This window comes from Dendropsophus ebraccatus, chromosome 3, assembly GCF_027789765.1.
Source record: "Dendropsophus ebraccatus isolate aDenEbr1 chromosome 3, aDenEbr1.pat, whole genome shotgun sequence".
Lineage (NCBI taxonomy): Eukaryota > Metazoa > Chordata > Amphibia > Anura > Hylidae > Dendropsophus > Dendropsophus ebraccatus.
The window spans coordinates 42,244,165-42,366,060 of record NC_091456.1 but is presented as its reverse complement, the minus strand read 5'-3'; the positions used below and the strand labels follow the sequence as shown (position 1 = coordinate 42,366,060).

The following is a 121,896-nucleotide window of genomic DNA, read 5'->3' as shown; positions in this document are numbered from 1 at the left end:
TTTCACCTTATACCAAATTTTTGTGGTATCCATATGAACTAGGGCGCATACCTTCATAAGATATTGTTGCCTTTATGTTAATACAACAGTAGGTTGAGCTTTCGGCATTGGAGTGCTGAAAAAAGTTATAGGGTTACTGCTGGAGATGAAGACTGATCGCACTGTTGAAAAGGCAGGGGGTAGCGAGTACTACTTTTTTTAATACCAATATCTCCCATTTTCATGTTGAAATAATATTTTTTTTTAATATTTACTATTTATTTAAGGATATTTTTAAGTTACAACATTTATATAATGACAATCATCCTCGTCAAAAAGCACTTTGGCTTAAAGGGGTTGTCTGCTGTCCATGACCATCCCTACTAGTGTGAAGATCCCCTGCAAAGTGCTCTGGAGGGTGCAGCTTAAAATATAGGCTATTGTGTGGTACCTATGTTTGCTTGTCGTTAGAAATTCATATTGTGTTGTATACAGAGAAACCTTTCCAAAAAACCAAAGAGCATCCCCTTATCTAACCCAGAATTCCTGTGACAGATTTTTAATTGGACTCTATATATGCATACTAGCCATCTTCTTTTAGAAGATCATCCTCTTAGAAGACCTCTTGCTGGTTGTCTCAATGAGATGACACTGTATAAGGATTAAAAACACAAAGGGACATTTAACTCCATTATTCTGTCAGAGCACTTGACTTGTGGTTATGGAAGGTGATGAATGGCCTCTAGACTTCATTCTTCTTTCCCTATAAACAACCCGTGCCGCTTCTCTGGCTTCTATCACCACACGTAGGGCTCCAATTATTTGCCTTGGATCAGATACGTCTAGAACTGAAGAAAAAAAACCCTAAGAAATGCAGCTTTGTCATCTTCAAGTAGTTTCTACAACAAGCCAGAATTTATAATTTTGTTATAATTTAAACTGTTAATTTAGGATTAACAGTGAATTCCACTCTTTGTTTAGGAAGTTTGGCTATCCATGGCTACGAACGCACCAAACCCATAATGCATGCCACCCCCATTCACGCACATCACAGGCTTGGCGTGTTTGTAGCCATGGATAGCCAAACTATTAGCGCAAAGAGTGGAATTCACCTCTGATCTGGCAGCGGATGTTATGACAGATACACTTAAAAAATCTGTTACTAGGTATTTTCTGCCTTAAATGAGGGCAGCAAAAACTAGCGACAGAAATGCTAAACAAATGGTGTATTACTTCCATAATTCTGTTCATCCATTCCCCTAATATGCAGCATAATAAGATTCATGCCCCCCCCCCAGGCCTCCAGCTGCTGACTGACAGCTGACTGCCTATACATCAGCAGCTAGTGGGCGGAGTTTTCTGCTTCTCATGAATATCCAGGACTATCAGGCTCATGCACATAATGGAGAGGACTACTTATTTGTGTTATTCAGGAGGATATCTCCGAATCAGCTGCACAGAACAATGTAAGTGATACATTATACTGTTCAGCTTCTCTGTCACTAGATTATGCTACCCTTACATAGGATAGCATAAACCTACTGACAGAGTCTCTTAAAATTTATGGCAGTGTAAAGACAAGAGATTTTGAAGCAGTAAATATTTGCTTACCCTGTAAAGTTTCTTCGGCTGGGTCTATAGCTCTTCTCAAAAGGTTTCGCAGGTCTAGATAGGCATATCCTAAATCACGACACTCGTCATGCTCTTCATTCAGTGGATCGCTCACCACTGTAAACTTTAACCTTTGTTGTACCCATGGAAAAAAAAAAAACTTTTAAGTTTAACTTTTTTTTTTTTTTTTTTAAATAAAGTGTTCAATTATTTTAATGAGCAGCAATAATGACCTGGTAAATCTCCTACATCATTTGCAGTTTGGGCGGTTTTCTTTGCCATTATTTACAAATCATATTGACTAAAGTTCCCTGCGGTGATTAAAAGTTTTGGATGAAGTTATATAAATCATAGTAAATAAGATGTCTAAAGCTGGGTTTCACAAATGGGTAATTTGTGCTACTTTGGATGCTCTGAAAAGAAGTAATCTATTTTGGCTGTCACCTGATTCTTAGAACTATTCGAGTAGTTGCCTGTGATAAGGGGGAAATAGTGAATGCCATTGGTAGTCGTTTTGAATGATTAGATAGGTCATACGAAACGCTATATTTTTGTATGTACTAAATAAACCTTTCTGATTAAAAAGTAGAGTTGCACTGTTTGGGTGGAGACTCACTTTTGCTTAAAGGGGTTATCCAGCGCTACATAAACATTCTTGTCTCCAGGTCTCCAGGTGCGGTTTGCAATTAAGCTCCATTCACTTCAATTGAACTAAGTTGCAAAACCTACACCAAAACTGGAGACAAGAGAGGTGCTGTCTCTGGAAGAAAGTGGCCATTTTTTGTAGTGCTTTATAACCCCTTTAATGGTGGATATCCCATAAGTGGCACCCACACCTATATATTTATGGCTTATTATATACCTTTGGCATAACGTTTTAAAGGGGTTATCCAGCGCTACAAAAACATGGCCACTTTTCCCCCTACTGTTGTCTCCAGTTCAGGTGCAGTTTGCAATTAAGCTCCATTTACTTCAATGGAACTGAGTTTCAAAACCCCACCCAAACTGGAGACAACAGTAGGGGGAAAGTGGCCATGTTTTTGTAGCGCTGGATAACCCCTTTAAGTTTTAGGGCTTATTCCCATGTCCCGTATTCCACTCTTTGGACTCTTTCCCTGCCTGGCAACATGCATCAATATGATGTCGGGAGTGGGGAAAGTGCTTGAATCTTTGTGGCACTATAATGACACAGGTGTGCCGCTGCTTTTTTACGGTAAATTGGAGATTCAAACAATACAGTGCTTCCCCAACTCTACAATCTGTAATATATGGGATGTGAGACTAACCCCTTATAGTGTCTTTTTGGAGAGGTACATTTTTACAATGTGTCCAACAAACTTGTTGCATTTAAAGGGGTTATCCAGAGCTACAAAAACATCTTTTTCATGGCTATTAACACAAACCATATGACTTCTGACCATAGCTTAATACAGTGTTTTACCTGCAAAAATAAAAACACATACCTGACTCTTTTTCCTGGAGTGTCTGATCCATCCAGTAGCATATAGAGATATCGTCTACGATCTACATGGTTTTCCCCATCAAGATGGATCACTGTGGGAACAGAAATCCGTCCGTTTAAACAATATCAGCCATGATTATCTACAAGTGTCCAAATCTAATGTTGATTTTGTCAAGTCGAGCAGTCACTATGCTGTCCTAACCTTTACTGAAATGGTAGAAGATCTCTTCACCACGGAGAGGCTTGCGTAGTGATAAAGGGGTCTCTGTTTCCTCAGGGGGTACACCAGGAAAATGAAATTCCACAAACACTCTCTCCACTGATGTATCAGCCACCACGTGTGAGCATGGGTCTAACATTAGAGAAGCAACCTCGACACGAATCCTAGAGGAAGGCTTAAATAATACAGACATGGGATAAAACACTGTACTGTCCATCTATACTTTAACTATAATAATTTAACTTAATGCTAAATCATAGATATTCAGTAGAGCTGAGAATATCCGGTCTATTTGTTGCCAAAAATTGGAGGTGGAAACTGGTTAATACAGCGACTCAACTCATTGGTTTTCAGATTTCAGGCCTTTCCACTGCAAAATATGAATGAATTTATTCACCTACCGATTTATATGGATAAAAAGGTTCTGGAGCTATGACAATATCATCATCGTCACTATCTGTAATCTGGAAAGCAAGAAGGTTCTTTGATGTATCACCTAGAGAGACAAGTTGCTTGTTAAATTTAACTTAAAAGGGAAATCCAGTGAAAATTAAAAAGCAAGGCAGGCAGGGGGGTGCGGAAACTTAACAGTGTATACGTATACCAGTCCTTGTGGCTCCGTAGCACCACTCCTGACGGCCACCGGTTATCATTTTTACCCAGCTGGAATTTGGATATGTTATGTACCTGGCTGTTCCAGCTGCAATGTCACGCCCCAGTCACTGATTGGCTGAGCAGGCAGTCACTCAGCTGGGTATGTGAGGTTGCAGCTAGAAGAGCTGCAGGAGGCCGATAGTTGTCAGCTGGACCCCGGAGTGGATAGTTATAGAAAAAAAAAAAAAAAATATCCAGCAGCACAGAAAATAAGTAGTATAGGCTTCAAAACTCACATCATCTTTTTTGGATAGTTATAGTATAGTTATAGTATACTTTGTTTAATATGATCCCGCACCCCCTGCCTGTCTCATTTTTTTATGTTATGGTACTTCTCCCTTAATCCGTGTATTATTAGGTATTAGTAATCAAGAGGCTTTTGTTACCTTTTCCTTTTGGTAGGACTTGTCTGACAGACTTGAAAGAACTGGCATATCTGGAGTCCTGCTCTGATTCATCTTCACACATAAGACCTTCATTGTGTCCTTCTTCTTGTTCCTCCTGGAAATCCTGCAAATGTGAAGGTGTAAAATATATTTAAAACACATGAAGAGATTTCAGTAAGCTGTCATTTATTCTGTACAGTTTCCCTAATGACAACCTACATGCATGGTCATTTTATAGCAAAGTGCCAAAGCCATGATAAGATCTTAGGCTATGTTCCCACAGCATGAGAGACCAACCGTTTCGTGACCCGGCCTGGTCACGAAACGTCGGCTCTCTGAGAAGATCATCCCGGCCGGTACTGCAGTACTGGCCGGATGATCTTTCACGCTGCAAAGTTCTGATGCGGGCGCATCTGAGCGCGCCAGCATCAGAACTCCTCACAGCACACTATGAAGTGTGCAGACACAACCGCTCACTCCATAGTGTGCACTGACAGGGCTTTCTGCGGCTGCTATTCAATGAATAGCGGCCTTAGAAAACTAACATGTCAGTTCTTTCCGGTGACGTGAGGGATCCCGGCCGGAGCGTATACTATGTGTATACGCTCCGGCTGGGATCCCATAGAAGATAAGGCAGCGTGTCTATTCGTACAAAGTACGGCCGTTGTTGCCGATTGCACCAATGGCCGTCCTTTTACGAAAGGATATGCTGTGGGAACATAGGCGTATCCTGGAAATCAGGAGAGGCTCTCCCAAACCTAGGAAGTGTTTTTCCTAGAACTTTATACTCTTGTGGCACTAAATCTGAGACCTTTTCACTCAGCCGTAATATGACTATACACAGAAGCCAGAGGAAAAAGTATAAGGTTAAAGGGTCATTTTGAACATTTGCTCAGTGATTCATGATTCTGCAGATGGCTAATCAAACACATCAGTAATCCTGTCCATAACTGCGGACATTACAGACGTGCAAATTGGGCCTTATTCTTATTCATTATGTAATGCAATTGTGTAATATACTCTGAGCATGAAATAGAAAATTACAGGACTATTCACTATAGAATAAAAAGCTTTATGAATAAAAGCAGGAAAATCCATTTAAGAAATAATAGTGAAGCTGGTATATATCACACTCATGTTATCAATTATTATTTACACTTGATCCTGGGGTTCTCTGGGACTAAAAAACTACTGCTGTTTTCCTCCAGAGCGTGGTGTGTTGCAGCTTGCTTCCATTGAAGTGAATGAACCTGAGTTGTAATACCACACATAAGCTAAGGACAGGTGTGGTGCTGCTTTTGGTAAAAATCATTGTTTTTCTAATGCTGGATAACCCCTTTAACTATATAAAGTCAAGCCATACTTTGCATTCAACCACCCACCTCCACATTCATGTCCATGTCGTGACTCTGGAGATCAGCATCATGTCTGGTGTCTTTCTGCTTCACCTGTGGGTAGTCTGCTGTGTCTCTCCTTCCCCTTTTGTTAGCACTTACATCTCTCTGTAGTTCCTCCTCAGCCTTTCGTGACTTGGATAATGTGTTTAATTGAATCCTTGAAGCATCTCTAGGTAGCGTCTTCCTAGCCTGGTGCTTAAAAAATAGAAAACCTTTAAGTGACTTTGTACTGCTTGCATATACGGTATAGCTTCACAGACACTCCACTATGAGAGTATAATACGTTTCTACTTACTTATAAACAAAGTAGTAAACATTTTTTTTACCTTTTGATCAAAACAGCAAATTTCAAAGTGAATGGCTATAGTAACCATCAGGTTACCATCATGCTGGCCACATGATGACTGCTTATACCTACATAATGCAATGTACACTAAGGCCTTCTTTTGCAGTTTAAAAATGCCACATAAAAGCATTTTTTCATTTTTGCTTTATGCATTTTTGTAGAAAGTTTTGTAGTGTTTGTCTAAAATCTCATGGATCTCTCATGAAAAATATGAAAAAACAACTGCACGTTTCCCCCCCCCCCCCCCCCCCCCAGGAAAATTACCTTTATTTTCAGCATCCTTTTAACCCGCTGTCAGTTCCCATTTAATACTTTGAACAGAAAATAAAACACAGCTTCTTTTGTCAGGGGTTGATCACTGGATGGTGCTTCAAATTGATATTTCAATTAATATCAGATTTTATTATAAAAATTTAAGATTGGGAGTACCATGACTTGTAAAAGTATACTAAGTCTCTTGCACTTAATGAGAACTAGTATCCCCTTGACAACATAAACCCTGCTCTGAACTGAAGAGGGGCAACAACCCCGAAACAGTTGTATGCAAATAGGAAACATTTCCTTTTGGAGAGATTGTTTGGCTTGGCTTTGATTTCAAGTCAATGTTCTAAGATCTCCAAAAAGACTCCAAGATTGAGTGTAACACTGACCTGAAGAGGTGTGAGAGCTACTTTGCATATCCCAGCCCTTCTATGGTCATGGAGTTGTGCTAAATTATACACTCCAAAGGTGTGGTGTGTAAAGCATGCTTGAGAAAAGCCCCTGTATGTAACAGAGCGGGCCGAAACGCGTTGCAATAAACCCTAGTCTTTAATGTGCGAGGTCCTGTAACACTTATTGATGCTATATATCCTACCTACATTACCTATATGCACCTGCGTTGCACCACACAGGGGAACCTATTGGCCGACCGGGTCTTACCTGGGCCCCTTCGATTGCTTCTATGGTCATGGAACATTGACAGCTAACATTATATAAAACAGTGAGTGAGCAATATTCCATATTTTATGCAGCTTTATACCAATCATGTCAAGGCATTGAACTGTCTTGTACCTTCTCAGATGTTAAGTCACTGCTGGTTAAGGATTCCCAAAGACTTTGACCAGGGGCATGATAAGGATTTTTCCATTCCAAGCTTATCTGTACAGAGCCAACGCACTTGCCATAAGCACTCACAAGTCCAAAATCCCCTTTTAAAAGTAATTTGAGGAATAAAAAGAAAGGAATAAGACCCAAAAGGCTAATAAGGAAGTCATGTTTGTACTGTTGTTAACAACAACCTATAGGGAGCTAGTGAAATGTGTACCCCTCACCTTGAATGCTGTTACCCTGTGTCAGTCTTAGGAGCGGCACCTCAGCTCTTCCCAGGTAGACTCCTGGCTGAGTTTCTTCATCATCAAACACATAAATATACAGACGCTCTTGCTGGAGATAGCGCTCCAGGTCAGTGGTGATCTGTAGGGGATAGACAGCTTCATACTCAAACTGAGGGTTGTTGCTACTGGGTATAATAGAGGTAGTATGGTCTGGGTAATGGTAAAAACGATAGACAATGTATGGACTTGGTTGATGGCCCAGATGGCTCCCTTTCAGACTTCTACAACCCCATATCTTGATGATCAGTTCATTCTGGAGTCCGCCATTTAATGGTGATTTCCAGAACTAGAAAAGAAGAGTTAAAAAGTAATTCTATCAGTGTGTGATTGATGGCTGACTATAATTTTCATAAATTTACTTGGAAATTTTGTTTTATATACTCTTACCTTTTCTGTATTCCCATGCCTGCGGGTGGATAAGTAGCCATGAGCTTTGCTCCTTTGCCTTTGAAGACACTGGACATGGGACAGGGGTCCATGAAGACGCAGCCAGTAGCTCAGTTCCCCGATAGTCTCCCCAGATTCATCTAATGATAGCAAGGGAGTCATTGTTATCATTGATTCATCAATATATCAAACCCACATACCAGTTATTGAATATATTATGTACTATAGTTCTTTGGACACTCCACACTGTAATTTAAAGTTATTTTCCCACAATAGCTCCAGAAAATGTCAGTCCATGAGAAAAACACGTCTCCTACATAAGGCTGTGGATGGAATCTATAGATTTCTACTTATGCCATGTCATGGTTTTGTACGACTTGAAGGCTAGGTTCACACTATGTAAAAACAATGGCCGTATTTGATAACAATGGCCGTTGTTGAAATACGGCTGTTGTTTTTACATAGTGTGAACCTAGCCTAAAAGTGTTGTGTTCCTGTAATACTGGTGTGTGGATGAGCCTACATATAAAATCCATGCAAGGCTGGGTTCACACAACTTTTTATGTATTTGTGTGCATCTTTTTTTCCATTGACTTCCATTATAAATAAAACGGATCAAGACGCATCCATTTTCTTAACATACACAAAAATGTGGTGAACTACATTTTTGTGTACGTTAAAAAAAACAGACGTGTTTTGATCCTTAATTTTTAATATTGGAAGTCAATGGTAAAACTGTTCAATGCAGATGCGCACAAATGCATCCATTTCTCCATCCGTTTTTGGCATAAACGTATGAAAAAAAATTTTAACCCTTAGACGACCCAGGGCGTATAGTTACGCCATGGAAGTCTGTCCCCAGACGACCTAGGGCGTAACTGTACGCCCTGGGTGTTATTCCCGCTATGAAGCGCGCTCCGGAGCGGAGCGCGCTTCATAGGAGGTGGGGGCCGGCTGCAGTGAGCAGCCGGGACCTCACCGGCAATGACACGCTGCAGCGATCGCGCTGCCGCGTGTCATTAACCCCTTAAACGCCGCGATCGCGGCAAGACCGCGGCGTTTAAGTGTAAGTGACAGGGGGAGTCCCCTGTCACTTACCGATCGGGACCCCCGCAGTGTGACTGCGGGGGTCCCGATCGGTAAAACGGACTGCTGGAGGTCTCTTACCTGCCTCCATGCGGTCCGATCGGCTCTCTGCTACTCTAAGCCTGCACAGGCAGGCTCAATGAGCAGAGCGCCGATAACACTGATCAATGCTATGCCTATGGCATAGCATTCATCAGTGTAGAAATCCAAGTAATGTATGTAAAAGTCCCCCAAAGGGGCTTCAAAAGTGTAAAAAAAAAAAAGTTAAAAACACCAACACACTACCCCAAAACCCCTCCCCCAATAAAAGTTGAAATCACCCCCCTATCCTATTATATAAATAAAACATATAAAAATAAATAAATAGATAAACATATAATATACCGTAGCGTGCGTAATTGTCCGATCTATTAAAATATAACAAGTGTCATTGCGAACGGTAAACGGCGTACACGAAAAGAGGGGAAAAAGTGCGCGGATTACCGATTTTATGTTACATTATATATATAAAAAAATTAATAAAAAGTGATCAAAACGTCCGATCTTCACAAATATGGTATTAATAAAAACTAGAGATCATGGCGGAAAAAATGACACCCCATACAGCCCCATAGGTGAAAAAATAAAACCGTTATAAGCGTCACAATAGTCCCATTTTATTTATAATTAATTGCCAAAAAAAAGGATTTCATTAAAAAATACATATATATATAACATTAGAGAATCTGTGTAACCTGCATATGGTTGTGTTCGGGCTGACCTATAGAATAATAGTGTCATGTCGCTGTTACCATATAGTGCATAACGTAGACACAGGAACCCCCCAAACGTTACCGTATTGCATTCTTTTTTGCGATTTCACCAATTTATATCTTCATAAATAATATATTTGGAATTCCATCATACATGTTATGGTAAAATGAATGACGCCATTACAAAGTACAACTATTCCTGTAACAAATAAGCCCTTACATGGCCTGTAGATAAAAAACTGAAAGTGCTAGAGCTCTTAGAAGGGGAGGAGGGAAAAACGGAAACACTAAGATCAAAATTTGCGCGGTCCACTGGGTCATTTTGGGCCTGGTCCTCAAAGGGTTAAAGGATTGCAAAAACATAGTTTGAACCCAGCCTAAGGAATGAACATACTTAAATTGCAATCAATGGGAAAAAAGCATTATGTAAAAGTATCAGCAACCATTGTTAGTACATTTACCAGTTAGAATGATAGAGTTGTATACTCTGTCTGTGGTTTGCAGTGCTGATTCTAGTTTCAGACGTCCTCTTGCTACTTCATAGTGGTCAACCCCTTTAACTTGATAAAGCTCAACTGTTAGTGTCCCAACTCTTAAATAGCGCAGAAATTCAGGATCTGGAGTTACTGCATAGCGAGAAGTGAAGTTGTATTGAGGCCTAATTCCAGAGACGACAGGGGTTGAATGGGTCTCAAAGTCGTATAAGGAATAGATACAGAATGTGATTGGTTGAGGGTCTTTAATAACTCCTATGCCATATGGGGTGAAGCATATATCTCCAATATGAACCTCAAACAGTGTTTCCCCGCGATGCAGAGATGGAGGTGGAGAGACCCCAATCTCAGAAGAGGCAGAATCTTCAGTATTCAGTCTAAATGGAAAGGTGCCATATGCAATGTCTTTGAGCTGAGCTATAAGAAAACAGAAAATACAGTATATATATATTGACACTATTATCTTCTGCATTATACAGTCCATTGAGAGTAAAACGATTTACCTTCCAATATCTTGATTTTGGAGTTCTGCTTAAGAAGTCTGGTCTCATAGTGATGCACCTTTTCTTCATTCTCTCGACTTTCACATTCTGTTCTGAGCTTTACAGTCTTCAGCTCCTCCTGACATTGCATAGAAAACAATATAGCTAATAGGGGATAAAACAACTATAACAACAGAATACAGTAAGGTACAGATTGGCCGTACATGTGTTGCTGGTACACTTTGTCAGCCTATTTATAGTAAATCTAATCTGTTTCATAATTGTGGGGGTAGCCATCTTGCCTGTACTGTTTGGCCAACATTTGGAGATATATTTTACAGCAAGTCCCACAGACATAGACACAATAGACTGTCCCAGGCCCTATTCACTAGAATGGTAAAATTTTCTGGGCATGCTGTGTGACCTGTGTAGAAGTCATTTCTCTGGGAGGGGAGGCTGAGCTGTGTATAACATTCTACTATTCTTTTATTTTTCATGTTACCTGGTAATCATTGTTAATATTATGCTGCAAGGACAGCATCTCACGGGTCTTCTCTAACTCTAGAATTGTCTCAGCATGAGCTGCTTCCATATCCAGTATCCTTCTTTCTATTTTCTTCTCCATGACTCTGCTCTCTCCCTCCTTCATTTGAAACATTACAGTGTCTGTATGTGATTCAATATCAGCTTGTCTGGGGTTATTGTTTTCTTCCTTTTTTTGCCTTCGGTCATTAAAAAGATCATTTTGCACATCATTTTTGTCCGTCACATTTTGAATGTCTCCAACCTTGGTTAACTACATCAAATGGAACAAGTCAGCCAATCAGTACATTATAATAGTAGTAGTAACATAGTGGTGATAACAACAACACATGAGATGGTGAACACTTTGTATATCGATGTTCTAAGCTCGGATATTATGTAGCTTATGGTATTATGTTTGGGTACATTCACACTGCAACTAAACTATAGCTACTGTCTGAGATTATGGGGGTCATAAGTCACTGCTAATAGTATATTTGGATAACAAAAGGTTTTCCTTCCCCTTCTGATATTAGATGAGACTGGTAACTTCACGGGAAGAAAGGATATGCAAAATAGCTTTCAGACCACTTAGGGTCTTATTACACGGAGCGATTTTTAACAATTAACGACTAACGATAAATGATCGCAAACAAGATTGTTTATCGTTAACCTGAAATCGTTCACCATATTACACAGAACAATAGATGTTGGTTGCGATTGTTACTATGATCGTTATTGCAATCGTTACTATGATTGTTTATTCCTTCTGATCCCAGCAAAACAATGAACAATGTGCAATTACACTGAACGATTAGTGAACAAATGTGAAACTTGAGCGAACAAATGTGGAATTACAGCGAGCGATTAGCGAACAATAATTTTAGGTTCAGATCTAAATCAACGACATACGAACGCTTTTTCAATCGTTGCCTGCAATTACACAGAACGATTATCGTTTATATTTGAACAATATAACGATTTTTCGCACGATAATCGTCCCGTGTCATAGGGTCCTTAGAGGAAGTGTCTTTCCTTTCAAATCATTATTTGACTGCAACTTGGAGTCTAGGAACATTGACAAGGGATACATGCAAAGCCAAAAATCTCTCCAAAAGGAAAGAATACCCATCTGCACACAGCTGTTTCAGCTTATTGCCCCTGATAAGTACAGAGCAGGGTCTCTGATTATCCAACCAGCACCCTGTTGTGTACTAGTAAGAGGCAATTACCCTGAAACAGCTGTCTGCGGATAGGCATTTTTTCCCTTTGGAGAGATTACTGGCTAGGCATATATCCCTAGTAAATGTTCTAAGGGTCCTATTAGACAAAGCCTATTTTTTTTTTTTTCAGATTAACGATAAACGATCGCAAGCTAGCACTTTTGCAAATGACCTAAAATCGTTCACGAAAATACATGGAATTGTTAGTGACGATTGTTATTGCAGCCATTTTATCTACGGTTATCGTTTGAGTGATTAACGATTAGCGAACAATTAGTTTAGGGGAAGTTCAAAAGATGTGATCAAGGATATACAAAGGACTTCTCATTAGTCGTTTGATCATTGCCCGCCTACACACGGAAAGATTATTGCCTAAAGTGTCACTGTCGTTATAACTTTTAAAACCTAAATTAACAGTGGATAGGAAATAAAGCAAGTTTGCGAATTAACATTCTTTTTTTTTTTTTACTTATCATGGAGAACACGGCACTTCCTGTGTTCTGACTCTTTTTTTTTTTTTGCAGTCTACAAACAGGAAGTCCTGTATGTCCCACGCCATCTGAGCGCTGACAGAGAAGGAAGTCATGTGATTGATGGACACATTAAGCCGTGACTCTCTGTACTGGCTGGACTTGTGGCAGCACAAGTCAGAAAATCTGCCTTCAGGAGACTGGACCTGGATTTCTGGTAAGTTCAGCTTTCTGTTACAGCATGATAACAACAGAAAAAAATAATGAATGTAAATTGCAAACTTGGTTTTATCACATCTACTGTTAGTTTAGATTTTGAAAGTTATAACGACAGAGACACTCTAAATTAGAAAGATTTAACGATTTTTCGCACGATAATGGCCCTATGTCTCCTGGTTGGCATAAGACTGAAGGGAAAGCCACCTTCCCTAGGTGGTCTGAGAGAGCTATTTTGCATATCCTCTTTTCCCAGAATTCCCAGTGATGTAGGAATGACCTCTAAGTCTTCACAAGTCTCATTTGACCCCTATCACTTCTCTGGGCCAGTATTTTTCACCTGGGCTTTTTGTCTTCTAGTCTCCTCTTTCTGGGGAACATTCTTAGCAGTTGTTAAAATCAAAATATCTGATACTTTGTCTTGGAGATTATGTATTTCTTGCATCTTCTCCAGCAGCTGAGACTGCAGCTGAGATATCACTTGTTTTAGATGGTCATTCTGCTCTGAGAAAGTTAGAGGACAAGATTATTACAATAAGCAGAGAAGACACCATTTTAGCATGTAGCAATAATACTATGTTATACAGTATGCACACAGTAAGTTATAGCTGATCTGTGCAGTACTTGCATATACATAGTTAGTCAATGGTAAAAGAGGGGGGGGCATTGGTAAAGGAGCAATTTGAATGTGTGTCCCTATTGATCACATTGCACTCTGAATGTAAATTTTGACATTATAAAGCAGCCCTGATTGGATTTCTTTCTTTTTTTGGCAGAAATCAATAGTCCAGGCAATTTTAAGAAACTTTGTAATCGGGTTTATTAGGCAAATATGCCATTATCTGCATTCAAAAGGACCCCTCCCTCCTCTCTCTCATCCACTGCTCATTATCAGGAAATCTCGACTCTTTTACATCAGTCGGGCCCTGTCTGTTATATGGAGAGGGGAGAGGGAGGAAGGAGGAAAGAGATTAGTCGCCAGCAGAGAGCAGAGAACAAAGGATTACACAGCGGGACCTGTGTGAAAACCTGTATTCAGAGGTCCGAGAGGTCAGTGCTGACTTCAGAGGAGATATCCAGTGATGTAGCTGTAAATTAACTATTTGATGTCCTGTTTTGGTGCCTCATCTCCCTCAACCCCTCCCCTCTCCATAAGAGAACCATGAAGACAGGGGGGTTTCAAACTGCTTTTTCATGATAAAAATGCATTTTTCGGCTAATAAACCCAATTACAACGTTTCTTAAAATCGCCTGTACTATTGATTTCTGCAAAAATTTATTTAAACGACAGTGAAACTTTAAAGTATTTCTTCCACTTCTCAGACGTTACATTGACATGTCAAAAGTTTTGGTTGGGGTCTTGGGGTTCAGATCCCCATTGATCACTGAGTGCCTCACTCCCTGTCCTGTTGCAGAAGTCAGATTCTATAGTAAGTCTACGAAGACTGACTCCTGCAATGAGAGGGGTAGAGCAGAGAGACAGGTAGTGAATCAGTCAGCTGGCCCCATCTAGTAATCAGTGAGAATATGAAAAGTCAGACACTGACTGATCAAAACTTTTGACATGTCTAAAGCTTTCTAAAGTGACAGTCTGCCATGACTATTTCTATAACACAATATATATATATATATATATATATATATATATATATATATATATATATATATATATTCCAATTTGCTGAATATCATTGCAAGAATATCTATTAGTTTTGCCATTAGATTAGATTAGATATAGTGATTTATATCTACTCAGCCACCTTTCTCTTGATGAAGGAGTTCCTTGCTCTGTGTTAGCTCCATGACATGACATTGAAGCTGTCCCTCCAGCTTTGTGATCTGTGCCCTCAGCTCGGCCTCTGTCACTTTCCAGGAGTTTAGATGTTCTGTGTTCAGAGAACTGACAAAGAAATGCAATGTTCCTTACCAGTCAGATCCATTTAGGAACATCAGTCACTCAACTCGTACGTCTGATCGTACCTTTTTAGAAGATTCTCATAGTTTTCTTTAAGAAGTTCTTTCTCTTTCTCAAGATCAGACACTCGCTCCTGAAACTAACACATAACAGCAATGACTTTTTATTTCAGTACACAGCTGTAGGGTTGCAGAGTGTGGAGTTAACTAGATCCCTTAAAAATATCAGTGAATGAAGACTGAAGGACATTTAATGTAACATCCCACTTGTACGAAGACGTGAAAACACTAGATGGCGCCATCTTCATTACCAATGGTATATTATGATGCTGTTATTGGAAGTGATGTAGGCATAAGCTTTGCACTAGCACACAAAAGCAACAACACAGGAAATATTAGCTATTTTAGCATAGGTCCCAAGTGTCCCTCTTTTGGAGGGAAAGTCCCTACTTTTGACCCAAGTCCCTCTGTCCTCTTTACCCCTTACATGTCTCTCTTTTTGACCTAGAAATGAGATTGGCATTAATTTACTTTCTATGTTGCTCTAGAAAGTGTCTGGTTCCTTACTATATAATAGATGCAAACTTGCATATTATTCCATCATGTGTTACAAGTTGGATCCTAAAAATTGTTTTATTCAGATGAATCAAGAGACATTATGGCACCTTTCACACATGCAGACTCATTGATTTCTATGGCCCCATACACACATCTGTAGGTGTTACGGATTGGTTTTGGGAACGTGAGCTGTGTCGTAAAAAAAAAAAAGTCATTGTGCGTCCGTGTTACCTATTTAACAGTGAATCCCTGCAAATGCGGACAGTTACTGAAACACATTTGTAATCCCCTCCGTAGTTGTCCCTCTTTGGCCGTCCAAAATGTTGGGCGGTATGCTTTAGTATACAATTTATATCATCTTTAGGCTATGTTCACACAACATATTAATTTCATTAACAACGGCCATTCTTTTCACTGAAAAGAACATCTTTTGGTAATGAAATCAGTACATTTGCATTGATTTTAATGCAACAATGGCTATAGTGCATACACATAGTATATACTATGGCTGTTGTTGAACTGCGGCCGTGGAAAGTAATGAGCATGTCTATTGTCTACGGCCGCAGTTCAGTAAACAGTGGCCATACAAAATAGTTTTGCACACAATGTAAAGTACTGCTGCCGGCTGTCATCAGCAGAGCAGGGAGAGAGCTTCATCAGGTAAAGTAACCACAGTGACTGGGGTGGACCGGAGAGCAGGTTCTGCACTGGGAAAGGTGAGTATAGTGTAGTTCATTTTTTCACCCCCCTCTTTCCCCCAGCTGGCTGTAATTTCTATTTAAACTGGAGAACACCTTTAAACCATCTGCAATATCATTAAATAGGGAAAAAAAATGTATCTCAATCCTTAGGCTCCTTATTTAGTGATTTTTATCTACCTCAGTAAGAGACTTCTGCAGGTTGGCCATGTTCTGCTGATCGATCTCCAATGCCAGCACCTTCGCTCTCTCTTCTTTTAGTTGTGAGCTGAGATTCTCTAATTGAGTCACCACAGCTTTGTGACTGAGAGTCAATGACTTTTGCTTCTACCAGAAGGAAAAAAGGAAATTATATTTAAATATGAGTAAACACTTTTATTGCCTAAATGGGCATTGTCATATTCCATGTTCTAGATCAGGGGTGTCAAACTCAAATACACAGAGGGCCAAAATAAAAAAAATTAGACAAAGTCGTTGGCCAAGTTTGATATTTATTGAAGAGTGCAAACAGTGTTCTTCATACGGTCAGGGAAGTACCACATGTACCCCCCATGCACATACCGGTGTCCTATGGGTATGGCTGGGTTGCAGCCTGGTATACTGGATCCTCTATGGCAGGAAGCGTATAGTGTCATAGGTGGTATGTACAATGTAGATGCCAGTGGCGGATTAACTGAACCATGGGCCTAGGGCTTTTCACAGAACTTGCCCACATGACATAGTTATAGTTCACCTTGGGTGCTCCATCCATAGTTCCCAAAATTTTAAAAATGCCCCCTCCTGTAGCCCATGTGGTAGCCTCATTAATAGTAACCCTTAATACTGGTCCATACAAATAGGTGCCAACTCACAGTAGTTACTCTATTATTTCCCCCATACAGTAGGTAATCCCCCTTACAATAGTCAGTCCCCATCAATAGTGAGCCATATAGTACTCAGCTCCCCTTAATATTGCTCCACATAGTCAGCCCCCATCAAAAGTGCCCCTTATAGTAGTCAGCACCCATCAATAGTGCCCCATATAGTATCAGCTCCCCTTCATAGTGCCCTATACTGTATAGTAGTCAGCCCTCGTCAAGAGTGACCCATATAGCATATACTATATACTATACTGCAGCCCCTCTGCCTGCAGGACGCACACGGCGCAGGCAGCATGTGTGATGATCTAGTTACACTTTCTGTGCCAGGACGCTCATCGCCTTCTATCACAGCTCACTTATGGGCTTCTGGCACCACATCCTGGCACAGGCAGCGTGGTGATATTCCCACATACACACTGTACAAGGTGCGTCCTAAAAAAAATTGTAATATGGGCAGTCCGGGCAGTAGTTAGCTGAGCTGTCCTATCGGTTGGCCAGCTCTAGAAAATCGATTGATTTCCTCTGTGGGCCAAAAGCAACGGCCCCCTGTGGGCCAGAATTTGTTATGCCTGTTCTAGAAACATGAAAAGTTTTAACTGGTCGGAGTCTGGGTATTTAGTCCCAATGATTATTAGATAGACCCAGGAAAGCGCGCACTAAGCACATTGTCTATCAGCTCTGTACCGAATGACCAAAACGGTCACATAAGGCATGTTTAAGGGACCGTCTTGGCCCCATAGAGAGAGTGCCACCATGCTCTCACTCCACTGGTTTGATTGATCAGTCAGGGGTTGAACACTGAAGGATTAACTATGAAGATATATAGATTAGTATATAAAGAATAGTCAACTACTATATACTTTATTTTCGATTAGCACAACAAAACAATTTGCTTGCACATAATCTTTATAAGCCAGAATTTACACACAGAAATACACACGGAATTGCTCTTTAAATCCATATGTTTTTGCTAGCTTACTTATAAATGATAATTTCTAGTGAATACAACATACCTCTTGCAGCTCTGTCTCATAAGACTGGCAGCAATAAAAAAGATAGGATAATTAAAACACATCTGCTATAAGTTACATAAGTATAATAGCAACACTCTACAAATAGTTTTCATTAAGATGGTGTTGGTGATATTGTAAAAAAGCATAATGGTTTCTCTACTATAATGGCTCCGATTTATTGGGCTGCCTTACACCTGCACTGCTTGTCTTTTTCCCATAACAAAGAATCACAGTTAATGTTTTAAATCCTATTGCCTGAGTTGTGATTAGTTATGGGAAAAACCAGACAGGTTTCAGGTGTTGCGTGGTCACTCAATAAACATGTAGAGGGCCTGATCCTGTGAGTAAAACTAAATAAATCTTAAAGGGGTATTCCTGGATTGAAAAAGAAAGGTCTGTAATTATTTCTTGGGGTCTGCTAAAAATAGAAAATATTTGTTACTTACCTACCCCACTCCCACGCAGCTCCTTCTGGTCCTCTACTGTGTGTATCTTCTTCCTGCTTCCAAGACGACATGTTAGAGGAGGACCTGCCCACTCAGCCGATCACTGGCCACAGTAGTGTTCCACCTCAGTGATTGGCTGACTGGGATGCCCTATTCCAATATGTATTCTCAGAAGTAGCTACAAGTTGTGAGCAGTGGGGGACTGAAAGGTGCCAGAACAGGAGCTGTGCGGGACAGGGTTAGGTAAGTTTTGTATATTTTACATTTTTAGCAGGCTAAACAATCTATACAAAAAGGGATAATCCTGATATAAGACTCATTTATATGATTCCAAATGAACACAATAATAAATAATTGGTAAACACCAAGCTCCCCCTACTGGTGGCTGTTTACATTCAAAATTCTAGTAACCAGCAGAAAATAAGGCGGCACTCACCAATAAAGTTTGTGGTCTTTATTGTAGCATAAACATACACTGATCGATGGGAGATACAAAGGACGAGGGGGGCGTTTCAAGCTTTAGAGCGCTTCCTCTGGGCTATTGGTTTTAATAGGCCAAAGGAAGTGCTGTAGAGCGTGAAACTGCTGTTTCCGCCAGTGGGACGCCCCCGCATGCATTATCTCTCACGTATGTTTGATCGATGTATGTTTATGCTACAATAAAGACCACAAGCTTCATTGGTGAGTGCCGCTTTACCTTCTGCTGTTTACTATGTTGCAAACTACATTCTATCAAGGCAGAGCACTGTGACCAAGGGTCTCCCGATCTCTATCCCAGTAAGCTGACAGCCAACTGTATGAGGAGAAGAGGCATAATTGATAAAGTTGTGCTTGGACTCGTTTTTACTGCTATTATAGTTCTAGCTTTTAACCGTACAATAGGATATCAGGGAATATGGGATAAATCAACACTGAATTCTGGGTCTAAAATTCAAAAGGTTATGTTTCAGACTTTACCTCTTTAAGTTGTTGGAATTGCTCTTTGAGAGCACAGAGACTTGTGCTCTTTTCTCTGAGTTCCTTTTGCAGGCGAATATTTGCCACATTTTCCTGGATAGTTGTCCTAAGACAGTACAGGTTTGGTAGAAGTATTTTATTACAAACAACACACATGATCTTGAAGGGTAGGGTTTTAGCCACGCTCACCTCTGATCCTCCGCTTGCTGCATGTGGTGCAGGGAAACTATCATGTCTGTTCCTAGTTCCTTTGGTTTACTGAAAACCATATTCTTTAGTAAGGCAGCGGAATGGTCATCCACATTACTGGTTTGCCCCCTAATGATCTGGTACCTGGAACAATACATTCATTTAATAGTAGTATGGTGGGCCAGGGAGGTCCTCCTTAAACCTTAAAGTGTAACTGTCATTTAATTTTTTATTGCAGAAATCAGTAGTACAAGCGATTTTAAGCAACTGTAATCAAAAAGCTGTTTCCCAGCCTCCCCCTTCTTATCTGTTTATTATCAGGCAAAAAAGTCTTCATTACAGAGGAGCAAAGTGAAGACAGATTTGCTGAGTCCATTAAAAACTATGGAGGGGGGAGGGGTCAAGGGGCATGAGTGAGCAGGAAGAGGATAGAGACAGCTTGTGCAGTTTGCAGACTGTCTGGGCACATAAACCACCGGGTTCACAGGTCAGAAATGTCAGTGCTTATCTGGGAGCTTGGTAAGATAAGATTAAAGGATGAAATGTTTTGCAGGGCTCACTTGGTGCTCACTCACCCCCCCTTGTCCCCCCCTCTCCATAGAGCATAATGGACACAGAAATCCTGCTTTTTCTGAAGTGAGGGGGGAGGTAGGAAAACAGCTTTTTGAGTACAGAAAGAAACTAATTTGCTTAATAAAACCTATTACAGAGTTTCTTAAAATCGCTTGTACTATTGACAATTATTGATTTCTGAAAAATTACATTTAAATGACATTTACACTTTAAGGCTATGTTCCCACGTCGCATCGGACCGGCTATTCCGTGACCCGGCCGGTTCACGGAACGGCTGGTCTCTGCCAAGATCATCCCCCGCGCGCCCGGATCAGAACGGAGCCGCTTGCTTCTTTGTGTGAACTGACAGGGTTTCATACGCCCGCAATTCACTGAATTGCGGCTGCAGAAAACTGACATGTCAGTTCTTTGCGGCCCGGCATGGGATACCGGCCGGAGCGTATTCAATGTGTATATGTTCCGGCCGGGATCCCATAGAACAAGAGGCAATGTTCCACACTGCATTAAGTACAGCTGTTGTTGCCGATGGCAACAACGGCCGTACTTTTACGTAGTGTGAACATAGCCTAAAATTTTTTAGGATGCTACTGTATGGACAAGAACAAGGACAGCAGCCTGGCAGGGAAAAGCGATGGCATGAAATAATCTCAAGGACATTATGATAGTATACTTACAATCTGTCTATCTCAGCTCTTGTTTTATCACTAAGAGTCTCGATACAGAAATCACCACTCGAATGCGGGTGTCTTATATTTGGTCCTTGCACAACTAAACCTGGAATTATAAACCATCAGTTAACCTAGAAAATTTTAGGCACTGTGCCAAAGGGTCATCTTTTGGTCATCTTTTCCCTTTGAGGTCAATACCAACCTTTTTTATATTTATCCTGTAATATAATGGCTTTTCTAACACCAGAATCTGTCCGAGCTGTTACTGTGCTATAGGGACAGTGTCGGCAGCCATTTTGAAATTGTAGTCTTTGCTTGTAAGTAGTAAGTCGGTGCCTTAGGGCTTCATTTCTACGTTCTAAGTCTCTCACACGCTCCTGTAAGTCCTCAATCATTTCCTCAGCCTCCAAATCTCGACCATCTCTCCGTGCACCTGGTACTTTCTTTTCTTTTTGTTTTCCAAGGTCCGAAGTCAAACGCAGCAATTTAGTGGCCATTCTATTTAAGGAAAGACAGGTTTGTCCATCTTGAACACTATTTCTTTACTAAACTGGGAATAAGTATGTAATTTTGTTGTGTACCTCTTAATTTTGTCTTCTTGTTTTCTGGCATAATCCTTGAGTAGTAGATTCTCCTCATGAAGATGAAGAAAATTATCCTCTAGCTCTTCACGGGATATTAGAGAAACTCTCCGTCTGGCCTTCAGATCTTTCTCTACATGATAAAGCATATATTACTTTACCAGCTCAAAAGATGCAATCAATGACATACGGATGACTTGTCGTTAGTCATGTGATAGTTGCCCTAATACACACTGAAAGATTATTACTTAAATTTGAACGATATAACAATTTTTCATACGATAATCGCTCCGTGTAATAGGTCCCTATAAAACAGAACAAGGCATAGTATAAAGATAGTGTGGTGAAGGCCCCAATACAACTTACTGTACCTGCTGTCTCACTGTTATAGAGTGTCACTGTTATATACCTGTCTTTATCCCCTAACTCCAGTCCCCAAGTACCCTCAAGAGGTCAATGAGGATATCCTTAGTATTTCACAGGTGAAATCCTTATAGTCAGTACATCAGGTATCATTACTAGCGATGAGCAAACCCGGTTCGGGTTCGAGTCCATCCGAACCCGAACTTTCGGCATTTGATTAGCGGTGGCTGCTGAACTTGGATAAAGCTATAAGGTTGTCTAGAAAACATGGATACAGCCAATGACTATATCCATCTTTTCCACATAGCCTTAGGGCTTTATCCAAGTTCAGCAGCCACCGCTAATCAAATGCCGAAAGTTCGGGTTCGGATGGACTCAAGCATGCTCCAGGTTCGCTCATCTCTAATTATTACAGGTGTCCTTTGTATGGGATATCCTTAAATAATACCTGTTGCGATGTGCCTAAGGGCTGGAGATGAGAAACACTGCTCTAGCGGACTGCTAAGATTAAAAAAAGAAAATCTCATGCTTAAAAAGATTAATACCGATAAGCTAATTTTGTGCTTAGTTATGTTTTCTTCACCATCATTGTGACCAAAATAGTTATATTACTTCAAGCAAGTGTATCTGCATGGTTCACATAGACGCAAGTTTAACCCTTCAGTGAAACAGATGTGCCCTTGGGATCATGGGTTCAGGATATGTGGCAGGTGCTGGTTATTTTATACAGATGACACTGGGATGCATTTTCAGGGTGCTGTTGGGTTGTCATGGAAGTCTGAGGCCTAAGGGCCTCCAGGCCGGTACTCCTCTGCCTCAGTAAAATCATAATACACCGTATCACAACTTATTGCAGTGTATTGTGCACACGATTAAGAGTTCAAGTAAAGCAAAAAGGGTAAATAAAACAAACAAACAAAAAAAACACAAAAAAGGATAGAAAAAACATGCCTTGTTCCCATTTATCATTGTAATAAAATATAAATATGGAAAAAAAACGTTATTACAATTGTCAGGTGTACAAATGTCCAAGCTAGTAATAGATTATGTTATTTAGTCACATGGTGAATGCCATAAAAGAATTATGTTTATTTTTGTTGTTACCTCCCAAAAACAATAAAAGTGATCAGTCCTATGTATCCCAAAATGGTACCAATAAAAACTACAGCTCATTCCGCATAAAATGTGCCCTTACACAGCACTGTATATGGAAAATACTACAGCTGATTGTATCTCAAATCAATTTTTAAGGGTTTTAATTTTTTTTTAAAGTAGTTAAACATCACAGAAACAATATAAATGGTATTGTATTGACCGCGCATTAACATAATGCTATAAAAACAAAACCCCAAAAATGTCAGATTTACATTTTGTACACTCCACCCCACCAATATAGAGATATCTACAATATATCATACCTTTCATTTTGGGAGCCTTTTGAGTCACATACCTCGGGAAGGAAGATGCTTTTGCTAAATCTGAAAGTAGATATTACAGCGTCACTAACATCATACTACTATCGTATATGTAAAATATATATATATATATATATATATATATATTTATATATATATATATATATATATATATATATATGTGAATTCCTTGAATTTAGTGAGAGTTTTCGAGTACATTACCTTGTATAGCTGTTATTACAGCTGGTCTGCAGTCACTGTCTTTCACTGGAAGGTCTGCAGAAGTCTCATCAAAGAGTGACATCTTCAATTTATCATAGTTCTTCTAACCTACAGACACATTACATACATGGCATTAAACCAGTGGATGAACCAGTTAAGGCACTGGATCTTACAATATTAGCTTGTTTACAGTGCAATAAAACAATATTCATAGTCTTTTTGTCCTTCACATACCTTACTGTGAATTTTCTCTTCTTGCTGTATCCTTTTTAGCTGTGTCACTTCTTCCTCTGGATTAAAGTCCTTATAATCTCTGTCCCATCTGTTCCTGGTGGGGGATGTATTGGCCAGTACTCGGAGGGTGTTAGTCATAGTTGAGCCAAATCCTTACAAAGAAAGGAGAATGGACTGAGTAAAATATTTTAAGGAAGAAGCAGAGAATTATCTTACATTGGACAAAATATCTGTAATAAGAGATAACAAAATACCTACATCTTTTTTTATCAGATATTTTTTTATTAAGATTTCAGAAAAGAAAATTTAAGAAAAAAAAATAAGGTAACTCCAACGTCAGTGAGCGAAGATGCCCCCGACTCCAGTGATTACAGCAATCAGTAAAGAGTTAAAGAGGTGGTAAAAATCTTTTACTTTCAGATCAACTGGTTTCAAAAAGTTAGATAGATTTATAATTTACTTTTATTTAAAAATCTCAACTCTTCCCATATTGATCAGCTGCAGGAAGTGGTGTTTCCTTTTCAGTCTGACACTGTGCTCTCTGCTGACATCTCTGGCCGAGACCGGAATTGTCCAGAGCAGTAGCAAATCCCCATAGAAAACCTGTACTGCTCTGGCCAGGTTCTGTTTCGGACAGAGGTGTCAGCAGAGAACACTGTATCATACTGAAAAGAAAACACCACTTCCTGCAGGACATCCAGCACCTGATAAACACTGGAAGACTGGAGATTTTTAAATAGAAGTAACAAATATGTATAACTTTCTGAAACCAGTTGATTTGAAAGAAGAACACTTTTGCTGGAGTACCCACTTTAACTGTGGGTACTCCGGACCGTGCCCGCTAAAAGCTGTGGTCCCAGGCTACATGCGGCACCCAGGATCGCGGCGGTTTAGAGCGGGGCTGCCATGCGGCCCCTCTCTGAACGCCCCTAGCGACCACTGGACGCACCGGTACACCCAGGATCGTCTAGGGGTTAAAGGGGGTACTCCAGCAAAAGTGTTCTTCTTTCAAATCAACTGGTTTCAGAAAGTTGACAGCTGCATCTGAACACCTACTGCAGCCCTTCCCTGGTGTCTAGTGGGGTGGATGCCCCCCCCCCCACGCGATGCTATGGCAGAGGGGCGATCCATGCTTCCGGCACCGGTCAGGGTCTGCGCCGTAATGGCGCTGATCCCGGCTCGGCACTCTATTGCTGCAGCCGAAAGCAATAGAGTGCCTATCTCAGTGATCTATGCAGTATTACTATACTGCATAGCACGAACTGGAGAGAATGGAACGGCTGCACATCCCATCTATGGCTGATACTAATGCCGCTAGGCCTATATTAAAAATCAACACCAGAGTGTCTGTATATGAATTGATCAAGCCATATTGCCCCGTGTACCACCGCGCAGGTCCTCTGGTCCACACGGGTCCCTACGCTAACTCCACACCGTGTCGGTCAGCGACCGCCAACCCCGCAAAGCGTGCACATGCAGGGAAGGGAGGCCATGGAACGGCCCTGCAACCCCAATGTCACAGGACCAGACCCAAAAAGCCCCACCAAAGCCCAGCCAGCACCACCGGCGGGGAAGGCTGCCCCCAAACGACACAAGTATGGATATGGTATTACACTTACCATTGCTGCTCTCACAGAATGGGGAAGACTATACTGCATAGATCTCAATGAGAGATCAATGTGGCTATACTAGAAGTCCCCCTGGGGGGCTTCTAGTATAAGTGTAAAAAAAAAAAAAAAAAAAAAAAAAAAGTTTTATTATTAATAAAAAAAAAAGCCCTCCCCTAATAAAATTTTGAATCACCCCCCTTTTCCCATGTTATTAATAAAAATATATAAATAAATAAACATGTTTAATATGACCGCATGCGTAATCGCCCAAACTATTAATTTATTTCCTTCCTGATCTCCCACGGTAAACGGCGTAAGAGCAAAACAATTCCAAAGTGCAAAATTGCGCATTTTTGGTTGCATCAAATCCAGAAAAATTGTAATAAAAAGCGATCAAAAAGTCGCATATGCGCAATCAAGGTACCGATAGAAAGAACACATCATGACGCAAAAAATGATTTCTCACATAGACCCATAGGGCCCTATTCCACAGTAACGATAATCGGCCGAATCGTCCCCATTCGGCCCGATTTGGCCGATTATCGTGTCATCGGCTGATCGTTCATTTAGGGGCAGACCTAAAATCATCGTTCCCCCACCGCGCATCTCTACGGTTGAATAGCGGTGCGTGGCGGGCGACCGACGATTTGAGAAGCAGCAGCAGCAGCATACATTACCTGTCAGGTCTTCTGCTCCGCTCCGTCCTCCTCCTCGGGTCCCACGCGCTCTATCTTCAGAATGGCCTGTCAGCGGACGGAGCGCTCAGCCAATCACAGGCCGGGACCCCCGCGGCCTGTGATTGGCTGAGTGGCCTGTCAGCTGACAGGCCATTTTGAAGCTAGAGCGCGCCGAACCCGAGGAGGAGGACGGAGCGGAGCAGAAGACCTGACAGGTAATGTATGCTGCAAGGGCTGCAAGGACATCGGTAACGATGTCCCTGCAGCCCTCGCTCAACGATCATCGGGCCGTGGAATAGGCCCAGTAAACAAGCGTCGATCTAGCAGATCGGAACTCGTCTACATCGTTGATCGGGCCCTCCTCGGCCCGTGGAATAGGACCCATAGACCAAAGGATAAAAGCGCTATAAGCATGGTAATAGAGCAATTTTAAGGAACATATATTTGTTAAAAGTGGTTTGAATTTTTTAGAAGCCATCAAATAAAATAAAAGTTATACATGTTATATATCGTTGTAATCGTAACGACTTGAGGAACATATATAACAAGTCAGTTTTACCCCAGGGCGAACGGCGTAAAAACAATAACCCCCCAAATTAAAAAAAAAATGTTTTTTTACCACACATTGAATTTTTTTCTGGTTTTGCAGTGTACTTTATGCAAAAATACAGCCTGTCATTACAAAGTACAATTATTGGCCCAAACAATAGGAGGTCGTGTGGGTTTCTAGGAGGAAAAAACTAAAACACAAAAATTGAAATTGGCCCGGTCCTTTAAGGGTTAATGAAGACTTCTGGGGTCTTGCTTGTCCTTGGTTATGAAACTATTTCCAAGCTTTACGCTTCTTGTTCTTTTCAAACTGAACAATCGACAGGGTGGGCCTTACTGTATATCATATACTTGATGAATTACCTCCAGAACTTCCCTTTAATAAAAAATTTTAATAATACATATGCAAAAGGTGTTTAATTTTGCTCACCATCATTAACCCACTTATCATTAGTGGCAATATGAATTGAAGAAGGGGTTTTTTATCGTCTGTCGTTTTTAAGGCCATTACTGCATTAAAGTCCTGGTACTGTTTGTAAAAAGATTGGATTTTACTTGCCTGATACCACAGTGTTCCTGCATGTACTGTATGTGTCACCATAGTTGTCTCTCATTTGCGTATATTCTCTGACTCTGTTTTACATAGGCTATCTTTAGTTGTTTGTCATTGCATATAATAAAGCATTCAGCAGATCTACAGAGTAATACAAATACAATAATATATTCTGGACTAGGTCTAATAATGAAGTACTTTATTGGGAATGTAAGAACACAATAAACTAATATCATTGTCCTGGGTATTATGACGGGCAAAGGTAAATTGCTCTAATCTAATCAGTAATGACAATTATGTTGTTAAACAAAAGGGAACAGAGAATATTATAATGACCGTTGATTAAAGTTTAACTGTTAAAGGGGTTGGCCACTTTATAGTAAAATAGTTCAGTCTACAGTATTAATAAGTGTACTCCCTGTGTACCTCATAGAGCTAAACACAGACTCCCCTCTTCCAGGCTGTGCTGTCCTGCTCAGTGGTGATTCTGTCCATCACATGGCCAACATGGAGGAACATGTGACCATGTCCCACCCCCCAGTGTTCACCATAGGTATATACAGGCTCAGTGGTGGACACTGGGAACACCACATGCTCCTCCATGCTCGGACATCTTATGGACAGCCTCACCCCAGAGCAGGACAGCACAACCTGGAGGAATACTGTAAACAAGCGCTGATCTGCTAGGACAGCAAGGGCTGCACGAACATCGTTAGCGATGTCCATGCAGCCTTTGCCTAAACAGTTTTTTCATTAGCTGTCTACATTTCTAGTCTCCTCCTGCGTTCTGCATGCTTTCTCCCGGTGCTGCGCTCTGCAGCTTCAGCCACAGCCTGTGACTGGCTGAGCAGCCTGTCAGCTGAGATCGTTTCATTGGCTGATCGTTGTCTCTATTACACGTAGCAGTAATCAGCCGAATCGGGATGTTTCTGCTGATGTCACTATGTGTAATAGGGCCCTTAGGCTGTGGGATGATTGGCATTCTAAAGTGTCATGGAGACATAGCTGCTTTCTTGCGCTAACCCCTCTGTCCTCTCCATCTGTGATGTCCTTGAGTGGCGCAGACAGATTTAGTTGGATAACTCTAGTGGTGACTTCAGAGACTTGCTGTGTGTGTCAATCACCTGAAAACTTTAGGGTACAAACCCACACACCGTATACGCAGCAGATACGCAACAAATACGCAGCAGATTTGATGGTGCAGATTTGATGCTGTGTTCAGTTATTTAGATCTAATCTGCTTCGTGTTTGCTGCGTATTTGCTGCGTATTGCAGCAGTAAATACGCTGCGTATAAGGTGTGTGGGTTTATACCCATAATCAGTATTCTATAAAAGAACTGTTCTCCATTAGACTTTACTAAATGTCTGCTAAATTCTGAACACTGTAAAACTGTCCTTAAAAGGTCCTTTTAAACTTAGGATGTGAAAACAGGAAGTATGGGGTTAATGATACACCGGTTAATAAAACTGGGAAGTGCATTCTGGCCACATTGATAGACTGCAATACTTTGCTACCACTGACCTTTTGGCATCTAGTTCAACGAATAAGAAATATATTCAAATTATTTGTACAAAAGTGTATTTACAACCCCAACTCCAAAAAAGTTAGGATGCTGTGTACAGTGTATATATATATATATATATATATATATATATATATATATATATAACACAACATAACATATATATAACACAATGCAATGATTGGCAAAACTCATGGACCAATATTTTATTCACAAAAGAATATGGAACACGTGAGACATTTTACAATGCCATGAAAAGCATGAACGCGTATAGAACCAAATGGCAGCAAGGCATCTCAGAAAAGTTGAGGCGGGGACAAGAAAAGGCTGGAAAATAAGTGGTACCAATTGTGGAGAAATTTGCAAGTAAGGGTGACTTAACACAGAGAGATTTATCTGACAGATTTTTGAAACCAAAGCCAGGAATAGACTATAAACAGAGAACAGGTCATAAAGGAAAGACAGATTTCTCCTCTTGTGAAATCCAATCCTGGCTTTGGGTTCAATAATCTGTCAGATAAAACTCTCTGTGTAAACGCACTATTAGGCTATGTGACTGGGCAAAAAAAGGGCATGTTAGAAAGGCAGAGTCTCTCATAGGAAAGGATGGGCAGAGGTTCTGTGAAAAGCTGCATCTAAAAAATTGCTAAGTATTTAAAGAGGTATTCCAGGACAAAAAAAAACGTTCCCCCTATCCACAGGACCCCCAGGTGATCTCTGCATCGGGCCCTGGCTTTTGTGTAATAAAAATGTAATTAAAAAAGAAAAAAATTAACTAAAAAACAAGAGGACACAGTCAGAGGTTTGTTGGGGGAAAGATCAGAAGCAATGTGAAAAAATATTACTTGACTGAAAGAGTAGTAGGTGCTTGGAACAAACTTCCAGCAGATGTGGTTGGTGTATCTACAATAACTGAATATAAACCTGTCTGGGATAAACCTATATCTACCTAATAGGGCAGACTAGGTGGACCCAGTGGTCTTTTTCTGCCAACAATCTTCTATGTTTTTATGTAGAGCCGGGGCCTGATATAGGGATCGTCTGTGGGTTCAGAGGTCGGACCCCCGCAATCTCCTACTTTTCCCGTATCCTGTGGCTAGGGGAAAAATTTTTCCTGGAGTACCTCTTTAAATATCCCACCATCTACAGTACATAACGTCGTCAAAAGATTCAGAGAATCTGGAAACATCCATGTGTGCACAGGAGAAGTTCAGAGTGGTACTCAGTGCTGAGTCCGGTGGTGCACGAGGACAGGAACACAATCCCGACAAACAATTCAATTCCAAAACCCTTTTGAGTATAGAAAGATGATGCATAATAAAACCTATTACAGAGTTGTTGTTTTTATTAATTGCTTGATATCCAGGCAAGCACAGGTACTAGGAATAACTGTTATCCAGGCAACTACAGGTACTAGACATTACTCATATCCCTTTAACCACAAGTGCTATGCCTTACTGGTATCCAGGCATTACTGTTATCCAGGAAAACACAGGTACTAGACATTTCTGGTATCTATGCAATCACAGGTAGTAGGCTTTATTAGTAACCAGGCAACTACAGTTAAAAAGTTTTATTTGTATCCAGGCAACCACAGGTACTATACTTTATTGGTATCCAGGCAACCACTTGTACTATACAGACAACCACTGGTACTAGGTTTTATTGGTATCCAGGCAACCACAGATACAAGCCATTACTGGTATCCAGGTAACCACAGATACTAGACAGTACTGCTATTCAGACAACTGCATGTACTAGGCATTACTGGTATCCAGGCAACCACGGGTACTTGTCATCTCTGGTATCCAGGCAACCACAGGTACTAGGCATTGATGGTATCCAGGCAACCACAGGTACTAGGCTTTACTGGTATGCAAGCAACCACAGGTACTAGGCATTACTGGTATCTAGGCCAGGGCCGCTTTAACCAGAGGGCACATGGTGCACGTGCACCGGGCCCACTGGTTAAAGGGGCCCCCCCGAGCAGGCCGGCCGTTGCTATGTGCGACCAATGCGGTCGCACAGAGCTCCAGCCACCAGCCTGTCAGGGGGGAGCGCCATGGATGGGTAATCTACTTACCCCTCCATGGCGCCCCCTGCAGGCCCCCCCCGTCCGCCGCTGCCCCCGTCCGCTGCTGCTGCGGCGCTTCAGCGCTGCAGCAGCAGCGACACTGACAGAGAGAGAGCCATTGGCTCCCTCCCTGTCAGTCACTCTTGTGGCCGCACTTCCTGCGGTCACAAGAGGCCGCACTCTCCCTCTAGCGCCCGACGTCACTGGAGCGTCGGCGCAAGGGTAAGGGGAGTGCAGCCTCTTGTGACCGCAGGAAGTGCGGCCACAGGAGGGAAGAGAAGAGGAACGCATGGACCCAGGTGAGTAAGTGTTTGTTTTTTTCAATGTTATATGGGAGGGGGAGCAAATATACTATGGGGGAGCACAGGGGGCTATATACTATGGGGGGCACAGGGGGCTATATACTATGGGGGAGGACAGGGGGCTATATACTATGGGGGAGCACAGGGGACTATATACTATGGGGGAGGACAGGGGGCTATATACTATGGGGGAGCACAGGGGGCTATATACTATGGGGGAGCACAGGGGGCTATATACTACTGGGGAGCACAGGGGGCTATATACTATGGGGGAGCACAGGGGGCTATATACTATGGGGGGGCACAGGGGGCTATATACTATGGGGGGGCACAGGGGGCTATATACTATGGGGGAGGACAGGGGGCTATATACTATGGGGGGGCACAGGGGGGCTATATACTATGGGGGAGCACAGGGGGCTATATACTATGGGGGAGCACAGGGGAGCTATATACTATTGGGAAGCACAGGGGGCTATATACTATGGGGGGGCACAGGGGTCTATATACTATGGGGGAGCACAGGGGGCTATATACTACTGGGGAGCACAGGGTAGCTATATACTATTGGGGAGCACAGGGGAGCTATATACTATGGGGGAGCACAGGGGGCTATATACTATGGGGGAGCACAGGGGGCTATATACTACTGGGGAGCACAGGGGGCTATATACTACTGGGGGGCACAGGGAGCTATATACAATGAGGGAGCACAGGGGGCTATATGCTATGGGGGAGCACAGGGGAGCTATATACTACTGGGGAGCACAGGGGGCTATATACTACTGGGCAGCACAGGGGGCTATATACTATGGGGGGCACAGGGGGGCTATATACTATAGGGGAGCACAGGGGGCTATATACTACTGGGGAGCACAGGGGAGCTATATACTATGGGGGAGCACAGGGGAGCTATATACTATGGGGGAGCACAGGGGAGCTATATACTACTGGGGAGCACAGGGGACTATATACTACTGGGGAGCACAGGGGTCTATATACTATGGGGAGCACAGGGGAGCTATATACTACTGGGGAGCACAGGGGGCTATATACTATTGGGGAGCACAGGGGAGCTATATACTATGGGGGAGCACAGGGGAGCTATATACTATTGGGGAGCACAGGGGGCTATATACTATTGGGGAGAACAGGGGAGCTATATACTATTGGGGAGCACAGGGAGCTATATACTATTGGGGAGCACAGGGGTCTATATACTATGGGGGAGAGCACAGGGGGGCTATATACTATTGGGGAGAGCACAGGGGGCTATATACTATTGGGGGGAGCACAGGGGGGCTATATACTATTGGTGGAGAGCACAGGGGGGCTATATACTATTGTGGGAGAGCATAGGGGTCTATATACTATTGGAGAGCACAGGGGGGCTATATACTATTGGGGGAGAGCACAGGGGGGCAATATACTATTGTGGGAGAGCACAGGGGGGCTATATACTATTGTGGGAGAGCACAGGGGGGGCTATATACTACTGGGGAGAGTGCACAGGGGGGCTATATACTAATGGGAGAGCGCACAGCAGGACTGTATATAACTAGAGGAGCACATGAGGGTCTATATACTACAGGGACACCTTAAAACTATGGAGGCACAGAGGGGTGTAACTATGTAGGGGTACAGAGGGGTGTAACTATTGTATAGGGGTATAAGGGACCTAACTACTGGATGTGTTGGAGCCTAAAATATTTGTCTGGCAGATTCTGGAGAGAAGATTCACAGCCAGGAGAAGACTTCAAGGTGGCCCAGGCTGGATGGAGAGAAAAAGAAAAGGTGACAGACTCTGATCGGAGAAGACGCCCCCGGTGAGTCACTGGATGTAACTGCACTCTGTTATAGGGTTGTAGTGTTAGGGGTCATGATGTGGCGGTATTATGTAATGGTATCATTGGTGATATCTTTCTGTTTCGTTTAGTGCAGTTTTTATGTAATATGTAATCACTGTATGGTAGAAATAGTGTTATAAGGTAACTACTGTATATATTGGGGCTCCTGATACAGTGTGGGGGCAAATTCAGTACATTATACAATGTGCCGAAAGGGAAGGGGGGGCCCACTCTTGAGGGCTGTGCACTGGGCCCACCAATGTATTAAAACGGCCCTGATCTAGGCAACCACAGGTACTAGGCATTATAGTATCCAGGCAACCACAGATACTAGGTTTTATTGATATCCAGGCAACCACAGGTACTAGGGTTTACTGGTATCCAGGCAACCAAAGGTGCTAAGAATTAATGGTATCCAGGCAACCAAAGGTACTTGGTTTTATTGGTATTCAGGCAACCACACGTACAAGACATTACTGGTATCTAGGCAACCAAAGTTACTAGGCATTACTTGTACCCAGGCAACAACAGTATCCAGGCAACTACAGGTACTAGGCTTTACTGTTATCCAAGCAACTATAGGCCTCACTTGTTTGCAGTTAAGCACAGGTGCAAAGCTTAACTGGTATCCAGACAACCACAAGTAACAAACAAGCTTCTTAAAGAGATTGTGGAAAAAGTTAAAGAAAGCTATATCCTTCAGTATATTCCAAGTCTAAAATGATTTCAGTATAAAAAAGCAGTAAGTCCATATATTTCAAGTATACCCAAAGTATTACTGATGGATTTCAGTGAGTGAACTCTCAAGCCACCCTTTTGCATCTTGATTACAAAAGAGACTGTTATTACTGTGTACTGTGCCTTTAAGAAATGCTACAGTAAAAGTTTAATCTGTTCAAGTTACTGCTGGACTCTGTGGTTCCTTAGCACTACATTGCATCATACTATAGGGACTACCTACTACCTTTAACAGGCGAGTGCTTGGGATCCAGGTGGCATACACCACTCATGCCCTGTAACAAGTGCTGCAGTGGTACTGCAAGATCTGCCCTCTGTGCTTGGGATCCAGGTGGCATACACCACTCAGGCCCTGTAACAAGTGCTGCAGTGGTACTGCAAGATCTGCCCTCTACCAATAACAACTGGCACCAACAAAGTTACCGCTCAAGTCCTTAGACATGTCAAAAAATACTGATAGCAACAGATCTCTCTCCTGAGACCTAATTGACAAACTTTGTAAATGTAATAAAGTTTAGAAGGTGGATTAGTTAACCACAGATGACAGTCTAGAAAAGATAGGTTAGTAACACTTAAAGCTGTGCATCCAGTTACGTTCTGTGTGCATGTTTTCTGTCACTCTGTGGTCACCGAGGACAGGAGGATGTGATCTCTTACATCCTGGAGATTTTAGTCTATAACATTTCTTTACTTTTTAAAAGGGCACTGTCATTAAAAACAAATAATGTTAAATCAGTAGGGGAGGTGATCTACTACATCTTTGCTTTTTCTTCATTTCTTTTTTTTAGTCTGTTTTCTATATGAAATATAATTCTATACATTCAGCCACTAGGTGTCACATTTATTGGAAAATTGCAGACAAGGCTCCATCACTAAGTCTATTTGGTCACAAAAGAAAAACTAAAACATAACCTTTACATAACACAGGTATAAATCCTTGAACTAAGGATGTACACGAATACGAAACACTTCATGCAAATCCATGTAAGGATGGATTCTATTCTGAACCACCCCCTGATGTAATTTAATTTTTGACCCTATAGAGCACATGCAAGACTCTCGCGGAGTTGTCAAATGGACTTTTTGGTGTCATCGTTGTTTGTCACATAGAGGAAGTGACTGGTGGGGCTGATGAGCCAAATTACCCTTCCTGCTATCCTGGTTTGGAGTTACATATTGGGGAGTTACATGTTGGGGTGGTAAGTACTTTAGTTTTCTTTTGCAAATATTTTAAAAGTTTTACATTTTTACAAACAAAACCATACAAACACACACTGCTTATTCGTTTATGCCATGTACAGTATAATTTCCCTTGTGGTTTAATACAACATCTATATAATAAAAATGAAAGTCTGTCTGTCTGTCTGTCCCAAATAGACTTCCAAACGCCTGAACCGTTTGATCCCAAATTTGGCACACAGATACATAGGGTGCCCAGGAAGGTTATTGCGAAGGTCCCGTCCCCGCCAGATGTACAGGAGAGGAGGGGGAGGGGGAAGAGCAGCGCCCCATAGAAATGAATGGGAAAATCTCCTCACTGCAAACACAGGTGATATAATTAGCTGCAGCTGCCCAGCAGTTGGCAGTTGGGAGCCTTAGCAACCAATAGGATTACTGCTTTCACAGGTTGCTGGAATGTGAATGGTGGCTAGGGCCAGCTGCCTCACAACAGATCCACAGAAATAACTGGTAGACCCCCCCTACTCCATCTATACAGTACATGTATACAGGACCCCCTACTCCATCTATACAGTACAGGTATACAGGAACCCCTACTCCATCTATACAGTACATGTATACAGGGCTCCCTACTCCATCTATACAGTACATGTATATACAGGACCCCCTACTCCATCTATACAGTACATGTATACAGGACCCCCTACTCCATCAATACAGTACATGTATACAGGACCTCCTACTCCATCTATACAGGTATAGAGGGCAGTATTACCAGCTGCTGCTGCCCTAAGCACTAAACATGAAGACGCCCCATCCTCACTCACCAATTAGCATGAGGATAGGTAGGTAATAGCTCCAGATGTCACATTTAACACCGCCACACCAGACCTGACCAATACCGCCATACTGTGACTGGATAACACTGCCATACCAGACCTGACCAATACCGCCTTACTGTGACTGGATAATACTGCCATACCAGACCTGACCAATACCGCCTTACTGTAACTGGATAACACCGCCACACCAGACCTGACCAATACCGCTATACTGTGACTGGATAACACCGCCACACCAGACCTGACCAATACCGCCATACTGTGACTGGACAACACCACTACACCAGACCTGACCAATACCTCCTTACTGTGACTGGATAACACTGTCATACCAGACCTGACCAATACCGCCATACTGTGACTGGATATGGCTGGGTTCACACTGTGTTTTTGCAATCCGTTTTTTTTATCTGTTTTTTTTTGCAAAAAACGGAGGAAAAAAACAGATGCATTTGTGTGCATCCGTTTTGATCCGTTTTTCCATTGACTTCTATTGTAAAAAAAACAGATCAAAACGGATGTGTTTTTATATTGGACACAAAAGTAGTGTCAGCTACGTTTTTGTGTCCGTAAAAAAAAAAAAAACGGATCAGTTTTGATTAGTTTTTTTTTACAATGGAAGTTGATTGAAAAACGGATCCGCACACAAATGCATCCGTTTTTTTCATCCGTTTTTTGCAAAAACGGATTGCAAAAACGCAGTGTGAACCCAGCCTAACACTGTCATACCACACCTGACCAATACCGCTATACTGTGACTCGATAACACTGCCACACCAGACCTGACCAATACCGCCATACTGTGACTGGATAACACCACTATACCAGACCTGACCAATACCGACACACTGTGACTGAATAACACAGCCATACCAGACCTGACCAATACCACCATACTGTGACTGGATAACACCGCTATACCAGACCTGACCGATACTGCCATACCCTCCCTCGAAAAGACACCAGATTTTCTGAACGGGAGGGTACTGCCCCTCTGCAAGGTGCTACCCTAGGCAACAGACCATGGGTGCCTAATGGTAAATACGACCCTGCAGGTATACAGAACTCTACAGGTATACAGGACCGCAAAACTATACACTACAGGTGCACAGGACCTCCACAAACTATATACTACAGGTATACAGGACCCCAAACTTTACACTACATGTATACAGGACCCCCAAACTATACACTACAGGTATACAGGACCTCCACCAACTATATACTACAGGTATACAGGACCCCCAAACTTTACACTATAGGTATACAGGACCTCCACCAACTACATACTACAGGTATACAGGACCCTCAAACTATACACTACAGGTATACAGGACCCCCGAACTATATTCTACAGAACACTACAGGTATACAGGACCTCAAAACTATACACTACAGGTACACAGGACCTCCACCAACTATACACTACAGGTATACAGGACCCAAAAACTATACACTACAGGTTTACAGGACCTCCATCAACTATATAATACAGGTATACAGGACCCCAAACTATACACTACAGGTTTACAGGACCCCAAAACTATACACTACAAGTATAAAGGAATGCCACCAACTATATACTACAGGTATATAGGACCTCACACTATACAATACAGGACCCCAAAACTATACACTACAGGTATACAGGACCTCCACCAACTCTATACTTCAGGTATACAGCACCTTCACCAACTCTATACTACAGGTATACAGGACCCCCAAACTTTACACTACAGGTATACTGGACCTCCACCAACTATATACTACAGGTATACAGGATCCCAAACTATACACTACGGGTTTACAGAAACCCAAAACTATACACTATAGGTATACAGGACCTTCACCAACTCTATAATACAGGTATACAGCACCCCCCACCAACTCTATACTACAGGTATACAGGACCCCAAACTATACATTACAGGTATACAGGACCCGAAAACTATACACTACAGGTATACAGGACCTCCACCAACTCTATACTACAAGTATACAGCACCTTTACCAACTCTGTACTACAGGTATATAGGACCCCCAAACTTTACACTACAGGTATACAGGACCTCCACCAACTACATACTACAGGTATACAGGACCCTCAAACTATACACTACAGGTATACAGGACCCCCGAACTATATACTACAGGTATACAAGACCTCCACCAACTATACACTACAGGTATCCAGGACCCTCAAACTATAAACTACATGTATACAAAACCTCCACCAACTATACATTACAGGTATACAGCACCAACTATTTACTACAGGTATAAAGGACCCCCGAACTATACAGTACAGGTCCACAGGACCTTCACCAACGATACACTGCAGGTATACAGGACTTCAGAAACTATACAGTACAGGTATACAGCCCCCTCCAACTATACACTACTGGTATACAGGACCTCCCTCAACTATACACTACAGGTATACAGCCCCCACCAACTACACACTACAGGTATGCAGGACTCCCCCAACTATACACTATAGGTATACAGCCCCCCACCCAACTATGCACTACAGATATGCGGGACCCCTAAAAACTATACACTGTAGGTATACAGAACCCCTCCAACTTAGCACTACAGGTATACACTAATTCCACTAATGAAACAATACCTTTAGATTGGCCTCCTGGGCACCTTAGAACAAATCTAATTAACACACTGACACTTTATACCCGGGCAGCGCCGGGTACATTTTCTAGTACACTCTATAAAAGATGCGAATGGGCAATCAGACACCTCCACAGCAAAAATAGCAGGAGCGTTTCAACGCTTGTACTCTGACGTTTATAATCTAAACTTCTCTGAAAATCTCCCCACCCCCACTACAAGAACACCTCTTGTATACCCTAAACTTTAGTAGGCGGATACTTATCCCTTGAAATGTGTGTAGATACATTACGAAATATACATTACGATTTTACAATGCAGCTCCAAAAAATACTTTCCTAGTTTAACTTAAATTTATTTATGTCAGAAATACTAAACCATTTACTCCAGTTCTCCTGCCACTTCATTGTATTATTCATTTTACATGCAACTATATGTTCCATTACACAATTGTAATGTACTAAAGAAAGAATTTCATTTATATTAGGGAGTTCTGTATTTTTCCATCTTATTAGCTATTTTAGTCCTATGTTATCCAGACCTAAGGGAAGCAAAGCTGTCCCGGGCACTTGAGTTAAAGACATTCCTGTGATGATATATAATAGCTGGAATATTTAATCAGATTACCAGATCCCATTCCCACCATATATGCAGCAGGGTGCTTACTTCCCGTTTGCATCTCCAGCATTTATCTGATGCTCCAGGGTACATCGGGGACCAATGGTGTGGGGTGATATGTCACCTATAAAGTAATTTGCTTGAAGACTCTAGGTGATTGATACAGTGAGATGTGTGCATACTTAGGTTATAAACCATGTTCCATGGCTCTATAGCAGGGGTGGGGAACCTTTTCCATGTCGAGGGCCGGTCGGGCATTAATAAAATCATTTGAGGGCCGCATACCGTGTGCGGCAGTTAGTAGCGTGGGTTTGCAGCACCCGGGGCAAGGCAAAGTATTGTTCCCCTAGTGCCCCTGCTATTGTAGTTAACCCCCAGTGATGTCCCTGGTAGCCTAGTTAACCCCCATCAGGCATGTCCCTGGTGGCCTAGTTAACCCCCATCAGGCATGTCCCTGGTGGCCTAGTTAACCCCCATCAGGCATGTCCCTGGTGGCCTAGTTAACCCCCAAATAAAAAAAATAAACATCCCACTCACCTTACCTCCGCTCCCACGCTGCCCATGTCCTCTTCTGTCCCAGGTCCTCTGTGCCGGTCTTCTCCTGCAGGCAGCGCGCGATGAAATTACGTCATTGCGCGCAGCCCGCAGGAGACTGAAGACACGCGCCGCTCTGCTGGGGAAGAATCCGGCATAGACAGCATCCTCCTGTGTCTGGCAGCTGTCACAGACACTGGAGGATGCTGTGTATGCCGGCTCCTTCCTCCTCCAGAGCGGCGCGCATCACAGGGGAGCTGCGGGCCGCGGGCCGCATCGGGAGGTCTCAGGGGCCGGATGCGGCCCGCGGGCCGGAGGTTCCCCACCCCTGCTCTATAGGTTGTAGATATGTGTGAGATAGGGAGCTTTGAGCTTCTCTCTGTATACGAAAGAAAATGTCTTAAAGCAAATGTACCACCGGTACATTACGCTTTTTTTGTTGTTTACATGAATAGACCGATGCGGGCATGGGGAAACTGATGCTTCTGTCCTTTTACTGAACCAACGCCTGGTTTCTGCGCATGGCGCCGGTCTATTACCGAGCTGGCATGCTCAGGCATGAAGTACTGTATATGGGCTCATGTTTCCATTGATTCTAATAGAGCTGCGTCACAGAAGGAAGGGCAGATCGTCACACTGATGGTCGGTCCGCCTCCAGTGCCTCACGCCCGGCAGTCGCTCAGTAAAAGACTTGCGCCGTGCGCAGGAATCGGGCGACAGTTCATATTCATGTAAAAAAACAAAAAAGCAATGTATTTGTGGTACATTTGTAAGAACTTAGAGAAGTTTTTTTTTTTTTAATATATTGATAACAAATTAGTGAGAAAAATTTAAGGGTTAACCTCTCGTATAGATCACAATATAGTGATCAATCTTTTTCTGTATCCATTCTTTGTCATTTGACTCGGGGATACAGTGCTTGTATTTTTTATTATCAAACACTGCCTCAGTTTACAATTGGTGATGCGCTTCACTGAATATCATTAGGAACGTATTGCGTCTGGATGTCACTCTTTCGCTCTCTCTTGGGCATACTGCAATTTTTCTACATATATTTAGTGAAAGTTACATTTTAGAAAAGTGAGGTCTTTTTGGATTTTTTTTGCATTGGACGCTGTCCCCACTTTAGTGTAATATATGAAACCCACATTTTTATTTTTTTATTGTGATCTCACAAAGTGGGATTTTCTGTCTGCAACATTCTATCTCCAGGATCTGGTAATGTAGTGCTGCCTTGCTTCTACTTTTGCTTGAAGATGAGTGCGGTGTATGTTTTAAATAAGAGGAAGGTGTGTGTGATAATATCAGGGCTGCAGAGCAGCACAAAGCTTCATACAGAAACCACACACAACCTCGCACTGCAGACCCAGGTACTCCATTACAGTAAGTTCTTTCACCAGTGTAGGTTTTTTTATGGCAATTTTTTTAATTATTATTATTACTTTTTGTCTATTTTGCCTTCACTGAAGCACTGAAATGTCACTTATAAAAGTTATTATGGTAATTAGAATAGACATGTATGTAAGGATTTCCTTTAACCCCCAATAATTCTATAACTACCTTCTAACCAGGCTTCTATATAACAATTGGATCAGTGTTATACCTTCTGTGTGCAATGGATACTTTCTTAGGGAGCCTTTATTTATGCAGATACATGTGCAGTTACCGATATGCACAAAATCACAGGCATCTATTGTAGATTTGCAGCTGCAGACACTGGTATACATTGTGTAACTGAAAAAAGCATAGTGCGTCTACAGAAATTTAGCACCAATAAATTGTAATATTATATGTTTTAAGTAAGGAGTCAAGGCCACTCAGTTTTGTTCAATGAATCTACCTTAACAGCATGTGGCATAGAGTTCCATAGAGTCACTGCTCTTACAGTAAAGAATCCCAAACTGTGATTATGGTGAAACTTTCTTTCCTGTAGACGTAGGCAATGCCCCCTTGTCATGGTTACAGGTCTAGGTAAAAGATCAAATATCTCTATACTGACCATTCATACATTTGTACCTTGTCATCAGATTGTCCCCTTTAGGCTTCCCTGAATGACCTTAGTCGCCCTCTTCTGCACCAGCTCCAATTCATCAATGTCCTGATGTGTGTTCTGAAGGACATACAGCAGCTGATAAGTACTGGATGACTTGAGATTTTTTCAAATAGAAGTAAGGTACAATTCTATATGAATTCCTAAAACTAGTTGATTTAAAAGGAAAAAAAAAAATTCACTGGGGTGACATTTCTCTGCCCAAGGCTGTGTTCACACAACGTCAAAAAAAGAGAAAAGGCGCCCACTTTTGCTATTTAAAAAAAAGTCTGTTATTGCCATGATTTAACTGACTGCAATGCAATGTATTGAAGTCAATGGAGAGACGGACGTCCAATGCACACAATGTATTGAATAACGGACATTATCACGGCAGACGTCAAAATAATGACCATGACAATTATTTTCGGACGTCTTTTGCAAACAGGGAACGTTTTTTATTAGTTGTTCACACACAGTTTTTCTTTTGTCACCGTTCTTTCTCTGTTTTTACTAATAAATTCAATGGACTTTTCAATTAAGCCGCATCCAAAGGCCAATTAGTTACCCAAACTAGAATAATGCACCAACAGCCGTCATTGCTGAGGCCAGACAGCTAAATGACGTCCGTTATTTCAGACTCAAAATGACAGATGTAATTTTAAACGGAGCAGAAAAAATGTTGTGTGAACATAGCCCAAGCCTGAAACTTTCCTAGATCTCTTTGTAGTGTGTATTATCATGCTCTATTACCTTACAGAGCTTAGTATGATCTGCAAATGTAACAACTCTACAAAGTCATTTTTAAACACATTAAAAATAAAAGGGACCAACACTGACCTATTTGACATTAACTGTGACCCAATCATAGAATATAGAAATACAGAAAATTGGTCAGCACATCCAATAGAAATAATATAACTAAGCAGGTGCACACTGCCATGGCCGAAATACAGATGCAAACATACAAAAAATGCAAATATGGATAATATACACATTTTCAATTTGCAATATTGCTATGAAAAAATGAGATTGTCAGCATATCATTTAATCAAATAGTGTTTACCATCCCAGTGACCTGAGAAAAGGGATAGACCCTAACCAGATAGCAGGAATGCTGGCCCAATTAGGCGGCCTGACATTCCTGCAAAGTTAATGGAGGGATATTTAAACAGGCCTCTTATTCCCAGCAGATGCCTGTGATAATTTTAGATTCTGCCAGACCTTTGGCTTTGTCCCTTACCCCGACTTTGCCTTGTGATTTTGCACTCCGCTCTTGCACGCCTTCTGTTAGTTACTGGATGTAACTGCACTGTAATCACATATATGATATGTATGGTATCTACATCTGTATGGGTCAGTGTATGGGGGAAATATTGGTCTTTAGAAAGTACATTTTACTTAAAGAGTCACTGTCGTATTTTTTTTTTTTTTTTTTCCAGAAATGAACAGTCCAGGCGATTTTAAGAAACTTTGTAATCGGGTTTATTAGCCAAATATGCCATTATCTGCATTTAAAAAGCCTTTTCCCAGCCCCCCCCTCCCTCTTTTCTATCCACTGCAAAAAGTCAGGAAATTGTGACTTGTTGCATCACACCTACCCAGTCTGTTCTAGGGAGAGGAGGGGGGGGGGGGAAGGAGGGAGTTAGCCACAGCAGAAAGCAGATAACAGAGGATTACAGGTACGGAGCTGGGTGACAGCTGTAATCAGGGCTCAGAGAGGTCAGTGGTGACTGTCAGAGGAGATAAAGGGTGAGGTATTTGTAGATTAACTCTTTGTTGTCCTGTTTTGGTCTTTTATTTAGCTGTCTCCATAGGAGAACAATGAAGACAGGAGGGAGAGCCTCAAACTGCTTTTTCATGATAAAAATGCATTTTTCGGGTAATAAACCTAATTACAGAGTTTCCTAAAATTGCCTGTACTATTGATTTCTGTAAAAAATCACGACCGTGACACTTTAATAATGATATGGTGGTATTGGTCACTATATGGTGGTAATAATAGTGGTCAAGGTGTGGCTTATTTGATTCTTAATTACTGTTATTATTTATAATATTGGTCTTGGTATACTCCATTTGATTAGTAATAGTATGGCAGTGTGTCTTCCACAAAGCATCCAGTCTACGATGCACCTATGACCCTCCAACTACAATTAAAAAAGCTGCAGGAAGTTGTAGCAGCAAGCACTAAAACTCCCAGCATTTACTATTAATTTACAGTTGGGATTCAATCAGCTGACAAGTCCTTAGATAACTGTGAACCACAGATTGGAACCTTCATAAGCCTCTACACAACTCTTCACTTAGCTCTTCGCCAATAATAGGTTGTCCTTTTAGAAACTATAACTCCCAGGATACCACAAATTTCTTAATTTTAGAGTTGTATTTTAACTCAATTCAAGCAAACATAGATAGTCCTGGCACTGCGGCTATTATTCTCTTAGGGGAGTAGTTCACATGGGCAGATGAAGTTGCGTCAAGCATGGTTGTATCGGTAAACCATATGCGGTGATCTCTTTTTATTAAAGTATTGTATCGCCCCCCAAAAGTTATACAAATCACCAATATACACTTATTACGGGAAATGCTTATAAAGTGCTTTTCTCCCTGCACCTACTACTGCATCAAGGCTTCACTTCCTGCATAATATGGTGATGTCACTTCCTGGATAACATGGTGATGTCACTTCCTGGATAACAAGGTGATGTCACGACCTGACTCCCAGAGCTGTGTGGGCTGTGGCTGCTGGAGAGGATGATGGCAGGGGGACACTGAGGGACACAGGGCACTGGAGGGACACTGAGCATCCCCCTGCCATCATCCTCTCCAGCAGCCACAGCCCGCACAGCTCTGGGAGTCAGGTTGTGACATCACCATTTAATCCAGGAAGTGAAGCCTTGATGCAGTAGTAGGTGCAGGGAAAAAAGCCCTTTATAAGCATTTCTCGTAATAAGTGTATATTGGTGATTTGTATAACTTTTGGGGTGCAATACAATACTTTAATAAAAATTTTGTCCGGACCTCTCCTTTAACTAAATGCTTGTTATTCACAAGGAAGTTGTGGACACAGATACAATTGAATCCAGGATGGTACAGGGTCAGCATGCCATTTTTTACCGGTTCTTCACTTGTGGGTCCCCAGGATCAGTTCCACTAGCGGCCCTAGGTAACCTAGTCTGACTCTGATGGCGTGAAAAGAGGACATCATCACAAGCTAGCAGAGCACATTAAGACTGGAAGATTTGAAAGGGGAGAAGACCAGTGAGGCAGCAACAGAGGTAAGATTGTTCTCTTTTAGTGTTTTATTACAATGGATATTGGCCTGGACAATTTCTCTAACAGAAACCCGACAGATCCCATTAAGACTGGTGTCCAGCTTGCAGTGCATCTGGGACTAATTAAGAGAGGTGTATAGTGAATTGGATATTTTTCAAACATGGTGTAAAGTAGAATTGTCTTAGTTGCCCCTAGCAACCAATCAGATTCCACTTTTCATTTTTCAAAGAATCTGTGAGGAATGAAAAGTGGAATCTGATTGGTTGCTAGGGGCAACTAAGCCAATTCTACTTTACAATAGTTGGATAAATCTCCCCCTCTATTTTTACTAACATGTAAGTGAATTTAGCGTCTCTTTAAATCTCTCCGTATCACATTTGACAACTTTAAAATAATTCTATAAATATTCTAAGACGTCTCCATAGGTTTCACCAGAACCCAAGCTTTTCTCAAATTAAAACCTGTGTAATATAAAATCTTGGTCATCTAGTATCTGTTATACAAGACCAATCAATACAGAACTATAAAATGATATCTGTAGCTCCTAACTAAAGTATATTATTTTCCTCTTTTAGACAGCTCCAGAGAAGATGTCTATAGATGTCACCTCTCCTCCAACCAACCTCACACAGGACTACATATCCACTGAACATACCTATCCATGGAACAATACCTCTGAAGGATATACAATGGTTTTTTGTTGTATTTACATTGGAAACACTGTGTTGGGGCTGACAGTCAACAGTTTGGTTATGTGGGCAATCTGGCCACAAGTCACTAGTTCGCTTGGTCTGCCCATTTATGTGGTCAACCTTCTCTGTGCTGCCCTCCTGGAGTGTTTGATCTTACCATTCGGAGCTGCCTACCTATTACACTGCTTTGCAGTGGGCCCTGTTGGCTGCCATATTCTTAGCCTGATTCCCAAGGTTGCTCAGCGGACGGCGACAATGTTTACCGTGTGGATATTTGTGGTGCGATATGTAGCAGTATCTTTTCCCCTCAATTTCAGGAAATTTTGTAAAGGTTGGGTGCTCGGGTCCGTGAGCGTTACAGTGTGGGTGACAGCATTTACCATTTCAGTAACCGAGCAAGTACTATCACGAGACGACGCAAATCTCTGTTTTCCAGATTACAGATTCAAGCCTGATTGGGTGCTGCTGCATTTGATCATATCATTTCTTTTTAGCCATATAGCTCTCATTCATCTTTGTATATTTACTTACCTAATCTCCTGTTCAGTGAAGAACTCAGACACAGTGCCTATTGAACAGTATAAAAGGATCAGTAGGTTACTTGTTTTTGTCGTTATCACTTTTGCAGTATTTTTTTGCCCCATGCATATTGTTTCGCAGTACCACAATATTATGTTACTTGGTAAATCAAACTTTAAGGGACAAGAAAAATTGAATTCGCTTTATGACATGCTGTTTACCTTTAATAGTTTCGGTGTAGTAATTGCCCCTATTTTCTATATAGTTAGTTCCAGTACAGTGTATACAAGGCTTAAGGGGCTTATTAAGTGCGGATAAAGGTTCACATGCAGCTAAAGGAAATGTTGTACTGTAGAAATGGCATAATTTACTGCAAATTTGAGAATTGGTAAAGTTTGAGAAAAATCTGGAGAGGGGGCATGGAGAACATTAAGAATCCAAAGCGAGCCTTCAGATTTTTTGTTCAGCTTTGAGCTCTCTCTCCTGATTCCACCATACGTATGAACACTGAGTATTCATATACTGTAAGTGGAGAGAGGGTGGCTAAGCTGCTGCCAAACCCATGGAGGCAGCTTCGCCCTCAAATACACATAAGATGGTCTCTGTTGCCACCAAAAATGGTGGATTTGGCCATCACATGTGTAGTGTTTACGGGGCCTTAAAGGGAATCTGTCAGCTCCAGGGCCCTACCTAATGTGCTGACCGTGTGCTGTAGCTGGCAGTCCCCCAGTGAGCATGGTGCCTTTTTTTGGTAATTTTCCCTGCAGCGGATTATGTACAATCCTATGTCTCCTACTGTACTAAAGAGTCACAGAGCAGTTTTTCGTGCTACACTCTGGCATGCATCCTCCTTCCTCTTCATGAATAATCAATTCTGTCCGGCCTCCTGCTCGCTCAGCTGTCAGATTGCAGATCAATCCTCTGTAGGCAGTTTATGACTGAAAGAAACATTTAGGTATAATTGAATCTCTTATCCCTAATGTGTTGGAGCTGTGGTCTAGGGGTGACTCCCCTGTCTAGAGACCTGACAGCAGTTCATTCTCTGATTCGAATCCCCTGGTGGAAATTAAATACAGTGGTGCCTTGGATTACGAGCTTAATTTGTTCCGGGTCCGTGCTTGTAATCCAAATCCACTCTTAAACCAAAGCAAATTTTTCCATAAGAAATTATAGAAATGCAGTCAATTGGTTCCACACCCCAAAAATAATGATTTATTATTCTGAATCACATGTAAGACAAATGAAACAAACATTCAGAAACAGCAGAATATGTGATATTATAAGTTACTGTACAGTAATGGAGAGGATGGGAAACACAAGGACTGACAGAGACTGCAGGGAGCATGAAGGACAGAGCAGGGCAGATGTGGGCACATACATGCAGCACTGTCTGTCCGGGGAGAGAGGGGTTACAGCTATAGAGAGATTACCTCCACTGTCCTGTCCTCTGATGTAATCCCCAGTCTGAAGTGGATTTGCCATGATTTGGAAGATGAGGGAGACTTTCTGGGTCAGAGTACAGTGCTGTAGACCCCTCTATGCAGACCATGCCCCTCCTCCACTCGCGCTCCCAACCAGTACAGGAAACCAAAGCAATGCTCTTAAACCAAGTCACAATTTTGAAAAACTGTGAGCTCTTAAACCAAAACGCTCTTAAACCAAGTTACTCTTAAACCAAGGTACCACTGTAGATGTCTTTTTTCTCTCTCATTATTGTATCATTTTTAAGGCTATGTTCACACACACAGTATTTTTGCTCAGTATTTTGGACAGTATTTGGCAACCAAAACCAAGAGTGGATTGAGAACACACAAAGGCTATGTTCTCACTTTGTTAATTATTTGCTATTAAATAGCAGCCATTCACTCAATTTCAACAGTGTGTGAACATAGCCTTGCTGTGTTTTCAATCCACTTCTGGTTTTGGTCGTTAAATACTGAGCAAAAATACTGTGAGCGAACATAGCCTTAAAAATGATACAATAAGGAGAAATAAAAGACATCTATTTAATTTCCATCAGGGGATTCGAACCAGTGAATGATCTGCTAGCAGGTCAGTTACCCCTAGACCACAGCTCCAACACAGTGTTTCTTTCAGACATAACCTTCCTACAGAGGACTGATCTGCAATCTGACAGCTGAGCGAGCAGGGAGGGAGGATGCATGCCGGAGTGTGGCACGAACAACTGCTCTGTGACTCTTTAGTACATCAGGAGACCTAAGATTGTACATAATCCGCTGCACAGAAAATTACCAAAAAGGCACCAGGTTTACTGGAGGCTGCCAGCTACAACACACTGTCAGCACCTTATGTAGGGCCAAGGTACCAACAGATTCCCTTTTAAAAAGATGAACAACAAATGGTACATGGAGGCTCCAGGTGTATTTTAAAAACATTTACAGCTCAATGTTAATAGGCACGAATGTGCACCTGGCAAACAGATACCCATTGCCAAAATCTGAAAAATGTGAAATTAAGATAAATTAAATAATTTCTAGATAAATAACAGAATACCCGAGCTAGCATCAAAGAGATACATACAGCACAAAGACTTATACAAGACAAACACCACATTTCCTCTGTCTCCCGCTGGATACGTCATTGTGGTGTCTGCATAGCTGAATTATGTATTGATGGTCAGAATGTGTGTTCTTAGTTTTGGTTCCCTAATGCAGAAGCAAGCATGTCTGTATAATATGTTTCCTTAGTGGTAACAAAGAGGTATGCTATAGAAATTTCCCTGAACAATAATATAGTTTATAAGTAATTTGCCACAAAGTCATTTTTTGTAAGGGTACATTCACGCATACCGTATTGCAGTACATTCTGCACTGTAATTTTTACACTGAAATCTGCTGCAAATCTACTATTCAGAAAGTGTCCGTAAGCTTTTTATACTCAGGAGATCCTTTGCCCCCTGCTTCTTCAGAGCTGGTCATTTACATATACCAGATATCTGAAGAACGGGGTGGAGGATCTCAGAATGAATGGCATTACTGGAATTGGCTCAGCCGATCTGCCAGTATGAATAGCTCAGTACATGGGCTGATACATTACTCATCATCACCACCCAAGGATACATCCTTTGAAAGGTCAGCCCTTTCTAATGAATATTTCCCTCTTTCTAGCACTGTTCAAACTGGCATTTGGGACTCGGCACTCCTGTCACTTTTGACAGTAACAATAGACAATCAGGGATGGCCTCAGGCTGCATGGTCCTCTGTGCAAAATTGTCCTTTGGAGCCCTCACCCCCATTTTAGCATTATAAAATTTGGTGCTTTTATTTATTATTTTTCTTTACTCATTTTCCCCACGATAGAAGTGTAAGCAGGATTTACAATATAACAGAAGGAACTGTACAAAACTACTAATAAAGTGCAGAATCAGGATCTACAGACATTACCGTGTTTCCCCGAAAATAAGACACCCTCCGAAAATAGCACACCCCAGCTGTGATGAATCTGCCTGTTTATTATCCATGCTCAATGTAAAGGCGCTGTGACATGAACTGAAATTATTATGTGTAATAAGAAAATGACCTATTGTTTTTATCTTAAACTTATTTTTAAAGAATTTCAGGTGATCTCCCCCCCCCCAATTTTCCACTTTACTATCTATTTTAGAAAAAATCCTGAAATCTTGCAGTTTTCATCCTCACCACTAGGTCTAAAACTGAGCTGAGACTTCCGATTTTGTCTGTGGAGATAGGAGGAGGCTGCTCTAAAGTGATCTGTTCAGCATTACAGCGACATGTGACACCAGTAGATAGATAGCATCAGTATAAGACAATGGTAGCTCCCTGTAGAATAACCTCTTCAAAGGTCACAGAGCATGCTCAGCAATGTTTCACATTCATCTCAATGGGACAGGTTTCTTACTATTGTTGTCCATGAGGCTTGCTGTAAAACATATCACCAAATGATGTTAAAAATAGCTCAGGGAAGATGTCGGCCCCCAAAACAATGGACAAAAATGAAATACAAAATATTGCAGTCAAAATTGTTTAATTTCCATTCTTATAGGCTTGCCATGAACGATAGAACATATAATAATATGCTAATAGATTACAGGACCATTGTAAAAGCTGTATAATAGGTTCATCAGATTCTAGCTGTAACTGGTACAGTCTAGCTCAAGAATGTGTGTTCATAAAATGGAGCCATAAATCTTTTATTTTTCTGGCAAAAGGTCCAAACTACTATGATTCGACACATTTCAACTTTTCTTACATGTGCAAGTGAAGTGAAGGTGTGCAAGTTGTTCCTATAATTTCCCTGGTGTGGCAGGATATGCTGGCAAACTCCTCCAGGTACACTGTCCTCTTGTCCTCTAGGGCAGCTGACGGAACTGCCATAGACTGCATTGTAAGGGCTCATTCACACTATCCATGACGCGATCTGGATGAGCATCGCTGCATGGATCCCCCGACTCCGCCCGACACAGATCCCTCCCACCCAGCCGCAGAGATGTGCTCTACTGTCATCTCATCTACTACTCACCTAATCCCCGTGCTGACCGGCTACACGCACTCACCGGAAGTGGCCTGGACTACGCTGCCAGGAGAAGGTAGCGTAGTCCAGGCCACTTCTGGTGAAGATGAAGACGGTCAGTACAGGGAGTAGGTGAGGAGTAGATGAGATGACAGGAGAGCACATCATGCTCTCCTGTCATTTCTGCAGCCGGTGGGCGGGGGGGGGGGGGGGGGTGATTGGTGCCGCGACCCACACTAGGACATGTCTTATTTTTTTGTGGTGCGGGTCGTGGCACAGATCATGTGAATGGCCACATTCACTTCAATGGGCCCTAAAATTGTCAGTGGTTACGGACCATGGACAATTTCACGGGATGTGTGAATAAGGCCTAATGGCGCTTCTAGGAGCTCCGTTGACTGATCCCATCAGAGGAGGATATCGTACCTGCAGAAGTTTTTCTACTTATCCTGCCGCACCAAGGAAATGATAGGTAAGCTTTAAGATAACTGAAAGTAATATTTTATTACAGCTGTATTAATTTATTCTTGTTTTTACTAGAATGAATGGTGTAACCTCACATTACATTCATACAATAAAAATGATCAACTGGAAGAGCCCATCCAGAGATGACTGAACACACTACCTGTGTCTGTGTCTTTCTGATCGCTGTTTTGCTAAGGATCTCACACATGGAGAGTGTCAAACAGCATTATGGGCCCCTGGGCAGAGCTGTGAACTGCCCCCCCTCACCCGGCTGACCAAACCTCCCCAACTTTACCAACCTTGCAACCTCTCCCACCTTCCCAGCTTCATCCGAAGCCACCCTACTCCTACATACTCCTATAGCGATAGGCGATATTCCGTCGGCCTCTCGTTGCAGGGATTTGTAAAGCGCAGCACAGCCTCTACTAAGTGTGGCTGGGGCGAGGTGGAGGACGACAACTCCCTGCTTTGCGGTCCATGGCCCTGTTCTAACAAGAGAGAATTGAGCTCATTGCTCCTTTGTCTGTCAGAGTCAGTGTCTTACAGAGCACGAAGAAGCCTCCTATGAGTTATGGGCAGCCATCTACCCTGCCCAATGGGGAAGAAGACTCTGATCTCAGAGATGACTTCGAAAGGACCACTCAAACAAATAAATACTCCAACATGCCAACGCAACATGCAAGAAACTTGTGTGATTATAAACTGCAGTAAAGATGTAAAATGAGGTTGGCATGAACACTGAAGGTCAGAAGTAGAGATGAGCGTAGCAGATTCATTTTGCTTCGTACAAAACAATACTGATCTGTGCTCATATCCCACCTGGGGACCACCTAGAAAAAGCTTGGAAAACATGGATACAGAAAATCTGTTCAAACCACATAAAACCTTTAATTCAAACTTGGTTTAGATTGTCAGTCACATGTATTTACCTGGCTTACTGTGGTGTCATTCCATTATTAGAAAGAAACCTTCAAAAATTTAAAATATCTACAGCACTACGCTATCCGCCCATTGGGCCATGTTCAAATTAGAAAAAAGAAATGTAAAAAAAATCAATGGAACATTATCAGTCCCAATGTCCAAGTAGAGCCACGAATTCAGTTAAAGTAAAAAGGTAACAGCATCCAATAGGCAGTTTCTGGTTAAAAAGATACAGTGATTATTCCATCATGGCAAAAGCAAGCAAGATAAAAGCCTCTTGGTTGACACGTACATTGCTTGCTGCTTCCATGGCCTTTTGGATGCTGTTACCTTTCCATAAAAGAAAGATCTTCTCGGCAAAAATACCTGTATGTACTTGTCTAAGAGGTTTAGGATAGGTAGGATAGTGTAAAATAATAAAGCATTAACTTACCTTAGCACGTTCCTGGGTGTCCTCAAGCCTTTCCTGGTGTCCTTGGGCCTTCCCTAATCTCTGCAGCTTTGCCTTCTGTTCTGACAGGCCGCAAACGTTCAATTACTAGCCGCGGCTTGTCTCGGCCAGCGATCGCTGAGCGGCATGCAAATGCAGAGACTGGAACAGAAGGGAGCAGAAGGCAGAGCTGCAGAGACCAGGGAAGGCCTGAGGACACAAGGGAACGTGGTAAGGTAAGTTAATACTTTATTACATGTAGCGATTCGTGCCCGATGATTCTAGCTCTAGATCTAAAGTACCGATCAGCCGATGATCATTTCATCGCCTAATCGTTCTCTCTATTACAAGGAGCGAAAATCGTCCTGATTTGGCTGATTATTGCTCTGTGTAATAGGGCCCTCAGTTTAGTGCCCCACCGCCACCGCTCACACCTCGGCATTCAGAACTTTACGTGCACAATGAACTGAAGGTAACTGTACGACACCTGATGAGAATAGTGCACGGATCTAATCCTTATTAATGATATGCAGGTATGACAGTCAGTGGCCTCAGCAACTCCACTGCCCAGAGAGCAGCTCCATCTCTAATCACTCCATGTCAGATCCCGCAGCAGCTCAGCTTTCCTATAGTAACAAGCCCTGCTAAAGAGAAACCTGAGCTGGGATTGCTTGCTGTGGGCTAATGACACCATTTTTGTTTTATTCAGATTCTGTGTGAGACAGGACCTGTCTGGTTTGTCCATAACAACCAATTAGAGCTCAGCTTTAATTTCCAAAAATGCTCTGGTAAAATGAAAGCTGAGCTGGGATTGGTTATCTCTACAGAATTTTTTTTATCTCTAGATTTAGTTTATTCCTCCCTAGTGTCTCCATTTTTGTTGTTGCGTTGTTAGAAAGCAGCCTCTAGATAGTTAGGTAACCAATAAATCACTGTGGCACGATATACAGTACACTTGCAATTTATTTTATTGTTATGATAGCTGAGAAGCGTCATAAGAAAATTCTGCACATGGTGTCATTTAACCTAATGGCATCCCTGACTATGGATTTTATTAACATAAAGTCATGCAATGGCCGACATTTTTCTTTAGTTTATATAGTACACTGTACTCTCTTATTGGCTAAATATAGTAAATATAATATATAATCATCTTATAGAACATATTAAAGTCTATCATAGACACATATAAATCATATAAATCATATTCATCCCCTCCTATAGGGTTGAGGAATTCCAGGCAGACTCTCCATCAGATAAAGCTTCACGGTGAAATGTAGAGAAGTTCATAGCTTTGTCTAGAGCATCGGTCTCCTGTGAAGAATAAAAGAAATACAGCGGTACCTCAGTTCTCAAACTCCAAGCTCAGACAATTCAGTTCTCAAACAGTATTTTCAGGGAAATTTTTTTTTAGACACTAAGGATGGCAGAAAAGGTTTTTAAGGGCGGACAACCTAGATGTAATGTGCGTACATATGCAATTAGATCCAAACAATATAGAAACAGCAGCAAAACTAAAACACGCAACATCACAGATTTGGGAACTGGGTGGTAATTAGAGAAACAAACTCTTACATGTAGAAGCGGAGAGCATTTTTAGATTGAACACACATGTTAGTTCATGTGTATGAACTTGATACTTTACGTCAAATTTGACATGTGTAGTACTTGGAATACATCGCCTGTCATGTGACATGGTTCACGCATGTGACCATGTGTCAGTGAATGCACAGGGGAAGCATGATAAGTAGAAGGTTTTTTTTTTAAGTTTACCTGTCGTTATAACTTCGGAACTATTGAAACCAAAAGTACATGTGATAGAAAACAAGTTTGCAATTTTACATTCACTATTTTTTTTCTAGTTATCATGGAAAACACGGCACTTCCTGTTTTCTTTGAGAAAAAAAGAGTCAGAAAACAGGAAGTCCCCTGTTTCCCAGGTCATCTGAGCACTCACAGAAAAGGCAGTCATGTGACTGATGGAAACATTGAGTTGTGACTAGAGATGAGCGAACCTCGAGCATGCTTGAGTCCAGCCGAACCCGAACTTTCGGCATTTGATTATTGGTGGCTGCTGAAGTTGGATAAAGCCCTAAGGCTATGTGGAAAACATGGATAAAGTAATTCATCCATGTTTTCCAGACAACCTTAGAGCTTTATCCAAGTTCAGCAGCCCCCGCTAATCAAATGCCGATCATTCGGGTTCGGATGGACTCGAACCCGAACCCGGTTCGCTCATCTCTAGTTGTGACTCTCTGTACTGGCTGAAATTCCTGTGTTTGGGCTTGGTTCACACATAGAATTTTGCTCAGTATTTTGGTCCCTTATACTGCAACCAAAACCAGGAGTGTATTGAAAACATCCATAGGCTATGTTCACACACTGTTGAAATTTAGTGCATGGGCATCATTTTTATGACAAATAATGGCTGTTATTTCATAACAACGACCGATGTTTTAAAATATTGCCGTGGTTGTCCGCGGCCGTTTAGGGCCGCCCATGGCAAGTAGGCAGGGAAAGTGGGTGGGTCTAGCTTTAGGGCCCACTGTCTTGTACTGTCTCCTGCCTCTCAGTTTTCTGACATGTGGCTTTTGTGTTACACAATCTCCCATGTGGAATAAACATTTTTAATCCTTATGGAATAAAGGACTGCTTTTATAGATTATTTCCCTTAGAGTGCTGGAAGAATTTTCCTCGATTTACCACTTAGCATCTCATTAAACATGTAGTCTCAGTAAAGAGACAGGCAAATATTTACAATGTATATATTCTATCTTTATCCTTATCTTGACAAACATAGCTTATAAAGTTCACCCCTGTCAAACTGCTCTGAAAAAATGAATTTTCCACCATGCTTGGTTGTTATGGACAACATAAAAAGTTTTGCTGGCAGACAGTTTTGAAAAATGAGGCCAAATAAAGCTATTAGCAAAGCAAGATTCTCATTACCTTTTGAATGGCGACTGATAGACATGAAGGGTTTCTTGAAACTATGAAAATAAATACATAAAAGCAGTGATAGTAAATGTACAATAATACATGTAATTAAGGCAAAGAATTGTTCCAGAAAGACAAAAAGAACACATTTACAGATGAAATTAAAGAGGTTGTCTATGATTCTATTTTATATTTTTAACATAACATTTAAAGTGTACCTGTCGTTATAACATTCAAAATCTAAATCAACAGTAGATGTGAAATAAAGCAAGTTTGCCATATACATTTATTACTTTTTTTTTTGCTGTTATCATGCTGTAACACAAAGCTGAACTTACCAGAAATCCAGGTCCAGTCTGCTGAAGGCAGATTTTCTGACTTGTGCTGGTTGAAAAAACACAGACTAAACACAGGAATTCCGCCCAGTACAGAGAGTCACGGCTCAATGTGTCCATCAATCACATGACTGTCTTCTCTCTGTGAGCGCTCAGATCGCCTTGGATACACAGGACTTCCTGTTTTCTCACTCTGTGAGAAAAAAAAGAGTCAGAAAACAGGAAGTCCTGTGTTTTCCATAATAACAAAAAAAAAAAAGAATGTAAATTGCAAATTGTTTTATATCGCATCTACTTTGGTTTTTATTTTGAAAGTTATAACAACAGGTACACTTTAAATTTGTTCCGTTTTAAAAAAAAACTTTGTATTCATTTGATCCACTCTCAAAATGTTCACATTATTTTTTTCCGTGCTGGTGGCCACACACTATCAACATCCCTGCTCCAACACTAAGATCCTCTTTTTCAGAGATGGTAGACTGGTTTCTCCACTGAATAAGACCTGGCACTAGACCTGGCTTCTTCTCACCAGCACTGGACATATTATGTGTTTATTCTGACAATGGAATCAAGAGCACAATAGATGGTTCTATAATTCGTGTATAACAGCAATAGCATAGGCTGTTTTTGCAATATATAAATAACCAGGGACAAGTAATAGCCAGCTAAAAAAAAAACACAAAAACATAATAATGTTACATGATGTAGTGTTGGCACAAATGCTTGTATGGGCAGATGGACTATTATTTAAAGTGATACTGTCACCCTTCTTACTCTCGCTTTATTTCATTGGATAAGAGTATCAACTAGGTTTATAAATATGTGCCGCTTTAGGGGGGTGCAGCAGTAAGGGGGTGACCGTATCACTTTAAGAAATGGCACTTAAATCTAGAGAAGGGCAGTTTGTCTACAAAAACAATGTAGCTGTAGATGCTGGTACATTGTATTATATTACAGTTGGTCCTTTTTAGAAGAATTTTCATAAAGATATCCACAAACCTGTTTTGTAGTGATCTTCTCCAGACAAATCCAATACTTCTTGGTTTGTCTCCTCAATGTTTTTCATTGACTTTAAAGGGCTAAATTATAAAACATAGAAAAGAAATGGCTAGTGAATATATATATATATATATATATACACACACCTTCTAAACAAAAAGGTTTAAATATGGGGGTTTAAATGGGTATTCAACTACCTTAGATACTTATGTCGTATACGTGGGACATAACATATTCTGCATGGCTGGGCATGTCTCTGTTCTCCTCTGTGGGAGTCAATGACAGATCTGAGCACATGCAGGGCCCCACTCAAGTCCTACTCCACCTAGATGCAGCTGCTAATAGCCACTTCACTGGACAGGATGGGAGTTGGGGATCATCATTCTGGAAGTAGGCATTGGTCCCAGAGGTGAAATATATATGTCATAAATGTCTATGATGAGAGTACTCCTGTAAGTCTACCAAATAGAACCATTGTTAGGTTACAAACCCACTTGCCGGATCTGCAGCGAGTCTCCTTGCTGCGTTTTTGCAGCGAGACTCGCTGCAGATCCCGGCCCTATACTTTCAATAGCAGAGAAACTCGCAGCAGGGATGTACATCCCTGCTGCGATTTTGTCTGCAGCCCGCCCCATTAACCCCCCGGCCGCCGGACATTATACATTACCGGGTCCCCGTTCCTGCTTGCTTCGGGGCTCCCGGTGTCTTCACGGCCCGCCCGGCCAATCAGTGCGCTGCGGCGGGGCAGCGCACTGATTGGCCGGGCGGAACGTGCTGGGAGCCGCCGAAGCAAGCAGGAGCGGGGACCTGGTAATGTATATCCTGCCCGCCCCCCTGCAGCCCCGATCGCCCTGCAGCCCCCGGCCGCACGATCACCCCCAGCCCCCGGCCGCACGATCGCCTGCAGCCCCACAGCCCCCGGCCGCACGATCGCCCGCAGCTCCGCAGCCCCCGGCCGCATGATCGCCCGCAGCCCCCGGCTGCACGATCGCCCGCTGGGGGTGATCATGCGGCCAGGGGCTGCTATGCTGGGGGCGATCGTGAGGTCGGGGGCTGCAGGGCTGGGGGCGATCGTGCGGCCGGGGGCTGCGGGCGATGGTGCGGTCGGGGGCTGCGGGGCTGGGGGCATCGTGCGGCCGGGGGCTGGGGGCGATATACATTACCTGATCCCGGCTCCTGCTTGCTTCAGCGGCTCCCGGCACGTTCCGCCCGGCCAATCAGTGCGCTGCCCCGCCGCAGCGCACTGATTGGCCGGGCGGGCCGTGAAGACACCGGGAGCCCCGAAGCAAGCAGGAACGGGGACCCGGTAATGTATAATGTCCGGCGGCCGGGGGGTTAATGGGGCGGGCTGCAGACAAAATCGCAGCAGGGATGTACATCCCTGCTGCGAGTTTCTCTGCTATTGAAAGTATAGGGCCGGGATCTGCAGCGAGTCTCCCTGCAAAAACGCAGCAAGGAGACTCGCTGCAGATCCGGCAAGTGGGTTTGTAACCTTAAAGAGGTTTTCCAAGATAAAACAAACTTCCCCTATCCACAGGATAGGGGACAAGTAAGAGGTCCCGGCAGTCCAACCTCCCCTGCATTCTTTAAATTGGGCCCCACTTCCTTTATTTTTAATATAGCCGCATGAATGACATGTTACCCACAGTTCTATTCATTCTCTATGGAGCTGCTAGAAAAAGCTGAGTTCTGTACTCGGCTTTCTCCGGCAGCTCCATAGAAAGTGAATGTAGCACGCCGGAGAGAGTTGGGTGCAGCACTTATACATGTGCCGTACTTGCAGCTGTATTTAAAATAAGGAGCTGGGGACCGATCTGGATATTGTAGGGGGTAGGGAGGTCAGACCCCCATGATCTCTAACTTGTCCCCTGTGGATAGGGGACAAGTTAGTTTTATGTTGGAAAACGCTATTACTTCATGGTTCTTTATTGTGGCTTATAGAGAAAATCCCTGAGCAGTTGATCAACTCTTTGACATATTAACAAGGATTGTCTTGATGAGAACCTGCTTTAAGCATGATACAAAACTAATGGTTTTAAAAGGCAGGACGTGGACCTTTGATTTTTACTGCAGAGGTTATATGTTCCTGTTTACACAACATAACTTTCCATGTCTTCAGTTGCCTTTTTTAAATTGCATCATACCTTTTCCCTGGCTTCTCCATTGTTTATTTCAGGGTGGTCGTGAAACTACGGCCGTTGTTTAATTTTGCTTCCTAGCATGTTTTTAAGCGGGCTGAAACAGGTCATTTACTTTAAATACTGCGCCCAGCCCGAGAAACCACTCAAAATTTTTTTTACATCAAAATCAAGTTTTATTTGGCAGATATAAGTTTTACGTCTGCAGCCGCATTGAAATTCACGGCCGTTGTTGGAGCATTACCGGCCGAAAAAAATTGACATGTTTATTTTTCACGGGGCCGTAGAAACAACGGCCGTAGTTCCATCGCATTGCAGGTATATTGGTGAACCTCAAAACAACGGCCGCTATTTTGCGCCGCGGAATACGGCCGTTGTTTTACGTAGTGTGGACATAGCCTTATACTAGAATAATAAGAATATTATTAAAGGACTTACTGTGGGGAATGAGGCTTTTTTGGAGATGGATTTTCTTTCCAGTACCAACTGAAGGAAAAAAGGAATTGCTTAGGTTCTAAATGCGCAAGTTACAAGGCAGAACTGTATCACTGCAGTCACTGACTGGCTGAGCAGGCTATGTCCCACCCTTTCCCGTTGAGTCATGACATACCAAGAAAGGGAGAGAACATGACATCTCTCAGGGTCTGGGAGCCTGGTGATGCAAGGGCACGGGGACCAGTAGGTATAGGTTCTTTATTATGTTACTCGCATTCCCTTTCCGCCCTGTAATTATGCATTTTGCCGGACAGTTTTGGTTAAATGTCCGACATGGGCGATCCATTTGTGCTGATAGCAGGCGGGAGTCGCCATGTGGAGAGCAGAGTCCCCAGCCCCCTCTGTAACCCCTTAACGGCAAATTGTCATGTGGGTACACCATTTTAACAGGGATAAATATATCTAGCTGTATGCTCAATAAAGACGACACCCCACACCGGTCAAAACGTGGCTTCCTTTTTGTACTTAGATATGTCATTATTCATTAAAGCCTCGGAACATAATCTTCTACTATGGATGCTATTGGACTTTGCTTTTGGACTATACCCAGTTGTCAATGTACTCACTAATTTCTAGTAGGAATAACAGAGGAAACGCACAACACAGAGATCTGATAGAGGAAAGGACCTTAATTTTATAGGGTGTTTAATAGCATTCTTACATACCTTAAACGAAAACGATTATGTCTGTTATCTAGAATGAACAATAACATCATTATTGCCATTTTTGCTTTTAGAGACATAATAATAAAATACATTGTATAACATTATTTGCATAGGTTCTATAGAAAAGTTTATTCAAACTTTTTGTGAATGCAACTGGCACAGCTGTAAGCCCTGTATGCCTAGATCGTCAAATTTCCATAAGTGGGAGTACAGAGAATTCTAGTGATGAAGGCCACCAAGGAAGTATGACAACTAAGAAGTCCAGTCCAGTGATGGTGCTCCGGGAGAACCACAATGCCTCTGTTCACTTACCCTGCTTTGGAATCAACTGAGGCCAATCGCTGAGGCTGCACTGGGTTTAGAACGTCATGATCAGGGAGGAGAGTACATCATCATGGTACGTAAACAGTGGCACCAGTGCTGGACTGGTCGAGGTAAGCTTTGCGGGAATAGAGGCGGGTAAGTTCATCACATCTAGTAATTAAAATTCAGCCCATCACCTTTCACTTGCTCATATTTCTTGCTTGCAACTCATGCCTGGCCCGGTACCCGTGAATAGAACTCCGCTGTTCCCGGAAAGCGGGCTGTGGTTCAAAAGAAGGACTGTGGCACCGCCTTCCGTTCTATACATGGGTAATACTTAAAGTGAATGTACCTGATGCTACATTCGCTTTAAGTAAGTATCTTGTGGATAAGGACAAGTAAGTTTTAATCGGAGAAACCCTTTAATGTATGAGGAATAAACAAAGAAAATATCTTTAATATTCCTAATATACTTACATTTTTTACTCTTCATATAGAACCAAAGTGCCAGAGTCAGGCAGAGAATAAGAGATACTGCCCCAATAATACCAGCTATCACTGGAGGGGTCATCACAGAAGCTTCTGAAATACACAAAAAAGCTAATATATAAACGAAAGCGTAAAAGCTAGGGCAGGTAAAAAGCATTGTTACACTAGTTTTACAATCCTACATAAAGAAACAGTCCTATGAAATTGGTGATAGAGGGAAAAGTGATTGTAGTAATGGAGACGGGGACAGATGTAAGAGCATTCTTTTAGCACTGCGGTACATGGTGCTGTATAAAAGGGCAATATCTAAAAATGTACATCCTAAAGAAACCCAAGTTTTTACTGTATCTTATAATGTTTTGACTGGCTATTCTGCCCTTTTAGTATTTACTTTCTTAGGCCACGTTCAGATGCTGTGAGACAGCGGCCGTTCTGTGACACAGCCCTGTTACAGAATGGCTGCTGTCTGTGAAGTTCACCTCAGCCTGTACTGCATTACCGGCCGGATGAACATCACTTCTTTTGAATTGGAATATGGGCACATTCGGGTGTGCCCGCTCTCCAATTAGCCATTGCAGACAATGTAAAGTGCGGCCGGAGCCATACCTTACATTGTCTGCACAGTCACTTTCATGCGGCTGCTATTCAATAAATAGGCAGCACAAAATTGACATGTAAGTTTTCTGTGCAGCCACATGGAATCTCGGACAGAGTGTATACAGTGTGTAAACACTCTGGCCAGGATTCCATAGGAAACAATGTGAATTTGCCCCTTTCAATAAATAACATCCAGTGTTGAAATCTGCAACAATGGCCATTATTTATTGAAAATTTACAGCAGGTGAACGAGGCCTTAAAATAGATATATGTTTAACCAAGGCAGATTTAAATTAATTTATTGTGGATTTACTTACCACATCTGCTGGAAGTTTGTTCCAAGCATCTACTACTCCAAGTAATATTTTTCTATGTTGCTTCTAATCTTTCCCTCAAATAACCACTCACTGTATCCTCTTGTTCTTGAGTTCAGTTTTAAAAATTAAAATCACTTCTCTCTTGAACCTTATTTAGTCCTTTGACATATGTAAAGATTTCGATCATGTCCCCCCTTTCTCTTCTTTTCTTTAGACTATACAGAATTATGTCTCTCCTGATATATTATATCTACTAGAATCCAGATTTCACCTATCACAACTAGCACAGACCTTTTACTTATTAGGGTTCATTGGATAGACAGAGAGGTCATTGGCTTGAAAATTATTTCACAACTCTGGTAATGTTTTCCCTCTGCCCTAAAAGTCATCACCCAGCAAACATAAGATCCAGAGGGAACAGCTTCATGTGTTTTACGTGGCAAATAGGAAACATACCCATAAGTTGTATGGAAAGTGTTTGGCTCCTTTTAGACCGAATCTTTCTACCTCTCAGTTCCTGGTCATATTCACAGATATAGGAAATATGACTGATAGGTCCTACGTCCGACTCAAACAAAGCTGAAAAATCTGTCAAGTTGGTCACATCATTTTCTTCAGTTGTACTAAAATAGTAAAAGGTTCGGAGCAGATCATCATCCGGGGCAGAACAGTTTAATGTTAACTTGAATCCATTCTCTACTTTTACAACAGGACCTCCCAGTGTGAGTGTCGGAGCTGGAAATGGGTCTAAGTGGGAAAAAATGTGTGATGATTAGTAAAGTGTATCTCTTACAGCATAAATAAAAGGCGACAGATTCTAGTTGTTTCTTTTTGTATTTCAAAATCTCCTATTTCCCTTTATATCATATAAACCTTCATTTTATCAGGATTGCTGGTGTACAGGAAATATACAGATAAAGGCGTAACTAGAATTTATGGTGCCTTATAGCAAAAAACAGTAAGGGACCCATAAATCCTAGTGTCTAGGGGGTAGTTTATGTAAGAGCAACCCCCCGGCAGGCGTCTCTTACATTAACAACCCCCCCTATGGGCAGTCAGAGAGGTTCTTACATTAACAACCAACCCCCGCGAGTGGCTTTTACCCCCCTCCCCCCCAACGGTGCTCAGAGTGCCTCCCAGGCTCTCAAAGTGTAATATCACCCCCCCACCCCCCAATTTTCAGAAACCATCCCTTTCTCCCAGGACAGCTTTCACAGATAACCTTTCCCACCCTCAGACAGTGCTCAGAAAGCCCTGAGAGAGCCACTATGAGCGCTGTCCTGGGGTGGGCAGGGTGGGGTAAAAGGGTGGTCTGTGAGAGCCGTCCTGGGAGAAAGAAATGGTCTCTGAGCGTCAGGCCCCATAGCAACTGCGTGGCCTGCCTCCATGGTAGCTATGTCACTGTATACAGACAGCTATGTTGACTATCTATGGTGAGTGTCAAAGTTATTAGAAAGTTGTATCAGAAAATGCTGACACTTATTTTCAAAACCAGAAGTGGATCTAACAGACAGAAGTTCTTCTAATGTTTTTCCCATTTCTTTTTAATCCACTCTTGAGTATGACTTAAAAAGTAAAGGGAAAAATGTCACAAAATCAGTGTGTGGCACCAGTTTTCGGGTATGTCTGGGCACACAAGAAACACACAAGAAACATTTATATGATCAGCAATCTTATTTCACAAAACTGATGTCAGGAAACTCACCAGTTACATATATATTAACAGTCTGGCTTCTGGATGACTCCACCTGACGCCCCTTGTTACTATAGCTGTATGTACAAGCATAGTTTCCATTGTGGTCGAGCTGTAAGCTTTCAATTTGATGAGAGAAATCACTCTTCAGCAGGTGGCTGTCTTTATATATATAATGTCTTGCATTAACAAAGCCACTGCATGTTATAACAAGGCTTTGTCCTACTACGTAAACGTCCAGATCTGGAGTCAGCTTAAGAACAGGAGGTACTGGGGGTTCTAAAATAATTAAAGGAAAATTAACCATTATAACTTGTATACCGCACCATATGGAGGCATGCTACAGTAGGACATGTGTGTCTATGGCTTTATACTGCAGGGCCACAGCGTAGGCACACTTCATCGTAATGTGGGACACATTTATTTTTTTAATTTCACCATGTAAATAGTTGTAATATTTTTGTATTTTTTTAGATTTTGGGATGTTTCATTTTAGTGATTGTTTTAGCTGTTTATTTAGGTGTAATGTAACAGCCAAAGATCTATAAATATAAGATCATATTTTCTTCGCTTTCACTGACTTACCCTCTTATCCTTTTCTCCTTTCTAACCCTCATTTATGGTTCTATATGATTTGTTCATATTTAAGTGTCAAAAAAGTTATTGCTACAGCAAATGTGCTCCTGAGAACTAGCTGAAGTTACTGCTCTAAATATTGGAAAATTGTGGAAATTTAAAACATGCTGTATGGTTGCTTAAAGCAAATGTACCACTAGGTACATCGCTATGGGCTTTTTAAAGACCAGCGACGGCACTGGAATGCCGGTGGTGCAGTCCTTATTTTGAATCACCACCCGTTTCTCGCGCATGGTGCAATCTATTGCCAAGCACCGGACCGGCATGAAGTATTGGGGGCGGGACCACCGTCCCCCAGTATGACAGAACTCCCTCCCCTCTGTGACGCAACTCCATTAAAATCAATGGAGCCATGTCACAGAGGGAAGGGGAGATCATCACACTGGAGGCTGGCGGGTCCATCCCAGTGGTTGGGCATAGACTGGCAACAGGGAAGTGGTTCAAAAAAAGAAGTGTGCCACCGGCATTCCAGTGCCGTCGCTGGTCTGTTAATGTAATAAGCCCATAGCAATGTACCTAGTGGTACATTTGCTTCAAACAACTGTATAGAAGCATTACTGTCAATTATAAAAACTGTGGACATGTTGGCAGACATGTCTAACATTTAGATCAGACGGCTATTGTCTATGGATCAGTCGGCTGTCTGCAGAATGAAGGGTGCTGTCTTGCAGGAAGGCCAGCTATAACTCATTATTACAGCAGGTCTCAGGACTGAGACCCAGTGCGATCTCAACTTTTGGCAAATCTGGGCAGGATGTCAAAAGTTCATATTATTATCAGTAATGCTTTAAATACACATGTAAGATATATAGAAAAGCAAAAAACAAAGGTTTGCTTGCAATATTCCTACAATGAACAGTTGTTGAAGTATACATACCCTCTACAGTGATGGGAGTAGAGAGACTTACACTGGAAGAAATGTTTCTCCCTGAAGTAGTAAGCCAGTACTGACACTTATATTGCCCTGTATTCCCCAGAGATAAATTTGATATTTGGTACGAGGACGTTGTCTTGATTGCCTCAGATTTATGAATTTCTTGGCTGTCTTTGAAGTATAGTATGGAGATGGCTGTAGAGACTTCAGGAATAGAACATGTGAGGCTGACATTTTCCCCCTTAAAATAAACTGATTGCTTAGGGGTCAGAATAATGGACGGAGCCTGGGGGATATCTGTAAATCAGAAACGGGAAATCATGGGTATAAATTGCAACACTTTTCTTGGACAATTTGTTAGCTTATGAGTCATGCAAAAAAAAAAAAGATAAATCAAAAGTTCTTTTTGGTGACAGGTACTTTGTGTACCAGACATAGCCCATAGACGGGCATGGCACAATTTTTGGAAAAAACAGACATATTTACTCTTGCTAATAGAAAAAAAAAACAGCTTGAAACTCCTGGGCACTGGGAGAAGAGCTTACCTTGGCCCACCACCTATCCAGAGCTGATAAGGTTCTTCCATATATGATTACAACACTTTACATAGATTTGATAAAAAATATAGAAGTACTCTTATTTGGGAAGATAACATCACTGATAGGCCCTGTTCACACTATATTTTTTCTGGCCATTATTGGACACTTAAAATAATGACCGTTGTTTTGAGTATCAAATAACGAATATTGTTTAACATACTCTGGCGTCCGTCATTACAATAATGGCTGTTGCTACATTATTCTGCTTCAGGCCCTTTTGGGTGTGGTTCTTTTTTGAAGGTCAATTGAATTTACTAGTAAGGCCATGTTCACATGGTTTTACGAGAGCGGAGGGTCTCTGAAAAGATCATCCCGGCTGGTACTGCAGTACTGGCCAGATGATCTTTCCTGCAGCAGGGTTCTGATACGGGTGCATCCGTGTGTGCCCGCATCAGAACTCTCCACTGCACACTATGAAGCGTACAGCCGCAGCCGCTCGCTCCATAGTGTGCACTGACATCGTTTTCTATGGCTGCTATTCACTGAATAGCGGCTGCAGAAAATTGACATGTCAGTTCTTTGCGGCGCCGCAAGGGATACCGGCCGGAGCGTACACTATGTGTATACATACCCATACAAAGCAATGTATGTTCTCGTACAAAGTACGGCCGTTGCTGCCGATTGTAACAATGGCTGTACTTTTACGAAAACATGCATTGTGTGAACGTAGCCTAAAGATGGTGACAGGATAGTGAAAAAAAAATTGTGTAAACAAATAAAAATAACGTTCGTTGTTCGCAAAATAACGGCCGTATATAAATGGCATGAACATAAATTGGATGGCTGCCGTGAACAATGGCTGTTATTCAATACACTATGGGGGAGATTTATCAAACTGGCGTAAAGTAGAATTGGCTTAGTTGCCCCTAGCAACCAATCAGATTCCGCTTTTCATTCCTCACAGATTCTTTGGAAAATGAAAGGTGGAATCTGATTGGTTGCTAGGGGCAACTGAGCCAACCCTACTTTACACCAGTTTGAAAAATCTCACCCTATTGGGTGTATTGGGCGGCATTCGATTGACTTTAATGCAGATGATTATAATGGATGTTATTTAAAATTTATTTAGTGGCCGCCTTTTCTCTCGCTCTCTTTTTTTTTTTTTTTATAAATAGTTTGAACATAGCCATGTAGTGATGCATAATCACTGTCTGCTATTTCTACTGTTAACACTAATTTATAATCCTCCATTTACCAAAAAGACATTGTACAAGGAAAAAAAACATTAAATGTTGTGTGGAAATACATACCAACTACTGAGATGGAGATAGAATGACTCATTTTAGACAATAATTGTCTTCCATGGCGTATACACATATAGCCACACGAATAGCTTCCTTTCATTTCTTGGGATAAAGTAGGTATGGAATATACATTCTCCAAAGATTTATGAAGTTCCGTGCCATCTTTAAAATATCGAATGTGAACCAGCTCAGTGCCAGTAGGTGGCAAACATTTGATAGAAATAGACTCTCCACTTGTATACACAGGCATCATGGGACTCAGATCAATGGATGGGGACTGGGGGATTTCTATGGGAAAAAAAAAAATCTAAACTTCACCTCATGATTCATGAAAAATACATTTTTGTGTGTTCTATACCATGTGAAGGTTCTTAGTATTTCAAGGGGTTATCCAGTTGAAATTTTTTTCTTTCAAGTCTACTGGTTTCAGAAAGCCATACAGACTTGTAACTTACTTTTATTCAGTTAAACTCAACTCTTCCCATACTTATCAGCTGCTGTATGTCCTGCAGGAAATGGTGTTTTCTTTTCAGTCTGACACACTGTTCTCTGCTGCCACCTCTGTCCAAGTCAGGAACTGTCCAGAGCAGTTGCAAATTCTCATTAAAAACTTCTCCTGCTCTGGACAGTTCCTGTCTCGGACAGAGATGGCAGCAGAGAGCACTGTGTCAGACTGAAAATAAAACAACACTTCCTGCAGGACATACTGCCGCTGATAAGTATGGGAAGACTTGAGATTTCTAAATAGAAGTAAATTACAAATCTATATAATTTTCCGAAACCAGTTGATTTGAAAGAAAAATATTTTTGCTGGAGTACCCCTTTAACTTGTTAGTATGCAGTCCTACACTGTGCAAAGAAAAATCACTTTCAGATACTTTAAATATTCCCATACCTTCAACAGTTATAGAATGAGGTGAACTTCTGTAAGAAGAAATATTTCTTCCAGAATAACTACGCCAGTACTGGCACGTGTAGTGTCCTGTACTCTCCAGAGATAAATTACGCAGTTCAAATGTAGACATTGTCTTGGATGTCTTTGGTTTGTGGATTTCTTGGTCCTCCTTGAAGTACTGAATGCTGATGGCTTTAGACCCCTCAGGAAGAGAACATGTGACATCTATAGTTTCCCCTTTTAGATAAACAGGTTGCTTTGGTATAAGAGTAATAGATGGTGCCTGGGGGATATCTGTGAATCAGACACATGACATGTTATCTCAAGACATCAAACAGATTTTGTATATTAGGCTTCTAAATAGGGAAGAACCAAAACTGACCGAATTTCTGATGAGATATAATTTACTACCACTAAGGCTATTATTGGATACTGCAATAAAACTGGTATGAAATGCAGACATATTTTAAATCTAATAATCTGTACATTATACATTATGAAAAAAACTTGTCTTGCAAGATGGCTGCCCCGATAGTAATGTATAAAATATTACAGAAAATCCGAAAATAGAAACATGTTTCAGTTTCTGTCTCTAATCGGTAAAAAGAAACCAAGGTGATAAAACAAAAAAAAAGCCCTTTAAATCTAACATGGTGAGTACAATAATATTATAAACAGAGAGCTACCTAGCATTTTAGTGAAAGTTTATAGCGCCCAGTGTTGGGGTGCCGTTGCAAAATGTTTAGCCCCTATGAATATCTGCATCACCATTTCACTGCGGGCCACTTCCAGGAGAGATCCTGTGCTGCTCCAGGTGTCTGGGCAAAGAGCAGAGGAGAAGGAGGACCCAGTGTCAGCACTGCAGTGGAAGGGAGGTAAGTATGATTTTTTTTATTTTCTATTCTGGTGGGGAGCTCTCTATCGGGGACTTATCTACCTATAGGGGGCTTCTATTTAGTAACAGTGTGGTGGTATTATATAGTCACTGCAGAGGTAATATGTTAGGAGTCTGCACACAATAATGAGCCTGCTACCCCCAGTACTATGCCATGCTGGTCCTCCTAATAGTTTTCCTGTTGCTGCCAGGACTGTACCTCCTGCTTTCCTCCTGCTTTCCTGCATTCTGCTGCAAGTTGCACATGCTCAACACTTTAGGGGAAACATTTATGAAGGTCCCGTCTGAGGCATATACCAGGAAGAAGGCGCAGATTCATACCTTTTCCCTGGCGTACATCTGCTGTATGCCCTGCTTGCAGATGGGTGGGCAGGGGGAGCTCGAGGGGGTTGCTTGGCGGGGAGGAGGCCTAAATCATGTTTCAAATCTGCACCTGCTGGAAGATTTGGTACACCAGAACAAGGTTCAGGCGCCTGGATGGCTGGATTTACTAAGAGGCGAATTCACCCGGGAAAACGGGGACAGGGCCTAATATAACACTGACACACAAGTACCCCGGTCTTCATAAATCCCCCTCTTGTGTTGTGCCCAGAAAGAAGTGACTCAACAGTCCATCAGTGCCACTCCCATATCCCTTTCCTTCAAGGAGGAGGGCAGCGATCAGCGATCAGGGAGATTGCACACTGTATTATACAATTGTATCTGAGTACTGAGGATGCAGATGAAAAAATAAATGCAAGACTTACCTATAAAAGTTACTTGCACACTCTTTGAATGGGCTGATAATTCTCTCCCGTATTTTGACATCAAGTATTCACAAGTATATTCTCCACTGAGCTGTTTAGTAGGGTTAGGTACTTGATAAATACATTTACTTTTACATGATTTTTGTGTGTCTATATTTTGTCCAGATCTGTAAAACTTGACAGATTTCAGATCACCTTTAAGGTTATCAGGAACAGAGCATATGGCAGAGACCACCTCCCCTGTGATATAGACTGGCTGGAGGGGCTCTAGTGTAATTGATGGAACCAGAGGTTGTTCTATTTAAGAGACACATAATTGAATGCATGGTTATAATTGAATGCACTGAATTAAATCTATTACAATAATGCGAATGCTGTTGATAAAACAAGTACATTTAATAATATGATATATACGGATTTCATTCTTTTCTACACTATATTGTCAATACTAAAGAAGAGGCAGTGACACCTTTTCATGAGTTTTTGAATTCTATGGACACATTTGAAAACCAATTTTTTTTAATTCTTACTGTGTTGATATTATGGTACAAAAAGCACTTTCTCCAAAGCTATGTATTAAAATTTGCTTAGTACCTTTCCTACAGCCTCTACATGTTCTATATGAGCTCTAGTTACTTTCCATACCCGTATAGAGCCTACATGATTCTTTCCTGCAGACTGCCTTGTATATGTTCTTCTATCTCTCTGCAGCCTGTGTGAGCTGCCCTTCCGGTTTCTCTTTCCCCTGTCTACCATTTGAGTTGGTATGTAACACTCCTCTACTGCGATCTGTAGGAGAGCAGAAAGTCTATCTGATATATATCTTATCTGTGAGGAGCAGCTAAATGATAGGAAATGTTTAATGAAGACTATTTAAAAAGTTGCTTAATTTTTCATTTAAGAATTTTTTTTATATATATATATATATATATATATATATATATATATATATGTTGCTGTAATAGTAAAGTTCCACCACTTAGATCTTCTACATGGGTGGAGGAATTATTTATACAATCAGGCAGGCTAGCCAATATGAATTGGTGTGTACCTATCAGAATAAGGTTTTACATGATCTAAAATGTTTATTTAATATGTAAACATAGGACATCCCCTTTAATAAAGGCTATTTAAAGTTGCTGAATTGTTTGTTTTAGATGGTCTGGAGCAATTAATAAATGGTTTTAAAGGTGATTAGGGGACAAGCAAAACTGATATTATATTATATAGTACCTGTTGTGATGATTGTAATTTCATTGCTGGAATCTGAAGCAATGGATCTACCACTTATTTCTGCTACGTACTGGCAGGTAAATTTTGCAGTTGCAGTAGCATTCAGTGTAACCATAGCACATGTGTTACTTAGTTGGATATTTGTCATAGGAAGCAGTTCTCCATTTCTGTAAAACCAAACCTCTTTAACCGTCAAACTCTGGGGAAAGGAGCATGTAAGGGTGAAAGCTTCCTCCTCGATGTACACCGAGTGTTCTGACTTCAAAGCCAAGTCAGGAGCCTGTGGTACATCTATAATGAAATTTTTTGGATTATTTACAAATAAATTGCATTTAGAACACCCATAGACTTTATACTGTTAGAATGAAAGAACTTACTTGTTACTTTGACTATTACTTGCTCACTGGGAGTTGAGCCAATTCTCCGTCCATTCTTTTCTACCCAATATTTACAATGATATTTGCCTGGAGCATCTTTGCCCTGCATAGAAATCTCATATTTTTGGTTTAGTGAGTCTTCTTCATGGATTTTCTTTTCCTCTCTGTAAATCTGGACTCCTTTTGCTGCTGTGCCCTCAGGAGGTACACATGTCAGATCCATAGATTCCTTAGTAGTGTATACAGAGAAGGAAGGTACCAGCATAATGGAGGGAGGCAATGGTGTGTCTATGGCAGATACATTGGATACAAGATGTATGTTCATATTAAGATATATGGCTCATTTTACTAAATCTAGCTTTTGTAAATTATAATATACCATCTTACACATGTCACTTCTATCCTATGTCTCATTCTTTCTATGCTCATGCTGACTACATTTTTTTCAGAGTAAATCTGAGTTCTTCCTTGAACTGTCCTCTCACTTCTCTTCCAACTCGCTCTTTCATCCCTTGGTGTTACCAGCTTGACCCTCTCCAGGATCTTCTCTTACCTCTCCAACTACACTTTTAGTGTTGCCTACTATTTTCATCGCCCCCTCTTCTTTTCTCCATCTATACTTTTGGCCTAGAATACATCATAGAATCCCACGGCTTTAAATCAGATTTACCACTCTGGTCTGGATGTCAACTCTATCGGCTATATCTTTCTTTTTCTCCTCCCACTTTCTAAAACTTAACCTGGACAAAACTGAAGTAATCATCTTTCCCCCATCTTGTTCTACCCCACTGACCAACAAATTTATTTTAAATTGTTGACCATGACATACGAGGCCATCCACAACCGGGCCCCTTCTTATGTCTCTCTTTTTTTTTTTTTTTTATTTTAATTATTTATTTAGACAGATGTTAAGCAGAAACATCAGGAACAGCTCCATTTACAGACATACATATGTGCCGATATAACAATAGGACATGCAAAACAGTATGTGACATCGTAGAATCTTTTCTAATAATCCAACAATAGCATCGAAATGATAAAAAGCCCCAACATTTCTATTCAACAATCAGGATCTCTCTTGTTTGATAACCCTTATGGCTTGTACAGCACTCTGGAATCAAAAGCACTTTAAATAAATAAATTAATAATAAAAACAATAATATTAAAGAGACTCTGTCAGTGGGTTTAAGGGTAGCATGTATGCATGTATCACATTGTTCTGTGCAGCTGATTTAGAAATATCTTCCTGCATAACACGGACAATAAGTAGTCCTCTCCATTATGTGCATAAGCCCAGTAGTCCTGGATATTCATGAGAAACAGAAAACTCCGCCCACTAGCTGCTGATTGGCAGTTATCTATCCATGCTGTGTATAGGCAGTCAGCTGTTAATCAGTAGTTCAAGGGTGGGGGGAGGAGTTTGGCAAGAATCCTATTCTCCTGCATATTAGGAGAATGGCTGACCAGAATGATGTAAGTAATACACTGATCTGTTTAACATTTCTGTCACAAGTTTATGTCGCCCTCATTTAAGTTGGAATAAACCTAGCGACAGATTTCCTTTAATAAATGATAATAATAACACAACTAATAGTGTACACACTGGCACAATTGTCACTACCAACCCACCTGCAAATTGGAAAGTGATTGGATCGCTCATATTGGATTGCACATAAGTTCCATTTTCTAGTGCTTTGTATGCACACTTGTATGGGCCACTCTCTTGCTGTGTTGCTATTTTAAACATATAGCTAGCACAGTTTTTGTCTTGTTCTATGGAGTGAATTACCGAATCTTCTTTATAAAACTGAAATATTAGGTGGATCAAAGGAAACTGTGAGCAGCATACAAGGGTTATATCATCGCCTGCCACATAAATGGACAGGTTTTGGATTGTCTGGAGATAAGGAACACCTGCAAAAACATGGAATATAATATTAGTTGTCACAGCAGCCACATGGACCATAAGAAAATAGTGTAGACTCACTGGTTAAAGGGGTAGTCTGGCCAGGACCCATTTTTTCAGAATGTCTGGGGAAGTGGTGGATGAATCAAATAATGTCCGCTTACCTCCCTGGCTCCTGTGCTGCCGCCTGCATTCCACTGATCCAGTCCCTGGTGTCTGGCCGCTTCCTGGTATTAAGACAGGAGTTGGGATGTGATAAGGCAGGCCCGCTCACATCATGCCTGCCACATCACATCTTTGCAATACCAGAAAGCCACAGGGGACCGAATGCAGGTGGTAGCACTGGAGCCAGAGAAGTGTTTTTTTTCCACCCACTTCTTCCCTGGGCATTCTGAAACAAAGGGTCCTGTTCAGACGACACCTTTAAGTGTGGAGTGCATGCTCTCTGACCTGTGCAGAGGTTATTCTGCAGTGAGAGTGAAAAGGTGAGCTGATACTATCGACCATTATCGGTGGTAAATCCTTGTTATCTACCTCCAGTTCAATAATCCACTTCAACAGCAGTGAGCATCAATGACAATATGCAGCTGATCCTATAGTTTTGTTGAAACACGAGCCACTGGTGCTACCCATGTTTAGGGTCCCCTTCCCCCACAGCAAACATACACGGAGCACTTGACAAGTTTAGTGTGGATGGTGTGAGTCTATCTGCAGTCCAGATTTCTATTCTTCCTATTTCTTTGTATGACGCATCATGATTCTGGAGACGCTGCTAAAAGAGAGGCAATATGCCCATCATGGCAGGTGTGATGTTTCAAAAAACTCAGCCATGTCTGATGACTAAGAGTTAGCAAACCCGAAATGCATCAGATTGGCGTCCTTGGTGCATATAGAATGTGATTTTATGTTACTGGATGTGAAATTCTTTATTTCTGCTAATTTCCGTTTATGGTCTTTTTGGAAATACCATAATTTCATCAATCCTTACAACATTTAAAGGGTATGATTATGGATTTGTATATATTTTCCAAGAAGAGCACATTTGATTGCATGTACATTACTTTAAGCTTTTTGAAATGAATATTCACACTTATAAATGGAAACATTTTGAAACATGGATGAGATCATTTTAGTGACCACCAGACTTCCTGTAAGTCAAAGTGGTGAAACAACGACTTTCGTCAGACCTAGGAAAGACGCCCTTTAGTGTTCTGTTTATTCTGAAAGAGTATGTTCACACTGTTAATAATAACCAAGGCCAGATGAAATAATTTGTCTGCGCCTGACTTTTGTTTTTTTGCAGGGGCAGATGGAACAGATGAGACTTTTACAAAATAAAGCCACTTTTTTTTTAACCATATTCACTTTAAAAAAAACAACAACTTTAACTTGTTTTATAATCATTTTCACTAGGAGACTTTATAAGAGTGCCCTTAAACTTGTTTTTTTGTGGCTATTTTCTGGCCTCCCAAAAAAATGCAAATCCGCTGCATGGTGTTTTTTTTTCATGTGTTTGCATTTTTTTCTGGCTTTTTTTGACTTTATGTGTGAATGATCTTTTTTTGAGGTTTAGGCATTTTTGTGTCCACCAAGATGGCTGAACTTTCTGCCGTGACATGACAGTTGCTGGACTAAAAGGGTACATGGGAAGCTACATTTTTCTTTAAAGCGGCACTATCAGCAGGTTCACTGGCCTGAACTTGAGCCATCCGCTATTTACCTTTGGAATCCTGGGCTGTCCTTCTTATTCCGGTCAGGGCTGGTATAGTGGTGTGTTCGGCTAATTGCTAATTTGCTAATTAGAGTGCTCGGGGCATTTGGAGCGTTCCCCATGCTCCTGAAGCACCTGCTCGTCCCGCCTAGCCTTCCCAAGCCCGGCTCACCCACTATGCATATTCATATATGCATAGCTAGGCCGCTTGTTACCGCGCATGTGCAGGAAGCAGACAGTAACAAGCGGCCTAGCTATGCATATATGAATATGCATAATGGGCGGACAGGGAGGGGGCAGGCTAGGCGGGATGAGCGGGTGCTCCAGGAGCAGGGGGAAAGCCCCAAATGCTCAGAGCACGCTAAAAAGCATATTAGCAATTATCCAAAAACACCCCTATAACAGGCCCGACCGGAATAAGAAGGAAAGCCCGGGATTCCAAAGGTAAATAGCGGCTAGCTCATATCAGCAGAACCACTGTCAGTGAACCAGTGAACCACTGGCCCGAACCTGCTGATAGTGTCACTTTAAAAACATGGTTATTCCTTAGGTTATGTCCATGTACCGTTGAAATGACGGCCATTTTTAATGCACAGCCATTATTTAACATCAAATAATTGCTAGTATTTGAAAACAATGGCTATGGTTTTAAAATAGCGTCCATTATTTGACATTAAATGACGGCCGTCCAATGAAATCGGACGTCACTTCCATGGTGTGTGAACATAGCCTTACAGTGATCAACAAGTATAACATTACTTATCTACATACAAATATATAATAACTTCTGACTTATGTTGGCCAGGATATGTCTTTCAACATTGTAAAAAAAGATAATTTTTTAGGGTTAGTAAGAGATTGTATAGACTAAATGTACTGGGAATGTGTCCTTAGATAGAAACTGAAGTATATCTTTAGCATAGTACAGTTAAGTAAGATTTACAACTCTTGTACCTGATATTAAGACGATTTGTACTAGAAGGAACAGCCCTAGAAGAAATAAAAAAAATCTCATATTAGGGAAAAGCAGGACACAGGCATAGCAGAAGTAAGGCACACGTCCAAGATATACGGTCTGCGAGTGAACTGTATGTTACGGAACTCCTGCCTGACCTCTAATGGAACTCTCGGCATCATGATTTATTTTGATACCAGGAGCTCCAAAACAGCTTAACTTCCTTGCTGCTTAACTGACACAGCTGAGTCAATACTGTAGCACAAAACTCCTGGCATCATAATAAGTCATGATGCTGAGAGTTCCATTAGAGGTAAAGAGTTTTTTTGACATACAGTTCGCTTGCAGACCGTATATCATGGATGTGGGCATGCCACCTAAATATTATAACTATCTGGATCTAGTCCTGGAAAGCTGGGAGACGTTTTCCAAGACTGGGTCCAGTTTTTCCCACCACCTGGAGAGGAGCGGCACAGAGCGGCAGTGAGTTATAAGGCAGCCAAATGATGAGTACATTGCACAGATAACAAAGAGCTTCACTTCTTTATTACTGTAAATTCTCTTATCTCTATTTATAACAACTCGACAATAGAAATCTGCAATGGAAAGTACAAATATCTCTGCAATGGGCCCCTTTTACACGGAGGTTAATAAACCCAGCAGACGGTCCTGCAGGAATGAGATACTGAGGCTATGTTCATACATGGTATTTTGGTCAACATTTGTAGCCAAAACCAGGAGTGGAACCAACATAGGAAAATTATATTGGAAAGATTAACATCTTTTGTTTGTTTTTGACTCCTGATCTGGTTAAAAATACTGAACACAATACAATGTGTGAAGCCAGCCTTATGATCTACAGAATAAAGAAATGTCATCTCTTACAGCCTGCTGTAATATGTAAAACTGTGGATAGCAGATGTTTTGTGTGTGCTTACAGTAATGTATAGTCCCAATGCCTGAGCCCACCCTTTTTTTTTATATATATATTCTGTTAGAAAATACTGTTCATTTGTATGAAACCGGCCTTAGGGGGAACCCTACTAGGACCAGCATTTCACAAGCCCACTGGCATCATATTCACCTGATTTATTAAGAGGTGCATGCCCAGAGCTGGTATATATGGTCAGTACAGTACAGTAAAGTTTCAAGTACAGTAAAGTTTCAGAGCTCACAGCATCATAATACATGATGATGCTGGGAGTTCTAAGGTCCGATCCGTAGCATACAATGCACAGACCGCATCTACGGAACATGTGAATGTAGCCTACTGCACCTAATGCACAAATTTGTCACAACTTCTTTTGGTCAAAAACTCTGCAGGCAGATGTTAGCTGGGAGTCAGCGGAATAAAATGAAAAGTGGTACCTTGAGGTTTTTTATATGGTGTTTTTCAATTGTGTTCGCAGTTTTTTTTAAACACCACAGGGCCTTTTCCCCCTTAGTTTTTTAATACATATCTTGGGATATCACATGACTTGTACTGGAAGAAAAAAAACTTTGCAGGGGATAAAACACCAGAGATATAGTGATTTACATTAAAGTGGGAAAACACCAGAAAAACTTCCAGAATAAACACAAAAAAAGCAGAAAAAACTGATGGCAGTATTTGGGGTTTTTCTATTGAGCTTTTTCAGCCCCCAATAGGCTGTGTCTCGGAAAGCCTTAGGGTGGGTTTTCATTGAGAAATCCACACTGGGAAGTTCAGGCAGATTCCATCGCTCATCCCTGCTCGCGGCCGCACGCATCTCTGCCTGTGCCATAGACTCAATTCTATACACAGGCAGATTCCGCTACTTGCCAATCGTCAATTTTTTCGGCGAATGGTGGAATTTGCCCGCCCATAGAATTAAGTCTATGGGACAGGCGGAGTTGCGCACGCCCGCGAGCAGGGACGAGCATTGAAATCCGCCGGAACTTTCCTGCACGGATTCCTTCCGTTAGAAACCCAACCTTAGAAAGCAAACATTTACATTTCATCTCCTTAGGGTTAGATCTTATGAAAACCCTACTGTCAGAGCTTCCACTATACCGCGCTAAAACACTAAAAACTATAGAAAGAAATATAAAAAAGACTTACCAAATCTTATCATCTTGGTCATTATCATAAATTTTAAACAATAGAAGAGACTAAAGAGAAGTGGACAGTATGAATACAGATAGTAATGCAGAATGTGAGAGTCATCGTCGGTAAGAAACAGTTTCTGTATAGTTGTATATGTGACAGGAAACCCGTGTGGTGAGGGTGCTAAGACTATGAAATGTTCAAACTACATGAATTTGTTTGCCGTTTGTTACCTGAACAAAATTTTGAAAGAATACATTAGATTTCAGAAACAGTTGATTTATCTAATACATGTAGGTTGGTTGTACATGATGTGGCTACCGCATATTGTAGCCCTGTGCTGTTTCTTATTTTCATCTGTGCTTTAGCCGTAGTTGCCATGAATTTTGAGCAGTTTTTGATAAAATCATGATGCGGCCATAGTGTCCTGACGTGTTTCTCACCTCTTGGGTGCTTAGTCATAGTCTACGACTAAGCCCTTGAGAGGTAAGAAACGCATCAGTCAAAAGATCATAATAGCATCAGGACTTTTAATCTTTTGATTCAGTAAAATATTGCTTTTAACAGTGTGCTGCAACAACTTTCTCTAGGTTTTTTTTAAATTAAAATATTTCTTTATTGATTTTCTCAACAATGACAATTTACAATGACAGTAAAATGTATAAGAATAAACTTTTCTTTCACTCATTTACATATAATTTTCAAGCATATATACAGCAAAAGCTTACACACAAAAAAAAAAAATTGGGTAAGAGACGTGGAACAACCAGCACACACTAAATTAAAAAAACAAAACAAAACAACGTAAGTTTGCCAATTATACTTTTAGTTATTGCACATTGTATTCCATACTCAGCATATTTTTTATACAATTTTTCCCACTATCTGTCCTACTATATTTTCTCCTATTTTTTCCCTTGGAGACCAAGAGATTCCATTCCTTAATTGTGGGGCTTTTAGTTTAATCCACAAGAATTGACCAGCTGCAAAGTCCATCTGGGCATCTGGCTGACTTCAGATACATAACTGTAACTGCAATATGAAACGGGACTCTTCATTCCTCTGGTGACCTGGCTTCCTTTTTTTTTTTTGGATTGGCACTTCGCTGATGGACATTGATGAACTATCGTGTGGTTAGGCCATGTCGTTAAAAAAACTTAACATCTAAATGTCTAAAATTTTAGATTAGTATTCATTATTGGTGAAATGACAAATCCTCTGTCTCAGAATTCTTGTTTCTGTGAAAAAAGAAAGAAAAGGCAACATATCAAAACAAGCAAGGGGAGTGGAACGATGCTTGATAACAAGAGAAGGAAACATGTTTGTCTGACAAGGTATATAACAAAGTTTGTTATATTAGCTTGTTGTCAGGACAGGGGAGGGAGGGACAAGATGCTACAGTGGGCCCTGAGTCTGAACCCACCCACTGTCCCTACCTACTTGCCTCAATAGGCCCTAGGATGCAGTACAAAATCAGTAAACAATCGGATAGGCAAAGGTCAGGCGTGAGGTTCAGGTAACAAGTTGAGCAAGCAGAGGAATTAGAAACAGGGATTGCAGGAATAGACAGGGCGAGCTGGGATCAGGATATGAATCTTAATAGCCAGCGTTAAGAGACTGGCTCAGCTTACTTTTATGAGGATCAAGAGCCCAGTCTGGGTCCCCATTGGACCGGTGCTCTGATCCTCAAGGTTCGGACAGTGAGAGGAATATGTCAATCAAAAGACTTGCTCAACTGCAGCAATCAAGTCTAGCAGAGCAGAGTGTTACTTCTGCATTGCCGGAAGCTGAGAAGCAAGGGGGTGTGTCACACAAAAGTAAAAACAGGCCCAGTTCACACCAGGCTACTGGACATTTCTTACACTTGTACTGTAATTTATGCAAGGTTTGTTGAAGTGACGGTTCCTATTTAAGACTGAATTTAGCCACTTAATTCCTTGTGGATTCTTTAAATTCAGCTAAAGGTAGGTTCACATATAGCAGATTTAGTGGTGAAATTTCTGAAAACAGTTTCATTGATCTAAATGGGTTGTTGTGGTGGAAAGTGCATGGGTTGCTGGAAGCCCCATGCACATAAATGGGGCAATTGCAGAAATTTCTGGAGCAAATCTGCCTTGTGCACATTTACTCTTGCAAAAGATTTTTATGCCCCATCAAATAATAATTCTGGAGGCTTTTCTTTACCTCTCTATTATGCTGTTCCTCTGTCATATGTAAATGGAAAAATGTAAAAGCAAATTATTATTTCTCATATCACAGGGAGACGCCCCTACATTCTCTGACAGTGTCCAATATTGGATTGAATTAGATTGTGAGAAGCCACCCAAATAACAAGGCAAATGGTAAAAGTCAATTGCTAATTTGTCCAACAGTTCCAGGAGGAATAATAATGGAATAACACTGTACAAAGTTTAGCGGAGCTGACTTAGGCTATGTTCCCACAATGTCAAAATAAGAACAAATAACAGCTGTTGTTTTCCAACAATGGCCGTTATTAAAGAGGTTGGCCACTTTATAGTGTATGACAGAGAATTAGACTATGTTCAAGCATAGGCTATGATCACACAAAGTCTTTTTCAGTGGTATTTTTTGATGGTCATCATTTTGAGCTCCCCCAAAATGGCAGGAAAATGAAGTTGTGTGAACTGTTTTTTTTTTTTTGCTATGAAATACCTGACCACACAACGTCTTTTTTGGCAAAAGAGCCAGTGTTCTTTAAATACCCGTTGTTTTATACTGACAAGTGCAAATAATAATCATGAACATTATTTGCCGCACTTATTTATTAAAACATGGCCGTTGTGTCAAAAATCGCCTAAAACAGTGTTTTTTGGGTAAAAAATCTGCAGATTTTTTATGATAATGTGTTCCATTTTTGTCAATGGAAAACCAGCCATTATTAAAATAATCAAAATTTTTTTTTTTACTTTCGGTCATTTTGGGGTAAAAAAATGGCTGAAATAAAAAAAAAATATGGTCATACAAGTGTAAAACTAAAACACAAAAATTGTATTGACGATCTCCCTTTCCCTCTCCTCTATGACGTGGCTCCAATGAATCTAATGCCAGTGCTTCATACCGGGACGGTGCCTGGGAATAGACTGACGCTGTGCATGGGAACAGGGCGGCAGTTCACAAAAAGGACTGTGGCACCAGCATCCCTGTGCTGGTCTGTTCATGTAAACAAACACAAAGCAATGTACTAGTGGTTCATTCAGTTTTAGGGTAGCTTCACACATACCGACTCGCAGCGTTAATAACGGCTAGGTCGGCTAGGTCCTGGCAGATCACTGTCACTACATACACGCAGCGGTCTGAACGACCGCTGCGTGTATGTAATTCTGCCGGCCGCTTAACCCCTTCTGATGCCGCCCACCTCCCGCTCCGCTCTGTATACATACCTCCTCGCTCCACGGGGTCCCGGCGTACTGCTCTCCCGCCCGGCCAATCAGTGGCTGCGGCAGGGCAACACACTGATTGGCCGGGCGGGAGAGCAGTACGCCGGGACCCCCTGGAGCGAGGAGGTATGTATACAGAGCGGAGCGGGAGGCGGGCGGCATCAGAAGGGTTTAAGCGGCTGTCAGAATTACATACATGCAGCGGTCTGTATGTAGTGACAGTGATCTGCCGGGACCTAGCCGACTCGCAGCGTGTACGCTGCGAGTTGGTAGGTGTGAAGGCAACCTAAGAATCTAACCTTATACATTTTAAACTCCCTTGATATAAAATAATATCTGATATTTAAAGCTTATCGGAGTGGAGGGCATCGAAAGAAAGACTACAAATTATACACTGATAACAAATTGAAAAGCTGAGAAGTGGATTTTAATAGAATTATTGCTAAACCAATGTCAGGAATATATATTATATACATAAGACATATAAACTGCAGCTTACAGAGCGCTTCTTCCCAGCTCTGCTGTACTAAGGATGTGTAGCCTTCCCACTATCCAGAGCGGATTTCATCACTGACTGTATGGTGAGTAACAGTAATATGCATCTATTATAGTCAGTAGCACCCTGTTTAAAGTAGTAGTGCGGCGCTAAACAATTATTCTTTAAATAACACACATTACAAAGTTATACAACTTTGTAATGTATGTTATGTTAGTGAATGGCCCCCTTCCCCATGTTTCCCCCACCCACACCAGACTCCCGTTGACCCCCGTCCGCCATCTTGTGACAATGATGTCATCTTCGGGTTATGCTCAGCCAATCGCGGCTGAGCAGCTGATGACGCGGCCCGAAGATTACATCATTGTGACAAGATGGCGGACGGGGGTCGACACGGATCAGGTGAGTATAGAGCACTACACTTCCGGGTCTAGCGTGGGTGGGGGGAAACATGGGGAAGGGGGCCATTCACTAACATAACATACATTACAAAGTTGTATAACTTTGTAATGTGTGTTATTTAGTGAATAATTGTTTAGCATTGCACTACCCCTTTAACATGCAAAGTGAGTTCAAATTTATTAACAGTATGATTAGAGGTCAAACCAGGTACAAATTATCCACAGTAGCATCGATATGGTGCAATGCAGCAGTTGCTTCTTTATGACAATTGGCTCTTATGCAACAAATGGACGTTTCGACCTGCCCGGGTTTTTTTTTCAACGTCACAGAGGCGACTATGTGTCAGAGTTTGCTCCTCTCGCTGCCCTGAAGCTGTGTTATGTGCTGTGATACTTGACCTCTAGTCACACTGTAAATAAATTTAGACTCACTTTGCATATTAACCAGTGTGCTATGGCCTCTGCTTCTTCTTCTTTTTACCCTTCCGGATTAGCGCCTACTATCACGCCTGTTGTGCACCCCTGTCTTCAGATCATATCTATTATAATTCAGCAGAAAATAAGATGACTCAGCAATCACATATCTCTATTGTGAACATACCGTATGTGAGTTACAAGTAGGTAGATCCCAAAATACAGCAGTATACAAATCACCACAAGGAGTTTACCAATGAGTACACTTCCATATAACTTGACACCTATAACAAACAAACATTCAGAGTTGGATTTGCCATTTCTCATGAAAAGAATGAAAGATTTAAGCATAACTAATCTATTGGTCAACCTGGAAAAAAGTCCTACCGGAAGACCTGTTTATCCCCTCCTCCATGGCAATAAACATGATTTTCTCTGATTTGCAGCACAAGCATGGGGATTATGCTATTACCTACAGGGGTACCTGCCAACTGGGAATACTACCCACAGGAGGAACCTGTTTACTGGGGATATTACCGATAGGAGAAATGTGGCTACTGTTAATGCTACTGTGGAATACCCCTTTAATTTCCAGGGGGCATGGTTAAGACCTATGGGAGTTGTAACTTTACATGGTAAAAATTTCTATTCTACAGTGTGTAAACCTACTAATTTGGCAATTGGTATATTTTATAATTGGAGTACAAATAGGTTATCTATATTGATCTAGTTATGGAACATTATTATTGTTGTCAGTATTATTTAGATGGTGTGTGTGTGTGTGTGTGTGTTTGGGGGGGGGGGGAGAGCTTTTAGATAGGAATGGGTGGGTTGAGATTCATCCTGTTGGCGACATTACCTAGAAACTGCCCTGATAGCAGATAACTTGAGTATCCCTTGTCCACATTATAGTAGATGTGTCAGATCTCAGGGGACCTGACTGTTGGGGACCTGACTGAGGATGGGTAAAGTGCTACACCTCATAATAGAGCAGAAGGTGAGAATGTGTGTCACCACTTCATTCACTGTGTAAAGTGCTGCCAAAGATAGTTGAGCACTGTACTCGGTGACTCTAGCTGCTTCATAGACAATATACCCCCAGCAATCTAATCTGCTTATGTCCTATAATGTGAATAATGGGTAGGTGTTTTAAATTAGACTACCCCAGCAAGGGATTAAGGGGCATGGGATATTTCATAGCTCTGTCTGTCTGGCAGATTGTTAAAGATTACCATAACTCGTATTGTTATTTTTACCTTGTTTTGAGAGGCCAATGGCACCTGGAGAATCTTGCTCCTGACAGCTTCTTCTGTTTCTTTCTAAATAGAGAGAGATAAAAATAATGATGGCATTGTTTACTGGATAGTGGAAGTCCCTGCCATTGTGATTTTTGTTAAAAGCAGAACCATATTGTCCCCTTTAACTTGTAATGGAGTCTGTCACTGTTTTTAGGCGAAGTTCATACAACGTATGTTTTCAATTAATCAAAGCCGTTGTTGCAAATTGCTCTTGCCGCACTTTACATTGCCTACTATGGGTAATTGGAATTGGCACACTAGAATGCGCCCGCATCCCAATTCAAAAGAAATGAAGTTCATCCGGACGGTACTGCAGTACCACCCAGGATTAACTTCTTGGACACCGGCTGTTCTGTGACAAGGCCGTGTCACAGAACGGCTTGTGTCTTATGTTGTGGAAACCCGGCCTTATAGTGATACAAAAAAGAGCCCCAGCGGCACAGATTTTAGCAGGCAAATATATCAAGTGGGTGCATGTCTCACCAAACCAAACCTTCCCCCCAATGGCCACAAATCCTAAAAAGATACGTAGAAGAAAATACTTCCAAGTGGAATTTTGAAGATCTATTACATGTCAATGCAACATTTTGGCGTAATGCAAAGGTTGCAGTCGTATCCAGGTCTTATTTCCTGGGTCAAGCAATGCCCTCTACCACATGGGGAGACACCAGTAAATTGCATATGGTAGGTGAAGGTGTTCAGAAGCTACAAGGTACACCTCTGGGAAGAAGAAGTGTTATTGCTTACATGCTTATATGTGAAGGTAGATCACTAAAGCTAGAACTTTCAGGTGGCTTCTAGACTATTTTATAATGGACTATGGTTTGTTTGCAGGCTCTTCTTTGGACTCTGGTAACTCACCATTTAAAGTCAAGAAAACTTCAGTGCTCTTAGGTGATAGGATTTCCTCTCCCAGTATATCCACAAAGCTTCGGCAGGAATAGCATCCATCAAATTCCAGAGTGTAGTTAATGACGAACCGATTTGCTTGTCTACTTGTGATAATTTCCCCTCCGTTCCGATACAAATGATATCCATGGATTAGGGACGATGGATTTGGTATCTCGCACACAATCTCTACTTGTCCGCTTTGGTTATGAACATTATTTGTATACCTTAAAATTGGAGTTGGAGGTAGGTCTGAAAAATTAAAGTAGTACTGTATGATACATGCAATGAGGTTTGGGGTCCAATGCATCGTATATTACTGAACCAGATGCAAGGTGGCATTAGACCCCACAAACAGTAGATGTGACATAATAAGTGAATATAGCTATGAAAATATATGCATCCCATCCAACATCTAATTCTTTTTCCCCATGACATCTCTGAAGAGTCTGAATCTGTCTAGTGTGTATGGGCACTGTTGAGCGTTACTGTGTTTAAAAACTTTACACTGTTGGCTGGAACAGACTCGAGTGCCAAGTATAGCCGACAAAACTATAAAATGTATGGCCGTTATAAAATGTATGGTGGAGGGTTTAGCTGTCTTTAGTATAAGGTATATGGATACCTGTTGCCCTTTTCCAGTACAATCATGATGAGGAGGAGTTTGTATGGAGTGAGAGCTGAATAAGCAAGCTGTTGCTGAACAGAGTTGTATTGATAAGGAGCAAAGGACTGAAGACTTCCAACTAAAGCCCTATTACACCGGGCAACTGTGAGGAGCATACGAGTGATGTCAGCAGTGCTCTCGTTTGCTCTTCATTCCCCGCTCCCGGCCGGCGCGAGCAGGTAAGTGCAGTGGAGGCCGCGAGGAGCTGCTAAATCTTCCGGGCAGCCCTATTCCATGGAGCAACGGCAGCAGATCGCTGCTACTATTGTCGTTTGTCTTTCAACATGTTGAAAGACAAACGTCAGCAATGATCAGGCTGGGTTCACACTACATTTTTGCAATCTGTTTTTTGCAGATATGCATTTGTGTGCATCCATTTTGATCCGTCTTTCTCTTGACTTCCATTATAAAAAAAAAAGATCAAAAGGGATCTATTCTTTTTAAACAGAAACAAAAGTGAGGTTGACTACGCTTTTGTGTATGTTGAAAAAAACTGATCCATTTTGATCTGTTTTTTTTTTCTTTAACGGAATAACGGATCAAAATGGATGCACACAATTTTTTTCAAAAAACGGATTGCAAAAACATAGTATGAGTCCAGCCTAACCTTTACGTTATACTGTTTATAGGTGACAGTAGTCTGTTGCAAAACCTACTTTTTTATAATCCAATTCTTAAACATCTACATAATGATTGTTACTATAATGTAGAACATTTCATAGTGTACTTTTTCCAGTGTTTGTAAAAGAAATAAAAATAATTGACAGGACTGTGACTTTATGCACATTATTATTATTGTAATTGTACAAATTTTACATTTCACAATGAAATAAACCAACATGTTAATTTCAGTATTCTGGAATATCATGTATAATTTTCTTGATTTATAATCGGTTTGCAATTTGCCCAAAGACATAATCTGTACATGATACAGTAAGTTGTCCAGAAAATGTCAAGGTGGCATTACTGGTCCTAAATCATAAAGGATTATATTCGCCACATATTCATAAGTAAACAGTGTTCCTCAATGACAGACACAAAATAGATCAAAACCAGTATCTTCTGCTATACGGTAACTGAGTGTTTTTTTTAAAGTGAATGTATCACCAGTTATATTACTTTGTTTTTGTTCTTTTACATTAACAGACAGCTGCCAGCAAGGGGATGGCGGTGGTGCGGTCATTTTTTTTAACCAACGCTCAGTTCCTGCGCATGCTGCTGGTCTATTTCCGAGCACCCGCCTGCCCTGGAGCACTGGAGACAGGCCCGCCGGCCCTCAGTGTGACGATCTCCCCTCCCCTCTTGGACGTGGCTCCACTGATTTGAATAGAGCCGTGTCACAAAGGGTAGGGGTTTTGTCGCACAGGGGTCCGTGGGCTTGCCCCCAATGCTCCAGTGTGGTCTGGTGCTTGTAAATAGACAGGCACCGTCCGCAGGAACTGGGCGGCATGTCAAAAAAAGACCATGCCACTGGCGCCAATCTCAGTAAAAAAAACAAAGTGATGTACCTGGTGGTACATTCGCTTTAAGTTCTGAAATATTTTAAAAGTGCAGTTGTTGGGAAGCATTATGTGTGGAAAACTGAAACTAAAACAAAAACTAAATGAGTCTGGCCCAAGGTATCCCAATCTGATACTGCATATATTATAATCTGTTATACTGCAGAATGTGTTATAAAAAATGGTAAAATGATTTTGAAATATTGACAGTACCTATCACAGCCAAAGTCTCCTGATTGCTAGGATGAGATTCCACTGAACGCCCCAATACATCATTCCTATAGTTACAACTATAGACTCCACTATTTCTCTTTTGCGCATTAGCCAGAGTTAAAACTCCAAAATTATCCGCCTCGTAGAGTATACTTTGGTTTAGAAACAGGGCGATTCCGGTAGCACTTTGTCCTGCCAGTACGTTACAACGTATAACCACCGATTGATTTACAACAAAGACATTTTTCTGGGGTTCAACCGATAAGGTTGGAGCAGGTAGAGGTTCTGTAAAAAAAGATAGATAGATAGATAAGGAAGATAGTTTATAGGTACAGTTTTTCTTCTTAAAGAGTCATTCCGGCGCTGATAAAAAAAAAAACCAATCAATCATAAACATAGTTTTTACACTTACCATCCCTCCTGAGTCTGTTTCCAATTGAATTTCCTGCTGTTTGCAGGTCCCTGAAGCTCTAGTTGGTGTCTTTATTTTTTCTTCACTTCCTGGTTTGGGCTTTCCCATGATGCACTTTGTCTCCTGTGATGTCTAACTGACTCTGTAGAACTGTAAGATGGCTTACAGCTTGCTCAGCCAATCAGAGCTGACAACTGGAGTCATCTGACAAAGGGAGGCTGGCCTAACAGGGCTTAGACCCTCCTCCCTCTTGATGATGTCATTGTCACAAAATGGCTTCCTGGGGTCAACAGTCATTAGGTAAGAATAAGTTTACTTCACTTTCTGGTGGGGGGTTGAAGGGGGAAAATATAGAGAAGAGGGGCAGATAGGTGATTGAAGCATATTACAAAGTTATATAACTTTGTAATGTGTTTTCGCTGGAGTACCCCTGTAAAGGAAAGCTATCAGCAGGTTTGTGAATACAAATGTGATGAGTTCCTGGGAGCCCCTACCTCCTCTATTCAGCGCGGCTCTTGTGATGCTTCTAAGTCCCATCATTTTTGAGAAATTTGATCTGGTAAAATATGTAAATTAGGTCCTTTGTAGCACTGGGGACATTTCTAGGCCCCCAGTGCACTGTTCAGCTCAGAAACTTGCAAAGGTACTGCAAGCATGTGTTGATTTGGCTAGGTTCACACAACATAAAAAAACGTCCGGTTTTATATTAAAAATAACGGCCGTTTTTTACCGCGATTTAACTGACAACAATGGCAATGCATTGAAGTCAATGGGAGGACGGACGTCCAATGCACACAATGCATTGAAAAACGTCCGTTTTTCAATGCGTTGTGTACATTAGACGCTCTAGAGGAAGCATCATACGCGAAACTCACGTCGGGGTGATCGCCATCTTCATAGTCTGTTATGGGTAAGACCATGTTATAACTTTATAACCTGCACATATGTTAAAATATTAAAATTGTGTGACTAGATTGACAAGACAAGGGATATGTTGTAAGATATGTAACATACGCTTTTGGGTATGATTGGCCAGATAATGTAAAGGATTACGTCTGTCATATCCCATTTGCTATATATATATAACTTTTATGGTATTTATATAATCGGACATAGTGAAATTATTACATGTTGAGTCATATTCCCATGGGTACTGTGTAGGTGGTTGTTGTTTACTGGGTTTTTCTTTGAGCACGATTTACATCTATTTTTTGTTAAGTTTTTTAATTGTATTAAATAAAGACTTAAATATTTTATAATGGAATCAGATGCCCATGTGTTTGTTTTGGTGGATAATGTTTTGGTGGGTTTCCAATAATTGCATAATAGTGACGGGTTTATAATATGTTGGATTTGGTACGTTTGAGACCGTTACGGTATTACCGTCACACAGAGCTAACAAGTATAAATCAGGCTGAGATAGTCTGTAGTAACGAATTACATGGCACGATGGTCTAGGGGAAGCAAGCGCCGATGTGTCAGTTTAGCGCTCGTTTTCCCCTTTTAGACAGCAAGTGGGAAGAAGCGGGAGGGGCGTCCTGAACTACCCTTAGGGGCCTATTCTATGGAGCGATAATCGGCCAAATCGTGTAATAGAGAGAATGATCAGCCGATGATCGTTTCATCGGCTGATCGTTCATTTAGGTTCAAACCTAAAATCATCGGTCGCCACCCGCACATCGCTACATGGAATAGCGGTGCGCGACCGACGATTTCACAAACATCATACATTATTACTTCACCAGGCTGCAGGTCTTCTCCTTCTCCTGGGGTCCCGCGGTGCAGCAGTAGCTTCTGATCGGCCTGTCTGAACTGACAGACCGCTCAGCCAATCACTGGCCGGGGAGGTCCTGGCCAGTGATTGGCTGAGCGGTTTGTCAGCTCAGACAGGCCGCTCCGAAGCTGCTGCGGCGTGGGACGCTAGGAGAAGGAGAAGACCTGCAGCCTTGACAGGTAAAGTATGAAACAAGGGCTGCAAGGACATCGGTAACGATGTCTCTGCAGCCCTCCATAAACGATTGTCTGGCCATGGAATAGGGCCAGTAAACATTGTTAATCGGGCCCTGGTCGGCCCGTGGAATACCACCCTTCGATTGTTCGGGTGGCCCATTGGAGTCAACGGTAGTCTGCTGCTGCCGCTCCTATTGCAAGGACAGGCGCACAGCAGACTGTCGTTGACATAATCGTGATCTGTCAGCATGATAAAAGACCATGACCAGCTGACATTGTCCATGTCAGCTTATTGTTGCTTCCAACATGCGCTATTACACAAAATGATTATTGGCCTGAATGCCTGGTAATCGACCAAGTAAGGCCCATAATTGTTAAGTGTAATAGGGCCTTTAGTGGTTTATTCTGTCTTATACATTAGGTCTTGTTATTCAGTTACATGATTGTTGATGTTATAATTGAGAAGTGAGAATTTTTAAACAAAATAAGTTACAACATAAACCCGAGGTAGCAAACTGTGTTGATGACCCAAAGACTATTCTCCTTCTTGTAGTTACACTAATACAATATCTCATGTTCATCATGTTTTCAGATAGCAGTATGGCCTATGATATTTTGGGGGAATGGAGAGTCAGATCTTTTTAAGGTATACTTAAAAGGTCAAACAGTATGGGCATGAGGACTCATACTGTGTTAGTCAACACATGGTGCACTACATATAATAGTTTGACTGGAACCTCTAATCAGTTCTGCAGCAGAGAGGTGTAATAGGGTGCTCGGCAAAGCAGGACATCGGTTATAGGAGGGGGTGGAGTTTGACACTTCCAGCTCTGAGGGTGTGCCAAGTAAAAGTAGGACCAGCCCCCACACTCTTCCTTCAGAGGACCCGAGCGCTGTGATACACCCTCAGCCTGAGGACCACTAGCCTTAAAGCGAATGTACCAACTGTATAGTGCATCCCTTTTTGTTTTTACGATGAATAGACCGGCGCCGGCACAGGGATTCCTGTGCTGCAGTCTTATTTTTGAACCGAGGCCCGGTTCCCATGCAAGGTGCTAGTGTATTCCCGGGTACCAGCCTGGCCTGAAGCACTGGAGGCTGGCCCGTCTGCCCCCAGTGGGAGGAAACCCCCTCCCCTCTGTTACGTGGCTCCATTAGAATCAATTTAGCTACGTCATAAAGGTAAGGGGGTTTCCTGGCCTGCCTCCAGTGCTTCAGGCCAGGCCGGTGCCCGGGAATACACCGGTGCCATGAGCGGGAACTGGGGAGCAGTTCAAAAATAGGACCGCGGCATCAGCATCACCATACAGAAGGCCGATCTATTCATGGTAAAAAAAGAAAAGCGATGTACCGCTGGTACATTTGCTATCTAGTGAGCCTGAATACTGACAGTCTGAGCACAGTGAGTCTGAGCATCACCAGCCCAAGTACAGTAGGCTATTACTCCAACAGCCTGAATGTAGTCAGTCTCAGCAACAGAAAAAGTCACTACTTGACAGGTATAGTTCTTCATATACTTGACAAGTATAGTTCTTCACCCATCTTTTTATATCAGCCAACAACAAGACTTTAAACACTTTTACCAGCTGGGCATTGCTAAGAAACTGGAATGTCCACTAATTATGGAAATTTTCTAATTCATAGCTAACATGGCAAAGTCACATTGCCTGTACAGTCATGCATCATAGAATATCACACTGTCACCTTTCCTTAAATGGTGACAAAGATATATCAAAAGTTTTGATTGGTTGGGGTCTGAGAACACTAGACAGCTCTGTTTTATATGGCTAATCTTAGAGACTATCCCACTCCCATCATTCACATAGGGGGGATTTACGAAGGGTGCAGATTCGCCCCTTCTCCCTGGCGTACGCCTCCCATGCGCCCTGCTCACCCGATGGGCGGGCTGGTGGAGCTTGCGGGGGCGTGATGAGGCGGGGAGGAGGCGTGGCCTCCTCCCACGCCTCATTTATCATGATTTACGCCTGCTCGCAGGTGCAAATCATGACGTAAATTTATACCTGCTGAGGCAGGTGTAGATTTGGTACGCTGGGCGTGCGCCTCTTAGTGAATCCTGCCGTAAAAAGGGGGCGGGGCCTAATATAAGACTGTCTTTGTAAATCCCCCCCATAGAGTGTGGAGAGAAATATATGGCAGCATGCCTCTCTTCCCACTTTTTCTACTGATTGGTTAGAGTTTTAAACACTCAGACCCTTTTTTTTTGACAGGTACCCTCTAAGACCTCCATTGAATTGACTTTTATAACACAACTAAATTGATGTTATAAAAGTGTTTCATTTATGGAAAAAAAGCACAGAAAATAATTTATCCAACTCAATTATTTTATAGCCACAAACAAGCAAATACCTGTCTGAATAAGCTGAAAACAGAGAATCCTGTTAAATTAAATCATAATACCACTGAAACTATGAAGACACCATGATTAATCTTTGCTTTATGCACATTGAAAGATTATCAGTATATACTATATTTATAATGTATATCACTCACCAATAACTCTTAGGTTTATGTATGGGCTCTGTGGCATTATGCCCTCAGCCTGTCTGTAGTAGGAGCAGAAATACACTCCGGCGTCCGTTATAAAAAGAGATGCTATGGTTAGAGTATTTGAGGCAGAATTGTTAGCTATCGGTATTGCATCTTTGAAGAAGCTGTAACCAGTGATACTTCTTGGCATGTCAGCCATACATCTCAGTGATAAAGATTCTCCGGCAATGTACGCTGGGTTCTCAGGTTCCAGACGAAGAGTAGGTACATTGGGTTCTGAAAATTAACAGTGAGTTAGTTTCTTCTAGCAGGACTCATATCACCTAGTCTTTAAATGTGCTTTGCTACAAAACCATTAAAGGGGGTATCTAGCGATTTTTGTAAAAAAAAAAAAAGTCATCATATTGCATATTGGAGCACCAACCAATCCTCCAATATGATTTCTCAACCACTCCCATCATTTTCCGCTGCTCCAGTGACATGATCCAGACTTCTTCTGGCAACGCTAGTATTCATTGATGGTGCGTGTCTGGGATACTACATCTCTCAGCATGCACCACACCTGGCTTCTGAGTGCTGTGTAGCTGTGTCCCTGCAGTCAACATGGTGACTGCACCAATCAGCAGTGGCTTTTATTCACATGGACTTGGTAAATGTAAAGAATTGCATTTACCAAGCCCATATGAACAAAAATTGCTTTTGTCTGGTGCAGTCAATGCCCGCAATGACAGCTACTTGGTAATACAGATCACAAGCAGTACATACTTACCTAGTGCACTGCTGCTGTCTCTCCTGTCCAGTCGGTAGGTATTCCTCTATGGTAGGTCCCCAGCAGGTAGGTAATCCACTTAGGGTAGGTCTCCAAGTAGGGAGGTTGTCCCCTTAGGGTAGGTCTTCAAGTAGGTAGGTAGGTAGGTCCCCTAAGGTCCCCTAAGTAGGTAGTTTGTTCCCTTAATAAATAGTTAGCTCCCACATTTGTAGGCAAGTGCCACCAGTAAATATGTATCCCCAGTAGGTAGTCAGGTTGGGACCCTTGTAAGTCCTCTGATTACGTTGGTCTCCTCACTAGGAGGGCAGCTAGAGCACAGTCTTTTTTTTTAGGTCCCCTATTCAGTAGTTAGCCCCCAGCATGCCAGGATGCAGATGTCCTGAGCCACATCAATGGTATCCTGTAGCCTACTCGACTGATGGGGTAAGGAACCAATGATTTTTGCTCTACACATCTTTCAACTACATCTGTTTTTAAAGAAAGAACAGAACACTGGCACTAACCAAAACTGCATAGGGCCTGGCAGCCAACAGTGTTGGGGCCACTTTCAACTGCATGGTGCCGTTGACCCTGTAGTAGCTGACATGGCTTCTATGGCAATAGTTCCACCCCTGAGAACAAGAGTCATAAGTCCCCCATACCTCCTTAGACATGACCACATGGAGTTGTGGTCAATTATGTGTACTTCTGCTTCATTCCTTATTTATGGGATATTAAACAGACCAATGTTCTATTGATCAAGGGGGTGGAGGTGGTGGTGGTGGGGGGGGGGGCACATGCATGAGGTCCCTAGTAACTATACATATATTACCTATTCTGTAGATAGGTGATATATGTTTATTGTGAGGCGACCTATTTAATATTAATCTTTTAAAGCATTAGTGGTGCATTCTCTGCCACTTCCTTTCTTCCTAGAAAAGGGTCAAGTAAAATTATGCTTGTTCACCATGATGGTTAGAACATTGTGTGATTCATATTTTCAGTTCCTCTTGCAAAATATGACACTATAAATCATTGTAGTGTAAAAATATAAAGCAGTACAAGCTGTCAATGAATGAAAATTGGTTGTTTTAAGTCTCAAAAATACCAAAATAAAAGTTTTTTTCCCCATTGAGTTCAGTCTGATTAATTTTATGTCCATAAAGAGCCGGAGACCTCTTTGGGACTGTTTGTGAGCCAAAATTTTTCTTTATTTCAGGACATGCTTTTGGTGTATTTTGGGGCATAATGGCAATTGCTTTTGCTGTTGCTCAAAAATGGCAGAAAAATTATCAAAAAATACTTAAATGTATTAAATATAATATAAAATAATAATAATAAAAAATACTAATTTACTTAAAAGCAAAACGAGGGCTGTAAAACCTTTCCAAAAGACAGGAAAAACATCTGAAAGTTTAATTATTTTTTATCTGAAGGGCCACGCATCTTTTTTAGGAAGTTTGACTCCTGTATTTTTGAACAGCCATCACTTGAAGCCCAAATAACTTTAAAAATAATGTCTAGTATTCCACAAATAACGGTCATCATTTGGGCTCAAAATGAGTCCAAAAAAAAGTGACCATCAAAAAGACGTTGTGTGTTCACGGCCCAAAACATGTTTTTTTTTTTTTTAGCCTTAAAGGGAATCTGTCAGGTCTGTTCAAGGTACAGAGCTGCAGAAACAGACAGATAGGTGATAGGGAGATAAAACAAGTGATGCTTTTGTCTTTTGCTGATGGCCATTTGCAGAGTTACAAAATTTTACTTTTCCTCGGAACCTGAAGTGCCACAGCTATCTGCCTGTAGCATTTCCTTAAAAGCTGAAGTTCCTCACCTATCTGCCTGTATCTGCAGCTCTTTACCTGGTAGGGACCTGACAGATTTCATTTAAAAATTGTGCAAAATGTGTGGAAATATAGCCCAATGTATTATATATGGCTTAAAAGTAAATTGCCTACATTTTAAGGCTGTGTTCACATTATGTATTGTCAGTGTCAGTGAAGTACTGCAGTATCGGCCGGATGAGCGCAATTTCTTTTGCATTGGAATGCGGCCACATACAGGTGTGCCCACATTCCAATTCACCATAGCCGACAATGTAAAGTGTGTCCGGAGCCACACTTTACATTGTCTGCACTGTCAGTTTAGTGTGGCCACTATTCAATGAATAACAGCCGCACAAAACTGATGTCAGTTTTTTGAGTGGCCACAAGGAATCCCAGCCAGAGTGTATACAGGGTGTACACACTCCGGCCAGGATTTAATTGAAATCAGTGCAATGTATTTTTTCAATTAATAATGGCCGGTGTTGCAATCTGTTGCAACGGCCATTACTAAATGAAAAAATACATTGTGTGAACATAGCCTAATAGTGTATACTGAATATCTGTATATGAAGAGGGTTTCTACTCTAATGCCTCAAACCTTTTATTGCTTTGCCATTTTGTTATATATAAAAAAGTAATCACTAATGTAACATGCTTTTTTCTTAAAAACATCACATACACAGTGGTCTTCTCTCTACACTACATCATGCTGCAATGAAAGGTCACTTTATTTTAGGCTTCATAGTAGTTTCCAGATGGAAACAATTACATTTCATATAACTGAAGGTGAGAAGAATATTTAAACAGTATATTGAATGCATTTCGCAGCAGTTAGCAGAGTAAATAGCAAAATGACAATGATCCAGCATTACTTATTTGCTTTGATTGAAATGACTAGAGCTGCCCAGAGGCTTTGACTACTTCATCTACTTGTAGTTAAAGGGACCTGATCACCTCAAAAAAAGTTACAACGCTATTAATCAACTTTAATAGGTCCCCTAACAAACTTTACAAATGTATCTGTATAGCGTGGCTGCCTGCCAGGTATACAGAAAAAGTATACTTAGAGCATAGCCACATCCAATCTGCACAGTACAGCTGCGTCCTATCGCTTCCCCTGCGTCCTATCACTGTCCTATCGTGACTTTTAGTAAACTTGTAGGGCATGTAAACTTACATATTTTTGCAGAAACATTTTTTAGCAAACTTGCCTGTTTCTCTTGATATGCCCACTAATTTCCTCCCCTTATTGACAGTTTATTGTCTAGGTTACCGACCACCACTCTGCTGTAAAAGCAGTGGTCTGGCTGGTTTATATAGCTGTAGTATACATATTTATATATACAATACAGTCTATACATTATGGGAGACATTTTTGAAGACTGGTGTTCTCGTACATCGGTCTTACATTGGGCCCCACCCCAATTTCCCTGCTGGATTTACTAAGAGGCGCATGACTTTAAGTGAATCCAGCCTGACCTGCGTCTGCCATGTGGCAGGCACAGAAATCTATGCCATCTCCTGAACAGGTGTAAATCAGGGTAAATGAGATGCGGGAGAAGGTCACACCTCCTCCCCACCTTGCCACACCCTGCACTGCCTGCCCATTGGACCAGTGGGGGATACAGCTGGTGTACCCGAACCCAAACTTTCGGCATTTGATTAGCGGTGGCTGCTGAAGTTGGATAAAGCCCTAAGGCTATGTGGAAATCATGGATATAGTCATTGGCTGTTTCCATGTTTTCCAGACAACCTTAGAGCTTTATCCAAGTTCAGCAGCCCCAGCTAATCAAATACTGAATGTTCGGGTTCGGATCGACTAGAACCCGGTTCGCTCATCTCTAGTTGTCATTAAGAAAAAAAAACACTATATCAGAAAAAGGAGACAAGTTTGCTAAATGAATGTATTTGCAAAAATATTTAACTTTTAAGTTGAACTATATTAGTTGAGATCCAATTAATACAGTTTACATGGTATCCAACCTCAATTATCATTTGTATTTTGAGTATGTAAATTTCTTGCATGGATAAATGTGTAGTTTTCTATAATAAATCTCCTTTAAGATTCCCATTACCTGAGTTCACCATAGCTGCATTCCCAAGTAAAAGCACTGCAAAAGAAAATGTATGAAACTAAATGTATGAAATTAAAAATGTTCCCAAATAAAAACAAAACTGAACAAACCAGAAACTAACAAACATAAAATATTACAGGTCTGATGTTTAACAACAACATTGTAAAATATTAGCAATAAAAGCCTACCCCTACCTAAAAGAAATCAGGGAAATGGGGTTCAATTATATATATATATATATATATATATATATATATATATATATATAAAATATTTGTTACTTTTGATTCCTCTTAACAATCTGTTGGGAATGTGAGTTACAGTGCAAAAAATTGACCAAAATCTTTCTATAGTGACTCATTTTCAGTTAAAAATCAATACAAAAAACAGTGAACCTCTAAATTGTCACAAAAAGTAATAAAATATACATTATTGTTAAAAACACATACATTTAAAGAAAAATACACAATGAACCACGACTGAAAAAAAAGAAAAAGAAAAAAAAAGATAAAAACAGCAAACATATAGGGGCTGTTACAGATGGACTACTGTTGGTGCCACAATACTCAATTAATATAAAGTGCAGATATATATAGCAGCATAATGCGAATATGCAAAAATATAAAGAGAATAGTAATCAGACTCACACCAAAACGTGCGTCGGGGCGGGGGCAGCCAGTAGACGCTATCACTATCTATATACAGGTATAATTACCTACTACTTAGCTATATTTACTATTTTGAGTTATATTTACTATTCTGTGCATTGTGCTTCCTAGACGTCCGGCATTTTGACATCAAGAAATAATAACCATTATTTGCAGCTGTAATTATTAAAAGACGGACTTCTTTTAAGGTTAAACGTAGTGTTAGGGTACAGTTACACGTACAGGATCTGCAGAATATTTACTGTCTTTAATCTTTTAGTTAAATGATCCTGTATGTATGAATGCTCCTCAAACCCTCAAACCACAGGTTGCTTTTAGGCCGGCTAAGGATGGTTATGTAACAGGGTAGGGAGCACAGTGATGTGACCACAGGAAGAACCACAGGAAGAACACCCAGCTGCTCATCATGGGAACAGGGAAAGGGAAGTTTCAGAGTGTTGGTGCAGGAGGGAATTATCAAGAGGGGAGGGGGGGGTCTTGGGTATTAATCTACCTATCCACTACATGAGGGTCTACCTAACTACTATATGCTTTCTATATAAAGGAGGGGGGGGGGGGCAGGTTGTTATGTGAGTTTTTTTTTTAATCTGGTTTGCACATGAGGGCCATCTTCCAGGGGGACAAAACAGAGGGGGCCATCTATAAGGGGGATTAAACAGAGGGGGTCATCTATAGAGGGGGACTAAACTAAAGGGGATCATCAATGAGGGAGACTAAAGAGAGGGGCATCTATAAGGGAGAATAAACAGGGAGGGCCATTTACAAGGGGGTCATCTATAAGTGAGACTAAACAGAGGGGGCCATTTATAGGGGGGCATCTATAAAGGAGACTAAACGGAGGGGGCCATCTGTCCCTCATCTATAAGGGAGATTAAACGAAGGGGAGGAGCGTCTATAAGGGAGACTAAACAGAGGGTGCAGGTAATCTATAAGGGGCACTTCATTGAGGGGGTCATCTATAAGGGGGACTACACAGAAGGGGGCTGTCTATAAGGGGGCTATACAGAGGGGGGCATGTATGAGGGGACCTGCTGTTTTACTGTCGCCACATGATTTGCTCCACAAAGGAGCCCGCTGAGGCTCTATTGCCCACGGGCCCACAAAAAAGGAGCAGGCCCTAAATATACCTACAGGGTTATATGGGAGACAACCATATTAAAGTGATATTGTCACCCCGTCCTCCCCATTAGCTTAGATGCTGCACATTCAATGTACAACTGTATAAAACTTGTCTGTTTCTTCTTTCTGTTCAAAAATCACTTAATTTCATCAGTGGATACTGTCACCTAGGTGGGGCTTCGTGGCAGTTGTGCCCCCTTTCCCAAGAGAGAGATGACCCACCTAGGTGACAGTATCCACTTATGAAATTAGTGAGATACAGACAAGTTTTATACAGTTATAGATTGAATGTGCAGCACCTAAGCTTGTAGATGGTGCGGAGAACTATACATAGGGTAGGGGGGTGACAATATCAGTTTAAATATCCTTAGGACATAAATGGTGTTCCAACCTACAGTACTTACCTACAAAATAGTTATCTACCAACTAGGTGTATACCTACCACTGGAGGTCTACCTACTTACCTACCATAGTATGCCTACTATGTGAGGAAACTTAGATACCATACCTACATTTTATATGGGGGCATTAAGCAGGATTGATTGAGGTGGGGGAGGTAAATTTCTTCCAGATTCCTCATCTAAGTGAGCCTAAAATGTGAATAAAATATGATCCCATACACCAGCATTGGCCAGGGCTCATCCAAAAGATCACGTTATGGAGTAATAAATAGGTGATTTATTCAAAATACTGTAAATTAAAAGATAAAAGCACTAGTGCAAAATACAGGATGGTGCTTTTCAGGAGTACGATCTCCCTTCCTCAGATTAGATGTATACATCTGATCTGAGGAAGAGAGATCAAACTCCCAAAAGAATAAAACAAGAATGGTCACACAATCCCATTGTTCAGTGGATAAATGAGCGATTGCTTATTGATCAGCTGATCACTGGGTCTTTTTCACAGTGCAGCAATCAACCTATTAGGCCAATGATCCCCTGTGTATAGGACCCTTAAAGGTGTATTACCACCTGGACAAGTTATACTCTAGCTACAGTATCAAAAGGATATGGCGTAACTATGAGATTGTAGGGGGTCTGACTGCTGGGGCTGTATGTGCATCCGAAAAGGGTGCACCTGAAAGCTACTTTTGTCTGTCTTCGGCAGCTCCATAGAGAGTGAATGTAGCGGCGGAGTTCCTGATTATACATTGCAGTAGTACGACAATATCAGCTACTTACAAGAAGTGTATCTTTAAGTATGTAGCTATAAATGACATGTATAGTTTACCTATAAAGAAGTTGATGGCTGCAGACATGGTTTACCAAATCTTCAGTAAAACTTTGTCCTGAAAAGTACAAACATTATTAAACCCACTGAATTTGAAACGATTATGACTTGATATAAACCAAATATGAACATTAGTGATGAGCGAATAGTGAAATATTCGAATATTCGATATTCATACGAATAGCTCCCGAATATCCGAAGTCTATAGAAACAAGTATTCGATTATTGAAAAACATCTATTCGACCACTTGGAGGTAAAAACCGGAAGCTGGGGGATTTGAACGCTTATCGAATATTTTTTGAATATTTGGCGAACTATTCGATAATATTCGATAGATCGAATACCTTACTATTCAGTCAAATATCTATTCGACCAAACAGTATTCGCTCATCACTAATGAACATTCAACGAATTTTACACGGGGTATTCAGGAAGAACGGTTCAACAGTTCACATATAAACTGTCCTGCCTGGATAACTCCTTGGTGCACCATGATATACCTGTGCATTGTCGTAGTGCACCTTGATGTACTGGGTCTTCATGGCGATTCGGTGGGCTCAGAAGTCGAAAGCATAGAATCACCATCTGGAGACTGCTGGTCTCGGTAGTTTAACCCCACAGTCAGTAGTAACCTCTGTATGTATAAGGTTGACAGGTGGAAGGGGCACCCCCTATGGTCCATTGGCCCCCCCATGTGACCCAATCATGGGGTTCTGATGGGTCTATGGCAGCCGGAGGCCTAATCATGGCCTTTGAGTCTGCCAGTTGTGTATTATTCTCGCGATCCCTCATCATTCTTTCTGTGGATGGGTGATAAGTTGTAGTCATGGCATAACCACTTTAATTGTTTTGATCGTGCAAAAGTAGTAAAATAATAACAAATATGGTAAAATTTAACAACTTATATAACTTAAATTTGGTATCTCAAAATAGGCCTAAATTTAGGTCTTATAATGGGGTTTTATCAAACTGGCTCCGTTGCCCCTAGCAACCAGATTCCACTTTTCATTCCTCACAGACTCTTTGGAAAATGAAAGGTGCCAGTTTCACTTTACACCATGTTTGATAAATCTCCACCATTGTGTATCTTTGGTGGCACAAGCAGGAGGCAACATCTGATGCATTGAAATGGCTTATCTGGATAAATTGCAGTTTTAATCTTGCACCATCTGATGTGCAATCAGCTCTGGAAAACCCCACTTTCTAAAACTTATGGCTTGTCATAGTGACATTTGTTTCTTCTCAGCACCGCTCGGCTTTACTTAGCAGAGTGGATGACAGGGACTGCACATGCTGGTCCAATGAGGCCAATGGGGTTGGCACCCAGCTTTCTACAACCCCTGAATGTTGTGTGTCAGTCCTTATTGCAATTATGACATTGTATTCAGTCCCCAGTTTTTATCAGGTCAATGACCCCCTCTGTATAAGACGCTTAACTCTGTACCCACTCTGTACCCACAATCTGACCCCCCACCAACCTCTTGTACCTTCGGATAGCTGCTTTTAATCCAAGTTCTGTCCTGCGGTCCGTTCGGCAAGTGATGTAGTTATTGTCTTAAAAAACAACTTTTAAACTTGCAGCCTGTGCCCAATGGGCGTGGCCTAGATTGTATATGAATTAGGCTGGCACAACCTCTCTGTCCCTCCTCCCCACCCTCCTCATCATTAGGAATGCTCCAGGCAGATTGTCTTCTATTCCCCACCTATGTGAATACTGAACATGGGCTGGATCGTTAATCACCTGTGAAATGTTCAGACAGGAGAAAATGTTTCAGTGGCATTCCTAATGATGAAGAGGGTGGGGAGGAGGGACGGAGGGGTGGTGCAAAGTTAGGGCACAGATACTCCCTTTGCGCATGGGGCTGTAAGTTTAAAAGTTGTTTATTAGGACAATAACTGCATCACCTTCCGAATGGACCTCAGGACAGATCTTGGATTAAAAACAGCTATCTGAAGGTACAAGTAGTTTGGAGGGGTCAGATTGTGGGTACAGAGTCGCTTTAAGGGTAGCTTCACACACACCATATCGCAGCGGATTTTATGCTGCGGATCCGCAGCAGATTCGTTTTAAATAACTGAACACAACATCAAATCTGCACCATCAAATCTGCTGCCGATCTGCTGTGGATCCTGTACGTGTGAATGCACCCTAAGGCCATGTTCCCACTAAGTAAGTTCTGTAGTAATCACGGCCATTGTAACAACGGCCGTGATTACTATGGTACTTACGTAGTGGTACCTTCTAAGGAATCCCGTCCAGAGTGTATTCACATAATATACACTCTGGCTGGGATCCCTAGCGGCGCTGCAAGAAACTGACATGTCAGTTTTCTGTGTCCACTATTCAATGAATAGAGGCCGCAGAAAAAACTGTCAGTTCACACAATGGAGCGTGCGGCTTCGGCCACACGCTTCATTGTGTGCAGAGGGAAATTCGGATGCTGGTGCGCTCGGATGCACCCGCATCCGAATTCAGCAGCTGTAAAGATCACCGGCCGGGTCACAGAGCGGCCGGTGTCATACAAAGTGTGAACATGGCCTAAAGGAGTATTCCCATCTGTAATTCCTATCCTGGAATTATAGTTCTATAGGCGCTGTACCTACAAGTAAGCATTACAGTCAGACCACAGACACATTTTGGTCAGTAATTGTAAGCCGAAACCAGGAAGGTGTCCAGAACATTGGAGGTGTATAAATCTTTCATATGTTTCATATGTTTCTGTTTATTTTTACTGATTCTATTCCACTCCTAGATTTGGCTTTCAAATACTGATCACAATAGTGCGGTGTGAGAGCTATCTACAGTCCATTTGGACTCACATGAACATAGCATCCTTCATACATTTTTTTTTACAAATACTGAAGCTATATACAATACTTTTCTTTTTACAGGTTAATGCTATGTTCACACTACGTAAGTTTCTGGCCGTAGCGCGTTCCGTGAATAAGCGGCCGGAGATTTATGTAGTGGAACGTATACGATCTACGGCTGCACAATGCACACTACGTAAGAACTTACGCCCGGATTGTATGCGGCGCCGTAAAAAATGAACCAGACCATTGTTTGAGGACGAAAATGCTGTAACTTACGCCCGTAGCGTAACATGCGTACAGAGTGGTGATTTCATCATTTTTGCACTTTGATCCAAAAGGTTCTGTGGGGTGTCCGGGGCTAGCCAAAGATATCCAAGTAAAAGACCGCTGTCAGATCGCTACGTAGGGCGCTCGGGAAGCGTAAGTAGACTATGGGCGTAAGTTTATGGACCGTACGTAGCCGGCCGCAACTTACGTAAATCCCCGGCTGGAGTTTCACACGTATATGTCCGGCCACGTAAAATGTGCGGCAGGACATATACGTAGTGTGAACATAGCCTTAAGCTATGTTCACACACAACATGATTTATTATTCGTACAATAACGTCTGTTATAAAAACACGCCTGGTATTTTTACAAGTTATACTGAATAATTTCCCATAAAGATATATATCAATTTACTCAGCTCCTTCTGTGCTATAACATGATGCCAATAGCTTAGATAGCATTTTCATAGTGGCAGGTTCCCTTTAAGTCAATGGGAAATTAGCCTGCACACTGTATAGAATAGCATGCCATGTGTTTTTGTGTTCAAAAGTCATAATATTTTGCGCAATCAATTGCTTGCTTGAATCTTTTAGGTTCCGATCTTCCTTCCAAGTTAATATGTGTGTGACAGCCTGAAATCTTTACCAGCAAGTTCAATGTACCATATACTCAACACTGTCTTATGTTAAGATTTTCCCTATAGGAATACAAGCAGAGCAGTAAATATACACAAATTCATCAAGCCGTATGCAACTTTTGATGAATAAGGGTTAGGCTACATATGTACCTGCCAGCATAGGCAGAGCAGTACATACCCGTGTACTTCTTTGATGTGGAGTGAAAACTTTAGTTGCTTACAGCAATGTTAATTTTGAGGCATAGTTTCTCTAAACTGTGTCCTAACCAGATCATTTACAGAGAGAAAATACCAAATCCTTCGGCCCTACATGGACAGTAGTTTGCAAGATTAAAAGCTGTTTCTGTTGGCCATTAAGCATGCTCAAGTAATAAATAGTCATACATTTACTTACAGCAACCCCTCCGATGACTACTCGTTTCTCCAGTTTTCTAAGATCTGTTCCTTTGTCCTATATTTGTGCAATACATGAAGTGGCATAAGTTCCTTTTATTTAGCGTAATGAAACATGTTGTGAAATACTGACATTATGTAATGTTTTGCAAGCTGCCGATTATAGGTATAAAATTACAGTAAGGACAAAATCAATGTAAAAGAAAAATAACAGCTAAATAATAATACAAAATGACTGGATGGATAAAGATGCAAATTAGATTGTCATTGTTAGATCTTTTTAAAGGGGCTGCTCAGGATTAACTCCTTTAACATTTTATTATATATATATATATATATATATATATATATATATATATATATATATATATATATATATATATAGATCATGGCTTGCCATGGTGCTCAGACAACAGGATGCAATGACACTAGCTGGTCTTTAGAAGGCAGAACTGTACCATAAAGTAAGAACAAGGCTTAAAGTGAAGTCCTACAAAAGAGAAAAGGAAACCAAAACATACATTTGGTCAAATCTCATCTATGCATAGTTTGCTGCTCAGCTGTCTTTGGATCCTTACTCTCTATACTATCTTCTACTATTGTCACACAATGCCACACATGTGATGTCATGTGCTGTGCCCTCTATATATTATTAATGCTCCTTGCTGTGCCCTCCATAGTAATAATGCCCCAGGCTGTATGGATGTATGGTGCAGCTCTTCTGTCTCTTCTGGTCTCCAGCTTTTAAATACGGGGAGGGATTCTCCCACAGGTCTAAAGCATAAGGCCTGCTTGAGAGATCATAATGCTAAGAGTTCCTGCTCCTTCATTCTGTTCCCATTAATGTTTAGCCCCTCACCTTGCGTTACAGTGAACGGATGGAACTTTAAAGCGTAACTGTCATTTCAGGGTCATTTTTTTAAAAACATTAAATATCAACAGTACAAGCGATTTTAAGAAACTCTGTAATAGGTTTTATAAACCAAAAGGGTTTCCTTCTGTAGTGAAAAAGCAATCTCCCAGCCTCCCCCCTGACATCAGATGAAGCAGGATTTCTGTCTCCATTATGTGGCTATCGAGAGGGGAGGGGCTGTTAGGAGTGACTGAGCACTGAGGATTTCTGCAAAGCACAACACCCTGCAATCTTCTCTCAGTAAGTTCATAGATAAGCACTGACCTTTCTGACACCTGAATTTAGCGTTTTTGGTGCCCAGAGAGTCTACAAACAGCTGACCTTCATGTCACCTCTTCCTGCTCCCTCATCTCCCTCGGCCCCTCCCCCCTTCATAGGCTTACAATGGAGAGAGCAGAGCCTGTCTTCACTGGCTTCTCTGTAATGAAGACATGTTTGCCTGATAATGCACAGATAAGACGTCAGGGGGGAGGCTGGGAAATTGCTTCTTGAGTACAAAAGGAGGCTTTTTTGGCTGATAAAACCTATTACAGAGTTTCTTAAAATCGCTTATACTACTGATTTCTGCAATAAAAAAAAATATGACAGTTACGCTTTAAATTGAGTGTTGAATGTCTAAAAGCTGCACTATACTTAAAGCGACTGTGTCATAATTCCCACCAAGATCCCGCAGCCCCCCTGGTTGGAAACCACTGCCATATACCCTGCAGTCGATTACTGACCTCAGCTGTAGATGGCACAAGACCCCTGAAACCAGTGACTGGGTGGTTTAAATCTGCTGAGAATTAAACAAAACTATCATGAAGGACCATGGAGGGAGCACTAAAATAGGGAATAAAACAGGTAAGGATAACCACCGTGCCCACTCATAACACTTTATTGTGCCACTATACCCTGTGACACAGTCCGGGGGTTGTTGCTGGATGGGAGGTATTTTCCTCTCAGCTTGTCTTGCTCTGAGTAATGCAGAGCTAGGTTCAAGGACTGGACTGGAGTTATTAAGCCATTCCAGGTTTTTAGGCATTTCCCAACATACAAAGCTGAGCTGGGAGTGAGGGCAGAGAGAGGTGGTGTGTGCTCAAGTCTGGAGTACACCTATACGGTCTGTCTAGGAGGACTGGTTTGACTGTGTTCAGACACATGGACTGTGTACAAGGCAGCTGCTGCTGTAAGGTCTGAACCAACACTTAGAACTTCTGTTACTGCTTTAAAGGCCAAGCTGGAACTGCACTTATGTGTGATGGCAGCATGAAGGTAATGCTGGATTTTTGTTCCATTTGTTTTTGTAGTGTGAATAAACACTAAGATTTGAACTGTGAAATGCCTGTTTTCCTCTGTCTGCTACCGCTACCTAGCTATACCTGAGCAACTCCCCTACATATGGTGGCTTAGAGCGGGCAAACGCAGTGAGGCAGGAGAAAAAACAGAGGTTTTTTTTCATATTTTTTTTCTGGCACCATTGCATGTCCTGGATTAAGCCTGCAAAGCTTCAGCCGGCATCTCCAGACAAGATGGAGGATTTGATTAAACAGCTGGTGTGGGCTAATACCCAGCAGCAAGAGACTAATGCCCAGCTGCAACAGACTAATGCCCAGCTGCAACAGGCTAATATACGGCAGCAAGAGACTAATGCCCAGCAGCAAGAGACTAACAAATTACTGTTACAACAAATGGTGGCCATCCGTGAGTCTCCGCCAGTGGTTTCCCAGCTACAGCCTGCCGCCAGAGAGTCCTGACAGCGCTGAGAAAGGTGACTGCAGAGGATGATGTGGAGGCCTTCCTGGGAGTGTTCGAGAGAACGGCTGAGCGAGAGGGTCTCCAGCCTGACCAGTGGGCTGAAGTGGTTGCCCCATTTCTCACAGGAGATGCACTAAAGGCATACTTTGACCTCACTCGAGAGGACGCCCAGGACTACCAAAAGCTGAATGGTGAGATCCTGGCACGCTTGGGGGTCAATATATATGTTCGGGCCCAACGTGTATATCAGTGGGGGTTTGTGGAATCCAGAGCCGCCAGGTCTCAAGCCTATGACCTGCTGCACCTGGTAAAGAAATGGCTCCAGCCCAAGACTTTAACTCCAGCCCAAATAGTGGAGAGGGTGGTGGTTGACCGATTTGTGCGCAGTCTGCCGGTCACTATCCAGCGCTGGGTAGGCCAAGGTGACCCAGGCAATTTAGACCAGCTGGTTGGTCTGGTGGAACTTTATGTAGCTACCCAAGACTTGGTGCGAGACTGTACTCCTGGCCGGAGGCCACCCCGTCCCATACCCCCACTTGCAGTGGCTGAGAAAAAGCTTCAACCTCATGCTGGGAGTAGCTCCCCACCAAACCAACGTTCCCCAAGGTTACATGAGGTCCCCATTATCCCCTGTTGGTGCTGTAATGGTCAGGGACATGTTGCGGCAAGGTGCCCCTTAACCTCTGAGCCTATGGACTGTGGCTATACTCGCCGGACATCCTTCTATGCCCGACCTGCTGTTAGTGTATGTACCGCTAACCTCCCCGACGAGGATAGGGCACCTCCCATGTGCCCAGTGTCTATCGGCAGGTACAGGGTCAATGCTCTACTGGACTCGGGGAGCCTGGTGACCCTAGTACGGGATACCCTGGCGCTTCCATCTCAGTTCACTAAGCGCAAAGTTGGAGTGTTGTGTATTCATGGAGACTTGAAAGACTATCCTACTGCCCAGGTGGTAATAAAAACTCCTGCAGGGGAGAAAGTCCATGAGGTGGCAGTAGCGTCGAATCTGCCATATGACCTGATAATAGGAAGAGACTTTCCCTTATTCTCTGCATTGTGGCCATCATTTTTGAATGTCTGTCCCCAAGAGTCAGGCAGAGCAGTAGCTGAGGGTCCTAATCCAGATGTTAAGCCAGAACCATGGGCTACCGAGATAGAAGGGCCAGCCGTAGGGGTGACTGCCATTTCGGTGGATGAGATGGAGACAATTCCAGTGAATGTAATGGTTGGGGATGTAGAGGACTTGCCACCGAGCCCCGAATTGTCAGATCTGGACATCTCTGGTGACAATTTTGGCACGGCGCAACTCCGGGACCCGACTCTGTCCCGAGCACGGGGGAGTGTCTTAATGGTCGATGGTGAACCACAACAACCAGGAGCTGAGGCTATATTTCCTCGTTTTGTGGTTCACCACAATATGTTATATCGTGTCACTCAACTACGTGGGGAGAATGTTGAACAATTATTAGTGCCCCAGGCATATCGTCACCTGGTACTAAATCTTGCTCACCAACATGTGTTAGGTGGACACCTTGGGGCACAGAAAACCCAGGACCGTATACTGCAGAGGTTTTATTGGCCTGGGGTATTCAAAGAGGTGGAGGAATTTTGTAAGTCTTGTCCGACCTGTCAGATAACTAGCCCCCAGCAGCACTTCCGCAGTCCTTTAGTACCCCTCCCGATTATAGAGGTACCATTCGAGAGGATTGCCATGGACCTCGTTGGTCCAGTTCCAAAGTCTGCTAGGGGTCACCAACACATCTTAGTAGTTATTGACTATGCAACCCGGTACCCGGAGGCGGTGCCGCTGCGCCATACCTCTGCCAAACTAATAGCTAAGGAATTAATGGAGATGTCTTCAAGGGTAGGGTTACCTAGAGAGATACTGACAGACCAGGGGACTCCCTTCATGTCTAAGGTCATGAAGGAAGTCTGCAAGTTGCTTGGCATTAAACAGTTAAGGACGTCTGTTTACCACCTCCAAACGGATGGTCTTGTGGAGAGGTTTAATCAAACTTTGAAAAATATGCTGAAAAGAGCAGTGTCTAAGGATGGGAGGGACTGGGACCTGCTTCTGCCCTATTTAATGTTTGCAGTGCGAGAAGTGCCCCAGGCCTCTACTGGGTTCTCGCCCTTCGAACTTCTTTATGGCAGACACCCCCGAGGCTTGCTCGACGTGGCCAAAGAGGCGTGGGAGCAACAGCCTACTCCACACAAGAATGTCATTGAGTATGTTACTAAAATGCAGGAGCGGATGGAGACAGTGATGCCCCTTGTCAGGGAACATATGGAGGCAGCTCAGCAAGCCCAGAGTCAGGTCTACAATAGAGCAGCTCAGGTCCGGAACTTTAACCCAGGAGATCGGGTTTTGGTTCTCGTACCGACTGTAGACAGCAAGTTCCTTACGAGGTGGCAGGGCCCCTACGAAATTCTGGAGAAAGTAAGCAACGTAAATTACAAGGTACATCAGCCTGGTCGGCGGAAACCGCAGCAGATCTACCATGTCAATTTACTGAAGCCATGGAAGGACAGAGAGACTTGTGTTGGCTGCCCACAGTCGGTATGTTTAGGGGAAGGGAAGCTAGCTCCTCCGACTGTTTCAGGGGAAGCAGCTGCCAGAGTACGTGTTGCTGACAGCCTTTCACCGAAACAGGCTCAGGAAGCCAAGGAGTTCATTAGTCGGAACCCGGACGTGTTCTCGGACCTCCCTGGGCGTACCTCCGTAATCCAACATGACATTGTCATTGAAAATCCGGCTAAAGCTGTACCGGGTACCCGAAGCTCGGCGCCAAGCCATCGCAGAGGAGGTCCAGTTGATGCTGCAGCTGGACGTGATTGAAGAATCTAAGAGTGAGTGGCCCAGCCCGATAGTATTAATACCCAAACCGGATGGAACTTTACGTTTTTGCAATGATTTTCGTAAGCTAAACGAGGTCTCTAAATTTGACGCCTATCCTATACCCCGGGTGGATGAGTTAATTCAGCGTTTACGTCAGGCCAGGTACTTTTCCACCTTGGACCTCACCAAAGGGTACTGGCAAGTGCCCTTGACTGAGGCTGCCAAGGAGAAAACTGCCTTTGTCACACCCGAGGGGCTATATCAGTATAAGGTATTACCTTTTGGTCTTCATGGTGCTCCGGCCATATTCCAGCGTTTAATGGATATTGTTCTTCATCCACATCGTCAGTATGCCTCGGCGTACCTTGACGATATTGTCATTTTCAGTACTGACTGGGAGAGTCATCTAGCAAAGGTACAGGCCGTACTAGACTCACTCCGTAGGGCGGGACTAACTGCTAACACAAAGAAATGTGCCATAGGGTTAGAGGAGGCCCGATACTTAGGCTATGTCATTGGGCGCGGAGTCATCAAACCCCAGATGAATAAAGTAGAGGCGATACAGGGTTGGCCAAGGCCTGTCACTATCCGGCAAGTAAAATCGTTCCTGGGTTTGGTGGGATATTATATGAGGTTTATTTCCCATTTTGCTACTTTGGCAGCTCCATTGACAGGGCTCTTGAAGGGACATAAGTCAGTGATGGTACGCTGGAATGACCAAGCGGAAAAGGCTTTTTCAGCTTTGAAGTCTGCTTTGTGTGGGTCACCAGTCCTGGTGACACCTGACTTCAAAAGGGAGTTTGTAGTACAGACCGATGCCTCTGAAGTGGGCCTCGGGGCTGTGCTGTCTCAGGAGGTTAACGGGGAAGAACATCCCGTTGGATTCCTGAGTCGCAAGCTTACCCCAGCCGAAACCAGGTACAGTATAGTGGAGAGGGAATGCCTAGCCATCAAATGGGCACTGGAGTCTCTCCGTTATTACCTGTTGGGGAGGAATTTTCGTCTGGTGACTGACCATTCACCTCTCAAGTGGATGAGCCAGGCGAAGGAGAGGAACGCTCTGGTCACCAGATGGTTCTTGTCACTACAGAACTTCAAGTTCACGGTAGAAGACAGAGCAGGCCGACTACAAGGGAATGCAGATGCCCTGTCCCGAGTGCATTGTTTTGCAAGTGTTCACCCCCTCAAGGTTGAACAAAGGGGGGGGGGGGGGGGGTATGTGACAGAGTCCGGGGGTTGTTGCTGGATGGGAGGTATTTTCCTCTCAGCTTGTCTTGCTCTGAGTAATGCAGAGAGCTAGGTTCAAGGACTGGACTGGAGTTATTAAGCCATTCCAGGTTTTTAGGCATTTCCCAACATACAAAGCTGAGCTGGGAGTGAGGGCAGAGAGAGGTGGTGTGTGCTCAAGTCTGGAGTACACCTATGCGGTCTGTCTAGGAGGACTGGTTTGACTGTGTTCAGACACATGGACTGTGTACAAGGCAGCTGCTGCTGTAAGGTCTGAACCAACACTTAGAACTTCTGTTACTGCTTTAAAGGCCAAGCTGGAACTGCACTTATGTGTGATGGCAGCATGAAGGTAATGCTGGATTTTTGTTCCATTTGTTTTTGTAGTGTGAATAAACACTAAGATTTGAACTGTGAAATGCCTGTTTTCCTCTGTCTGCTACCGCTACCTAGCTATAGTTACATAGTTACATAGTTAATACGGTTGAAAAAAGACACATGTCCATCAAGTTCAACCAAGGAGGGTAGCTATACCTGAGCAACTCCCCTACAACCCCCTTAAGTAATTTAATGATGCCACTGCCTCCTACTGAGCCACTGTGTCCTATGATCTATACCACCGTCCCCAAGTATGTGCCATAATACTGAACTGTACCACTGTCCTGTAATGTACTGTACCACTGTCCTGTAATGTACTGTACCACTGTCCTGTAATGTACTGTACCACTGTCTCCTTTAATGTACTTTGTCACTATCCTTTCTAATGTACTGTACATTTGCATAGCTACCATGGAGGCAGAGCACGTAACTTCTATGGGGCCTATGCGACAGAGGGTCTGCCTCCAAGGAAGCTACGGCTCACAGAAGCCCCATCCTTGACTCCCTACCCTGCTAGTCTCTCTTGTGGCTGGAGGCAGCATTGCACCTCCAATAACAAGAGGCCCCCCCCATGCACTCACATGTCCCTGTGCAGTACCTCAGCGTTTGTTCTCTCAGCTCCTTGGCAATGCTGCTGGACTGCGCAGGGTTTTGCGAATATGTGATGCAGGATTCACAGGACTCATACACTTTCTTGCTATGGGGCCCCATGAATCCTAGCTACACCCCTGGCACTGTGCCACTGTCTTCTGTAATGTACTGTACCACTATCCCCTTGTATCATGAAAATGCCCCCTCTTATGTACTGTTACACTGTTCCCTTGAAATGTCCTCTGTCCTCTCCAATGTACTGTACCACTGTCCACAAATTATTGTTTCCCAATCTGTGGCTCTCCAGCTATTGCAAACCTAAAACTCCCATCATGAACTGTCAGCAAGACAGTAAAGCAGTTCCCCCTACAAGCAAAATACTGTAAACTATTTCTACCCAGAACCAAATTCACTACAGCTTTATTGATATTTTGTTGCCATTTTTGGCCTGGAAAAAAAAAAAAACACCACAATTTGTTGATGTTTTCTTATCCCAAAAAATAGTGTGTATTAGTATAGGCACTTTTAGCCCCTATGTCCAAATCAAGTGATTTTTTCTTAAATAGCATTGGAGGAGAAAACACCTGAAAAATCCTAACATGCATGCACACCTGGAATTTTTTCTGACATTTTTTCCCCACCAAAACATGCCACAATTCCCCAAATATACAAATCCCCAATATACACTTATTACGGGAAATGCTTATGCACTTACTACTGCATCAAGGCTTCACTTTCTGGATAACATGGTGATGTCACGACTCCCAGAGCTGTGTGGGCTGTGGCTGCTGGAGAGGATGATGGCAGGGGGGATGCTCAGTGTCCCTCCTGTGTCCCTCAGTGTCCCTCTGCCATCATCCTCTCCAGCAGCCACAGCCTGCACAGCTCTGGGAGTCGGGTCGTGACATCACCATGTTATCCAGGAAGTGACATCACCATCTTATCCAGGAAGTGACATCACCATGTTATCCAGGAAGTGAAGCCTTGATGCAGTAGTAAGTGCAGGGAAAAATGCACTTTATAAGCATATCCCATAATAAGTGTATATTGGTGATTTGTATAACTTTTTGGGGGCAATACAATACTTTAATACATTTTTTTGCCTGACTTCTTCTTTAACCTCTTAAGGACGCATGACGTACCGGTACGTCATGCGCCCGCAATAGGTGTTCAGAGCGGGGCCGGGCGGCGACCCCGCTCTGAACCGCCGCGGTCCCGGGTGCCGTGTGTAGCCCGGGACCACGGGTATTAGCGGGCACGGTCCGATCGCCGTGCCCGCTAATATAGTAATCAGATGCAGCTGTCAAAGATGACAGCTGCATCTGATTACTTCTATGCAGCCATCCCTGGTGTCTAGTGGGGTGGATCGTTGTCCCGGAGGAGCGATCCACACATCCTCACCCGGCCGGGGTCTCCGCCAAAATGGCGCTGATCCCGGCTCGGCACTCGGGATGCTTTCGGCAACATGTTTGCTATCGCTGCGTGCGTAATCGCCCGAAATATTAATTAATCACATTACTGATCTCGTACAGTAAATGGCGTAAGCGCCCAAAAATCCCAAAGTGCAAAATTGCGCATTTTTGGTTGCATCAAATCCAGAAAAAAACAAAAATTACTAACCGGTAATTTATTTTCTTCGAGCCCATGACAGCACCCCTGGAGAGGTCCACCTCCTACTCCCATTGGACAGGAAACAGGATACAGGAAATCCCTGGATCTTTAAAAGAGCAACCGCCCCATCTCATACCAGTATTTAGCAAGGACCTAGGAGCGAAGCTCAAAAACATGCAGAAAAAAACTAAATTTTAACATATATACATATCTATACATATCTATAGGGTGGGTTTTAGGCGGGGTGCTGTCATGGGCTCGAAGAAAAGAAATTACCGGTTAGTAATTTTTGGTTTTCTCTCCTCGCCCCATGACAGCACCCCTGGAGAGTAGACTAGGGATAGTGAGCCGCCTAGGGAGGGATAACTGCTTGTAGGACCCTTTGGCCAAACCTAAGGTCTTCAGCGGAGTATAATTGTAACCTATAATGGCGGAAAAAGGTGTGAGGGCTGCTCCACGTAGCCGTCCTACATATCTGTTCAATAGATACAGATGATCTCTCTGCCCAGGAAGTGGCCATAGCCCTAGTGGAATGTGCACCGAACTGTGAGGGGACATCCTGACCACTGATTTTATAACATTCAGAAATAGCCTGCTTGACCCATCTTGCTATGGTCTGAGAGGTAGCAGCTTTCCCTTTATTTATTCCCTGAAAGGATACTAATAAATTGTTACACAATCTCCACTGTTCAGTAGTTTTTAATTAATGTAAGATAATTCTTCTAACGTCTAGTGTGTGAAAGCTAGCCTCACGGTCATTTGATGGGTTATCACAAAAAGATGGTAAAGTAACCTCTTGGGATCTGTGAAAATTCGATACCACTTTAGGGAGGAAAGCTGGGTCAGGAGACAGAAATACCCTATCATCTCTAATTGTCATATATGGTGACTGGATGGAGAACGCCCTGATCTCCCCCACCCTTCTAGCTGAGGTGATGGCCAGGAGGAAGGCTAATTTATAGGACAGGAATTTAATATTACAGTCCGCCATTGGCTCAAATGGAGGTCCTGTCAGGCCGGACAAGACTAGATTCAAGTCCCATGGAGGTAGTCTGGACCTGAGAGTAGGGCACAGTCTGGTAGAGGCTTTTACAAACCTTTTAATCCATGGGTGTTCTGCAATTTTAGAGTCATAGAGAGTGCTTAGTGCGGAGATTTGCACCTTGATGGTGCTTGGCCTCAGTTGCTTGTTTAGGCCTTCCTGTAGAAACTCCAATACTAATGGTATGTCAGGAGGAATTAGAACATTGATTGGACGATTGGCGAAGCGGCAGAAGGCCCTCCATGTTCTTGGATAAATGTCCGATGTTACTTTCTTACGGCTGGCTAACATAGTAGAAATGACTTGTGGTGAAAGCCCTCTGTCAGTCAACAGTTGCCTCTCAAGTTCCATGCTGTCAGGTGGAGCCCTGCTACCTGAGGGTGAAATACTGGGCCCTGGTTGAGGAGATCTGGTCTCTCTGGTAAGACCCAAGGGTCCGTTATAGACATTCTCTTGAGAAAGGAAAACCACACCCTTCTCGGCCAGAAGGGTGCGATTAGAATAACCTGTGCCCTGTCCTGACGGATTTTCCTGATTACCCTCGGTAGCAGCCTTATTGGAGGAAATGCATACAGTAGACCTTTGTTCCATGGTTGGGCTAGGGCATCCAGGGCTAAGGGGTTGTCTGCTGGGCAAAGTGAGTAGAAATTGCGTACTTTTCTGTTTGCCCGAGTAGCGAACAGGTCTATGTGTGGAGTCCCCCATATGAGACAAATCTGATGGAAGATCTTCCAGCACAACTCCCATTCTCCCTGATTGAGGAGGTGACGGCTCAGGAAGTCTGCCCTGATGTTGCATATCCCTTTTAAATGAAGAGCAGTTAGTGATTGTAGATGTGTTTCTGGCAGCCTGAAGATATAGTGAGCTAATCTCATTAGGTCTTTTGACCTCGTACCTCCCTGACGTATGCCACCACCGTGTTGTTGTCCGTTAGGATTCTGACATCCCTTCCTTTTAGGACCATCAGGGCCTGGATCAAGGATTGTAGTACCGCTCTCAGCTCCCTGAGATTCTGAGACTGAGCTGCTTCTTCTGGGCTCCAGAGGCCTTGGAAATCTAAGCAGTCGGTGTGGGCACCCCATCCTTGGGGGCTGGCATCTGTTGTAAGGGTAACAGTGTTGTGTGGATGCCACGGGAGGCCTCTGTTCAGATGATTTTCTTCTCTCCACCAAGAGAGAGATCTGATACTCTGTGGAGAGAGAACAAAAGGTTTGTCCAGAGATTCTGCAGAACCATCCCACTCTGAAAGGATCTGGCACTGAAGGACTCTACTGTGGTACTGGGCCCGGGGGACCGCTGGTATACAGGAAGTAAAGAGCCCTAATATAGACATAGCCCTTCTGATGGTAGTGTTCGGATTGTCCATAAGATTTTGAGCTCTAAGAGTGACCAGAGAAATCTTGTTACTGGGCAGAAAGGATTTTTTCCCCCTAGAGTCCAGGCAAATACCTAAAAATTGGCAGGATTGGGAGGGGTGTTTATTAGATTTTTCTTCATTCACTTCCCACCCCAGTTTAGTGAAGATGTCTTGTACTATCTGAATGTCAGAGTGCAGTGCCTGGACTGAGTTGTTAATTAGCAGGAAATCATCTAAGTATGGAACTATAATAACGTCTTTTTCCCTGACATGTGCCATTACTTCGGCCATAACTTTAGTAAAGACCCTAGGTGCCTGAGAGATACCGAATGGTAGGGCACGATACTGAAAGTGATGGACCGAATTCTCCATAAAGACTGCCACCCTTAAAAACCTTTGGTGTTCCAGGTGTATAGGGATATAGGGACCTCCCGTCATTGGGCTGGTTTCTTGGTGTTGTCAGACCCTGAAAAAATATATTCCTTGGATTTTTGGGGGGGTCTCCACTCTTTTTTATTAGCTGCGCCTCCTCTTTGAGTTTTCCTACCTCTACCCCTGCCACGATTAGGTTGTTGCGGGATGAGGGGGAAGCCCTTCTTTCTGTCTGAGGCCTTCTCAAGGACGCTGTCAAGAGCTGGACCAAAAAGAAAGCTGCCTTCACAAGGTATTGCGCATAATTTGGCCTTTGAGGTAACGTCTCCCTTCCATTCTCTGAGCCAGATGGTTCTTCGGGCAGAGTTAGACAAGGCTGCAGATCGGGCGGATAATCTAAGGGCATCTGCAGAGGCCTCAGACACAAAGGAAATAGCATTATCAACAGTTTCAAAAGCTGGCAGAATATCTTCACTAGGGGTCCCCCCTTTTATTAGTTCTTTAAGTTCATTTATCCACAAAGCCAAGGATCTGGCTACAGATGTGGCTGCGATTAGGGGTTTAAATGAAGAAGTAGAGGCCTCCCAGTTTTTTCTTAAATAGACCTCCGCACGTCTATCTAAAGGATCCTTAAGATAGGCCGAATCCTCAAAAGGCAATGCATCTTTTTTTGAGATCTTTGTTACCGGGGGGTCCACCTTGGGGGCACCGTCCCAAGATTCAGAATCCTCCTGGCTAAATGGATATTTTCTTTTGAACTGTAAGGAAAAGAGAAAAGATGAGAACGTATAACGCACCAACCTCCACCAGGCATTCATCATACTTAGTGCAAAAGGAGGGTAACACTTACAGTCCTGGGCAGAAAAAACTTTTTATCAGGATAAGCCCATTCATGACTTATAACATTTTTGATGCTTTGGTGCACGGGAAAAACCAAGCGCTTTTGGGGGACTAGTCCCTCAAACATGATATCCTGGACTGATTTGGCCTCAGGAATATCTTCTATGTCCATAGTCTGTCTATCGGCTTTAACCAAAGACTCCACATAATCAATGGCAGGAGTTGGCCTGGCAGAGCCGCCTTCAGAGATCTCAGATTGAACTGAAGCAAGTTCCCCTGGCTCTTCAAGACCTGATAAGACCTCCTCCACTTCATCATCATGATCTATGGAAAGAGGAGGAGGGGGAGGCGGAATAAAGGCCATACTCGGACCAGGCTGGTCTATGAGAGAAATAGTAGGAGTAGCCATAGGAGTTGGTGCTTGAGTCTGAGTGGTTAGGGCGGTCTAAAAGGAAACATATAAAAACCATTATAAGTGATTTAAATGAGAGAGACTAAAAGAGAGGGGGAAGGGATACACCTACCCTTATCTCCTTCCTAATTAGACCACGCATATTGCGCATAAAGGTAGGGCCCTGGTCCTCCAGCACACGATTCATACACCCTCCACACAGCATTTTAGTATAGGAACTGCTTAGACGCTTCCTACATACAGGACAATCTCTACTTTTAGACTTAGATTTTCTAGGGACATCCACCTAGAAATGAACATGGGATACGGTAAAGAAAAATTCAACGTGCATACAAAAAAGCATAGGAAACAACCCTGCTGTAACATACCGCAGGTGTTTCAGCCTGAGTAGGATCAGGTGTCCCAGCGCTGTGAGCCTCCATAATGAGCCAGATGTAGACTTAGGAGGTTTTGGCAAAATATCCAGGATGCTACCACCAGGTAGCTAAGGTGAAGTGGGGAGTGTAATACAGCCCAAACACGAGGGATGCAGCACACATCCAAGTGAGGAACTTACCTCCTTTTAAATCCTGGCGCCAAAAAGTGAAGGCCGTCTGGCCCCGCCCCCCGCCGCGCGCTGGTGCAGTCTCACTCTCCCGTTGCTCGGAGAGTAGCTCCATCCCCCTGAGTAGGCCGGCAGCCCGGAAGCTGTCAAACACAGCCGAAAGCTAATCCCACCCCCGGACGCCGACGCGATGACGTAAGCCCCGTCCCTCCCCCCCAGCCCGCGCGCGCGAACGCTGCAGCCGGCCGGGAGACGGGAAAGAGCCACGGCGTCCGGAGGAGCCAGGGGGGCAAACGGGGACCCATATCTGGAAGTGTGGGGGGCCGGACCAGACTAGGCAGCGGCTCCTGAGGGAGACTGATGCCGCCGGGAACCGGGAGGACAATCTTCTTATCTAGGGAGAGGTGGTAAGAAACACCTCCAGCTCCTGCTCCCATTGGGACAGGAAACAGAAACTGGTATGAGATGGGGCGGTTGCTCTTTTAAAGATCCAGGGATTTCCTGTATCCTGTTTCCTGTCCAATGGGAGTAGGAGGTGGACCTCTCCAGGGGTGCTGTCATGGGGCGAGGAGAGAAATTTTTATAAAAAGCGATCAAATAGTCATATATGCGCAATCAAGGTACCAATAGAAAGAACACATCATGGCACAAAAAATGACACCTCACACAGCCCCATAGACCAAAGGATAAAAGTGCTATAAGCCTGGGAATGGAGCGATTTTAAGGAACATATATTTGTTAACAATGGTTTGAATTTTTTACAGGCCATTAGATAATATAAAAGTTATACATGTTACATAGCGTTGTAATCGTAACAACTTGAGGAACATGCATAACAAGTCAGTTTTACCCCAGGGCGAATGGCGTAAAAACAAAAAACCCCTAAATAAAAAAATTTGTTTTTTTGTTCAATTTCACCACACATTGAATTTTTTTCTGGTTTCGCAGTGTACTTTATGCAAAAATTCAACCAGTCATTGCAAAGTACAATTAGTGACGCAATGTGGGTCATGTGGGTCTCTAGGTGCAAGTGCTTTGGCCTTTTAAACACAAGGAGGAAAAAACTAAAACGCAAAAATGAAAATTGACTCCGTCCTTTAAAGGTTAAATGTGCTAGTGCCATTATACTCAGTGTCCAGATATCGCAGAGAGAACGGCCAGGAGTATCAGGATAAGGGTGTCCCACTGCTCCATTAATGTGATCAGCCCACTGGGATAAAGCAGATAATGTACAATGCCACTCCAACCTGGTACAGGAAGACTAACATGCTGGAATATTAATGGGAAGTTAGTACTTTATGCTAGTTCACAGCATATAAGAAATCTATCCTTTTGGTACTTTGGTTATTCCATTAGATTACTTTAAAAAAATTAGGTTATGTTCACACAATGATTCTCTATAGGCCGTTATTTGATACTCAAAATAACGCCCTTTGCTGTGATTACCTAACAACGGCCATGATTTGGCATGTTCCAATGTCCATCATTGTAATAATTGTCTAATACTAAAACCTGCAAACTACAAAATGCCAGACATGTTGATCTCAAAAAGTACAATCTTTATTAATATTGCAAAAACATCAGTTGTCGAATGGATGCACAAAAATATCTCCCTTCCTTTAGGCCAGGTTCACAATATGTATGAACAGTGGCCGCTGTCTGAAATGTTCATCCGGCTGATACTGTAGTACCGGCCGGGTGAAGATCACTTCATGTTCATTAAAATGAAGGCACATTCGGTCGTGCCAACACCCCAATTAACCATAGCACACTATGTAAGTACAGCTGGGAGCACTGAATAGCGGCCGCACAAAATAGACATGTGAGTTTTTTTGTGCGGCCTCACAGAACAATGGCCATAGTGTATACAGTGTGTAAACACTACGACCATTGTTCTATTGAAACTAACATTATTTCTCACTTTCAATAAATAAATCTGCAACAATAGCCGTTATTTATTGAAAATATACATAGTGTGAACATGGTCTAACACTGTATTGACGAATATATATATATATATATATATATATATATATATATATATATATACAGGAAGTCCACATCAATAAAGAGAGGACCCTGTCAATAACAATTCAACAACCAAAATAAGCAATCTATGCCCAGGGTGTAAAATGCAAGTGCAACGATAGGTGTACACCATTGCATTGCACCCATTGCATCTTTAGGCCATGTTTAGACGCTGTGTGACACTGGCGGTTGTTTGATCCGGCTGCTGTCTGAGATGCTCACTCGGCTGATACTACAGTATTGGCCGGATGCACATCAGTTTATTTGAATTGGAAGGAGGCACATTCGGGTGTGCCCGCACTCCAAGTAGCCATAGAGCCGTACTTTACATTGTGAGTACAGGTTATCTTGTATTGGAGCTGTCAGTTATTAAGTGTGGCCACAGAGAACATCGGCCACAGTGCATACAGCCGTTATTCTACACATGCTAATATAATTGCACACTGGCCATTGTTGCAACCTGAAACAACGGTCGTTATTTATTTCCCACACACAGCGTGTGGACATGGCCTTAGTCTGTAGCTTTGTCATCCGTAGACAGTGTAGGAGCTGCCTGTATAGTATGATAAATAGTGCAAATTGCCTTATGAAGTGGAGAATCCTTGGAGTCTATAGTCGGTTGTTGATTGTCTTCATTTGGGTGTAAACCTGTTACAATTTCAGAATAGATATGAGCTTCTTCTTCTGATGCTGAAGTCGTCTTGCAATCTTCAGCCACAAGGTTTTCTGAATCAGACATCATCCAGGTGGTGGATCCAGGTGGTTCACTTGCTGCTGTATTGTGGCAGATTACAGAATACAGTGGATTGCTCAGATGATTTTGGACCATTGGTGATAAATCAGAACTCTCCACTGGCTTGTCGGAGATACCATGTCCTGGATTACGGTAGGCCAGCTGGTATCAAGGAAATAAGTCACAATAAGACTTGCATAGAGGTTTATGCTTTCTGAACATATTGGTACAATGATGTTACGTCTTATTTAAAGGGGAGCTAAGGAGACTAAATTTTTTGTCAATACATTGCTTTTATGAAATTATATAACCTTGTAATGTAACTTTATTTAAAATATGTATAGTTTTTATATACAAAGTGAACCAGCGCAAACTAAGAAATATGAATAAACAGAAATGAACAGAAATAATACATATCACCCAATTGCGTTTGCGCTGGTTTACTTTGTATTAATTTAGGGCAATCATTATATGGAGTAGCACTTTAGATCACAAAGATTTTTGTATGGGTTATTGTTAGAGATGAGCAAACCTCGAGCATGCTCGAGTCGATCCGAACCCGAACTTTCGGCATTTGATTAGCGGTGGCTGCTGAACTTGGATAAAGCCCTAAGGCTATGTGGAAATCATGGATATAGTCATTGGCTGTATCCATGTTTTCCAGACAACCTTAGAGCTTTATCCAACTTCAGCAGCCCCAGCTAATCAAATACCGAACGTTCGGGTTCAGATGGACTCGAACCCGAACCCAGTTCGCTCATCTCTACTTATTGTTAGTTTATTCACTATATTGATTTATGAGGGATTGCGGAGCTCCATTGGTTTTTTGTGTAGGGGGATCCTGTATATTGGATCGGTCCCCCATGTTCTTTGTGGGAATTTTAATTGTTTTTAATGTTGTGTAGGGATTTTTTTGTCCTTGCCATTGCTTTTTCATGTATGTGTTCTGTTGTATATTTAATAAAATTTGTAATTTATACATAAATAATTAGACTTGCAACGCCTCTCTGTCCTTCCTCCCCGCTCTCTTCATCATTAGCAATGCCACTGGCAGCATTTTTCACTATTCATCACCTGTGTGGACACTGCACATGAGCTGGATTGTTAAGGCACCTGTGATCTGACAAAGGATCAATAGAAAAAAAACTGCCCGGGGGGCGTGTCCTGCTGCGGATGGAGAAGGAGGTCTGAGAGAGGAGCTCCCGGACAGAGCAGCTGAAAACCTGCACAAACAGCCGAATTAGGTGCCCTTCACCGGCACAAACACAACCAGCGTGTACTTAACGCACCAGAGCACCCAGAAATCACAATGAAGAACAAAAAGAATAAAAACTGCCCAGGGGCTTTACTAATGGTGAAGAGGGCGGGGAGTAGGGATGGAGGGGCGTTGTAAGTCTAATGCACAGATACTCTAGGCCACATCAAGTTTAAAAGTTGTTTTTTAGGACAAAAACTGCATCACCTGCCAAATGGACCCCAGGACACATCTTGGATTAAAAGCAGCTACAAGAAGGTAAAAGGGGTTTGGGGGGTCAGACTGTGGGTACAGAGTCGCTTTAAAGGACTGACATTGGCAGGATCGCTGATTTCAGATATTAGCAGCAGGTGCCTGCTGCACACAGCTCATTGATTTATGTGGGTCAGTTAGGGATGGGTTAAATATATTTTTCTTTGTGGTCAAAATAAAATACTTTTATTCTCTGGGTCAGTCCAGTTACTGTACAGCAATACCAAATATATTACTTAAGGTAACTTACATGGGTTCCTGAGGTGCTTTGTTGACTTTTCCCTGGGGAGACAGAACAACAATAACCTTTTAATATGTTTGGCCTTGTGTGGCTATGTTTCCACTATGGAAACAGGACATGATCAAACGGCAAAAGCCATCTACCTATTGATAATGACGGCACAAACAATGATCATGAAGATTATTTGTGGCCGTCATTTCATCATTTGAATACAACATATTCATGACCTGGCACAAACCACATATT

At 42.2% G+C, this 121,896-nt stretch overlaps 5 protein-coding genes across 7 annotated transcripts in view; 1 reads left to right on the top strand and 4 right to left on the bottom strand.

The window, feature by feature from the left end:
* Positions 1–312: 312 nt before the first annotated feature.
* On the bottom strand, positions 313–23,357 carry RPGRIP1 (RPGR interacting protein 1). Its single transcript, XM_069964190.1, has 24 exons — positions 23,302–23,357; positions 21,521–21,653; positions 21,142–21,437; positions 20,946–21,045; positions 19,699–19,842; positions 19,510–19,615; positions 18,107–18,130; positions 16,414–16,560; positions 15,044–15,117; positions 14,824–14,963; positions 13,404–13,567; positions 11,135–11,428; positions 10,654–10,771; positions 10,118–10,567; positions 7,819–7,958; positions 7,369–7,717; positions 7,109–7,245; positions 5,695–5,904; positions 4,313–4,436; positions 3,674–3,768; positions 3,255–3,447; positions 3,054–3,144; positions 1,591–1,721; positions 313–827 (listed from the first exon to the last, which is right to left on the bottom strand). The coding sequence occupies exons 1-24, from the start codon at positions 23,306–23,308 to the stop codon at positions 679–681; spliced, it is 3,816 nt and encodes a 1,271-aa protein (XP_069820291.1). The 5' UTR covers positions 23,309–23,357; the 3' UTR covers positions 313–678.
* Positions 23,358–24,053: 696 nt separating this feature from the next.
* On the top strand, positions 24,054–46,262 carry LOC138787064 (G-protein coupled receptor 4-like). Its single transcript, XM_069964189.1, has 3 exons — positions 24,054–24,078; positions 34,672–34,827; positions 45,307–46,262. The coding sequence occupies exon 3, from the start codon at positions 45,322–45,324 to the stop codon at positions 46,258–46,260; it is 939 nt and encodes a 312-aa protein (XP_069820290.1). The 5' UTR covers positions 24,054–24,078; positions 34,672–34,827; positions 45,307–45,321; the 3' UTR covers positions 46,261–46,262.
* Positions 46,263–53,194: 6,932 nt separating this feature from the next.
* Positions 53,195–77,448, bottom strand: LOC138787063 (carcinoembryonic antigen-related cell adhesion molecule 5-like). 2 transcript variants are annotated; one of them, XR_011362288.1, is made up of 18 exons: positions 77,369–77,448; positions 75,288–75,323; positions 72,346–72,630; positions 70,717–71,004; positions 70,340–70,630; positions 69,107–69,403; positions 67,466–67,759; positions 66,577–66,858; positions 64,731–65,024; positions 63,230–63,496; positions 61,981–62,271; positions 60,599–60,703; positions 59,819–59,846; positions 59,097–59,144; positions 56,521–56,600; positions 55,525–55,714; positions 55,199–55,239; positions 53,538–53,563 (listed from the first exon to the last, which is right to left on the bottom strand). XR_011362288.1 is itself a non-coding variant. In XM_069964188.1 (17 exons), exons 1-17 carry the CDS (start codon positions 77,394–77,396, stop codon positions 53,468–53,470), a joined length of 3,051 nt encoding a protein of 1,016 aa, XP_069820289.1. In that variant the 5' UTR covers positions 77,397–77,448; the 3' UTR covers positions 53,195–53,467. The 2 variants fall into 2 exon arrangements, 1 of the variants encoding a protein (XP_069820289.1); XM_069964188.1 differs by lacking the exon at positions 55,525–55,714 and having other exon boundaries at positions 53,195–53,563.
* Positions 77,449–78,011: 563 nt separating this feature from the next.
* On the bottom strand, positions 78,012–103,353 carry LOC138787062 (B-cell receptor CD22-like). 2 transcript variants are annotated; one of them, XM_069964185.1, is made up of 9 exons: positions 103,277–103,353; positions 99,164–99,221; positions 96,147–96,182; positions 91,501–91,773; positions 86,628–86,912; positions 84,222–84,500; positions 83,319–83,381; positions 82,250–82,346; positions 78,012–78,591 (listed from the first exon to the last, which is right to left on the bottom strand). In XM_069964185.1, exons 2-9 carry the CDS (start codon positions 99,189–99,191, stop codon positions 78,549–78,551), a joined length of 1,104 nt encoding a protein of 367 aa, XP_069820286.1. In that variant the 5' UTR covers positions 99,192–99,221; positions 103,277–103,353; the 3' UTR covers positions 78,012–78,548. The 2 variants fall into 2 exon arrangements, with proteins under 2 accessions (XP_069820286.1, XP_069820287.1); XM_069964186.1 differs by having other exon boundaries at positions 103,267–103,334.
* Positions 103,354–118,715: 15,362 nt separating this feature from the next.
* Positions 118,716–121,896, bottom strand: part of LOC138787061 (uncharacterized) — a 23,428-nt gene continuing 20,247 nt past the window's right edge. The window contains exons 7-8 of the mRNA XM_069964184.1: positions 121,660–121,691; positions 118,716–120,064 (exon numbers count right to left, since the gene is read on the bottom strand). Of these exons, the coding sequence (XP_069820285.1) occupies positions 119,681–120,064; positions 121,660–121,691 (416 nt within the window). The 3' untranslated portion in view covers positions 118,716–119,680. The remainder of the gene's footprint in view (positions 120,065–121,659; positions 121,692–121,896) is intronic.

What these genes read in the sequence shown, in the direction of transcription:
- LOC138787064 (XM_069964189.1), top strand. Translation starts at nt 45,322, where the DNA reads ATGTCTATAGATGTCACCTCTCCTCCAACCAACCTCACACAGGACTAC.
- LOC138787062 (XM_069964185.1), bottom strand. Translation starts at nt 99,191, where the DNA reads ATGTCTGCAGCCATCAACTTCTTTATAG. An exon ending in AGCCATCAACTTCTTTATAG is followed by an intron (nt 96,183 to 99,163) that starts GTAAACTATACA and finishes TTTCTTTTGCAG; the next exon opens with TGCTTTTACTTGGGAATGCA. An exon ending in TGCAGCTATGGTGAACTCAG is followed by an intron (nt 91,774 to 96,146) that starts GTAATGGGAATC and finishes GTTAATTTTCAG; the next exon opens with AACCCAATGTACCTACTCTT.
- LOC138787063 (XM_069964188.1), bottom strand. Translation starts at nt 77,396, where the DNA reads ATGATAATGACCAAGATGATAAGATTTG. An exon ending in AATTACAATCATCACAACAG is followed by an intron (nt 69,404 to 70,339) that starts GTACTATATAAT and finishes TCTCTTAAATAG; the next exon opens with AACAACCTCTGGTTCCATCA. An exon ending in TACTCCCATCACTGTAGAGG is followed by an intron (nt 63,497 to 64,730) that starts GTATGTATACTT and finishes TAATTATTTTAG; the next exon opens with AACCCCCAGTACCTCCTGTT.
- RPGRIP1 (XM_069964190.1), bottom strand. An exon ending in CTTTTTATCCATATAAATCG is followed by an intron (nt 3,448 to 3,673) that starts GTAGGTGAATAA and finishes GTATTATTTAAG; the next exon opens with CCTTCCTCTAGGATTCGTGT. An exon ending in CTTCTACCATTTCAGTAAAG is followed by an intron (nt 3,145 to 3,254) that starts GTTAGGACAGCA and finishes CTGTTCCCACAG; the next exon opens with TGATCCATCTTGATGGGGAA.